The 121896-nt window shown below is 46.1% G+C and overlaps 2 protein-coding genes across 6 annotated transcripts; one reads left to right on the top strand and one right to left on the bottom strand.

Moving 5' to 3' along the window:
* Positions 1 to 34864: 34864 nt before the first annotated feature.
* On the bottom strand, positions 34865 to 66797 carry GPA33 (glycoprotein A33). The gene is made up of 7 exons (XM_012745319.3): positions 66456 to 66797; positions 51604 to 51758; positions 49548 to 49764; positions 44924 to 45079; positions 36934 to 37053; positions 36216 to 36348; positions 34865 to 35732 (listed from the first exon to the last, which is right to left on the bottom strand). Exons 1-7 carry the CDS (start codon positions 66493 to 66495, stop codon positions 35594 to 35596), a joined length of 960 nt encoding a protein of 319 aa, XP_012600773.1. The 5' UTR covers positions 66496 to 66797; the 3' UTR covers positions 34865 to 35593.
* A 2000-nt stretch (positions 66798 to 68797) lies between these two features.
* Positions 68798 to 106566, top strand: STYXL2 (serine/threonine/tyrosine interacting like 2). Of its 5 annotated transcripts, none has more exons than XM_012745312.3 (7): positions 68798 to 68897; positions 69306 to 69335; positions 70218 to 70346; positions 85843 to 85937; positions 89307 to 89538; positions 91685 to 91902; positions 96824 to 106566. In XM_012745312.3, the coding sequence occupies exons 3-7, from the start codon at positions 70234 to 70236 to the stop codon at positions 99637 to 99639; spliced, it is 3474 nt and encodes a 1157-aa protein (XP_012600766.2). In that variant the 5' UTR covers positions 68798 to 68897; positions 69306 to 69335; positions 70218 to 70233; the 3' UTR covers positions 99640 to 106566. The 5 variants fall into 5 exon arrangements, with proteins under 5 accessions (XP_012600766.2, XP_012600767.2, XP_012600765.2 ...); XM_012745314.3 differs by lacking the exons at positions 68798 to 68897; positions 69306 to 69335 and adding an exon at positions 69664 to 69752 and having other exon boundaries at positions 96824 to 97646; positions 97776 to 106566; XM_012745313.3 differs by lacking the exons at positions 68798 to 68897; positions 69306 to 69335 and adding an exon at positions 69640 to 69670.
* The last annotated feature ends 15330 nt before the right edge of the window (positions 106567 to 121896 follow it).

Consider the following 121896-nt stretch of genomic DNA (forward strand, 5'->3'; position numbering starts at 1 on the left):
CCAACTCCTGGGCTCAAGCGATCCTCCTGCCTCAGCCTCCCAAGTAGCTGGGACTACAAGCATGTGCCACCATGCTCGGATAATTTTTTTCTATATATTTTTAGTTGGCCAATTAGTTTCCTTCTATTTTTAATAGAGACAGGTCTCACTCTTGCTCAGGCTGATTTTGAACTCCTGACCTTGAGCTATCCGCCCACCTTGGCCTCCTAGAGTGCTAGGATTACAGGCTTGAGCCACTGTGCCCAGCCGTAGAAAACGTTTTATTAAAAAAAAAGTTTCAAAGCTACCTCATAAGGTGAAGTACTACATGGGAAAGAGGACCACCTTTCTTGTGGACTCCATTCGTATTCATCTCCTCAAAACTAAGTAGTTAATTACATTTGTTCAATGAACATGTTTTGAGGGTCTGATAAATGCTGGATTAAAAATACTAAAATGAATAAAGAATAATTGAGGTAAACAATTGCAGTGCATTATTAAAAGTGTTCTTAAGTATAAGGAGAGACACGTGTAAATCATTGAAATAGAATTGAGAATCCAGATATATAGGCGGATACATCTGTGCCAAGACCATTCAATGGAGGAAAGAATAGTCTTCAAATGGTGCTAGAACAACTGGATATCTGCATAGAAAAGAATGAATTTGGACCTGCTATAGTTTGGATAATGGTGTCTCCTTCAAAATTCATGTCAAAACTTAATCACCAATGCAACAGTATTAAGAGGTGCAGCCTTTGGGGGACCTTTGAGTGGAACCTTCATGAATGGGATTAGCACCCTTATAAAAGGACTTGAGATTGAAGGAAGCATTCTCTTGCCCTTTCATCCTTCTGCTATGTGAGGATGTAGCATTCCATCCAGAGGATGCAGCAACAAGGCACCATATTGGAAGCAGAGAGCAGCCCCTGCTGGACACCAATTCTGCTACCACCTTGATCTTGAACTTCCCAGCCTCTAGAACCATGAGAAATAAATATCTGTTCTTTATAAATTAGCCACTCAGATATTTTGTTATAGCAGGATAAACACAAATTTAGGACCCTGCCTCACACCTTACACAAAAATTAAAATGGATTGAAGACCTAAAGGTAAGAGCTAAAACTATATAACCCTTAGAAGAAAATGTAAGTATCAATCCTTGTGACCTGAGGTGAGGCAACAGTCTCATTAGGACACCAAAAGCACAAACAACGAAAGAAAAAATAAATAGGAATTTATCAAACTTAAGTTCAAAAAAGTATCTTTGTGCATTAAAAGACTATCAAGAAAGTAAAAAGACAACCCACAGAATGGGAGAAAATACTTACAAATCATTTATCTGATAAGGGTCTAGTATCCAGAATATATAAAGAATGCTTACAACTGAACAATAAAAAGACAACCCAATTTTAAAATAGAAAAAGGATTTGAATATACATTTTCCAAAGAAGAGACACAAATGGCCAATAAGTACATAAAAAGATGCTCAGTATCATTAGTCATTAGCAAATAAAAATGAAAACCACAGTGATACTATTTCACACTCACTGGGATGGCTATCATCAACAAAAAGAAAGTAAGTGTTGGTGAGGATGTGGAGAAATTGGAACCCTCATAACTGCTGGTGGGATGTAAAATGGTACAGCTGCTGTGGAAAACATTTAGCAGTTCCTCAAAAAGTTAAACACAGAGTTACCATATGATCCAACAATTCCATTGTTAGGTTTATACCCAAGAGAATTGAAAACATTTCTGTAGAAACTTGCACACAAATATTCATAGCAGCATTATTTGAAAAATAGGCCCAAAATGGAGACAACCCAAATGTCCATCAGCTGATATGTAAACAAAAAGTGGTGCATCCGCACAATAAAATATTATTTAGCCATAAAAAGGAACTAGTATTGGTACATATTACAATGTAGATGAACCTCAAAAGCATTATTCTAAATGCAGCTAGACATAAAAGATCACATGTTGTATGGTTTTATTTCTGTATAAAATGTCCAGAAAAGTTAAATTCATGGAGACAGATTAGTGGTTGCCAGTTGCTAAGGGGAGGGAGTAATGGGGAGTGAGTGGGTACAGGGTTTCTTTTGGGTATGATGAAAACTTTCTGGAATTAAATAGTGGTGATTGTTTTAAAACCTTGTGAATATACAAAAAAAAAAAAAAAAAAACCACTAAACTGTGTATTCTTAAAGGTGAATTTTATGACATGTGAATTATTTCTCAGTAAAAAGGTGCTATGAGGTTGCACAAGGTAGGTATTAGGACAAAGGGAGTGATTAGCTCTTTTTGTGGGGAGTCAGGAATTATTTTATAGGAGGATATGTTGGAACTATGAAGAATGAGAAAATTAAAACCAAGTGTAGAAGGAAATTTAAAGAACAGCAGACATATTTAAAATGAAGTGGAGCATTTGAGACAATTTAAGAAATTTTTCATGAGTGAAACCTTGTGAGGGAGAAATGGAAAAGAAGATAGTATACTGTGTGAAGAAGTTTGCTTTTGTGCTGATAGAAAAAAGCCAGGAAGCCAAGTGTCAAGATAGAGAACTAATCAGCCACGTACCTCACCTCCACAGCTGTAAATCAATATAAGTGACAATACAGGCCACACTAAAAAAGTAATTTCTCAGGAGAAAAGTTAAGAATTGCTAATAGAAAGGGCCCACTAAGGGCCAAGTGCCACAAATAAGAGAAAAATAACAAGACCTGTTATTTGTAACTTTATCCTTTTAAGGAGATGAAGATGATCTGAAAATTATTAGAGGGAGAAATTACCTACAAGATAGGATAATCAGATTGACCTCAGACTTCTTGTCAGCAGTAAATACTGATTGTAAGAAGACAATGGAGTATTATCTTTGAAATGTTTTTAAGAAATCCAGAAGTCTATATCCAGCCAAGCAATCATTCAAACATTAGAGTAAAATAGCATAATTTTTTTACCACACAGGGTTTCAAGTTTTATCACTTACAGGCTCTTTTCTCAAAGAACTACTAGAGGATGTTCTCCAATAAGAAGAAAAATGAAATTGAATGAAACAAACATCAAAATCACTATTTAGCAAATAAATTGGTAAAACTTGCTATCTAAACCAGGGATTAGCAAATTATAACCCTCTAGCCAAAGCTGGTCTGCCACCCGTTTTGTAAAAATGTTTTGTAAAAATGTTTTGTTGGGAACACAGCCATGCCATTTGTATTATCTGTGGATACTTTCACACTACAGCTGCAGAATTGAATAATTAAAATTGTATGTTCTGTGAAACCCGAAATAGTCACTGTCTGGCCCTTTACAGAGAAAGTTCAACTCTTGGTTTAAATTACAAGTGTTAAAAGGTTTTTAAAAATAACATTCTGAAACTAAAATCCCAGACTCCATCTGAATGAGAGGTGTAGCAGGGAGGGAATGGAGAAGTAAAAGCATGCCAAATCTTGCCTTGTTCAAAAAGAATATGCAGACACGTTAATCAGAACTGTATTTAGGAAAAACTAAGACTGTTGCTTATTTAAGGGTAAAACCACTGGAGAACTAGAGAGATACAACATGTCACTTGCAAATTTTATAGTACTGTACAATTGACAAACATTTTAATATTTGATCTTTATTACCTACATTTTGTAGAAGAACTCAAGGTCAAAACACTAATAAAATCAGAACTGGAATCCAGGTCTTCCTATTTCAAGTCAAATGCTGATTCTACTACATCAAAGAAGCAAAGTCAGATAAGCTAATAGACTTCCACTATGTGTATGGTAGCTGACTAGGTGCTCATAAGAACTCTCACTGCAGAATAACTATGTCTTGCACAGGTCATACACTCTGAGTTTTCATTGTTCTCATAAGAAGTAGGCAAGGGTTACAATGAGGGTTTTGGATAGGCTAAAAAAAAGAAGTAGGCAAAGGCTCCAAACTCTCCCTCCCAAGAAAAGTAAAATATTTAGGTCATTAAATATGAAATGTCCTATTTTGAATCAAAAGTTTATTATATCTCAGACAAGAAGGAGTACAATTAAAGTATGCACCGAAACTATTGACACAGTTTTGCCATCTTACCAGTAGCTTGATTATGCCACTAGTGAAGAAACCTGGAGAGTAAGTGGTGATGAAATGGTAAAAGGTAGTTTCCAAAGCTTGTTGAAAATTGAATATTTTCCTTGAAGTGGTCCAAAGCCTGGAAGAAGGGGGATAGTCAGATGGTGCAAGATCTGCTGAATAAGAGGAAAGACAATGAGTTTCCAAGTCCAGCTTCTGTAGTTAGAGCAGCATTGTTTGTGCGACATATGGTCGAGCATTGTCTTGCAAGACGCTTGGCCTGTCTCTATTGACCAATCTTGGTTGCTTGTTTAATAGCAAGCATCCTCATCATTTCGTCCAATTGGTTGCAGTAGACATGTGCTGTAATCAGTTGACCAGGTTTCATGAAGCTGTAGTGATTATTACCAGCGCTGGACCACCAAACACACAATTAGCTTTTTTAGATGAATTTTCGGTTTTGCACTGTGTCTTGGCACTTCATCTTTATCCAACCATTGTGCCAAATGCTTTGTGATTGTCAAAAAGGAATCCATTTCTCATAACAGGCAACAAAACAGTGTAGAAATGGTTCACCTTTATGTCATGACAGCAAAGAAAAGCAAACTTCAAGATGGTTTATCTTCTGACGCTCATTTAATTCATGCAGAACCCATCTATCCAGCTTCTTTACTTTGCTGATTTGTTTCAAATGGTCCAATATTATTGGAATAGTAACCTCAAACCTTGCTGCTGATTCATGTGTAGATTGAGATGGATTTGCTTCCATTATAGCTTTGAGCTCATTATTATCCATCTTGATCTCAGGCCACTGACGTGGCTTATTTTCAAGATTAAAATCACCAGAGCATAACATCTCAAACCATTGACGTACTGTGCGTTCATTAACTATATCCTTCCCAAACACTTTGTTGATATTCGAGCTGTCTGCGCTGCATTGGTTCCACGACAGAACTCATATTAGAAAATAACATGAATTTTTTACTTACCCATGGTTTCACAAAAGTTGCTCTTACAAAAATATGAAAGGTAATCACAAGCCAAAACGTGCATTTGAAAGACTAAGGATGTACCTTCACAATAAAAATAAAACAAGAAGTATCAAAGTGAAATGTCAGAAATATCAACTGTCAAACTTAGTACTTAAGGAAATCGGACATTTCATACTTAATAACCTAATATTAAATAGGTATGGCAAAATTTCAGGGGTAACCATTAAGAGAACAGAAATACAGTGAATAATTCCAAACCAATAGAAATAAAATCATTGGAATAAGGGAAAAATGTGATCAACAACAATAAAATTAACATTCCTCTGGGGGCAAAGGAGATGTAAAAGAAAGAAGAAAGAAAAATGTGGGGCCAGGGAGCAGGGAAATAGAAAATAAAAAGTAAAATGTAGAATCAAGTGCAAATACTAATACTTACAATAAATATAAATGGACTAAACTCACCAGTTAAAAGTTTGTCAGATTAGATTTTTTAAAATCCAGTTATATGCTGTGCATAGGATTTATTCCTGAGGCAAGTTGGCATGGAAAGATGAAAAAATAATAAAAAATAATAATAAATACCAGAGAAAAAAAAATACCAGAGAAATACCAATCCCCTCAATCTGTCATATTTTTATTAACATCAAATGAAAGAGTGTTTAGGATAAAAATCAATTAGTCAGGAATAAGAAATAAGAAATAGTCTTATTTCTTATTAGTAAGAAATAGTCTAACCTTCTAGACATTTTTATATTTTCTGGTTAATTCAATGACTTTTCCTTTTACACACCTAATATAATAGTTTCAAAAAATGAAACCTAATAGAATATAAAGAAAAATAGACAAATCCAACATCATGCTGAAAGATTTAAACAAAAGTTGAATATTTAGTTTTAGTGTTTACATATTATACTACATATTACCTTAGCAGTATTGAGAAAATACTTATTTTATAAGAAAAAAATGGCTGAAAATTCAGCAACTAAATATCTAACTTAAGAAATTAGAAAAAGAATAAGCCCATTAAAAATAGAAGGTGATAATAAAGAGTAAACATCAATAAAACTGGGGAAAGGCTCAACAAAGCCTAAGTTGGCTCTTTGAAAAGACTATTGAAACTCTAGTGAGATGAACCAAACAAAAAAGGGAAAAGGCACAAACAACATTAGCAATGTAAAAAGGGGCTTAATTCCAGACCAGCAGGGGTTAAAGATATAAAATAACACTATGAACATTTCATATCAATAAGTTTGGTACTTAATACTTAAGAAAATTGGACATTTCATACTTAATAACCTAATATTAAGTCAAATAGGTATGGCAAAATTTCAGTGGTAACCATTGAGAGAATAGAAATACAGTGAATAATGTACATGAATTGGAAACAAATTCCTAGAAAAATTTAATTCACTAGAAGTTCCTCCGGAAGAAATTGAAAGCCTTCATTTCCTGTAACAGAGAAATTGAAGTCATAGTTTAAAATATTCTAAAGAATAAAATGCCAGAACCACATAGTTTAATAGGTGAATTCTAAACTTTCAAAAAATACATCATTTCAATGTGTAAAAAATTATAATAGTCTGTGTCCAAGGTGGGTATCTTCAGGAGAGCAAGGGTGGTTTAGCATTAAAAAATGTATAAATGTAATTTATCACATTAACAGATTCAAGGGAGAAAAGCATGTTATCATTAGATTAAAAAAAAAAAGCATTTGACAAATTCAACACCTCTTCATGTTAAAAACGCTAAGCAAACTAGAAATAGATTGGAACTTCCTTAACTTGATGAAAAGCATCTTCAAAAATTCTATAGTAAATATTATACTTAATGGGGAAACTGTTACCGGCTCCATGAACAAATTTCAATGACCCCTATATGTTTTTTATTATCCTCTCCCTTAACTAACGACTTGACCATTTGAATGTTTCCCAGAAATGATGGATTTTCTGCAAGACAAAGGAGTAGAGATTCTGAAGGCCCCAAGACAGACTTCCTGCCACCAGGACTCTCCATCCCCCTTAACCAGCCCTAAGGCACAACACAGTCCCTCCTTTAAAAGCCCGTGATCTCCATTAGTGTTAGAGAGGTGTTTGAGGCAGCTTCTCCCATTCTACCGACAAGAGGTCTGTCATATTAAAAACTTCCTTTCTTCCTTGGCAATCCTCTTCTCAATAATTGGATCTTTGTGTGATGAACAACTGGACCTAGACCGAAACCACCTTGTAGTTTCAACACAAAACTTAAAAAGCATTTCCTTTAACATCAGAAACAAGACAAAAAAAAAAAAAATGCCTTCTGTTGCTACTTCTATTCAACATTGCACTGGAGAATCTAATAAGTGCAATAATAAAGAAAATAAAAAGTACAATGTTTGGAAATAAGATTATCATTCACTAACATAATGGTCTGCATAAAAGTTCAAAAAATTTTATCTGTAAAATAAGATACAGCTGACTATAATATCAATATAAAAAAGACAAATTCATTTCTATGCATCAGCAACAGTTTAGAAAACACATTTTTTGAGATAGCATTTACAAAACTATGATGTGCCTAAGAATAAATCTGACCAAAAAAATGTACAGGACCTATATGCAGAAAATTATAAAACTTTAGTGAAAAACATAAGGACTTAAATAAGTAGATTCCTATGTTTATGGATAGGCTTACTATTATAAAGATCTCATTTCTCCCTGTACTGATCTGTAGATTTAGTGCAATTCCAATGAAAATACCAACCTTGTTTTTATGGTACTTCACAAGCTAATTCTAGGAAGAATAAAGGCAAAAAAAAAAAAAAAAAAAAAAAAGCCAGGATGCTCCAATAGAAGAATAGTATAGTGATGGGTAGGGGAGTTGCCCCACCAGATCTTCAATTTATTAAAAAGCTTATAATGATAATTAAGATTGTGAGATACTGAAGTAAGGATTGGCAAATCAACAAATGGTACAGATAAAAAGACTCTTACATTTATGGAGCTGTGATATATAATAGAGGTAGCATTTTAGAACAATGACACTATTCAGAAAATTTTCCAGTAGCAATTAGTAAATTCATAAATGCAAGAAATTGAAATTGGACCCCTTCCCCACCCCATTCGCACATACACACGAAAACAATTTGACATGGGTTAAGGATTTAAATGTAGAAAGGAAACCTTCAAAACTTTTAGAGGAAAATGTTGAATAATATCTTTCTGACTTCCAGTGTTACTGAAAGCTTAGCCCTTGTCCCCAAAGCCACATCAGAAGAACAGACAAGTGGTTTGAGAAGAAGGAAATAAAAGTTTATTAATTTGCTGACAAATGAGGAGGTTTTCAGACTCCCATCTTAAAGTACCAATGTCCTGCCTCTGAGCTGGAAAGCAGAGCTTTTAAAGGAGAGGTTTTCAGCCTCAGGCTACTGCTGTTCAACTATATAGTTGATGGTTCTGATTCATCCCTTCTTTGGCTAAGACAGTCCTATGACCTCCATCCAGACAATTCCCTTGAGTTCCTCCTGTGGTACAAAGAACAAAGGACACTCCCCTGCCCCTCCTGACCACTGGCCTGAAGCAGGGATGCAGTTTTTAATTTTCCAAAGGAGTGGGGAGGTTTTAAAGAAACTAGAAATTATAAGCCCAGAATTCAAGGTAGAGATTGCTCCTGGGGAGTAGGAGCAAGAAAACAGAGGAAGGCATGTCAAATATTACATTTAGAGGGATAATAAAGAAAAATTTTAATAGAAGCTTTTTGATGACTCAGGCAATAAAATAGTAAAATATGTGTTTTTTTTATCTCAAATTATAGCATGTTAATCTTTAAGACAGTTTCTCTAGTTCATATGCATAGGGCTAAAGAGTTAATGAGTTAACTGAGACTTTTCTTCTATTTTAGAAAACAAAGGTGGACGGGTTCTGTGTGCTTTACCAGTTCATTAGATACCTTTATCAGCTGCTGAGCTGAAACTGTGTCCTTATAGAGCTTTAAAAAAAAAATCTCAAAAATTTAAATCCAGCCTTAGTTGGATACCACCTTGGGATTTTTTATTCACCCACCACATCACAGTTTGAGAAATCTAAAAAGTCCATTTCACCACTTGAGGTGACAGACAAGAATGGCAATTTAAATAAATTTAGCTTCCCAGGAGCTAAGAAGCAAATCTGCCAGCAGAGTCCAAAGAGCATCTACCAGTTGTACTAGAATTTGCTAAAAATAACATGCATTTTCTGTCTCCCGCTGGCACACAATGGTGTTAAGCACAGCTACTTTAGCATTGGAGCAGGTTACAAAGGAGGGTGGTGAGCGCTTAAAAACCTTTAACTAGTAACATTAGACCCTTGACTTTTACCAGATGCTATCAGCACCCTCACGGAACTTTTTAAATTTTTTTCTGGCACCTTCTTTTAACCAAAAAACTTGTTAGAGGCTAGAGAACTACAGAACATAACTGAACTTGGAGATTAGAGCACTCATTCCAGTTCCTTTGAAGTATATTTAAACAAAGTACAAGCTCACACTTCTGCCTGCCTAAGTTGCCACCAGCCCTGACTTTCTAGCCAAGCCCAGAACACACACTGTCATCTCCACCCCTATGAGGGCACTTAAAACCTTCCGTCCTATAGTAAAGCAGTATTTGTATATTTTGTCTCCCCAACTTGAGGACAAAATACAATTTTTAAAATTAATTCGCTAATATTATTTGGAATTGGCACTATGTTTATGTAGTTCAAATTCAAAAGATACAAAGGGTACACCGGCAGGTCACCTGTGTCCTCAGCTCCTTTCCCCAGAAAACCAAGGTGGCCAGGTTCTTGCGTCTCCTTGCAAAGGATTTTCTACCTAGAGGACCATAACAATCAGGCGTACATTCATATATTCTTTATCCCCTCTTTCAAAATATAGAAATGGTAATGTGGGGGAGGAAAAATATCTTTTCTTCTACCCATCTTAGGTTCACGGCTGAGGCCCTGTAACAAAAAACAGATTAACAAGAGAAAAGCATATAAATTTATAAGTTCTACATGACATGGAAGCCTTCATAAGGAAATGAAGACTCCAATAAACAGGTAAACCTGAGTGTTTTTTATAGTATATTTGATGAAGAATAGATAGTCATGGAGAAATAGAATATGACAAAAAGGGTTTGATCTAATGATAATGAACTGGAGGAAACTTAGCAAGTTCTGTTTGTTCAGATTCTTTTTTGGCACCTCTTGGTCTTTGGAAATAAGGATGTTCCTTTTCTCCAGGTATAAGGAGGGCATCTCTTACATGAGAATCTTATGACCTTGTAAACTAAAATAAAATCTTAAGCCCCCCCCCACACACACACACCTGCTGACTGAATGGACCTCCACTTATCCAAAGGAACCCCAGAAATACCCTAAAGTTGAGTTGCTGGCCATGAAAAGGGGGGTCAGACAGACATGCCTCTCCATCCCCCTTCCCTTCCTGGAGACACCCTTTGTAACTCATAAACAGGTCTAAGCCTATGCAAGACAAAGCTTAAACCACACCTGCAGGTCCTCAATTCACTTAACGGATCACTTGAGTCTAAGTATATGTCTGGTGGCTTATCTCTGGTTAACAGACCTCCTTATCTTAAAACATTCCAAGCCTTTAGACAAAGCTTCATTTCTTTAACCGATCACAAATTAAAGAATCTTCAAACCCACCCATAACCTGTAATGCCTCTCGAGATGTCCTGCCTCTTCAGGCCAAACCAGTGTGCGCCTTTCATGTATTGATTTCTGACTTTATGTGTACTGCCTGTCTCCCTGAAATGTATAAAGCCAAACTGTAACCCAGCCACAGTGGGACCACTTGCTCAGGGCTTCTTGGGCATGGCTCTCCCAGCCGTGCTCATACATACTCCGTTCAGAATAAACCTCTTTAAATTATTTTACAGAGTTTGGGTTCTTTTCTGTTAACAACCTGCTTCAAGGGAAGGTCCAAAAATCCTTCCTAGGTTCAAGGCCTCCTTCAGGGGAGCAGGGTCAGAGAGAGCAAATCAGAATTCTCAAGGAAAATTCTTGAGAGTTCTTCTCAAATTTTTCCAGCTTAAAATATTCAATATTATATTTTGGAGTAGTATGTCCAAACAGCGTAGCACACTAAACACTCCTCTGCATCTTGCTTTTTTTCACCTGATGTATCTGGGAGCTCATTCCATATCATTCATGTCCTCCTTCTTCTTAACAGGTGCATGTATTTATGTGTGCATGAAGCAACGTATCATTGTGTGGGTGTAGCATATTCCCGTTCATGTTCAGTTGGTTGCTTCTTATATTTTGCTGTTACAAAAACTGCAATGAATATCCTTATACATATGTAATTTTGCGCATGTGTAAGTACATAAGTGTGTCTGTTTCTCCACCTTCTCATAATGTAATGTTGTCAAACTTTTGGATTTTTGCTGGTGTGATAGGTAAAAATGGTATTACAAAGCCAGAATTACAAGTTGGTTGCAGTGGTGCGCACCTGTAGTCCCAGCTACTCCGGAGCCTGAGGCAGGAGAATTGTTTGAGATGAGGAGTTCGAGACCAGCCTAGGTAACATTTCAAGAGCTCATCTCTAAAATAAAAACAGTATTACAGTAAAATGTTCTTCTTTTTTTATTTTAGGGATGGAGCTTCTCCCCGTTGTCCAGGCTGGAGTGCAGTGGCATGAACATAGCTCACTGCTGCCTCAAACTCCTAGGCTCAAGAGATCCTCCTGCCTCAGCCTCCTGAGTAGCTGGGACTACAGGTGCACGCCGCCACTCCTGGCTTATATTTTTATTTTTTATTTTTAGTGATAGGGTCTTGCTATGTTGTCTGGGCTAATCTCAAACTCCTAGAATCAAGCGATCCTCCTGCCTTGGCTTCCCAAAGTGCTAGGATTACAGGTGTGAGCCTATGCCTGGCCCACAGAATAATTTTAATTGTAATTTCTGTTATTGTGAGTGAGGCCAAGGATATTTCTTATGCTTAAGAGTAATTTACATTTCCTCTTTTTTTATTTTTTGAGACAGAGTCTTGCTCTCTCGCCCAGGCTAGAGTGCCATAGTGTCTTTCAGCCTAGCTCACAGCAACTTCAAACTCCTGGGCTCAAGCCATCTTCCTGCCTGAGCATCCTGAGTAGCTGGGACTACAGGCTCACACCACCACACCCGGCTGACTTTTCTGTGTTTATTAGAGACCGGTATTGGTGTTGCTCTTGCTCAGTCTGGTCTTTAATGCCTGAGCTCAAGCAATCCTCCCGCATTCTGCCTCCCAGAGTCCTAGAATTATAGGCATGAGCCACTGGCCACATTTCCTTTTCTGTTAAGTGTTTCCTATCCTTTGTCCATTATGCTACTGAGTTATTTATTTTAATGTTGATCTGTAAAGCCCTTTATCTATGATATGAGTTGCGTATATTTTACCCCAGCTCGCTATATAACTTTTATCTTTGCTAATTGTGGTTTTGGCCATGTTGAAATTTCAAATTTTATTTGGTCAGATTTATAAATCTTTTATGCATTTGGGTTTTGTGTTACATTTAGAAAGGCCTTCCCCCATTTGAGATGAAAAATATACATATTTCATGTTTGCTTCTGGGACTGTCAGAATGTCATTGTTTTATATTTTAATTTTTGATCCATCTAAGTTGTATACTGGTTGACAATGTGAGATATGGATTCAGATTGTATTTTTTTCCCAGATGGTTAACGAGTTTCCCCACATCACTTATTAAGTAATCCATATTTTCACACTAAGTTCAAAATGCTGGTTTTTCATACACTAAATTCATAAATTCCTGACTTTCTGTCCTATTCAATTCATGTGCTCTTATGCCAGTTTACTTATAGCTTTACCACAAGTTATTAATATCTGGTATGGCAAAGGAATGATTTCACTCAATTTTTAACCCAACCTCTACCTTTCCCAAAGTCAAGTTGGTCTGTTTCACATATTGATTTATTCACTCATTCATCTGTGCATTCAGACATTAATTTAAACATCTTCTAAATACCAACTATTCTGTCAGGTGCGGAGAGAAAAAGGTGAACAGCAGTTCCTATTCTTAGCAAGTTCAGAGCAACATTCCATGAAAGTCAAACATTGGGAGAGTGCAGTGGTCAGGAGCGTGGGCCCTGGGGCAGACTGCTCCCATTTAAATCTGGGCTCCACCACTTACCGGCTCTGTGACCTTGGGCAAATTATTTGACCTCTCTATGCTTCTCCTCTAAAAGTGGTGATAATAACAACTACATTATAGGGTTGCTGTGAGTTTAAAAGATTTAACACACTTAAGTTCTGGGTAAGACGACCTCACCCTGACTTTGAGGCCTCTGGGGATTTCTGAATGCTCGGGGAAGACAGGACCTCCCCGGGCCCCTCATTCCGGTTGATTGGCAGGAGTGTCACTACGGCCCCAGACCTCACGGCTCCCTCACACCCAACACGTGGCGGCTTCACCACCATCTTCCTTGAGACTACTGGGACATTTATTTGTGTTCATATCATCCAGCCCTCACCCTGTGCCCACAAACACCAGACTCTAGGTCATCCCTCTTCCCACACACCGGAATCCCCTTACAGCTCTGTACATTTCCTTTCTGGCCCCATCTCCCAGCCCTCCCCAGCCATAAAACCCCTCCACTCGGCCCTCTGGAGCTCAAGGGCAGTCGTGGGCACACTCTCCGGCCTGCGCCACCTCTGGGCAGACTGGTCCCCTCACCTTCATGCTCCTTATCGTCTCCACTGCGGCTGGTTCACACCCCCAGGCCTAGAGCGAGGTGAGTGTGCCTGGCTCCTCTTGGTGCTTACACACCAGTTTCCCTTCCTTCTCCCTAAAAGCATCTAGGTTTTAGTGTCCTGTTGACAGGTTCTGTCACCACTATTCCTCACTGTTGCTGTCATCTACCCCACCAGATCACTCCCACTCATTCTTTGACAATTTTAGCTCTAGGCTGTCTGTCCTCTGTCACACTCTTCAATATTACTTTTGCCAAAGTTCTTGGGAATTTCATCTCCATGGAGATGGTCGTCTCAAGGCTTGATGTCTCGGTTCTTTGACTTCCTTTCCTCCGTGAACTTGTCCTTCATCTCACCTCTGCTGTCCACTTTCTTGGACGCATCATAGTCCTTGTTGTTGCCAGTAACACAACTCCTCCATACAGTCCATAGCAAGCATGACACTCCCTGCTTGCCACCTCCATTCTTGTCACGCAAACCTCCTGGTACCCCAAGTCCAGCCATTCTCCTGTTGTTGAACTTGTCGTAGGTTCAGCGAGGACCCACATCTGTTGACTTTATTACCATTTCCCCCTGTCTTTTAGCACACTTGTGCTCTCACTTTGACCTTTACCATGTTAGAAGCCCACAATTTAGTGATGTGGTCACCCCCTTGTATACATCCCCACCTCCCTTACCCATCAGTTGTGTGGCACCATCCAACGCCTTGTTAAACCCTACTCTCTGCCTACTCCATGTCAACTCCCGCACATCGGAATAAAGCTGGAGAAAAGTGCACACAGCGGTGCTGCCCAGTCTCACTGTGCATTCACAGCCACCACCCTCGAGGGGACCCTTAACGCTGCTGTGTTTCCCTTGTCCACTCCCGCCCTAGACATGCTGTGTTGTCCTAGTCTGCTCACTCTCTCATTCTTCTAGATGACCCTTTCATACCTTCTCTTCAGTCCTTAAAACTCCAGCACTTCCTTCCCATCCTCACTCCCAGCTTTGCACTTCCCTAAGAAAGAAGCATTCAGAAGGGAACTCAGAGCAAAGCTCTTCAGAATAATTGTCTTTTCTTCCTGTCCTCAATTCCTCTCTTCCCATTGTCTCTTGAGCCCAATCAGGCATTTGTCCCTGTCACTCAACTGTAATTACTCTTATTAAGGTCACCAGCGATTCCACATTGCTAAATCAAATGGTCAACGTCTCAGTCCTCCTCTTAATTAACCTATTAGCCACATTTCTTGGGCACAGTTGAAACAGGTTCTTCACTTGGCTTCTAGGAACCGCATTCTCTTGGTTCTGTCTTGTCTTACTGTCCTTCCTCAGTCTAAGCTGTGTCTTCATCAGCTCCCTTCCCCAAAATTTTATCATTCCTCAGAGCTCAGCTTCCAGACACCCCAATTTCAAACGTCTAGCTTCTAGAACTGTGAGAGAACAAATGTCTGTTGTTTTCAGTCACACAGTTTATGGTAATTTGCACAGAAGCCCCAGAAAACGAATACGTATTTCAATAAAGCTGCTTAAAAACAAACCCTCTCACGGTTTTTCATCTCAATTCATGTAGAAATCAAAGTCCTTTCTGTGGCCACCAAGGCCCTGAACTACCTCTCTGGCCTTGGTTCCCACCCCAGCTCTGCTCACTCTACTGCAGCCGTAGAATAATTCTCAGAATAATTTTCTTTTTTCCCCATCCTCAAATTCTCTCTTCCTGTTGGCTCTTGAACCCAATCACTCATTTATCCCTGATTGGGTTTGCTCTTCTTCAAGTGCTCCAGGCACTCTTCTTCCCCAGGGCCTTTGCACTGGCTGATCCATCTGCCTGAGATGCTCTTCCCATGGATATTCTGTGAAGCTCTCTTCTCACCTCCTTCATGTGTTTGCTCACTCGTTCCCTTCTCAGTGAGGTCTGGCCCCCTTCTTTAAAACAGTATTTCCCCACATTCTCCAGCAGTCTAGCATGATTGGTTTCACCATTGTAGTTATAAGCAAGCATCTGCCATGCTTTGTTTTACACAGTCATTGTATTCATGATTGCCTTTTCCCACCACTAGGACGTAAACTCCATGGGGGAAGAGAATTTTTCTTTCTCTTGGTTCACTGCTGTTTTTACCCTGCCTGGCACAGTATAGATGATGGATAAATATATGTTGAATGAATGAGGTTACCTATTATCCTTTTTTTCAATCTAAACACTGAAGCCACCTCGTTATTTGATACAGGGCTTCTGTTTTTATTGTTGTTGTTTTTATTATAGAAAAATTTCAAACACATAAAAGTAGAAAGAACAAATAAAGAACCTACTGTACATCTCACCCTGATTGAACAATTATCAATATAAGTATGGTCAATTTTGTTTCACCTATAACCCCACCCATTCCCTGTACTTCCCACCAGATATTTGGAAGCAAATCCTAAACATCCTATATTGTTTTTTTCAGACATGGTCTCTGTCAACCCAGCTAGAGTGCAGTGGCGTCCATCCTATCATTTTAATTTGTAAGGATTTCAATTTGTGTCTCTGAAAGATAAGGACTCAAAATAAAATAAAATAAAAAACCAGGCAATCTCAGCACACACTTAAAATCAATTTATAATAATTCCTTAATATCATTAAATAGTCAGTGTTCACATTTTCCCAGTTGTCTTAGCAATGGCTTTGCTTTTGCTTTATACTTTGATAGCTTAAATTAGGATGCAAATAAGTATCATAGATTCTAATTTGTTGATATGTCTCTTTTATTCTATAGGTTTCCCGTTTATTTTCTGCAAATTTAAATTTTAAATTTTTCGTTATAAAATAAGCTCTGTAGTTTGTAAGGATTTCAATTTGTGTCTCTGAAAGATAAGGACTCAAAATAAAATAAAATAAAAAACCAGGCAATCTCAGCACACACTTAAAATCAATTTATAATAATTCCTTAATATATTAAATAGTCAGTGTTCACATTTTCCCAGTTGTCTTAGCAATGGCTTTGTTTTTGCTTTATACTTTGATAGCTTGAATTAGGATGCAAATAAGTATCATAGATTCTAATTTGTTGATATGTCTCTTTTATTCTATAGGTTTCCCATTTATTTTCTGCAAATTTAAATTTTAAATTTTTCATTATAAAATAAGCTCTGTAGTTTTCTGTAGTTGTACTGTAGTTTCCCACAGTCTGGATTTTGCTCACTGCAAGGCTGCCTTCCTCGCTCATTTAACATGTTTCTCTATCCCTTGTATCATCTATAAGCTGGTATTTAGATCTAGATGCTTGGTCACATTTTGGTTCTTTTTTTCCCCTCGAGCCTGCTTTACAGGTGGTGTCTGCACTTCTGGTAGGAGAAACAGTCTCTGTTGTTTCTCTTTTTTAGGGGGTGATGACCATTGCCCAAATCTGCTGGTTTAGTAGTGTTGGAAAAATGGTAATATAGTCTCAAAACAACAAATGTTGGTATGGATGCAGAGACATGGGAACACTCATGCGCTATCAGTGGGACTGCAAACTAGTACAACGTCTGTGGAAAGTAATATGGAGATACCTCAAAGAGCTACAAGTAGAACTACCATTTGATCCAGCAATCCCATTACTGGGCATCTAACTAAAGGAAAAAAAGACATTCTATACAAAAGACATCCGCACTAGAATGTTTATAGCAGCACAATTTACAATTGCAAAGGTGTGGAAACAACCCAAGTGCCTATCAATATATGAGTGGATTAATAAAATGTGGTATATGTATACCATGGAGTTCTACTCAGCTACAAAAAAAAAAAAAAACAATCGATAGAGCTAGAACCCATTCTACTAAGTGAAGTATCACAAGAATGGAAAGACAAGCATCACATGTACTCACCATCAAATTGGTATTAATTGATCAACACTTATGTGCACATAGAGTAGTAACACTCATTGGGTGTCGGGCAGGTGGGAGGCGGGAGGAGGGGATAGGTATATTTACACCTAGTGGGTGCAGTGCACAACATCTGGGAATGGACACACTTGTGGCTCTGACTTAGGTGGGCCAAAAGCAATGTATGTAACTTAAACATTTGTAGCCCCATAACATGCTGAAATTAAAAAAGTAATAATATTCTAATTCTATCATTCCCTTTTCCTTTTTTTTTTTTCCCACTGAAATACTTTTATACAGACGAGCCCCTTTATCTCTACCCCACATCCACTACCTGGTTTCTCTAATCATTTTGGAAAGTGAGAACAAATACTTCATTTACCTGTTTTCAAATTAATGATGTAGGTTGTTCCTAGCATTTTCCAAAGAGGACCAGTGAGTTGCTGTGGTTATTTTAGCATCACTATAAAAAATGATGCGTGCGTTTTTAATGCAACTTTAATCTACTGTAACAATTATCTTTATTGTTGCACAAATTGTCTCATTTTTGCCCGTGGAAACTTATTTAGATTGAATTCTGGATCCTAGTGACACAATTCCAATAATCTTTGCTAACTTCCTTCGTTACTCTGTAGTACAACAATATGCTCTAGGCTCACCCTATACATTTCCTGCCCTAGATCTGGATTCAGCCATTTCTCCAAAAATCCCCATTTTCTTTTGTGAACAGTAGTATTTAAAGACTACAATCTGTGTGCTAGCGGTGCCTCACTGTTAGTTTGCAGTAAAGTATTAACTCAGCAGGTCTGGGTTATCCAAACCCTGCACATTTCAAAGAAAGTTTTGGCCGTTGCCCAACTCCTGGGATATAATTTGTAAGCCCTTGGGATATCCTTCCTGATAAAAATGTTTATGTGGGACCTTTGGCCACACCAAGTAGTCTGTGCTAACAATGTGATTTGTGGAAGGAGCCTTGGGCCACAAAGTCATGCCTACATGCCTGACCCCCACTACAACACCTGACATGTAGGTTTCTGTGGTTGATGATACTTTGTGTGTGTTGCCACACATCATTGCTGGGAAAATTAAGGCTATCCTTGTGTCTGGTCTCTCTCGGAAACTTCCGTATGTGCCTTTTTCCATTGCTGATTTTAATCTCTATTCTTTCACTGAAATAAACTGTAACCGTGAGCACAATAGCTCTGCTGAGTTCTGTCAGTCCTTCTAGAGAGTCATTAAACCTGAAGTTGGTCTTGGGGATTCCGACTACAGTCAGGGTTTCTTCAGTAGGCAGAACTAGAAAATGTGTATTTTTAAAATCAAATACATCATAATTGAAGTACAGCTCTACAATATAATGAAGTATAGGTCTACAGGCTCTTATTTAAACTCATTAATTTTACATCTGCATCTCCTTTCAACCACACCAAAAATATCTGGTTCTCGATGAAACCAAACAATTGCCTTTCTTTATCCTGCAACACAGCAATCTCAGAATGCCAATACCGACTCTACCACCAACAATATGATGACTGAAAACAGTTCAAGGTTTTGCTTGTGTGTTTGCCTTCATTTTGTCCTTAGGTTGATCCTAATGGGAATATGTGATCAAATTGCCATTTAATTTTATTTTAAAGTCATTTGAAATAGTTTCTCTTTGATAATGCTGTTAACTGGATACACAAATATAATTACTTGTTTTATTTTGTTTTTGCTGTTTAAGGATTAAGTTTTTATTTAATTTTGTTTTATACTTCTAAAAAAATATTTGTTTTTAAAGACAAATCTTTAGAATATTCAAAGATTCTCTATCCTCTACTATCTTTAAATTTTTTATTATTCTTTTATTGGTTTTTATAATGTAAGCAAATGCATACCTACAGAGATAGATAGAGAGACTGTTCTTTCCTTCTTATGTAAATGGTAGTGTACTACACGTTTTTCTTCACTTTGCTTTTTTCACTAACAGTATGCCCTAGAGATGACTTCATTGCAGTATCTAGAGACAATCTTCATTCCCTTTTACACTGTAGTGTATCATTGTTTGGCTGAGGCATTGATTATTTTACTGTTGTCCTATTTATTCATGTCATTGCCAGTCTTTTGTTATTGCAAATAATGCTATAACAGTACCTTGTGCACATATATACCTTGTCATATTTTTGCTAATGTGGCTTTCAGATTGTGTTCTAGAACCTAGATTCCTAAAAGATAAGTTTCCAGTGTGATTGCTGGGCCAAATGGTAGACATATATATAATTTTTCTAAATTTTCTCTAATTTCCTCCCATCAGGATTATGCCATTTTTTCATTCCTACTAGCAATGCATGAGTGCTTATATCACCATAGCCGCACCTATAGACTATGTTGTCCAAATTTTGGATTTTGGCCTGATGGGAAATTGTATCTTAGTGTAGTTTTCATTGACATTTATCTTATAAGATAAATGAATGATGTTGAGCATCTTTTCCAAAGGTTGAGTGTAATTTTCACTTCTTTTTCTGTGTATTGTCTGTTCACATCTCTGCTGAGGCTTTTCCTCATGTTTCAAATTATTATATTTCTGTTAATTAACACAGCCTCAAACTCTAGCAAGAACATGCCAAAGAAACCTTAGATCCTATTGAATCTGCAGTTGGAGGGTGATATAGAGACCATGGAGTATCACATACGTGTACTTAGCACATGGACAAAAGCACAAATATTTTCAAATATTGTTTAGGATTTTGAATTATGAGATAAGAAGTATTGGATTTCTTGGGTATTTCAGTTCAATTTATTAATTCAATAATTCCATTAATATCGATTGAGCACACAGTGTGTCCAAGCACTGTTACAGGCACTGGAGATACAACAGTGAACTTATTCTCCTACCTCAGAAAACACTGGAGAAGGAAATGACATTATTGTCCTGATTCAGGCTGAAAGATCGTCTCTAAAAGAGTTTGCTGTTCTTTCATATGATTTTCCTCATTTTCCACTTGCAGTATCCAGAAATTGGGGCTCAGCCCCACTGAGTCAAAAGCAAGGGTAAAAACCCTGGTTTCCCCCGTAGAGATGCCCGTTAGCGCTAATGAGGGCTTTGGACCTCTCGTGTTAGCTGCTGCTTTTATCAGTGAGGGGGAAAATTCCAGAGATCTTGTCACTGCTCAAAGTCACACAGAGCCAGGGCCTCTGATTTTCAGGTCTTTCCTGGGTTATTTCCACAGCATCAACCTCGCAGAGAAGTCAAGGGAGCAAAAATAACACAAATGCAGCCCTGCCCTTTGGTCCGTCTGGTCCAGAGCACAGTTCTTATTAATGGGGCCTGGGGCAGGATTTGGTGGTGGCATTGTTCCTGCTTGACTGTTCCCTAGCCAAGCCACAGAGCTCTCCTGAGTCATGGAACAGGTTCAAAGGGACTGCAGGATGTTTTTATAATAATTGCATGAGAGAGACAAAGAAATCCAGTTGGAGAAAAGTGGGAGCAAGAGGACGAAGGTAACATACTGGTTGAGGAGGAAAGCTGCCCTGAGCTGATAAACCATATAGATTGTTCCTGAAGGGAAGGACTAAAGCTCATGATATGAACAAGTGTATTTAAGCAACCACTATATTTACTTAAGGGTTCTGGATCACTCTCTGAAAGAAAAAAATCTATAATAAAGCCAAGGACTTAAGTAGTTAGACCTGAGTTTGGGCCCTAACTCTGTCTCTAGCCAGCTGCATCATAATTCTTGACAAGTCACTTCAATGTTCTGTGCCTCAATTTCTTCATCTGTAAATTGGGATTGCTAATGCTTGGCTGAGAACGTGGCTGTGAAAATTAAAATGGGTCATGTCTTTGAGTATGCTTTATAAAGCTCAATGCTTCTTTCATTTCCAGAGTTGGTTATCCACGTTCCTCTGATACACTGTTGCCGCCCTTAACAACCCCTAGCAGGTATGCACATACCACAAGACATTAAGATAGGGAGACTGACTGGTTGTGATTCACTGAGGATAATTTTCCTGAAAAGTTGCTCAGTAAGTGTTCCAGCAGGGTGTTTGAAGCCTCTTCCCGGATTTCTGGTGAGACGGGACACTTTGAATCCACCTCACAAAGCTCCTGCTCCAAGGCAGCTGCAGCCAGTGCTCTTTAGAACGATATGAAATAATTACGCGTTGCCACAATGAGCCCATCTCCTCCCCAGGCAGCACAAAAGGAAGCTCAAACGCATCTCCGGTTTTGATTGCCAAGTGGGGGAGGAAGTGAAAGTAGTCTAAATTATGAGTCCAGGTGTCTCCCTGCAGAAATCCACTTCCGCCTCGCCGCTGCTCCGAGACGCCCAGTGGGCGCTGACGTCACAGTCGGCCGCAGGTGCTTCCAGAGCTCCTGGCTCCCTGCGGGTCCGCGGGTGGACGGGGGCATGCTCTCAGCCTGAAAGCGCCGGAAGGCTGGCTCTCCCTGGCCTTCGCCCAGACTGCCAGGGGGCTGTCAAGGCTGCTGGGAGCGTGGGAAGTGAACTTTAGGTGGAAACAGAAAAGCTTGTCTCTCCGTGGGTAGCCTTTTTTTTTTTTTTTTTTGATTCAGGAAAAAAAAAATAATCATAGAGGACTGTCACGCTGAATAAGCTGTGCCTAATTAAGTCTTTCAACTGTGGAAATCCTCTGGTTGATTTTATGAGGAAACGCAGGGAATAGACACATGATGGGTTTGTTTAAAATACTTTGACAGGGAAGAATCTACATTCTACTGCTTCCTAGACCATCCTCTCTGGGCTTTTCTCCAACCTCCCGCAGGCCTTTCGTCCTCACCTCCTGTGCGAGTTCCCTTCCTGCATCCGCCATTAAAGATGTCCTCGGAGCTTGTCCCTCACCCAGGCATCTCCTCCACGTCTAGGCTTTGCCCCTCATCCGTGCCTGTGGCTCCCGAGGCACTGAGGCCTCCGAGCTCTCTTCGGCCTCCAGATGCCTGCACCCCACTCCCCGCAGCTGCTTTTGTTTTCCTTATTCCTTGCTGCCCAATCCCATCTCGTTTTCAAAAGCACTTAAGGTGGATTCCACACGTACATACAAAGATGAAACTGAATAAAGGTAAAATCGATGTGAAGATAAAAATGAGAGCAGGAAAAAAAAAAGATGAAATCACGGACAAAGTTAGTTTACCAACTCCATTTGGAAAAACTCTCAACAGTTGCTTGACATGCCTACGTTTGACTTTGAGCTTCCTAGCAATCATTGCAAAGAGGAAAACAAAAGTTGTATGTATAGATATGTATGTAGTTATATGTACACATATGTGGTTCATGGTGTCCTTAAATTGAAACAATATCTATGGCAAATTTGTTGTTCATAAGAAGAAAAAACTTTCCTAGTGAGCAGACCTGAGAGAAAATTCCCTAGTGGATTCTCATCAACAGATAACTTGTAATGTCCTGAGCAATGTCTTTAACAACATCCTAATGATAAACACAAAAATGAGACCCCAATACTGTTTCTAACAGTATTTCCTATAATAGTGTCCCATGAAATGATGCTAAAGTAGTTATGTAAAAGAATTTCAGGAGTCAAGATGATACAAACTGACTATGCAGATTTGATGGCTTGGCTTGAGACAAGGAAAAATAAAGAATATTATGTATTTTGTACAATTCTCTGTAAGTATTATTTGTTTCAATAGAAATTTTGAAATTTGTTGATTAGCAGTGAGTTCAAAGTTACGATCTCTAAGTTTCTAGGGTGCAAATCTCTTGAAGATTCTAGGGTGCAAATATTCTTAGTTGGGCTTAAGTGCAGATAAAAGCCATCCGAGGGGGAAGAGAGTGACATCCTTTTGCTTACACAGTAGTAATATTGTTTGGGGGTAGGGGGCATGGGGGTGGGTAAACTCACAACTAAGGGACGTGGTGAGTGTTGTAGTGTTGTAGCGGTGTATCGGGGGAAAGAGCACATCTCAAATCAATGGTTGGGATGTGGCAAAGTTGTAACATGTAACCAAAATGTTTGTACCCCCATAATGTCCTGAAAAAAAAAACAATTAGAAAAAAAGTTTGCAATGCCTGAGACTCTTGCCTATGCAGAAGCCCCTCCCCGTTTCTCTGCACGGAGTTGGCCTGAGAGGCCACCAATTAGCAGAACACAGTCCAAAGTTTGCTCCAAACCAGGAACACAGGAGAGAGGAGGCCCGGGTCTCCAGGCCATGGAACAACTGCGGGGAGGGTGGAGAGGAGGAGGACTCTTCAAAGAAGCTAAGGGGGTAGAATCTTCAAAAGTGACCACTGATTGACTTGAAAAGGGAACATGGAGTCTAAGAGGACTCTCAGGTTGGGAAAAACTTTTATGTTGTACACCTTTCTGTCCACTGGATTGCCCTGGGCAAATCATTCCCTGTCCCGTATCATTTCCTGATAAAGGGGAGAGAGGCTGCCGCAGCCTGACAGTACAGGAACTGGGTGCAGGCATCCACGGGGTGATTCCCCAAAGGAAATCACAAGAGAGGGACCCTGCCTGGAATCCCCACCACACACACACCCTTGAGGCCCAATGACTGCAATCGGAGACCTGGGCTCCTGAAGTGGGGCAGTGCCTGAGGCTGAGGTATAGAGAGGCTCCCGGGGGTCAGGGTCTCCTTGCGGTGGGACAGCCTTGTAGGCTCTCAGCCCTGGGGGCAAGATCCTGGGAAAACACTTGTGGTCCCCACACCTCATGTCCTCAGTCACCAGATTTCAGTGCAGCTATTTATGATGGACAGGTCCACACACGAGGCCTCTGCACCTACTCAAGTGCCTGCTGCAACCTCTCTGCTTTTTTGCCTCGGGAGATTGCCGCCCACCTGCGCAGGGGCAGCTGGGAGTGGGAAGGAAGCAGCAGCCCAAGGAAGGAGCCTTGCCCTGCAGAATCTGTGTGGGGTGGAAGTGGTAGGTAAGTGCCCCTGCTGTTCGTCCCTTCAGTGGGACAATCCTGAGATACCTTCTGCACAGTTTCTCAGCGGGTCATCAGTGGGATGGAGTCCTTGTTGCCCATAGCAATAACCAGCTCGGTAACACCAAAATCTCGGTAACAGATTTTACAGACTTTTTCTCCTTGCTCCTTCACTTCTGCTTCCTGACATCATCTCCTAAGACAGGCCCCTTGATCTCAGGCTCTGCTGTCATGGGAACCCAAGCTAAGCCATCCCCCATCCTAGAACTAGGCAGCTAGAAGACTGAATTTAAGGACTTCTTCACAAAGGCACTGGGAGGGAATAAAGTAACAGAAAATATAAAAGAAATGTTAAGAATCTGGCTGCTAGAAGTACATGTGTCATTATTCAAATAATAGGAGAAGTTCCAGGAGCAGATAAGGAGTTTGTTACAAATGTTCAAGTTAGGTTCTCTTTGTTTAACTTTATGAGTGGATTTGAATTCCCTTCTCACGGACCCCTTGTGTTCAGTTTCTCCTGCCGTACAACAAAGGAAGTGGAGGGGAGATTAGCTCCATGGGTCAAGCATGCTGCCCTAGGGTCATTTCCTTTGAATCTGGTGATCAAAGACACTCAGGCCTCAGTTTGAATTGGTCACCTCTCTGTCCTACAGCCAAGACTCCATGGCTGCTGACCTTCAGCTTCCCCAACTCATTGGCCTATTTCTCAAGATATTTATACAAATAGAAGCTTCTGGTCATCATGGGGAAGGCTTTCCCGGAGAGTAAGGGTGAAAATCTGGATGGGCACTTGCTTCAGGAAGGGAAGAGGAGCAACTGTGGAGGTATTTTTCCTGTTGTGTCCATGGGGAGACCAGAGGGGGCAGTGCTGGCTGTCCAGGATAAGTCAAATGAGCCTAGAAATGACAGCATTCACTTTGGTAGCTCCTGAGCCTAGCCTGACAGCACTTTCCCTTCCCTCTCTTTCTCTTTTTCCCCACTTCCTTCTTGTTTCCCTGCAACTCCAGTGAATTTTCCGTAACATAAAAATGGCAGATGACTTCAGGACTACTGCTGAGACCCAAGTGCGGTATTTTCTCATTATTTTCCTTTCCTTTCCTTTCCTTTCCTTTCCTTTCCTTTCCTTTCCTTTTCCTTTTCCTTTTCCTTTTCCTTTTCCTTTTCCTTTTCCTTTTCCTTTTCCTTTTCCTCCCTCCCTCCCTCCCTCCCTCCCTCCCTCCCTCCCTCCCTCCCTCCCTTCCTTCCTTCCTTCCTTCCTTCCTTCCTTCCTTCCTTCCTTCCTTTTTCTCTTTCTTTCTTTTCTCGTTTTTTGGAAGAGGGCAGGTTTTGTTGAGAGACATCAGGGACAGGCTACTTCCCTTGAATTTGCTATGGGACATGGTCTCCAAACTTCTCTTATATCTGGAAAGAGAAAGACCTCCGACTCCTGAGTCCCATGCCCACATCAGAGGCCTTTAGACAGGGGTATCCCAAGAGTCAAGAGATTTCACAGGCTTTTCATATGAGCCACAGCAGCTAACTTTTCAGCCAAAATCTACTCTATCCCCTCAATGAAGCTTGTGTGAGATTAATTTACCAAGTCCCATTTTCCTGACAGAAAAACTAAAGCATAACTAATAATCTATTGCACGCATACTACATATATGGTACTACATATATATGTATACATCATAGACACTTTTAAATGCATTATCTCTAATCCAATAAAGAAATATAAAGGGAATATTTAAAAATATTTCATTAACCCAAAAGAAAGAAGGAAAAGAGAATTGTAACCACAAAAACTCAAAACAAAACAGATAGAACGAATAAAAAACAAATAACAAAAGGATAGGCTTAAAACAAACCATATTAATAATAACATTACATGTAAATGAGTTAATCCCTCCAATTTAAAAGGCAGAGACTGTCAGAATGGATTTAAAAAAGAAGATCCATTTTAAATATAATGGCATAGGTAGTTGAATGTAAAATATTGAAAAAATATACCATAAAGACAGTAAGCATAATCAAGTTGTTTTATTAATATTAGCTAACACATACTCAAGACAAAGAATATTACCAGAGATAAATAGGGACATTTCTTCCTACTGCCAGAAAGATCAATTCAGTATGAATACATAGCTATTTTAAATATGTGTACCTAGTAACAGCATTTCAAAATAAATTAAGCAAAATTGATAGAAATTCAAGAGCCATTTTTATTTATAATAGCATCAAAAGTATAAAATACTTTTAAATTTAACAAAATACCTGCAAAACCTTTACATTGAAAACTACAAAACACCTATGAGAGAAAGTAAAGAGATGTAAGTAATAGAAGAGATATATAACATGTTCATAAACTGGAAGACTCAATATTATTAAGATATCAGTTCTCTCTAACTTGATCTATGGATTAAATGCAATCCCAAACAAAATTATAATAATTTATTTTATAAATGTGAAAGTTGATTCTCAAATTTTTATAGAAAAGCAACAGATCTAGAATAGCTAAAACAATTTTGAAGAGGAAGAACTAAGAGGACTCTGATTTCAAGACTTATCATAAACTTATGGTAATCAAGACAGTGTAATATTGACACAAAGATACACCAATAGATCAATGTAAAAGAAGATAGAACAGAAATAGACCCAAACATATATGGTCAATTGATTTTTGCAAAGGTACCAAGACAAGTCAATGGGGGAGAGAAAAATCTTTTTGATAAATGGTGCTGGAACAACTGGATAAATATATGGAAAAAAGCTACTTCAACCTCTACCTCATACCACACCCCAAAATCAACATGAGATGAACCAGATATCTAAATGTGAAAGCTGAAACTACAATGCTTCTAGAAGAGACATAGGAGATTGCTTTTGCGAGCAAGTGATTCTTCTAAACAGAGAAGTCAGAACATGGGTGGGTTTAGAAGGTTATATACATGAGCAAGAGAGTAATGGCAGTGAAAAGAAATTGGTTACACACAGGGAAACTGATCAAATAAATAATATTAATAAAAAACCAGGCAGTAAGCTCACACCTGTAATCCCAGCAGCTTGGGAGGCCAAGGCAGGAGGATCACTTGAGCCGATGTGTTTGAGGTTGCAGTGAGCTATGGTCACACCACTGCATTACAGTCTTGGTGACTGACTGACTGAGACCTTGTCTCTAAAAATAAAAAGTAAAAAAGTAAATAAATAAAAGAAAATGAGAGTCCAGTTTTCTGCCAGAGAAAACTCAAATGACCCCTTTTGTATGTTGTATTGGAATTGGAGTTATTGGTGTGAACTAATAGTCTTCAATATGCAGACATAAATATAGAAATAAATGTAGAGGTCAAGAATGTGTGTGTGTGTGTGTGTGTGTGTGTGTGTGCGTGTGTCATTCACTATATCTTTCCATTGCTTAGAGGGTCTGAGAACAGTGATTCCTTAATAGTAATGAGCACACCTAGGTCTCAGATCTTCATTTCTGAATACCATTCTCCACAAAATGGGACAAGTGCCCCTTGAAGAAACAGCTGGGAAAGTACAAAATGAACCTGGAATACCTTATGCCAGAAAGTAAGGCAGTTTACAAAGAATTATAGGCACATGTCAAAGATCAGTCAAAGAAACCAGCTAGCAATATCCTCTGATTGCCAAATCAGGGATAATTTGAGTGTCAAAATAAATAATGATAGCAATGGAGTATAACCCAGTGAATAAAATAGAAATGCAAGAGTCCATAAGGACTTAATAAATTAATGAATAAACTAAAAGTTCAATAAGAAATGAGATGTTTGCATAGTCTTTAAGAACCTTTGAACAAAATACTTATTAATTGCAATGGAAAAATAAGCAACTTTAGAGTGCCGAAATCTTACAGACACCACCTTAATCCAGGGATCAAAGTTAACATTGTTGGTTATGGGAAAATTGAAATCTGTGTCATCTTATAGGATGCAATGGAAAGAATACAGCTTCACTTCTGTGTCATTCTTGTCAACGATTCATGAGTTCAATCATGAGGAAACATCAGACAAACCCAAATTGAGAGATGTTCTACAAGGTAACTGGCTTGTAATCATCAGATGTGTCAAAGTAAAGAAAATCAAGAAAAGACTGAGGAAATGTCTTAGATCAAAGCAGACTGAATACGTATGATAACTAAGTGTGATGAGTAATTCTGAACTAGGTTCATTTGCTGTAATGGATGATACTGAAAAATAGGTGTAATTGAATGGGCTCCGAGGATTAGGATAGTCCTACTATATTGGTGCTGATCTCCTGATTTTGATAGCTGCATTGTAGTTGTGTGGGAGAGCACCCTTGTGTGGGGAGGAAATACACACTATTTCCAGTATTTGTGGGTAATTGGAGCCCCTTATTCTCAAATGGTTCAGGAAAAAATCTTTATATTGTGCTTAATTTTTGTAAGTGTGAGATTGTTTCAGGAAAAATATTGTGAGCAGGGGAAAGTCTAGGGGAGGGATAGTGCAGAATCACATCGCCCTCCTGTGTATTTTAGGCATGTACCTATGTGTCCCTCCTCCATTCTCTCCCAGCCAGCTATGATGGGCCCGTTGCAGGGCCAGCCCTCTGAGGATGCAATCCCCGTTTTCTGGAACTGAAAACATATTGACTGGCACTTGTTCTTTAGGCTCTCAAAATAGGATATGAATGTTTCTGAAATTCCTGTTTTGGAACTTAGGGCCTGGGTTACCTCTGAATGAGCTTTTACTCTTTTAGAAGGTAGATTGAGCCCCCACCTCTTAAGAAGGTGCAGAGGATGAGGGGGTGAAGAGTACCGGAGAGGAATGCTCACAATCCATTGTAGGTGAAGGCAGGTGTGTTGGTTATTCTTCATCTGCACCCCTCCTCCTTCCTCCACCTCTGTTCTTCCTTTGTTTCCACACTTTGTGCTCCAGGAAGCCGACCCCACAGAGGGCCATGGTTCCCTTGCTCGTGCTTGGCTTCTGCCAGTGCGAGATGGGGCAGGATGGGACAGTGGGAAGAGAAAGTGCCTCGGTGCTTCCTCCCTGCTCACTCATTGCTTTGGCGCTGCTGGCCTCTCAGTGGCGTGGCTCCATGACTCCATCTCCCACTGGAACCCCCTCCACGCTGCCAGCGCTCACTGGGTTCTGCAAGGGTCCACCCCCTTCTCTCCCCTTGCCCCTTCATGCCTGGGGTGATGGTGTTGGTTTTCCCAGCACATAAATGTTTTAGGAATATGCTTTTCCACAACAAAAGATAAATGCTAAGAGATATATAATGGCCTTAAGAAAAAAGCGGAATATTCTGCACAAGAACCTTCCTTTCATGCAACAAGAGTGGCTTTCAGTTAAGCAGTTTACAGAACTGATTCACTTTGCTTTATGTTAAGCTGTAGGGGGAAGCTGTGAGTCCAGACGAAGAAGCTATGAAGGCGTAGGAGATGGTATGATTATTCAATATATTCTTTGCCCCTCCCCGAAGGAGGCTGGAAAACCCAAACCTGTTGACACATGGCTTGATCTGGCAGTGATATGGGAGCAGAAGTGTCAGGAGCCCCTGTTAAGCAGAAGCTGTAACAGTCACCTTGTGATTTTCTTGTTTTCCTTTTCATGCCGGTCTGCCATGAGACGGGCATTGTCCCAGGAACTAAGGTGATCTTCAGCCTGGGTCCCAGAATGAGGAAGACGAGGAGCAGAGCTGCACCAACCTGAGATACCATGTCGTATGGGCAAGAAATAACCCTTTGTTGTGAGTCACTGGATTTTATGTTGTTACCGCAGCATAACTTGGCTTAAGCTGACTGATACAAAAGACACTTTCTTCAGGTCGTACGTTAAAAAATTATCAATAAAAAAGGCCACAGTCTAGATCAAGATTTTTTAAAAGATGAGCTAATGGTACGCCCCACTCTGCAACATACCCTGAGCATTTCCATGACCAACAAAGGCAGGACATGTCTATATACTAACAAGAAAACTCAGGTACAAAGATAAACACATAGCTAAAAAATCAATACATGATAAAAGCCAAATTTTTAAAGGAGAGACCCCTTGCCAACTTTACAGTCAGATGAACTGTATGGATAATTTATAAATTTTGATAAGTAGGTCATAGAAATGAACGCACACATTAAGTTTGACTAACTGTGGTGCTTGGTGCTAACAGTGTAGATTTTTTTTGTTTTTTTGAGACAGAGTCTCACTTTGTTGCCCAGGCTAGAGTGCTGTGGCATCAGCCTAGCTCACAGCAACCTCAAACTCCTGGGCTCAAGCTATCCTTCTGCCTCAGCCTCCCACGTAGCTGGGACTACAGGCATGCGCCACCATGCCCAGCTAATTTTTTATATACATATTTTTAGTTGTCCAGCTAATTTATTTCTATTCTTTTAGTAGAGAAGGGGTCTTGTGCTTGCTCAGGCTGGTCTTGAACTCTTGAGCTCAAACGATCCTCCCACCTCGGCCTCCCAGAGTGCTAGGATTACAGGCGTGAGCCACCACGCCCGGCCTAACAGTGTAGATTTAACATCACTTGTATTTTCACTAGGATTGTTAATGCTTTAAAAGTGATCCAGTTACAAAGACCCATTGGTTTTATGTGGTCTGCCTCTAATCCTCATTTTTCTGTAAGTCCTATTAATTTCAGTGTGTGACTTTGCAGAAGGCAAGGCTTTTCAGAAATGCATATATAGTTTATACTTGAAATGCCAGTATTACATAATAATAGGTAACAGCTGCCACATTCAAATTTAAAACAAAAAAAGTACCTAACCCTGTCTCCACTCACACATTTCCCCGTCCAGTTGTGGTGGCTACGCACACGTACACGGGGCCAGGGGGAAATGTGTCCACGCGAGGAGCAAGGTCTTCAGAATCAGCCAGAACTGAGTCTGAGCTGCACCACCTACCGCCAGTGCTAACTCTGACGCTGTTCTCTCCCCGAGCCTCAGGTTCCTCGTCTGGGAAATGGACAGGTGAGCGGAGCCAGTAGCCAGTTCTGTTTCTCCCTGAGCAGCTATAACAAGGTCACAGTCTGCATTTCCCCGTTTCCCCCACCATGTGCGGTGCTGTGAGCAGAGCTCGCCAAGGGGCCACGGCGAGTGGGCAGAGTCTGAGTGGCCACTCCCGGATCGGGGACTGAAGAAGCAGCGGTCCCTTGCTGTGCCCTCCTTCCTCTCTGCTGCCTGAGGCCACTGCCTGGCCCTTGACAATGGAAGAGCCACCAAGGTAAACAGCTGGAGATAAACAGAAGGAGGGGCCCCTGTGTCTCTCTATAAAACCGTCAGGTGTGCGAGAGAGAAACTTCTGTTGTATTGGAGCCGTTATACAATTTTAGTCCATTTTTCATAGCAGTTTAGCCTATCTTAATTAAGACCAAAAAATCCACTCAACAACATGGCAATCAGTGAAATAAGATCTCCGCTCAACTTTAGAATCAAGACATCCTAGATCACAGCAGGGATGCTCAGTATCCCCTTAAGGGGAAATTCAGGTTCCCAGAACTACCGACTCAGCTGGACTAGAGGAAAGCTTTGGCAAAGGCAAAGGCAGTGTCTGAATGAGAAAGAAGGGAGTCTCAGGGGCGATGTGGGTAGCTGAGGAGTGAAGAAGAAGGGCCATCCCAGACAGAAACCAGGCTGGGCCTTTCTGGAAACCAACCCAAGGGGAGGTGATCTCAGTGAACAAACTCAATAACCAAGTGTCCAAAAGAGCCCCTTCCCACAGGTCTGCACCTCCCAATGGGATCACTTCTGCAGATGTCGGGCTCCTGATCTAGAATACCCAACGATGGGGCCAACGCCAGAGAATCTTCTAGAATCTTCACCAGTGATATGGTGCCTGGTTATACATACAGCTGTAGAGGACGAGGCTTCCGTGAAGGTAGCCGGCTTCTCTTGTTCTGATTCCATCGCCCAGTAAGCAACTGAGGGCATGGCACCCGTGAGGTGAGATGGCCTGGCCCAGGTGGATATAAAGACTGGTCTTACTTGACAGCTGTAAGCAACAAATTGACATTCTGTGTTTATTCGGATTGCTTCAACTCACTGTGGCTCTCAGCTTCCTCATCTGTAAAATGAGGAATAATAAATAGCACTTATCACATGGCATTGCTGTGAGGGTTATGAGATGTTACATAGAAAGTGCTTAGAACAGTGGCTGGCCCAGAGCAAGCGCTGGCTTTTGCTGTTAGTATTATACATCAGGCTCTGTGGTCTTGGTTAATGTGGCTCTGCCTCTGAGAAATGATGCCTTGTCGCTGTGCCGCAAAACAACTCAAGAACAAGACCCTGAAGAGTGGCTAGTTTACCAACCTAAATAATTACTTCTCAGGGACCTCACTGGACAGCCAGAGTCCTTCCTTTGGTGGTAACATGCACACCTAATGTTGCCACATACCTTAATTTTTGAAACTGCAGGCGAAGATTATATGAAAAACTGTCTCAAGTGCCTTATAAGTGTCTAGTACACAATCTCCCCTGAATCGATGACAGCCTTTGTCTCTTTTCTAAAATACCATAAAGTCTTTGAACTGTCAGCTGGAAACCACAAATTGGGGAGGGAGGCCTAGCAGCCTATGAGACTATATTGCTGGCCTTATTTTGACCATGTAAGAACCTACAATAATCTAATTCCCACCGAGTGTGTGGAATGAAATAAATTCAGCAGGAAACTACAGTCTTACCAACTGGTAACATGATTTGACACCCAAGTAATAGAGACCTGAACTGGAGGACGGGGGAAATGTCGGCCCCAGCCCTTTCCCACTTGTATTTCTTCAAGACGCAGCCCAATGTCACGTCTTCTCTGGAGCTTCCCGCAGTCCCCTAGGCTGGGTCACTCGGGTCCTCTGCTGCGTTCCTGCAGCCCCTTCCCTCTCTCATATAAGCATGTTCCTATGTCTGTCACCTTCTCCTGAGTATTAGTGTCTTAGTGACCTTTCTGTGCCCTGCAACCAGGGCGGTGCTTGGCACGCAGTAGGTGCTCACAAAATATTTGCTGTTGAATTAATGCAATGGGTCCTAATTTCCCTCGTTTTCCTCCCCACGCCTGGAGCTAAGGCAGGTGAAGCTTCAGAGCCCTTTGAGGGGCAGAGAGAAAAGTTAGATCAAACCTGGGTGCAGGTGGCTGCCTCCCCTTCCAGAGCCACCTCAAGGCCAGGTCTGTGGAACCTTGCACCAGGAGGGCTGGAGGGCACCTCGAAGTAATGCAGAGCTCTAGGAGATGGGTGTCCTCGGGTAAGATACCGTGACACCAAACAGTCATTCCGCAAACCTTTATCATGAGTCACGTGTGCCAGCCATAAGGAAGATTCAGTTCTTTTCCTCACGAATCACACAGGCGCGGACAGAGACAGACCTGTACACAGCTCACGACAGCACCGTGTGACAGGCGCTGGGGACAGAAGGGGACACAGGGACCCTCGGGAAGGGCGTGGAGGAGAGGACCTCGAATGTGTCCCAGGAGAGTCAGTGTCAAAGCCAAGTTCTGGCTGTGGAGCTGAGTTGCTCTGGGGGAGAAGAGTCACAGTTCTCCCTGACACAACAAGAGGGTGGCCCCGAGGAGGGGCGCCACCGGAGCATAAACCGCAAGAGCATCTCCTAGCAAGCAGAGGAGGCCTGTGGCAGGCAGACACAGACACACCGACACAGACTCTACCTTCGTGTGAACAGAACCCACATTAAAGAAGAAATAAGAATTTCCACCAGCAATTTTATTATTACTGAGAACATTTTGAATGAAGCAAAGAATTTAACAAAATATATAAAAATACACTTCAAAAAAATCACAAGTGGACAATAGACTTTTGGAATAGTTCTTCTGATTGATTACTCAGGAAAGACAACAATATTTATTTAATAGTAAACTGCACTGGGGTGAGACCAGCCACCGGGCCTAGAGACCCAAGCAGCCCTCACACTGCCTGAGCTCTCAGGAGCAGAAGAAATGGCTTCTGGCTTGGGCAGCCAGACAGCCCAGCCACAAACCCGGCCCGAGAGGGCTGGGAGGGGCCGGGGTAGGAATCAGGAACCAGGAACTCAGCGAGGGCTGGGGAGGGAGAGATGCCAGTTGTTAATATTCTGGCCTTGAGACGAATCTCCGGGGCATGAGACCCTGGGCCATCTGCAAGCACACTCCTGCGTCATTTTAAATCAACTCGTTTTTATTAATAACTCACTACAGTAGCTTAGGTGGGAGTCATCTTTGTGTCTACAGTGATCTCAGGGAGACCAGAGAGGGGACGGCCCCTTGCTCACGTGCTCGGTGGGACAGGGTAAGGCCCAGCCCCAGCTGCCGGGGCTCCGGGGGAGGCAGGAGCGGTGAGGCCCATGCCCGCCCCAAAGAGCTCACACTCCAACACAGTGACACGTTCGCTCCGGTGGGCGATCCATGTCACACCATGTGACCCGTGATGGAGTGCGGGCAGATGGAGTGCGGGCAGATGGAGTGCGGGCAGAGCAGCGGGACTGTTTCCACGTGTGCAGGCGATCAGGGTAGGGTCACAGAAATCACTGTGATCTGAGATGGGTTTTGACAGGCAGGGATGGAAAGTGAGTGGGCAGAAGTCCCACGAGGGCATGTGCAGCGGGAGTGGCAGGTGGCCTCTGCCGGGAGGGCCTGGCATGTATGGGCACTTGCGGGAAAGGGGGGCGGGAAAGGGAGCTGGAGGCTGGAGGCCAGGCCGGTGCGGGGCCCTAACAAGGAGTCTGCACTAAGTTGGATAAATAATAGAGAATCTTTCACATACTCATTTATTCTTTCAGTCATTCAACACAAATGCATGGAGTGCGACCGCCCTGCCAGGTGCTCCCGTAGGTGCTGGGCACACAGGCGAGCAGGGCAGGCCTGCCGGGCTGGCACTGCCCCCCGGGGGCGCTCCGGGCAGCCCCCCGAGCGGTGCTGAGCTTCCAAGGGCTCCCACCAGCTACTCGGGAAGTGGAGGCTGCGGCCCGGTCCAGGGTGAGGGCCAGGCCCTGAACTAGGTGTGGCAGTGGGGAGGTGTCACACTTCACAGGACGGGGTTGGTGGCAGGGTCAGTCACAGGAGGGTCCCCCTTGCCAGGCCGGCCAAGTGCCCCAGCAGCAGACACAGGGAAGAAGCATCCCATCAGGGTGTAGGATGCAGGGTCAGGAGAATGGGGCCTGAAGAGGAGAGGGGGGCCAGGAAGCAGGAGAACGAACCCCTGACCTTCTTCCACGCCACCCCGAAGCAGGCCCCGTCACCGCCCAGAGGTCTCAGGGGATTCTCGCCCGGAGCTCCTCGGGTCTTCGTGCCTGTAGCTGTCCTCCTCCTCCTCTTCCCTCCCTCTGGAAAGCTCTCTCAGCTGCTCCGGCGGCTCCCGGTAGTCTGCCCGGTTCCTGCAGGGCAGTGAGGGCAGAGGGGAAGGATTGGTCCTCAGTTGGCCCCCAGGGGAGCTCCCAGACCTGCCAGCCCCACCCCTCCCGCTGCAAAGGGACGCTGGGCTGAAGGGCAGAGCTGAGAGTAGACGGGGGGCGCGGTGACGTGTTCCACTCCTGAGCCGAGGGTGTCACAGGGCCGGGCCGGCTCCACTGGCCAGGAAGGGACTGGCCCCGGGACACAGGCTCCAGCCCGCGCTGGGCTGTGGGCCCGCCCCAGGAAGCCCCGTCCTGAGCTCTGAGCCTGGAGACCGCGGGCCGGGCGGTGGAGGCGCGTGCCAGGACTGCAAGGCACACCGCACGACGGCAGGTCACTCTTGCTCTGCTGCAGAGCGTGGCCGATTCCCCCAGGGGGGCTGCAAGTGGGAGAGGCTCAGAGGAGTTGGGATGTGTGTTTCCAAGCAGCTCGGCCCCTTCCAACAGGCAGCCCGCCCAGACACTCACGGCCTCGCGTCCTCCTTGTCCTCAGCCTCGTCCTTCCCTCGGCAGCAGCAGCAGTAGATGATGACGCCGATGATGATGAAGGCCGCGGCCACGCCCCCCGCTATGCCCGCATACAGCGCCACGTTCATGGAGGCTGCCAGGGGACAGGGCAGCTGCACCTCCTGAGCCGGCCTGGCCCCCAGCCCTCCTCCCACGCCGCCAGCTTCTGGCCACGCTCCGCGAGAGCCGTGGTCTCCCGGGATGTGACCAGACACGGCCGGGGAACGCTCCTCAGGATGGAGGTGCAGACAAGGACAGACAGACCAACAGCTGCGCAGCGTATCACTCTCTGGGCTACCCAGGCTCGGATACAGCCCTGCCAGCTCCCTCAGCCAGCCGTGGCATCTCCCCCCAAAAGGATGGGGTCCAGACCCCGCGGCAGCTGGCTCTGGGCACTTCCCCGTGCTCACCGAGTGGCCCTCGGAGCTGGCAGGACCGAGGAAGCCTCCGGAAGTCAGTCCTAGGCTGCAGGTCCAAGCAACAGTCCAGCGGAACAGGACTGGCCTCAAAGCAGGGGGAGCTGGGACGGGACCGTCCTGCCCAGGCCCCCCAGCTGCCCTGCCGGCGGGCGGCCCTAACGGGGCTCCCCGATTCATCTCCTTGGTGTCTCAGGTGACCCTCTGGACCCCAGCCAGCCGCCTTCCGGCCTTTGTCACCCCTCCGTCCCCCGCGCTCTTACGAAGTCTGACGGCCACCGTGATGTTGCAGGACTGCGTGCCCACGTCGTTGGTGGAGGTGCAGACGTAGTAGCCGGACGTGTCCGTGGAGATGTTCTTCAGGTGGAGGGGCTGGCCCGAGGCTGGGGAGGGGAGGTCAGCGTGAGGAGAGGCGCCCCAGTGCGCGGCGACGCCGCGACTCGGCCCGACTCCCGGGGAGGTACGAGCTGGGCCGCTGAGCTGCACGGCGTGGCCTCGTGGGTGGCACGGAGAACATCTCCCCTGTAGGGCCGAGGGACGGCCACACCAGGCGTTCAGCGCTGAAGTGCTCAGGGCTCCGTCAGGGACCCTGGGGTCCACGTCTGCCTCGCACGCTTACAAATCCGGGGCCTTTGGCAAGTGACTTAGCTTCATCGAAACCTCATTTCTGCGTCCATAATGGAGATACTAGTACCTGCCCCACAGGGTACCTGTGAGCATGAAACGAGGTGCTTCCGATAAATGCACGCCCACGACACAATGCAGTGAGCGCTCAGGAAGCATGACAGACATCGTGGGCTACAGGAAAGCGCTTTATAATTAGAAGATGATGTCGCCACTTTTATAATCTTCAGAAACGGAATCTCTTAGCTTGGACTCACGTGAAAGGTGGCTTGGGAAATCAAAGAACCCTGATCTCTGGATTTCTGTCACAGAGGGGCATGTGCGTGGGGTGTGTGTGGTGTGTATTGTGTGTGGTGTGTGATGTGTGTGAAGTGTGTATGTGTGCGCTGTGTTGTGTGTATAGTATGTGTGTGATGTGTGGTATGTGTGAAGTGTGGTGCATATGTATGTGTGTACTGTGTTGTGTGTATAGTATGTGTGTGATGTGTGACGTGTGTGATGTGGTGTGTGTGGTATATGTATAGTGTGGTGTGTGTGGTATATGATATGTGATGTGTGGTGTGTGTGGTATATGTATAGTGTGGTGTGTGTGATATATGTGGGGTGTGTTGTGAGGTAGGGAGTGTGTGGTGTGTCTAGTGTGTGTGTGTGGTGCATGTGGTGCAGATGGTATGTGTGAGTGTGTGGTGTATGCGGGGTGTGAGGTGTGTGTAGCATGGTGCATGTGTCTGATGTGTAGCGTGTATGTGTGGTGTGGTGTGCATGACGTGTGTGTGGTGTGTGTGGTGTGTGTGCTGTGGTATTACTGTGTGTGGTGTGTGTGGGGAAGTGTGGGCAGGTGTGGCGTGTGTGGGGAAGCGTGGGCAGGTGTGGCGTGTGTGGCGTGTGTGGGGAAGTGTGGGCAGGTGTGGAGTGTGTGGGGAAGTGTGGGCAGGTGTGGAGTGTGTGGGGAAGTGTGGGCAGGTGTGGCGTGTGGGGTGCGTGTGGGGAAGTGTGGGCAGGTGTGGAGTGTGTGGGGAAGTGTGGGCAGGTGTGGAGTGTGTGGGGAAGCGTGGGCAGGTGTGGCGTGTGTGGGGAAGTGTGGGCAGGTGTGGAGTGTGTGGGGAAGCGTGGGCAGGTGTGGCGTGTGTGGGGAAGCGTGGGCAGGTGTGGAGTGTGTGGGGAAGCGTGGGCAGGTGTGGCGTGTGTGGGGAAGCGTGGGCAGGTGTGGCGTGTGTGGGGAAGTGTGGGCAGGTGTGGCGTGTGTGGGGAAGTGTGGGCAGGTGTGGCGTGTGTGGGGAAGTGTGGGCAGGTGTGGAGTGTGTGGGGAAGTGTGGGCAGGTGTGGCGTGTGTGGCGTGTGTGGGGAAGTGTGGGCAGGTGTGGCGTGTGTGGCGTGTGTGGGGAAGTGTGGGCAGGTGTGGAGTGTGTGGGGAAGTGTGGGCAGGTGTGGAGTGTGTGGGGAAGTGTGGGCAGGTGTGGCGTGTGGGGTGCGTGTGGGGAAGTGTGGGCAGGTGTGGAGTGTGTGGGGAAGTGTGGGCAGGTGTGGAGTGTGTGGGGAAGCGTGGGCAGGTGTGGAGTGTGTGGGGAAGCGTGGGCAGGTGTGGAGTGTGTGGGGAAGCGTGGGCAGGTGTGGCGTGTGTGGGGAAGTGTGGGCAGGTGTGGAGTGTGTGGGGAAGCGTGGGCAGGTGTGGCGTGTGTGGGGAAGCGTGGGCAGGTGTGGAGTGTGTGGGGAAGCGTGGGCAGGTGTGGAGTGTGTGGGGAAGCGTGGGCAGGTGTGGCGTGTGTGGGGAAGCGTGGGCAGGTGTGGCGTGTGTGGGGAAGTGTGGGCAGGTGTGGCGTGTGTGGGGAAGTGTGGGCAGGTGTGGAGTGTGTGGGGAAGTGTGGGCAGGTGTGGAGTGTGTGGGGAAGTGTGGGCAGGTGTGGCGTGTGGGGTGCGTGTGGGGAAGTGTGGGCAGGTGTGGAGTGTGTGGGGAAGTGTGGGCAGGTGTGGAGTGTGTGGGGAAGCGTGGGCAGGTGTGGCGTGTGTGGGGAAGTGTGGGCAGGTGTGGAGTGTGTGGGGAAGCGTGGGCAGGTGTGGCGTGTGTGGGGAAGCGTGGGCAGGTGTGGCGTGTGTGGCGCGTGTGGGGAAGCGTGGGCAGGTGTGGCGTGTGTGGGGAAGCGTGGGCAGGTGTGGCATGTGTGGCGCGTGTGGGGAAGCGTGGGCAGGTGTGGCGTGTGTGGCGCGTGTGGGGAAGCGTGGGCAGGTGTGGCGTGTGTGGCGCGTGTGGGGAAGCGTGGGCAGGTGTGGTGTGTGTGGCGCGTGTGGGGAAGCGTGGGCAGGTGTGGCGTGTGTGGCGCGTGTGGGGAAGCGTGGGCAGGTGTGGCGTGTGTGGCGCGTGTGGGGAAGCGTGGGCAGGTGTGGCGTGTGTGGCGCGTGTGGGGAAGCGTGGGCAGGTGTGGCGTGTGTGGCGCGTGTGGGGAAGCGTGGGCAGGTGTGGCGTGTGTGGCGCGTGTGGGGAAGCGTGGGCAGGTGTGGCGTGTGTGGCGCGTGTGGGGAAGCGTGGGCAGGTGTGGCGTGTGTGGCGCGTGTGGGGAAGCGTGGGCAGGTGTGGCGTGTGTGGCGCGTGTGGGGAAGCGTGGGCAGGTGTGGCGTGTGTGGCGCGTGTGGGGAAGCGTGGGCAGGTGTGGCGTGTGTGGTGCGTGTGGGGAAGCGTGGGCAGGTGTGGCGTGTGTGGCGTGTGGGGAAGCATGGGCAGGTGTGGCGTGTGTGGCGTGTGTGGGGAAGCGTGGGCAGGTGTGGCATGTGTGGCGCGTGTGGGGAAGCGTGGGCAGGTGTGGCGTGTGTGGCGCGTGTCGGTGCGGTGCCGGGTAGGACGGGGCAGGCTGTGGGTGGAGAGACTCTTCTGCATCTGCCCCCACTTCAGCCTCAACTTCTCTGGGCCGCGGCGCCTGGCCTCGAATGTGGGCGTGAAAACACCTGCGCCTCCTGAATCCCGGGCATGGACGAGAACGTCCTCACGAGGGACCTTCCTGCCAGATCTGCGATCCTGTGAATTTCTTCATCTTAAAGGGAGAGCTCTCCACTTAGACATACCTGTGTGCCCTGTCCTCAAAGATGCTTGGTCGTCACCACTATTTTGAGAGAAGAGTCAGAGACTGGAGTCCTTTCATTTAGCTGCAGGGCCAGCCTTGCCGGTTCCCTGCTGCCACCAGGTGGCGACACTCCACCCACAAGAGACATTCTAAATTGCAGCGAGGATCCCGTCATTGCTCTGTTCAGACATTTCACAGGCTGCACGCCATCTTCAGCAACAAGTCCAAGCTTCTTAATACGGTGACAATGTCATAGATCTGGCCCTGGCAGTCGCGCCGGCCTTATTTCCTGCTACTGCCTCTGGTGTCCCATGGGGCACAACCAGGGGAGCAGCCCTCTCCCTGCCCCACTGCCGGTCTCTTGCAAGATTGTGTCTTGAGATTTGCCTCGTCTGCATGTGCTGCTCTGTGCACGTCCTCAAATATGATGCCCTCTCATCCTTCCTACAATCTGGAATGGTGGGTGGAACAAATATTTCCATCTCCAATTTCATGCAGGTAACTGGAGGCTTAGAGAAGTTAAGTGACTTGGTCAAGGTTGCAAGGTTAAGAAGTGACAAAGCTGGAACCAAAATCCTGTTTTAGGTCTAGAACTCCCTGGAGCTGTTGGCCACTTTGCTTTAAAATTTTATATTATAAAAGCAATGTATGCCCATTATAAGGATTTATATATGACATAAAACTATTTCAATCCAATTCTTTACAGAAAATATGTGCTGATCACAGCTTTAAACAACATGAAGAGGCTCCCTACCCTCTTTGTCTTTTCAGTCAAGGAAGGAAGACAGACACCAGACAATGGTGATTTCATGGGTGGTCACAGTGCAACATGGAGGAGCTATTCGAGTTTAGGGCGGGGGGGGGGGGGTTTGATCTCATGCGAAAGGCCAAGGAAAGCCTCTATACAAAAGACAGAGTGAGATAAAAATCATTCGTAATCTCACTAGCCAGAAATAACGGCACTTTGACTTGGGGTTTTCTTCTTCCAATCTTTTCACTTGTATTTTCTTCAAATTCTTCCCTTGAACCCCAGGCACTACTCTCTGGGTGTAGCTCATTCTCTATAAAATGCTACCCGTTCCAGACTAGGACTCCGCGCCTCAGTGCATTTCCTGGAGTATTGCTTGCAATGGTACTGAAAAGGGGCCCATCACCAAAGCAAGTTTAGAAATCACTGAGTTAGGGTTAAAATAAGTTTTTGTAAGGGCAGAGCTTCCAGAGCTCCTAACATGCTAATGAGCACTGGGAATCTCTGATGGGGCTAATGGCATTAATAGTCTCATTTTCTACACTAATTGCATTTTGTTATTTTTAAGAGAAATCTTGAAGGAATACACTTTGGGAAATGTTCTATGACCCCGGGCATAGAACTGGGCCTAGAGCTCTTAACAGATGCCCACTGCTTTAGAGAGTAAAACTCAGTGTACGTGTTAGGGGCACGCAGCACGCAGCACGCAGCACACGGCACACAGCACACGGCACAAGGACTGAGGACCTTCTTGGTTATCTGAGCCCAGCTTTGAGCTCCAGGCCTTGTTTAGGATAGGACTTTTAGTCTACTGGGTCAGTGCTATCCTTCCCCAGTTCTCTGGTGCAAACAGTACACCTCAGAAGCTCTTCTGGGATGAGCCAGTGCACATCATGTGCCACCGGACCTGCTTTGATTCCTAGTTGGGGCTCCTAAACCCCTTTTCCTTTGGAAAGGGTCCTTTCTGAAATCCAGAGAAAACTAAGTTTCTGCTGCAGTGGTGACACCTCGTGGTCAAGAAGGGGACTGCTCAGGAAAGTCATCTGCCTCTTGCCTCTGCTCTGCTCCACCTGTGGGTGGATTCCCCTCCAGGAAAGCTCTGGTCTCACCAAGACACTGTCGCCAAGTTGACAAGACCTAACTTTTCTGCCCCCTACCCCCCAGATCTCATGGCTTGTCAACAAGCCTGGGCTATCACCCTCACCCAGGGCCCTCAAGATCCTCCCTGGACCCATCCCCACTCTTCACAACCTCCCCGGCAAAGCACTCCAGTCCCCAGAGTCCCCCCTGCCATGTCCTTGATACCCAAATTCCTGTTTATTTGGTGCATGAAACCCAGCTGACTGGGACACGGTTTACAAGGCACGTTCAGAGCCGTCACATTTGTGGTCTCCTCTTATCCTCTTCACAATCGTCAGGGAGCCGTATTATGACCATCCCTGTTTTTTTCGAATGTTGATACTAATGGTCATAGAAGCTGTGGCGAATTCAACACTCAAACCCTTGTTTCCTTGTTCCGGAGTCCCTGACCTTCTCCCTGCTAGCTGGTTTCCACTGATTGCTCAAAGGAACCAATCTCTCACGTTGGAAACTCTATCTTCAGATGCAGGACTGCGGGGGAACCCTCCTCTCCAAATCATCCACAGTGGACCGAAATGTTTTAAAAGTCAGAAATGGGTCTGGACGGACCCACCGAGGAAGAAGACACTGAGCGTCCCCAGGGCTCTGTGTGGCAGGTGGAGACGCAAGGCTTCGAGAACCTCACCCCACAACAGCACCCAGAAGCAAGGTCATGCTCTGATTACCCTTAACCACGTTCTTTTCTGTCACTCCCAGGTCCCCATTCTGCCTGAGCAAATCTTCACTAGAGGCACGATAAAGCTTTTGCAAACCAAAGAGAGAATTCTCCCTTTATCCTCCTCTCCCGTCCTCAGGATTCTCCCCTTTTGGATCACAGAAAAACCAAACTTTTGGCTTCTGGGGGCGTCTGGTGATAGAGGCAGGAGGGCTGGAGCCAGGTGCTGGTTTGGGAGGCTGCTCAGAACATGCCCTGGCTTACAGGGCAAAGGCCACCTCCCGCCGGAAGCACCGGCCCTCCACAATCTCTCCATCCCTGCCTACTCATCCCTGAGGACCCAGCTCAAATAACAGCTAATAAGACCCGGCACTGATGGAGCACTTACTATCCACCAGGCACGGCACAACAACCCTATGAAGTTAAACTAGTATTGTGCCATTTCACTGGTGTAGAAACTAAGGCAAAAACAGAGGCGAAGTCACCTGCCAAGGCCACACAGCTAACAAGTGGCAGAGCCAGGATTCAAGCCCGTGGCATGCTCTTAACCACCGTGCTGTACTGCCAGCCCCAACGCCCCTCCTTGGAGAAATCTTCTTTGACCCTCTTACGCATCCTCTGAGTCACGTCGGCACTGCTGTGGTGCTCATCACCTGTAACCGTCAGCTGTGGGTCCCCCGTAAATATGTCGCTGGAAGGAAGCTCAGACACAACCAGCATCTGCAGCAGACCTACCACGACCACCACCGAGGTCTCTGGGTCCTTCACAGGTGGACAGAAGAGGCCCCAGAGCCTGAGGACAGCTGCCAAGTGGTTTCAATGAAAATTCCAGACACATTCAATAAAAACTTGCCAGCCGGAAACATGCAAACAGAACTAGAAGCTTCTTGAAACCCACATTACACCTTCTATTTTACATTAGGTTGAGTGGGTTCTACTGATTCTTTTTTTGTTAAGTAACTGGTTTGCCACCAAACGAGGGAAAGTTGGAGTGATTAAGTTCATCCTGGTCTGAGTGAACCGGGTACGTGTGTTCATCCGCCCAGCCTCACCTGGACACCGGACGTTCCTCCCACAAAACAAATCTCACCTTCTCGGGACAGCTGTGTGCCCTGCCGGCTTCACTCTCCACCTTCCCCCCCCCCCCCTGCTTCCTCCTCCACCCACGCTGACCTGAAAGACCCCCCAGGAGCTAAACCCAGGGGACGCCTTCAGGCCTTGTCTTTCCTGTCGCCAGGGGACTGGGTGCAGCAGTGGGCACCTGGGCACCGGGGGCTCAGGGATCCCACGGGGCTATTTCCACACCCGCTGGCTCCAGAGTAAGGACAGTAGGACTTTACATAGCTCTTTTGTTCCCCCTGCAGTTTGTTTCCTGACTGAGAGGTCAAAAACCACACTGCCCAGTACAAAACGGGCCTCCTGGCGACTGCAGCCAAACATACCATCTCCTTCCCTTAGGACGTGGGACCGTCCTGGGACGTGGACGTGTCAGTGGGTGGGGCCGTGACAGGGAGTGTGTTGGGGCGGTGGCGTCAGTGGAGTCTGAGATGGACCAGCCTGGGTGGGGAATGGAAATGGGAAATTCCTCACCCTTGGGGGGGAGCTGCAGAGTTAGACATGGGGCCTCGCACGTATACCTAATCATAATCGTAACAATACACTAGTATATCACTATGGGCATAATCACAATCAAAATTAAAACCCCACCCAGGGCTTCTGCACAATACAAGCTTATTCAAGAGAACTGAGGTATAGGGAATGCAAGAAACAATTTAGCATTTATTTTGTGCTTCTGCTGAGTGCTTTATATCAATTGTTTTAATTTCTCACCAGAACTATGAGGTAAGTATTATTATGAGAAACCAGTGCTTGGAGAGATGGCCCAGATATCGGAGTGGCAACAGCAGGGTGGGGGAATCGGGATGGGGCAGCCCTCAGGGGGATCTGATTGGTCATCCCAGGTCTCCCCCGGCAGCCCTAGCCAATCAGCTATACCTTAATGTGGGGGCCACCTTCCCCTCGGACCCCATTACCTGGTTGAGTCAGTGACTGCTCCTGGTTCAGGATGTTGTACCTCTTCCAGCTGTACTGAGGGGCCGGGGAGCCTTCCTTTGATTGGCAGGTGAGCTGGATATCGTTCCCAATTATGGTTTCTCCCTGGATGCTACAATCTGGCACGGAGGGAGGCACTGTGCAGAGGATCAAAGAGAAGGCATAAATCAGGTGCCGCCCCAAACACACATGGACTGCCTTGTCTGTCACAGGCAGAGAAATTCATGGCTTAGTGGTGAGATGTAATGCTATAAAACCAATTCACCCCAAAATATCTCCTTGGTGGCCTGCCCCCATCACAGACAGGCAGTATATACAGTGGGAAGCGTCATGGGCTGGCCACAGTTGCTTTAAAAGGTGTGGTTTCACGTGTTTTCTAGAGTCATGGATTTTAAAGATAGTTCAACATGGCCATTATGCAGGTGGGGATACTGAGGCCCAGAGAGGACGCTTGTTCATGGGTTCTGGCAAAGCTGGGACTAGAACCCAGGTCTTGTGACTCCAGGCCCAGTATTCTCTCCACCAGCCCACACGAGCTCCCGGTGCCATGGACTCATCTGTGCCATTTTAGGGAAATCCTCAATCCCTCTGGACCTCAGAGTTCCTATCTGTAAAATTAGGTGACAGCACACCTTTTCTGTAAAGGGCCAGAAGGCAATATTTTAGGCTTTGCAGACCATATGTCGTCTCTGTTGCTGCTTCTTTTTCTTTTTAATAATGCTTAAGAAACATAAGAACAGGACGGATTTGGTCCCTAGTTTTCCTACCTCTGGGTTAAATGATCTCCGAAGCCCTTCAACTCTAACTTCTTAGGAATGTTCTCTTTGGGTTAAGCCATTACCCTCTTCTGCTGCTCTGCTGATAAAATGCAATTGCCACCAGTGGCTGGGTGACAGAAGGGACCGGCAGGCCACGTAGAGATAAGTGCTGGGTGGACAATGGGATGGGCGGGGGCAGGGGGCAGGGGGCAGAGATAAGGACAGGGAAGTCCACAGAGAGGAGCTTACAAAAGCAGCAGGCCATCTCCACTCACAATCCTAACCTGATCTCCCCTAATTCCTGGGGCTCTCTAGCCTGGGCCTTTCACTCCGCATCGTTAACACACCACTGTGTGGGGCAGTGCCTTCTGCAAACCTTACTGTGCACCTACTGTGTGCCTCACAGTGCTGGGCACTGGTATGACACAGTGAGTGAGTCAAGGAACGCAGTGGGGGCAAAAGACAAGTATTCGGACAGTCACCAGGCAGGAGGCTGCAGGGGCAGGGAAGGCCCGAGCGCTGACCCAGCACAGCATCAGCTGTGGCCTGAAGGGAGTGTGAGTGTCAACAGGGCCAATGGTGGAAGTGGTGATGGTCGTCAGAGAAAGAGAAGTGAGGGCACTCCAGGCAGAGAAAACAGCATGTGCAAGGGCACTGGGGCAAGAAGCATGGAGTATGCTTGAGACTTCAAGTAGTGTCCTTTGGGGTGAGAAGGGGAGGACACACCACGGAGAAGGCTGTTATTGGGATCCCTGGGTTGCAGGCCTGTCCCCTCCGCATCTTTCTTTTCATGCTCCCTTGGATAGCTGGCTAGCCCGATGAACAATGCTGCCTGTTCTACAGTCCAGGTGCAGAGTGGGCCACTGAGCATCGGGCAGGCATTCCGATCTCTGCCCCTCCCGGAAGTCACTGGGAGAAGCTCTCTGGACACACCTCTAGCCCAGCAGCCGCAGTGTCTCCTCTTGGAAACAGGCAGGCTGTTGTGGGTTGTGCCTGACACCTCCATGCCAGGCTACATGGGACGCTGGGACTGGAGCAGAGGGGGGAGGGGGAGGATGCCGCCCGAGGACCACTCCGACCTGCAGCCCTCCTGCCCACCCTGCCGGCCCAGCAAGCAGGTCCCTGGAGGACAAGAGAAGGTGAGCACTTCCCAGGGGACCCTGCTCTAGGACAGGCTAACTGAGCCAAACTTTATCTCTTGAGCTCTTTAAGGGTCCAGAAACACCCCTGTCTACCCATCCAGACCGTTCACCCTTGTTCCCAGGAATGCCTTCAACAGGAGGCTGAGCCTGTGTCCCACGATTAGAGAGTTGGCCCGATACCAAGACCACCTGAGAAGTCCCAGGGCTGCCCAAAGGCAAATCCTAAGTGTGCATGAGTGACAGCAGAGCCTCTCTACGACAAGGTTTCTTCGGGATACAGTGCAAAAAGGGAAAGAAAGTGACAGATGCCCCCCCCCCCCCTCAACTACAGAAGCGTAAAGAAGCACCGGAATGCATGCAAAGACTAGCTCTGCATTACCCTGCCATTTGCTAAGGGAGAACTGTAATACAAGGAGCAAATCCGTAATGCCCCCTGTGGCAGAAGTATGACAAACGACAAACAAGAGACCAGCTACCCCTAAAGAGCTCAGCTTTAGGGAGGAATGTGTTGGTCCTTTGTCCCCTGGCCCTTAACCTCAGCCCGCAACTCCCCCAGGTCCCTCGCTAGGGTCTCTCTTCTCAGCCCCCACCATTAAAAACAGTGAGGACCTGGAATCAGGCAGATCTAGTTCAAATCGTCCTTCCACGCGTGTCGGGGCCGGGAGACCTCCGGGCCTTGCTGTCTCACTCTCAGCTGCCCCGTCTTGCCCGCCAAGCCGAATGTAGACGAGTACCTGAGGCAGAAGGCACGGGGAGGGAGGGGACGGGCCGCGCTGGGCTCCAAGACCTCCCCGAAGCCTGCAAGTCCCGCTGCGGACGGCAGGGGGCGCCAGAGGCCGGGAGACGGCCGGTCCCGCCCGCGCGCAGGGAGGCCGGTGACCGGGACGCGCCGCTCCCCGCGCCGCGGTTGCCCGGAGGTCGCCGGGCCCCAGTGGGCCGCCCCTGCAATTAAAACCCTTCTGCCTAAAAATAGACCAGCTGCAAAGCCAATGGGAAAGAAAACTTTTTAAAAAAATTTTTTACTGGATTTCTTAACGTGTAGTACAAAATGGGCTCTCTCGCTCTTTTTTTTCTTTCTTCCTTTTCTTTCTTCCCTTTCTTTCTTTCTTTCTTTCTTTCTTTCTTTCTTTCTTTCTTTCTTTCTTTCTTTCTTTCTTTCTTTCTTTCTTTCTTTCTTTCTTTCTTTCTTTCTTCCTTCCTTTCCTTTCCTTTCCTTTCCTTTCCTTTCCTTTCCTTTCCTTTCCTTTCCTTTCCTTTCCTTTCCTTTCCTTCTTTCCTTTCCTTCTTTTAAAAAAGGAGAACATTGGTTTCACCAAGTTCCATAATCTCAGATTAAACTTGATTCCTCTGGCCCCGGAAGGGAGAAAGGGGGACCAATGGCATTTATGCTTAGGGGAGAGGGGAGTGGAGTCCACACTAGGACTTACATTCACTAAAGGAAATGGGAGCTATTTCACTAAAGGAAAAGGGACCCCCCCAACACACATTTGTGCATGTGTGTGTAGGAGGGTGTATATTGTTGTATATTGTTCACACACAAAAAATGGAGGCAGCCTGCATTTCCATCAGTACAGAACAATTGAATAAATCATGGTATATCCATATGACAGAATATATGCTGTTAATAGGTAGAATCTATGTGTTCATCTGGAGAAATATGCATGAAACATTGTTTTTAAAAAGTAAGTCACAGAGTGATTTTTATAATATGAGTCCATTTTTTGAGAGAAAAGAAAGAAAAGGAGAAAAGTATATAAGAGCATGCAAGCGTGCGGAAAGGAAGTGAAGAGAAGTATGGAAAGATACAGTCCCTACCAGCGTTGCCACTGGCTACTTCATTCGTGGTAGGGTGGAAGGAGTTCTTAGTTATTCTTCATACAGTGCTAGTTTGTGTAATTGTATAGTTTGATTCGCTATATAATGCTTTCAAAAAGTCAGGCAACCGCCTTATGCAGTTAAAAAATAAAATTCCATCAAGTAATGTAAGGGGAAAACTGTAAAAGGAAAAATGATCAACTATTTTGATTTAAAGTGCCGCTAACTCCCAGGGGTGGTGCTGTTTCTTATATTGGACATAGACTAAGCGTTCGCTAAATAGCAGAGTCAGTTGCTTCCTTTTTCTGGGCCTCATCTACAACGTGAGTTTATTAAAGTAGATGGATCTTTCTTTCATATCCTTCCCAAACTATAAATTCCAACACAAAGTCATTCCTGTGAAGAGAATGTTATCTTAGGGCAGGTGTCCAAGGCAGCGGAACCTGGTGGAAGTGCGTCTGTTGGGGCTGAGGGTGTGCAGGCGTGGGGAGAAGGGTTTGCATGGGGTCGGGAACAGAGAAAGGGAAAGGACAGGGGGAGGTGGACTCCCCAAAAAACAGCCATAATGCCACCCTCGAAGGACCAGATTAAGGCGCAATGAGTCTTTGCAATAGAATTTAAGATTCTCCTCTTTATAGGTATGGTGTGAAAACGGGAAGAGTTTCGGAGAAAGGACACCAGACAGAGCAGGGGCCCACTCCAAGTCAGCCCTCCCCTCTGCCGTGGGGGACACTCGTGGTTCGTGGAGAACTCAGTGTTCTCCAGTTCAGGGGAGGACCCGCGGCCCCGGCCCTGGGACAGACCGCACTTCGGGAGGATGCGGTGCTGCCTCTGGCTTCATCTCGCTTCTCCCTCTTCCTACCACTCGCGAAGGACCTGGAGACACTCACCGAGGACCAAGAGGCGGGCGCGCGACTTGGACGTGCCGTCCAGGTCTGACAGCAGCGAGACGGAGCACTCGTAGGTGCCGTTGTCGTCCATGGTCAGCTGATCGATGGTGATTGAGGCGTCCGACTGCTCGGCATTTTTCGAGATGTTGACTCGGTTCTCATAGAGGTCCCCATAGGTGTAGGCTTTGCTCACGAAATTCCAGATGACCACCCTTTCCTGGGAGGAAGAAGAAATGCCGCTCGGTCTTCACCCCAAGGCCCTGGCATGGTGCTTCCCGCCTACCCCGACTGCCCTCATCCACGCTCCCAGAGCCCACCGTGCCAACCCTGGGAGCAAACCGCCCCAGCACGTGCTACCCATTCGTGGATTTCTTTTGTTATTTTATATGCATTTAAAAAAATGTTTTTTAAATGAAAATATTGAAAGACTTGGGGTGGGGCAGGTAGGCAGGTCATACCGCAGGAGCGCCCGTGGGTAAATGGGGCCATCTCACATCCCAACACTTTCCTCTTCTGTAACCACTGGCATGGCTCCTGTCCATTCCATTTCAGCCCACATCTCCCCTCCCTCATCCAGTAGCTGGTGTGTACTGAGCACCTACTGTGTCCCAGGCATCATGCTAGGCAGCCACCCTTGGCTTCCGAGCCCCCTTTGTGTACTTGACTCTTGTCTTTGGAATTTATTTGTTCTCCCTCCCTGGGGTGGCCCAGGACACCTGAGTCCTAGCGCAGCAGGACGGACAGGGAGCAAGTCTTGGCCTGATGCACCAAGGGACCCTGACAGCCCATGGGCGCCTCTCCTGGGGGCTCCCAGAGTCCCGGGGCAAAAACGTAAAGAGGAAAGCTGCTGCCTTTCCCTTGCAGGAGCTGCAGGGCGCCTTCTTTCACCATCGCAGGTGTTTAGCAAACCAGAAGTAAAGTCCCTTCTGAGCGCTGCGGTTACTCACCCCTGCTCTCTCGTCAGAGAAGAAGCTGAGTCCTTTTCCACTCTGAGTGGTCAGGGACCTCGTGTTTACTTCTGCCAGAAGTGTTTGCATTTTTAAAGACCTTGGGTTTGTTGTTGTTGTTGTTGTTGTTGTTGTTGTTGCCCAAGCTGCAGTGCAGTGGCCTGATCATAGCTCATTATAACTTAACTTCTGGGCTCAAGTGATCCTCCTGCCTTAGTCTCCCAAGTAGCTGGGACTACAGACACAAGCCACCATGCCTGGCCAGGGACATTTATATTTATTGCAGCATTATTTGTAGCAACAAAATATAAGAAACAAACCAAATGTCCATCAATGGGACATATAGTACTTTCACAAAATGAAGTGTTTTTTTGCAAATGTTTAAAAAATGAGATAGATATAAGTGTACCGCATATATGGAAAGAGGCCACGATACATTGTTAAGAGAAAAAAAGCCAAGTGCAGAATAGTATGTGTGTAGTATATGTAAACATGGTATTCATATATGTATATGCATGTGTGCATAGACACATGATACCTACGTGTGTATGTGCCTGGCCTGGGTGGAGGAGGGTGGGGGATAGAGAGATGCGGGTGTGGGAACCGGGTGGCGGGACTGGCGGGTCAGGGGTTTGGAATTTATTTGTTCCACTTGGTGTATGCCTTTTACCATGTCTTGGTTTTCAAACCAAGGGATTACATTATCTATTTAAACATAGAATTAGAAAATAAAACTAAACTCCTCCACACTTTCCAAAAGAATCCAAATAGGAAAAAAAAAAAAAACACTCTGTAAAATAAAATTTGGCCTCAGAGTGAGGGCTGTGCTAATCCAAAGGAGTGGCTGACTTGAATGGCACAAATTTAGGTCATTTGAGACTGGCCAACAGAAAGATATTTCAGGGCGGGTGACTTTTTCAGAATGCAGGTGGCATGGTCTGACCCTCCATAGGTCCAGCATCGCCTCGGCCTCCCCACACACCCCAGCTTGGGAGCTAACCTTTGTTCCGTCTGACCTTTGTTGGAAGGCTTTGTAGCGCTTGCCTTCCAAGGGTCATGGCCAGGTGACGATGGCTCCCATGGTCCCCGAACTTGTTAAGGATGCTTACCGAGTGACTCCTGAGAAGCTTGTCCCATTGGATAAGTCCGTTTCGATCCGCGGCAGAGGTGTGGTAGGTGCATGGCAGGGTGACACTGCTCCCCCGGGCAGCCCGAATAACGTCCTCTGTGGTTTCCACGAAGATGGCATCCACAGTCACCCGGACTGGAAAGAAAGTAGGAGATGGGAGGGAAACATAAAGGACACGGTCGCACCCACCCAGCACTTGCAGGACCTCTGAGGGAGCGCCCAGGGCCGTCCTTACTCCTCCAGCCGCAGTTAAACGTGCTACCTCTGGCCTTGGCCCCCGACACCCCAGTGTTTGGGGGCGAAGGCAAACTCGTGTGACTAAGTCACCTCAGCTCCACCCTGCAGCCGCGGGAAGAAGTTGCCTGGCTCTGAACCTCGGCCTCCCCTCTTGCCCCTGGGTGAACTTTTCTATGCCTCCGTTTTTCATCAGTAGAGTCCTCGTACTAACTTCCCAGAGTTTCAGGGGAAAGGAAAGCAGGATATTATGTGTAAATATTTTTCTTAGTACTTGGCACATAGAAAACTCTCGATAAACATTACCTGCCATCTCTTTTTGTTGTGGTGATGATTTATTCATTTATTTAACAAATATTCATGGCCCATTTACATGTGGTAAAGAATTTTATGAATAAGATTAAGTCAAGGGAAAGTTGGGGGTATTCCCAGGCGAGTTTATAAGTTTATCAGAAGACGGTGAGAAAGCGTGCGGCCCCACCCGCATCTCCCACCCCACGTGCTTTTGCCGTGGGATGCTGACTCTCCTCCGGCGGGAGGTGGGGTCTGTGTCCCCTCCCTTTGCGTCTGGGTGGACCTGTGGCTGCAGTGGAGTGGATGCCACGAGGCTCCCAGACTGGCTGGTAACAGGACGCACGCTTCGCCTGGTTCTCTTGAGATGCCTGCCCTGGGAACCCAGTCGACATTTTGTGAGGAAGCTAAGCAGCCACGTGGAGAGAGTGAGGTGTAGGTAGGTGTTTGGGACACCAAGTGACGTCCTCTGGGACAGCCAGCTTCAACTCTCAGACCCAGAGAAGAGCAAACCCAGCTGCCCAGCCACTCCGGCTGACGCCAGCGGGTGCAGAGCTAAGAGGCGCCTGCAGAGCCCTGCCCACACTGAAGACTCCTGAGTAAAATAGATACTGTTATTGCTTTAAGCCGCTAAGTTTTGGGGTGGTTCGTTGTGCAGAACAGATGCTTGGCACACAGAGCCACCTGCGTACTGGTGGTGAGAACTTTCCGGGCAGAGGCACAGCAGGGCAGGTGTAAGCTTGGTCCCTGCACAAGTGGCAGGAAGGAAGACAGTGCAGTGGGGGTGGGGGATGGTGAGAGAGGAGGAGAGGGGCAGAGAAGTAGGGGTCTCAGATTGCAGGGAGCGCTGGAGCCCTTATTTCAGACTGTGTACTTAGCTCTGAATGAGGTGGGCAGCCCTGGGAGGGATTTAAGCAGAAGTTGTCTCTTTGACGTTTCTAAAGGTCATTCCGGTGGCTGTGAGGCGAGCAGGCAGAGGGGGTGGGGAGCAAGAGTGGAACCAGGGAGAACAGGCCAGTGTTGGTCCCCATGGTCTAGACGAGCTCCAACGGCGGCTTAGATGGTGGTGGAGGTGTGTGAAGTGATCCCGAGTGGGACCTATCTAGGATGTACCGCCAACAGGATTGGATCGTGGCGTGGGTTTGGTGAGTGAGAGGAAAAGAGGGGCCAGGGATAGATGCGAGGATTTGGGTTGAGAAGTTGGAAGAACGGAATTGTCATTTTTCGAGATGACAAAGGCCGAGGGAGGAGCAGGTTTTGGGGGAAGATCAGGGTTTGTCTGTGGACGTGTGAAGCTTGAGATGCTGTTAGATATCCTGGGGACGCCCCCCCCCCCCCCCCGTGCCTGGGGATGGAGAGGATGGGGAGGAGTCAGCAAGGCAGAGGGAGGAGACCTGGCCAGGGAGGTGGGAGGAGAGCCCAGAGCCGGTGTCTCCCAGAAGCCAGGCAGGAAGAGTGTTTCGTGCAAGCACAGGGCCGACTGCCTGAACGCTGCTGGCCTGTTGGACCAGGGAGCCGAGGACCGAGAGACGGCCACTGAGGGTGGCAGCGTGGAGGTGACACTGGTGTAAGCAGATGCAGTGGGGCAGTGGGGATGGAGCCCGAATGGAGTGGGCGCAATGGCACACGGGACGAGAGGAAGTGGACAGTAGTGGCTGGAAAGGGGAGAGAGAAAAGGGGCTGCGGTGGCTAAAAGAGGCTGTAGGGTCAGGAGAAATTCGTGCCTTTTTCTTTTTTCCCAAATATGTGCTCGATGGCGTAAGAAATATTTTTGACACAGTGTTTACTGATGCTGAGAATGAGCCAAGAGAGAATGGGGACAGAGATGATGTCCTTGTGGAGCAAATGGGGCTGGGAGTAGGGTGCAAGGGGGGCAGGCCTTAGAAAGGCCCTGGGGCCATCCATCCACGTAGTGGGATGTGGCGAAGGACGCAGGTGGGTCGGTAGATTTGGTGGCAGGAGGACGAGCAGTTTCCTCCCAAGTGTCCCTGTGACAGAGCGCAAGGAAGGAGCGTGTCCCGCGGAAGGCCTCCCAGCTGGCAAGACCCCACTGCCCGATCCGAGCTCAGCTGCATTAACACGCTTCGCTCCCAAAATGCAGGTGGCTCCTGGGGAGTGGTTAAGCATGCGGCGTGTTCCTATGTCAGCGCGCAGTGCTCTGTAACGTGACAGTCCGCCGCCCTTCCAGAGCAGGCGCTGAGCAGCAGGGCCGGGCGGGCTCCTGGGGCCGCCTTGTGAAGTCAGAGCGTGCCTGGTATGGGGGCCAGCGGAACAGGAAGCTTTCAAGAGCCAGCTTTCCCCTCTCTGGCGTTTGCATGCTTTCCTCACGGGGACACCAGAGCCTGGACCCCAGCTACCAGAAAGCACATTCTTCATCTTTACTCACAGGTCATCCCTCATCAGAAGGTTGCTTGCTTGAGCGGGGCTCTCTGATGCCACCTGCCCGGCTCCCAGCTGTAGCTCTCCACCCTGTTCAGAGAGCCCGTCTAGACGCCTCTCCCTGTATGCCTGCCGGTGGTCACGGCAACTGCCACTGATCTCTACCTCACCTCTTCCATGCTTGCCTGGACCAGAACATTCCCAGAGCCTTGTCCTCAGGGTGACCGCTCTCGGGCCTCTCCATGACCTGCGTAAGATTCCCGTCTTGTCTAACGTACTACCCATAGACTACCCACTGGGGGACTGCTGCCACTGGCAGAACTGGGTGGCCCGTGCACTGCTGGACCCCACACTGTGGCACATTCGCTATGATGGTCCCACCATCACATCAAAGAGAACCAACCCACTAGGTCATTCCTTAGCCAGAATCCATTTCCCACCTCGTTCCTTGACCACATCACACCCCTCACCCCCGTCACAGGAACTCTGACATGCTTTCTTCGGTCCTCCGACAGGAGTTTAATATGCGCCTGCCACGTAAAACTAGCTGCCTGCCCTGTTCTGGGAGACGAGATAGACGCCCACGAAGCCATCTTCTTACCCTGGCAGAGTTTATGGACACAGACTAGACTCATACACACACTAAGCCCTTGTGGCTGAACTCTAAGTACAATATTTGCTCACAGGAGAGAAATCGATGTGGACTTTATGCAGGAGGAGGACTAGGGCTGGTGACTGCATAGGAACAACACCCCACTGTTCGCCAGCACCTCACGGCTCTCACATCCTGGCGAGAGATGAGCCTCCACCGAATGGTGCAGGCCGGAGTGGCAGGATTCAGAAAGTCTCTGAATGTCCCTTCCCAGGAGGGATAGACTCCCATCAGCCACTCCTGCCACCTGTTCTTTTTCTCTCCCACCTCTCTTTTTCTTCTAGCTCAGAAATGTCCCTTGGAGAGTTTTATTCCCATATCTGTACCACTCTATACGTACTGTACAACTTCTCGTGGCCATTTCAGGAACTAGCATAGCATGGGGCTTAAATGCACAGGTCCTGGAGCCAGAATGCCTTAGCTGGAATCCCAGAGTCTTTATCTACTGCTTGTATAAACTTGAGCAGTTTATGGACACGCTCTGTGCCTGAGTCCGCACTTGAAAAATGGACTGAGTGAGGACCCAGTGACATGAAAGGTGTACTTTGAATGGTTCCTAACTCATCATCAGTGCTCAATAAATGATAGTTACTATTATACATATATTTCATATCGAACCACTTCTACTTCTTCATCTAATAGTCTGTTGTCGAGGTACACCCTTGGTAGAAGTTAATCACGGGAGACGCCACCCACCGTCACCACGAGTAAGCTCTCAGAAAGGAATGGTAGTTGATAATGATCGTAACTGCAGACTAGATCAGTTTTAGAGATCATTATAACAACGAGTTAAAATCCATTTATGGCAATAGATTTGTGAGGAAGGAAATAGAAATGAACGGATGACAAAGAGCTCATAAAGAAGCAGCGATCTTGCACAAATGCAGAGCGGTCTTCAGATGTTATTTGTAAACCTGAGAAGGATCTTAAAAGGCTGATCCCACGCCCCGAGGCACACTTATATTTTCCATAATCCTGGATGAGAAGTTATTGCGTGTTTAAGAACTTTATGCCAACAGCCATCTTGGGAATCCTCTATAGCGAATCCTCCACAGCGAAAATTCTTTCCACGGATTCAGTCAATTTCCTCTCATTCTGATACTGCTGGCAACAAAGACACCTGGCTGGCCTTCTTAATAATTTCCCATTACATCCTCAGAGGCTTCTTCTAACATTTGTAATCACCAGCTTTCTCGCCTCCATCTGGAATGAATCCAGTTCCTTTCCCTTCTTTCCGTGGGCTTTGTAAGTTTATCAGCCCTGCAGCCTCATTCTCTCTTCTGTGGGACCTTCTAGGAGTGCTGTGTCCCACCCCTACCCAGCGGACGGGACGGAGCACCAGGTGAGACATTTAATCCATGATCAGAAAGCTGGGAAGTGGAGAGGGTCATTTCTAGGGCCTTCCAACTGCCTCCCTTCCTACTTCCTTGTAGAGATTGGCCTTGGGTGCCACTTTTCCAGTTGCCCAGAGCCAGCCCTCCTCTAGTAGTTGCAGCTCTTCCATCCATCCTGTTGCTGCTTCCTTTGGCATGAGCCCCTCGTGCTGCAGAAGATTTCTTTCTTCCCTCCTCACTCCCCACCCCACTCTCCTTCCTTCTCAGGGCTCTCAAGAAGAGTATCCATCTGATCAGCTGATTCATTTAAGGTGCTAATAACTGTTAATGGACTGATGAGCTAGACTCCAGGGGCAGACAAGTTGTACAAGTGGGAAGAATAAGCGCTTTGATAAAAAGCAAAGAAGGAATCGTAGAACTGCATTATAGCAGTTTTCAAAAGAAGGTGTTGTGAGCACATGCATTGCCCTAGAATCTCCTAACTCTCCCAAGCAGAGTTGTCAACTCTGTCCTTTGTGTTACCTATTAATACCTGCCTCCTGGTGCTTCTTTCTCATGGAACTTTGTTATTGCACAGGGTGGCAGAGGGGCCAAGAGCACACTGTCCAGCCTGGCTCCTCGTCTAACCTTGCGTGGCTGCAGTTACCTTGGGCAACGGAAATAACTTCTCTGAGCCTCAGTCTCCTCGACTGCAGCACGAGCATCACCCTGGTATCTACCTCCTGGTTGTGAGAGGGTCGCGTGACTTAACGTGGAGTGCATAGCCTCCACCCTGGCACACAAGCGAGGACGCTACGTGCATCGCACGCTGCGTCATTCTCCTCCGCTACAGTTTTCTCCACCTTCAGATCCCCGACAGTCAGCAAGCGGCCAGCACATAAGAGGTCTCAGACAGGTGCTCTTCGACAGCCAATGGATGAATGAGTTATAGAGAATTTAAGCCTAAAGGATGGGCAGGACTTACAACCGGAGAAACTTGGTGGAAGAACTTATCCCAGGAATCACGAGAAATTGATCAAAAATAAAATAAAGGACCAACGGGGCCCCGGAGAGGGGACGCAGAGTGCGGAAGGTACCCCAGATGACGGAAAGAGGAGAGGTCATTTAGCCTCCCTAAATGGGTCGGGCATGAGACCCAGCCTGAGGCCTCAATGATTGCTTGTAAATAATTAAGATTTGTTAAGGAGAAAATAAACTGTCTCTTGAGAGCTAAACTGAAAGTAATCTATCCGGGGACGGTAATGAAATGCTTGATGAAACTGGCTGCTTGAGGCATGCACAGCACATTATGGGAGCCCCGGGGAAACTGGCAGTAATGCCTCCGCCTCGAAAACCCATTTGCTCGGGGAAACCGCATTCTCCGTTAGGGAGGCCAGAAGGGGCCCAGCCTGCCCCAGGCCTCGCTGCCACGCCCGGGGCTGGGAAAGTGCCGGTCTCTAGGGAGAAGGCGGCAGTTCCCACACACAAGGTAGGTCTGTCCTGCCTCCTCGGGTGGGACAGTCCCTGCAGGCTGTCAAACCGGCAACTGGGAGAGGAGAGATCAAGAGGCAGGGAGGGGGGTGCTTTAGGACTCGATAAATGTCTGTTGAACTGTTTGTTCAACGTGGAACTTTAGCAATCTAGATCGATTCAGTGAATTTCTCCCTAAGTCCTAGTTTGGCGCAAGGCACCCCGGCCCACCTCTCTGGAAGCCCACTGCGACCGCCGCAGCCCTCACTGCTGGCTGGCTTTGCTGGACCGCTTCAGGCGGCAGTATCCCCGGCACGTGGAATTCTCAGGTTGCCGCAGGCCTGGGGGTGGGGGGCTCCCCCCTCCAGATCGCTCGGCAGGCTCCTCAGAGCAGGGTCTGTGTCTCTGGCGGCTCTTCTACCCACGCATGCCGGCTCCACCCGCCAGGTATCTACAGGGAGCCGGGTGCTAATAAGACCTTGTTGACTGAGTGCTTGCTTTGCGGCACAGTCCTGCCCAGGAAGCAGTTAGAGGTCACGGTCACCAGCATCCTAATGGAGCCTAAGTGTTACGGTGGGGAGAGAAGGGGCTGAGTTACAACCAGGAAAAGAGATTTCAATGGAAAGGCTTATTAAAGCAGTAGGACTTGCGCTAGCCCCCGGGGGATTCGATTCCCTGTGTTGAACTGTATATGTAAGGGAATAAAGCAGGGTGCACAACTGCATATATTAATACAGCAGCATCCCAATGCCACATAACCGCAGAGAGAGAGAGAGAGACAGAGCAAATTCTGGAAGAAAATACAACAAAATACAGTTATCTGTGGGTTCTGGGATCATGGGCCAATTTGGGGTTTCTTCTTTGCGTACTTTTACTCCCCAAATGCTCTGCAGCAACACACAGTTCTCTTGTCACTATAACGCTAAGCAGGAGGCGAGGAAGTGGAGACGGAGGGGGCAGCCTACTTTGTCAGGAGCTCGCCTAACCCAAGAAGACGAGAAAGCTGGAGCCAGAGGGGCGCAAAGGATCCTGGGCAGGTTTCCTTAGTCCCCTCTGGGCTTGAACTTGCAGAGACCTGGGCCAGCTGCGGGTTATAGGAAGGTGCCCCCAGAAAGGAGGAGACCGAAAGTGGAGAAGAAGCCAGATGGCTGCCACTCAGGCTGGGAGGGGCAGGTGGGGAGGGGGGGCCAGGGCACAGGTGGAGGGCCAGGCTTGCTCACCTGTTCCCAGGTGCAGATGGAGATAAGTCGGGGGTGAGGGGGCAGGTGCAGGGCAGGGCGCTCTAGGGACGCACATTTCATGCCCCTGTCACAGTGAACTTTGTGACGGTCCTAACTGGGAGTGTCTGCCTGTCCCTGGTGTTTATGGCATCCCTGACTCACCAGGGCAGAAAATGAGGAAGCAGCTCAAAGGTCACTGGGTAGCAGAGGAGGAGGGAGCCCCTCAGGAAGGAGGCAGGTTCCAGGTGTGACGGTTGGTGCCCTGGGCAGAGAGGGCTGCTCTGGGGGCGGGAGATCTGGGAACAGAGCCCTGCAGAGAAGGCAGAGGGGATAAGATGGGGACAAAACCTGAGTGCTGCCAATGTGGAGTGATTTGAGTGGCCACTGAACTTCCCTTCCAACTGCAAAATATCCTTGAGGCACGAGCCATGTCGATGCTAAAACCCCTACCACTGAGAGAAGGCACTGGAGCTCGGGGGAAGAGCAGGGGAGGCCTGGGAGGGAGGGAGGGCAGACACGCCGAACGACCCTCTGCCTCGCACCTACAGCACAAATCCACTTTCCCAGCTAGCCCTCCTTACCCGTCGAACCCCAGAAAGGGACACAAGGCAGGCATAGGTGAGAGACACGAGTGAGATTAGGGAAGTGGAGCTTGGAGGGAAGCAGGGGCAGCCGGGGCAGAGGGCAAGCAGGAACGGCAGGTGGGGGACAGCGAGGCAGGCCGGCGTGCTGCCTCGGGGGGTTCAGCAAGGCTGGGCTCAGCCCCCAGCATGCACCCAGCAAACAGCTGCTGGGCACTGTGTCCCAGGCACTGTGCCAGGCTCTGGGGGTACACAGCTGGCAGAGACAGGCTCAGTTCCTGATCTCGAGGGAGGGGGTGTCAGACAGTAATAAATAAGCAATCATAGAAATCAATGTACAACCGCCGTGGTAACCAGTGTTGCGAGTCCGATGAGAGGATTTGGGGATAAGGAGAGGTTGCCCCGAGGAGGGGCTCTTTGGGCTGAGAGTGGAGATGAGCAGCAGTGAACCATGAGAAAACGGGAGAAGAGGTAGGGTGGGGGAGGGAAGAGCATTGTGTGGAGGCGGTGGAAGGTGGGGGCATGTTCCAGAAACTTAACAGGCCAATGTGCAAGGATGGGGCCAAGACGGTGGCTTGGGGGTGTGCGATTCCCCTACGTGCTATCTATTGGCCCCCACTGTCATTCCGACAAACTACAGGCCAGGTGCAAATAGCACCCTTGTTCCATCAGGGCAGTGTGGGACAAATCTTGCTATCTGCTGTCTTTCAGCCAGGTTGCCTGCCCCGCACCACAATCCTCCGGCAAGCCACTCTGGAGTCATCCCACAGCCAGGGGGTGGGGGGCAGAAATGTGGGCTGGGCCCTGGCCTCATAGGCCATGACGATGACATGAGTCATTATCCTAATAGAAATGGGAAGTTATTGAAGGGCTTTAAACAGAGGCAGTGACATAGTTGTGATTTTACTAATATTTTAAAAGATTGTTCTGGTTCCAGGACAAAGAAAAGATAGGAGAAGAGGCAGACAGGCTCATAAAGCAAGTTAGGAGGCTATGGCTGTAGGTTAGGAGAAGCAGCTTAGACCAGTGGGGTGGCAGAGGAAACAGAGAAAAATAAACAGATTTAAGAGATGTTAGAGAGTTAAAATCATCAGGCAGAGTGACAACTGGAATTTGTAGGTGAAGGAGAAAGAGATCAAGGGTGGTGTGGCAGTTTTAAAATATAGTCCCAAAATTCTTCGAAACTCTTCTCATCAAAAGGTGGGGTTCGAGTGCCCTCCCTTGAATTGGGTTCCACGACGGCCTGCCCACCAACAGAATACAGTGGAAGTAATGCTAGGTCAGTTTTTGGGCTGAGGCCTTAAGAAGCCCACAGTTTTAACTTCCTGTCTCTTTTGATGTTTTCCCTTAGAATCCAGCCGCCATGCTGTGAGGAAGCCCAAGCGTATCTGTGGAGAGGCCCGCAGAGAGAGGAGCCAGAGTCAGCACCAATTTGCTAGCCAGTGAGTGCACCATCTTGGAAGTGGGTCTTCTACCACAGTTAAGTCACTACAGCTGACATTTCGCATGGCGCAAAGACAAGCTGTCCCTACCAAGCCCCATCCAAACTGCAGATCTGCAAGCAAAATAAATGATTAGTGTCACTTTAAGCCACTGAATTTTGGGGTGGTTTATAACAACATAGCAATAGATAAAGTAACAGATGACTGCTAGGTTTCTGGCTTTCATTCCTGGATGGATGGGTGTCATTTATTGAGAGAGATCACTGGGAAGGACCCAGGTTTGGGGACAAAGATCACAAATTTGGCTTTCAGCTTGTTAAGTTTGCGGTGTTTTGAGATTTCTAAGTGGAGAAATCATGTGGGCGTTGGACTCCTAGAACTATGGCTCAGGAGAGAGGCTGGGCTTGAAGATAGAAATTTATGAGTCAGCTGGGAATGGGCGGCCACTAAAGCTCTGGGTGTGGACCTGCATGTAGAGTGACAATAGAAGAGACCCTAGGACCGAGCGTGGGGGCTCTGACATTTTATGGTAGGGCAGAGGAGGAGGAAGCTGCAAAGGAGACATGAAAAGGCCAGGGCCAGTGATGTAGGAGAACAGGGAAGACGTATCATGGGAGCCAACAGAACAGAGTGTCTCAGGAAGGAGGGGGCATCGAGTGGGGTCAAACGCTGCCAGGAGAACAAGCACATGCTGGGCCAGGCACACTTTCCCCCCGGCCTCCTGGTGACCAGCATCACAGTAAGCAGTGTGGCTGGGTTGCCAAGAAGCCCTGTGCTGGCACTCTGGAGGACAAAGGCAAGATGAGGATCACACCTGTGCCCACGAACCCATTCTTCCCTAGGGCCCTGCTTCTCAAATCGTAGTCCCTGGACCAGGAGTATCTTCACTTGGGAGCTCATTAGAAATGCAGACTCTCAGGCTCTACCCAGACACTCCCGAATCAGTCTGCACTTCAGTGGGGGCCCCAGGTGGCTTGTCTGCACACTAAAATGTGAGAATTCATGCAGTTGGGCCCCCTGAGTGGAGGCACCAAACCAGGAGATGGACAGGAATGCAGGGAAGCAGCCGGACAAAGCGAACTGAGCTGAAAGTCACATGCAGAGTATCCGAGACAACCGTTCATTAAATCTACTTTTCCTAAACCCCTAATTTGTAACTCTAAACCTCTACTGCACATCACAACCCCCTGGGTAACTCTTCAAAAATCAGAGAGAAGCTCAGATCCTGCTGCTCTGGATTCTGATTCAGAAGGTATGAGGAGCCCGGGCATCAGTATTTGTACCCCTTGGATGATTCTCATGGGAGTCAGAGTTGATAGCCACTGCCCTAAACTGTCACTCCTCCCCTTTTGAGCACGTGCCCGTCTTAGACTGACCATTCATTTCTTTGAGGTTGAAACTGAGCCTGGACTGGGATGTTTTGATCCAGACTGTATCTCTGGCAGGCGGCAGTGTGAGTTTCCCCAGGCGCCTGGGCTCTTCCTATGAGCACTGGCTTCTGACTGGTGCTACGGTGACAGCAGGTGCTGCCCAGGCCCCAGCTGGGAGCCAGGCCTTGGGATTGGAGCGGATGGAGGGTGGGCTGCTGTCTTGCAGTTGCACTGGCAGGCTGACACCACCCTGGCTCTGGCCTAAACGCCACGCTCTTGCGGTCCAGATTCTCAACAGACGTGCACATCTGAGGCTGAGCCCCTTAAACCACAGAGCCTGGGCCGGGCCACTACATAGAACTTAGACACGCAAGTGACACTGGGCTCAGACATGCCACTCTGATGGAGCAGACCCCAGGGAGCAACCCAAGCCTGTGTGACCAACAGGAACATGACACTTCAGAGCAGGAGAGTATAGGGCACCACGTTTAGGAAAAATTCTCCTGCTGGGTCTTGCGCCTCTATCAGAGATGCCAGGGAAGGATTCTAAAATGGCATGATCAGCCTCAAAAAGCCAGCGATGTGGAAACTTAGTTCCTATCAAAAATCCACCATGGATCAAACATCGATGGATTGGTTGAAACTTTTATATATGAAGGAAGAAAGAAAAAATATTTTTTTCTCACCTGGTATGTTATTTTGTGATCATGGATTCCTTTATTTCTTGTGTAAAGTGGTACTTTCCTATGTTTTTCTTAAATTAGAATTTAGAAAAACAAGGCAGTTTCCTCTAGTTCTAGGAAGGTAGGGTGTGTGTGTGTGCGTGTGTGTGTGTGCGTGTGCGTGTGCGTGTGCGTGTGCGTGTGTGTGTGTGTGTGTGTGTGTGTGTTATCGGGTCTTCAGAGATTTCAATGGCTCTGGGCAGAGCTGTTTTGTGACTTTTTTCCCCTGGAGATTTCCCGGTGGGTTCCTCCTTGTGCATCTTTTTTCACACAGCTGTACTTTCCAACACATCAACTCTTTCACCGAGTCTGGAGACTGCAAAAATTCCCAGAGTGGAAGAGCCCTGATATTGTGTGCACATTGGAGCGTTTTCTCTGGCAGTCTTTGGGAGGGGCCTGGTACATGGTGACTTTTTTGGTGACAATTTAGGGCCCAACCACAATGACTTCCAACCACTGACTCCCTTCTTGGCACATGTCTGCCAGATACAAACTTGCAGACAATTGGTCACCAAAGCCCAGTTAATTTCCTATAACTTCAACTTGCCCTCACTAATAGTAACAATGGTACTAGTAACTGGCCTTTGATGAGTGCTCTTTACATGTACAAAGTCATGTAACACCCACAACAACCCGGTAGGAGGTGCAATGTGCATTTTACACATTGCAAATCGCCCTCTCGTTTCAGACCAGCAGACTGAGGTTTAGCAAGGTGAGGTCATTTGACCACATTGCAGTCAGCTAAGGAAGAGGCACGGGGCCAGCCCCCCTCAAGCATGGGATGGTGGGGCAGGAGCATGTCCCCAGCTGCAAGGTGTGTTTTGTCACCAACTCTGTTTAGAATTGTCAGCACATGGTGATAATAAAAAGTGGGCCAATTTTAGTTACTTTTATAATTATTTTTAAATTCTTTGCCGTGTGCCTTGTGTTCGTTCCCCTTCCAAATGACCCAATGTTCCAAAGTCCCATTGAGTCCTCGGACCTAGTCTCATCAGCCAGTGTTTCCCTGCCCAGGTCTCAGCGCGATCGATTCCTGGGCAAGGCCAGATGGGGAAAGGAAGGAGAGTGAAGGCCAGGAGGTGCTCTGGATCCCAACCCAGGCTCCACCTCCTCCAGGAAGCCTCTGCTAACCTCCCTGCTCCTCGCTGGCCCTCCCCTATGCAAAGGAGGAGGTGGTGTCCTCCATTGTGGGGAGGGCTGCCTGGCTGCTTTTAGGTTTGCTCTTTGAAGGCCTTCCTCGTGCACCTGCAGATGACAATGGCTACCTCACCACTCGGCAAACTCTGTCCCTGCGCCACGAGCTGGCCACCAAGCCTGGCTTCTGCTGCCCCACTGCTCTGGCTGCTTCCCCTTCGTGTAAGATCTAGAGGAACAAAAGGTGGTGATCCTGGGCCAGGCAGGCTGGGAGGACGGAGGGAAGGGGGTGGAGACAGAAGACACACTTCATCAGTGTGTCTGAAAACATGCCCAAGAACTGGTTCTGCTGGGTGAGTTCACCCAGGGGTCACCTGCCTTCTCACAGGGTGAAGCAAAATGTCCTGCTCCAGGCAACCCGGAGTTAGGGCCACTTTTCATTCTAAGCTGAGTGATTGTTCTGTTTTGAGGATTTTTTCCCTAAGCCAAATTACTTATTTTTGTTCATGCATGGATGCAGCCAGACTACAAATGTGGGGCTATGCAATGGGCAGGAGGGGTGGGGTGCATGGCAGGAAGAGGGCTTCTGGCCCAGTAGGACAAGATCAGAAAGTCACTGGCCCGGCCAGGGAGGATGGTCTTTTCCTCTCAGCCTCCCTCCCTCAGGTCTGGAAGCATCTTCCCTGTCTGGATCTGATGGCCGAGACGGTCTCACTCATGACTGATCATTCCAGATTCCTCATTCCTGTGGTGCCTGCACAAACTATGTGCTCAGTAAAGAATTGTTCAGATGAAGAAACAAACCAACAAGGCAAAACCAACAAGCTAAAGAAGAGGGGCCTTCTGCCTTCATCAGATGAACTTCCTGGCAGAACCTGGGCCAGCCTCAGCTAATGGTCTTTTCTAGATCTACCTCCAGACTGTTTGACCCAGCCCCTCCCCAGCATCAGGTTGCACCCTGCTCGAGGGCCCCAAGGCCAGGCTCTGAGAGATGAGGGTGGTGGGGGAGCCTGGGGCCTAGGAGAACCTCTGTGAGCTGTGGCCAGGCGGTTCTGGGCTTGCGTGGGCATGCTGAGAAGTGAGTTCTAAACTGCAGCCTCCTGGGGCTGCTCCCCTAGACTTGGGGCTCCTGAGTTTCCTGGTACAGCTCTTCACTTCCTCCTCATTCTTGCTGGATCCTGGAAGCCTGTGACAAAGTCTTAATTGCAAGCTGATGGCCAAACACGCTGAACTAAAGACACCCCTAAAATTTCCCTAACCCCCAGTTCTCAACTTCCCTGACTCCATTTTGTCTCCTTCCCGTGCCCAGACACCCACCCGAACGCCAAGGCTCCCATTCCAACCCTTCCCTGCTCCGTAGGCCCCCACAAGACAACTTTGCCATCACGCACCTGATTCAACCATGTGTTCATGAGTGTCTGATTTCTATTTAGGAGCATTTCCCCCTCTTCCAAGTTTTCAATGACCAAAGAACCAGAAGGGCTGAGGAGCTTTGCCTTTGGAAAGGGCCTTTCTAAATTTTTTTTTTTGAAGGGTTTGAGCTTTCTCTTGCTCTGTGAATGGCTGAATGACATTGGACAAGGTGCATTGTCTCTCTGCTCAGTTTCCCCGCATGCGGTACAGATTTCAGCGCTCTGTCCGGGTTTAAGGCAACAGTTAAAATCCTGGATAGTGAAGGTTCCTAGAGCCACACATCCTGGACACTCTGGGACAACTCTGATTTCAAATACTTTGTCCCCATCATCGGATCTTGCGTCTGATCCTGTAAGCTAACTTGGGATAAGAAAATACGGTCTTGAGAGTACTTTGAATTCTTTATTCCAGCAACAGGTTGGAATTTTATTTACTAATATGCAAATAAAAACCAATCAGATTCTGGGCGCTGGCCTGGAAACTGCTGCCTGACACACACAACTGTGTCACTGGGGGCCCTTTCTGGGGAGGCTCTGGGAGAGCTTCTCCCTCCGCCCTCCATCCCCGTCTCGCCCACCCCTGGGTGCCGGGCAGAAAAGAGGTTTACTCACCTGCACAGAGTGTGCACAGCACAGCCCACATCTTCGCCATGATCTTGCTTTCTCTCTGCCCCAAACCCAGCCTGGCACCGGCAGGCACCAGGCAGGTCTGGGCTGACTGGTTACAGCTACAGTAGCCTCTGGCCTGGCCCAACCTGAGGTCCCTGCAGTTCTTCTTCTTCTCACCCTCCTCTGCCCAGCAGGGCCCACAGGCCCTGCCCCTCAGCTGGACTGGCAGGTGAGCTCACCTGTGGGATGGCCTCACACTCCACCTACTCCACCAAGGTCCCGAGGGGAGTCTGCCGTACTTTCCGCTTGAACCAGTCCCCTCCCCTGCCTTTCCCTGGTTAGCAGGTGTGCAAAGTCCTGGGCTGCTCACAAAGGTGTGGTGCTGTCTTCTAACTGGCAGGAAATTGTCTCCTCATGATAAAAAAGGAAATGCTCTCAGAGGTAGGGTCCAAGCCAATAAAAGAAGGGCGTTGCCCACATTTACCGAAACACTTCAAGCAAGACGCAGTATGTTCTGTTTCTCTACTTCTCTCCTCTTGCACAGTGCCCACCCCACAGCCCGCTAGAGATACAGTCACAAAGAAGATGCAAAGTCCTTGCTCTCAGAGTTGAGAATCTGGTGGGGAAAGTAGTGAGTTCACAAGTAAACGAAGATCATCTTGGAGATAGTGTGACCAATGCAGTTCTGTTCTCCTGGCACCGTCTCAGTTTTCAAACCACAAGGGACTCCCTCAGTCCCAAGCAAACTGAGATGCTGGTCACCCTACTTGAAGAATGATAAATGCTGTGGAGAACATGATTCTCCCTGAGCAGCCACTGTTGCTGATTTCTTCCATAGATATTCTGTTAAGATATATATGATAGAATACACACAAGTGATAGTATGCCATATACACTGTTCTGCAATGAGATTTGGTTTTGTTTTCTATTTTTCACTTAAAATATCTTGGGCGTTTTTAGTATCAGTACATATGGTGATACATACAGTAGTACCACCATCTATTTAATGGATGATAATATATGAGTGACATAATTTGTTTAACTGAACTATACTTTTAGAATGTTTTACCCCATCTTTCACAATTATGAAAAGAGTTGCAACTAATATCTATTATGCATATGTTATTTCACACATGTGATTACATATGTAGGATAAATCCTTAAAAGAATAATTTCTGAAATGGCTCAAAGGGTAGGCACATTTATAACTTTTATAGATACTGCCAAACTGTCCCTCATAAGGATTTTATCAGCCTACACTCCTATTAGCAGCATATGAGAATGCTTATCTCCCCATGAACACACTAATACATTTATCAAACATTTATAACAGAATTATCAAATGTTTTGCTCTTTGCCAATCTAAGTAGAAATGATATGTATATATAATTTACTTCAAAATATTAGCAGTGTAATTGAAAATCTTTTTATATAGTTGTACATCATTTATATTTCCTTTTGTGTTACTAGGTAGTTCATTTGCCCATATTTTTATTGTGCTCTTGGTCTTAGCTTATTGATTTATAACAGCTCTCTGTATATCAGGGAAACTAACTTTTAGATACGATAAATATTGCAGATAACTTCCCCACTATTTCCTTGTATTGTGAATTTAGAGTTTCCTACATAAATTATTTCATCAATCCTTTGTGGCTACTAGGTTTGGTTGACATACAAACGTTGTTGTTTTCTGTTTATTATTGAATTCTCTCAGGTACCTTGTTGAATATGTAACATTCTCTCAGGTACCTTGTTGAATTCACTCAGGTACCTTATTGGACATGTAATAATTTTTCAGGCCAACATCTTATAATGCCATCGCCACGTTAGTCTTCCTAACACACAGACCTGGTGATGTCGCTTGTCTGCTCAGGTCCCGTCAGTGACTCTGCAGAACCTAACAAATGAAACCCAGCTCCTGAAATTGACCTTTACGGTACTCCAGCATTTGCTCGCTAACACAGCCTACCTTCCAGAAATGACCTTCCAGCATATGAAACTTATGCGCTGACCGAGTCAGACATCTTTTTACACCTGGAACACATACTTTCTTACTCCAGAACTTCTTCCATGCCATCCCTGCAATAATCTGTGTTTACTTGTTGTAATCTAACTTGTCCTTCAAAAGCCAGCCAGCTCACACGTCACCATCTCTCCCACGAAGCCTTTCCCGACTTCCTCAGTCAGAAGGCTCTCTCCCTCCTCTGAACTCACACAGCACTCTGGGTCTCTTTTAGGGCACTAACTACATTCTGCCTTATGCTCGAGTTATTTTTGGTCTGTGTCTCATTCCTCCTAATAAACTGTGAGCTCATTCATTCAGCCAGTTTCTAGTGATACTACGTGCCAGGCATTGTTCCACCTAGCTAGGAAGAAAGACAACTTTGAGCTATGTGTCTTACTACCTTCAGCCAAATACAGTGCCTGACGTGTAGCAGGTAATCGGTAAGTATTTGTAAGTGGGTGGACAAATGGATGGATGGAGAAGTGGGTGGAAGGGGTGATTATAGAATGTGTGGGATGAGAGGTGCTGGGCTTTGCTTTGATCATAGTGATGGGGGTGGGTGTAATGGGGTAGGGTAGGTTATGAGCTCACTTGGAGTTTATGAAGCTCGCAGAATCTTTGTACCACCTGGGGTTGCCAACTGACCATCCCGTGGGCTGTGAGTGAGGGGGTGGGGAACGTGGAGGGCAAACACAACAGCCCAGTTTACTGTCCAGAGACAGGTCTGTTAAAAGGAATGTCACCCTGGTCACCAGCAATGACTACTCTACTCGCACTGTGGTTCTCTCCCAACACCTACCACTCAGAGGACCCTCTCCATTCTATAACTCTGTTATTTTTTTTTCTAGCCCTCTCTAAGCCGACAGGAGGAGGCTGAGGTGAGTTTGTTTATTCTTCTAGATCCTTGGATTTAGACTAGCTTCCAGATGGACTTTGAATAAGCAGCCCCAGGCAGGAGGGTATGGAGAGAAAGCCCAGAGAAAACCTTTTCTTTAGACCTCTCCACCTACAAAGAGGGAACCTCTTCTGATCCGATGATAAAGTCAGTGTCGGGAGAGTCAGCCGGGAGGGAAGGAGTTAAGCGAGGCCTGCATTCCTTCCTCTCAGGGGTCTGCCAGCCCGTGGGGCCAGAGGCTAAATTTAGAGGGTGGCTAAGGTTTCCTGTTAACAGCTGTCCTGCCCCTCAGGGAAGAAGCACTGGAGAGAGGAGGAGGTTGGTCTTTCTCTCAGGGGCTGGAGCTTTTGTCCATTTCGTCTGGGTCCCTCGGCCCTGGGCAGACATAGGCAGGTCTGTGGTGAGTGTGCTTCTCCCTCACCTGTCCTGGAGAGCCCGGGAATCACACCCCGAGGGGCAGTGGCTCTGTCCTGAGGGCCAGGCCCTGCCAAGCTGGGGGTTTCATATCCCTTGATAGGCTGCTGGTGGTGCCTGAGCCAGAGGCCCTGACCCCTGTGGCCTTGGTTAGAGTCACCAAGGAAGGCCAGCGGCACCTCTCCCAGCAGAGACAAAAGGGGTGCGGGCGTGCAGGGGTGCGTGGGTGCAGGGGTGCGTGTGCGTGGGGGGTGCTGCTTGGTGTCCTGTGAGCAGTAGCTGGGCCGGGTCTCCCTGGATTTTCCTTGGGGGTCCTTTGCCCACCAGGGTATTAGCATGTGGTGACCGTCCCATTCCTACTTCCACTGAGGTGACATCGCTGACACCCACCCCCAAATAGAAACCTCTAGAACCTGATTCTCTGACTGCCTTTTTCTTGCCAAACTTACAGCGGCTGGCAGGCTGTCATGGCGACCAGTGGGGACCCAGAGGAGGAGCAGGTGGTCCCAGGCGAGGAGGATGAAGGCGACGACGTGAGGGCGGTGCAGGCCCACTACCTCCGGAGCCCCTCCCCCAGCCAGTAAGTGCGCGCTGGTGTCCTGCCCTCTCTCACAGCCGGGCGGGGAGGGGCTGGGAGCAGGGTGAGCCGTGGCCCCGCAATCCACAGCCGCCATCCAGGGCCACTCACTTAACAAACATAACCGAGTGTGCTTATGTGCTGCACTTTCTGGAGGGGGCGAACGTGCAAACAGGTTGCAGAGTGGCGTGGTAAGCGCTAGATATTAGCATGTCCAGGGGCTAGAGTGCGGTGGCCAGGGAAGGGAGCAACTAGACTGGGAAGGGTCACAGGAGGCTCCTTGGGTGATGTCGGACCTGAACCTGGAGGGATGAGTAGGATTTTGGCAGATCCACCTGCTAGTGCTTCATGCGCCAGGATTGGGGCTGGATGTGGGGACGACAGGCCATAGATCATAGAAGAGGCCCATAGAACGGTTCCTAGTACTAAAATAATTTTTTTATCCATGATCAAGCTGTGTCTTTCAAACTGGGAGATGTGCGTGCCCAGGGCAAGTGGCAGGGTGCCGGGGAGATAGGGAAACATGATGCATCTTCCTGGAGAGTCCTCTTCATTTTATGACAAGCAATTTAAAACTTTCTTATTTACGTTAAAACAATTGAGAAAATATTATGATGTAGACTGGCAAATTTGCATGAACTTTCAAGACAAACCGTGAGACATTAAAGAAGTGTCATATTTAACTGCCTGCTAAAACCATCGTGTGTGCTATCATTTATAAATGATAGCAGGACACCTGACTTCTAATCATAGCTCTGTCACCAAATTGATGAGAAGAATAACTCAAACGATTGAGCCTGTGTCTGCTTGTCTGTGAAAAGAGAAAGAAAGGCCCAACAAAAATACCTCAAAGTAACTTTACCTCTAAGTGTTTATAATTCTGTTTGACTTCACTCTTTCTTGGTTCTGGAGTCTTGCTGGCTCCTGCTTCTCCGGGTTCGAAGTCCTCCACACTGGGTTAAGATGGAAGCATGGGCAGGTGCTCCTCAGCCACGGGCCAGGGCACTTGGCCTCGGTGGAGTCTGGGGACTCTTTAAAACTGAGCATTATGTTGCCACTTAGAAAAATGATCAGGATTGAGAGATGTAAAATACACCCCTCCCTTCCTGTACGCTCCAGGATAAGTAAGGCAGAGGTAGCTTTGTGTGTGGTTGGGGCAGGTGGTAGGTTTGTGTATTACTTAGGGCAGTGTTAGCCATTATATCAAAAGGACGTTTCTTTCTTGCTCAAATAAGTTCCTAAAGGGGACCCTGAGCAGTAATTTGGAACTGAGGCCCCTTCCATCTCATGGATGTACCATTTTAAATCATGGCTTCTAACGTCTCTGTGCTCATCAGTATCAAGACAGAATGGAGAAGGGCCCTGAGAATTTCCCAGGAGGTTTTTATGGGCCAGATCTGAGAATGGCCACTTCACTTCCACTCATATATGCCATTGGCTGGAACTCAGCAAGGCCATGCTTTCTTGCAGGGAAGGATGGGAAATAAGATCCATTATTTCCTCCTCCAAAAGAGGTTGTACCTCCTCCAAAAGAGTTGGTACGTAGCAATCTCAGCCGCAGTATACCCCTCGAGTCAGTCAATCCACGTTACCTTTTCCCCCCACTCATAGCACATGTTTCCTGCCTCCCAGGTGAGACAGCCCCACAGCCCACTCTCCAACTGCTGCAGGCATAGTTCTAAGGCTGGGTTCTCCCAGGGATGTGCATTCTCTCCCTCAGGTCTGAAGGTAACACCGTATGGTCTCACTAGGATAACTGCCAAAAAGGCTCCCATTTTATAAAGAAAGGAATGGGAGCTATATTGATAGAAACCCTATGATTAATGAGCATGGCTAGCACAGATGTGGGGAAACCTCCTAGATCTGACCTTGATTTGGATATCTGGGAGACACTCCCTTGTCGGTTGTTCTCTCTGGCCTGTAGCCCTACTGTCTGCGCCTTCCTCCTTGTCCGTTACCTCCCTGTAGCCACATCTGAAGTGGGGTGGGAGGGATGTCTTCCTTGAAGACTATATAGCTTTTGCAGACTGTGTCCTGCTCATGGAAATTTGGGGGCCCAAGGGCTGTTTTGAGACTCACACCACCCAAAGGCTTTTCAAAGCTCATGGTTTCTTTGGAAACATGATCCCTTCAAAAACCTCAATAGGTTTCTGATCTATGTAGACCAAACAACTCCCTGTGTTAGTAACCACACTCATAGTTCTTTCTTTTTTTTTTTTTTTTTTTTTTTTTTTGAGACAGAGTCTCACTTGTTGCCCAGGCTAGAGTGAGTGCCGTGGCGTCAGCCTAGCTCACAGCAACCTCAAACTCCTGGGCTCAAGCAATCCTCCTGCCTCAGCCTCCCGAGTAGCTGGGACTACAGGCATGCGCCACCATGCCCGGCTAATTTTTTCTATATATATTAGTTGGCCAATTAATTTCTTTCTATTTATAGTAGAGACGAGGTCTCGCTCTTGCTCAGGCTGGTTTCGAACTCCTGACCTTGAGCAATCCGCCTGTCTCGGCCTCCCAGAGAGCTAGGATTACAGGCGTGAGCCACCGCGCCCGGCCCTCATAGTTCTTTCTTACATAACATTGTCAGTCCTGATTCATTTCTTTGCCTCCTTGTCTCAATTCAATGACAGTTATCTGGAAGGGTTATCTGAAACTATAAATTTAGGTGGGAAGTCCAGGATGCATGTTGTGGTTTCTAGTGTAATTGTTAGAAAGTTTGTCACAGAACATAAAGCTAACAAGCTAATGAGGAAAGGGGACAATGAGATAATAAAATATAATCAATCCAAAAGAAGAAAAGAAAGAGGAGAAAAAGAATACAAAAGAAGCATAACAAATAATAACAAAATAGGATGATAGATTTAACCCAAATATATGAGTAACTACATTAAATGTAAGTAGACTACTCCAATTAAAAGACAAAGATTATCAGACTCAATTTTTTAAAAAGCCTACATACTGTTTACAAGAGACATACCTTAAAAATAAGGACATACAAAGGTTAACAAAAAATAGAAAACTTATACTACACTGTTCCAGTTACTATTGCTTATAACTTCAAAATTTAGTGGCACAAAAAAATATTTTATTATGTTCTCCACCTGGAAAAAGCACAGTAGAATTAGCTTGTGTTTGCCCCAAGATGTCTGTAGCTTCAACTGGAAAGATTTGAAGACTGGGAATGACTTTAAGGCTGAGGGTGACTCACAGAGGTATCTTCACATGTTCGGCAGTTCATGTTGGGATTTTTCTGGGCTGTTGGCCAAAATACCTAAGATGGTCTCTCCATACGGGCCACTTTGGGCCTTCTCAAAGCATGGCAGCTAAATTCCAAAAGTGACATCCAAGAGAACAAAAGTTTATTAATTTTCATTTTCTAGCCTCAGAAGTCTCAAAGTGTCACTTCTGCCACACTCTGCTGTCACAAAGATCCACAAAGTCTCAAAAGTAGGCAACACAGATTCCATCACTCCAGGAGAGGTAGCAAGGTGATATCCTAAAGAGAACGAGTGGGATGGGAAATATTGTGGTCATCTTTGGAAAATACAAGCTGCCACAAATGGAAACACTAACCAAAAGCAAGCCAGTGGGGCTATATTGATATCAGACAAAGCAGATTTTAATGTAAGCATTATTAGAGACAAAGAGAAAAAGAGGGACATTTTGTAACAATCAAAGTTTCAGTTCACCAGGAAGATATAATAATTTAAAATTTCTATGTCTAATAATACACCTTCAAAATATATAAAGCAAAAAATGGACAGAACTGAATGAAAAATTAAAATTCACAATCTTAGTCAACTGTATGTATTTTTTTAAAAAAACTATCTCATCAACTGATAGAATGAGGCCAAAAAATTATTAAGAATGTAGGAAATTTGAACAAAACAATAAACAAAATTAACCTAACTAGCATTTAGAGAACATGTCCCCAACAACTGTAGGATGCACATTTTTATTATGTACACATGGAACATTTACTTAACAGATCATATACTGGACCATACTTATATCAACAAATTTTTAATGATTGAAATCATACAGAATATGTTCTCTGACTATAGAAGAATGGAGGTAGAAATAGATTAAAAAAAGAAATAATAGAAATTCAAATTCAACCATAATTCAATACTAGTGCATGCTCACTAGAATATCTAAAATTAACGACTGACAATAGCAAATATTAATGAGGATGTGAAGCGATTAGAACTATTCATTGCTGGTGAGAGTGTAAATTAGTACAACCATTTGGAACTATTTCTCAGTATCTACTAAAGCTAAACACATTCCAGTCCTCTGACCCAGAAGGCTCACTCATGATAATATTTAGCAGAAATAAGTACATATGTGCACCAGAAGATAAGTACTAGACTGTTTTAGCAACCAATAGTCATTAAGGATATAGAATGTGTAAATAATACTATGAACTGTCTAATTGGCAGTAGGCTGGATAAATAAAGTCTGCTATACATATTTTAAACACTGTCTGTCTCAGTCCATTTTTGTTGCTCTTAACAGAATACCTGAGACTGGGTAATTCTGAAAGAAACGAGGTTTATTTGGCTCATATTTCTGGAGTCTAGAAAATCCAAGATCAAGTGGCCATCCTGGCAAGGGCCTCATTCTGCATCGTAACATGGCATATGGCAGCACATGGCGAGAGTACGCGTGAGAGAGAGCAGAAGGCACGTGCAGAAGAGACCAAACACAAGAGGCAGCCTCACTTTATAACACCTGCTCTCTGGCAAAGAGTCCAATCTCCCAGAGTAAGAACTCACTCCCTTGAGAAAGGTATTCATCTCTCTTACAGACCTACTCACCTCTTAAAATCACCACCAGACTCAACATGAGTCTGGGTGGGGACCAACCATATTCAAGCCATAGCACTGCCCTAGGAAATGTGCATTTTATTAACTGTCTATCACCTTGATGTGACTAAGATTCTCAGATTATTGGTTGGGGAAGGCCAATAGTGAGTATTATGCAAGGGTGGGGTAGTCACTGAAAGGGGAGGTAGGAAGCAGGGAAGACCAATTCTGCTAGTTTCACAGTTTTATGTTAAGTTAGCCTGCCACGGGACAAAAGCATTTTATTATTTTATTTTATTTATTATCTTATTTCAGCATATTATGGGGGTACACATGTTTAGGTTATATATATTGCTTTTGCCTCACCCGAGTCAGAGCTTCAAGGGTTTCTATCCCCCAGATGGTGTGCACTGCACCCATTAGGTGTGAATATACCCATCCCCTCCTCCCCGCTCCCACCTGCCTGACACCCGATGAATGTTGCTACTATATGTGCACATAAGTGTTGCTCAGTTAATACCAATTTGATGGTGAGTACATGTGGTGCTTGTTTTTCTATTCTTGTCATATTGCACTTAGTAGAATGGGGTCCAGCTCTGTCCAGGATAATACAAGAGGTGCTAGATCACCGTTGTTTTTGTAGCTGAGTAGAACTCCATGGTATGCATATACCACATTTTATTAATCCACTCGTGTATTGATGGGCACTTGGGTTGTTTCCACATCTTTGCAATTGTGAATTGTTATAAACATTAGAGTGCAAGTGTCTTTTTTATAGAATGTCTTTTTTTCTTCTGAGTAGATACCCAGTAATGGGATTGCTGGATCAAATGGTAATTCTACTTGTAGCTCTTTGAGGTATCTCCATATTACTTTCCACAGAGGTTGTACTAGTTTGCAGTCCCACCAGCAGTGTATGAGAGTTCCTATCTCTCCGCATCCACACCATCATTTATTGTTTTGGGGCTTTTTGATAAAGGCCATTCTCACTGGAGTTAAGTGATATCTCATTGTAGTTTTGATTTACATTTCCCTGATGATTAGAGATGTTGAGCATTTTTTCTTATGTTTGTTGGCCATTAATCTACCTTCTTTTGAGAAGTTTCTGTTCATGTCCTTTGCCCACTTTTTAATAGGGTTGTTTGATCTTTTCTTGCTGATTTTCCTTAGTTCTATATAGATTCTACTTATCAGCCCTTTATCGGATGTGTAGCATGCGAATATTTTGTCCCATTCTATATGTTGTCTGTTTGCTCTGGTGATAGTTTCGATAAATGGTGCTGGCAAAACTGGATAACCACATGTTGAACACTGAAACAGGACTCACACCTTTCACCTTTCACAAAAATTAACTCACAGTGGACAACAGACTTAAACCTAAGGCATGAAACTACAAGAATTCTAGAAGAAATGTTGGAAAAACTCTTACAGACATTGGCCTAGGCAAGGAGTTTATGAAGAAGACCCCAAAGGCAATCACAGCAACAACAAAAATAAATAAATGGGACCTGATCAAATTAAAAGGCTTCTGCACAGCCAAGAAAAAGCATTTATTAATAGGGAATTTTCAATGGCATTCAATCCTTAAGCCCTTCCAACAGCTTGTTGCCTTCCTAGGCAAAAACAGGCCCAGCCTGGAAGACCCACTTACATGTGGAATGGGCTGAACTGCCTTAAAGCATGGTCTCACATCCAGAGCAAATTTCCTCCAGGTTTTCAGTGACTGCTGCTGAATCCTACTGGTTTTGATGAGCTTCTCGGTTTGTGTATACCACTGAGAAAGTGTTTTCTAGAAGCTGATTCCAATTAGCTAGCCTTTTCAGAAAGTTTCAGGGAGACAAACACATGATGATGCTTCATGAGCTATCTGTTCCCACAATGTCATCATAAAACAGGAAACATAAACTATTACAGCTGCACAGGCTTTGAGCACCATCCAATCAATCCCACTGCATTACACAGAACCAGGCCTAAATAAATCCAGATGATTGACTTTACAATGTTTTAAAAAATGAACAGACAATTCGCAGACTGGGAGTTCTGATAAAGAACTTGTATCTGGAATACATTTTCTGTAACTGTCAAAACCCAATAAGAGGGGAACAACTCAATTAAAACTAGACAAAAGATTTGAACATATGCTTACCAAAACAGATACGTGGATGGCAAATAAGCACAGGAAGAAATGTTAAAAATCCTTACTCATTAGGGAAATGCAAATTAAAGCCATAATGAGTGACCATTACACATCTACTAGAATATCTAAAATTAAAAAGACTGATCATGCCAAATGTTGGTGAGAATATGGAGTACCTGTAAACAATCCTGCACTGCTGGTGGGAATATAAGATGGTACGACCCTTTTACAGTTTGTCAGTTTCTTACAAAGTTAAACACACACCTACCCAAGCATACACACCTACACCTATACGATCTAGTCATCCTACTCGTAGGTATTTACCCAAGAGAAATGAAAGCCTATGTCCATACAAAGACTTGTACATGAATGTTCACAGCAGCTTTACTTGTAAGAGCTAAGAAACTAGAAACAACCCAAATGTCCACAACTGAATAAACACACCACTGTGGTATGTTTATAAGCAGGAATACTATAGAGCAATAAAAAGAAATAAACTATTGATTCATACAACAACATAGATGAATTTCAAAATAAGTATGCTGATAAAGCAGTCACACAAAAAGGAGTACATCTATGATTCCATTTATATAAAATTCTAGAAAATGCAAACAAGTTGTGTAGTGACAGAAAGCAGATCAGTGGGGGCCTGGAGAGGGCTTTTGTAAAGGGGCATGAGGAGACATTGTGGGATGATGGGCAAGTTCACAGTCTTTATCGTGGTAATGGTTTCACAGATGCTTACATGTGTCAAATTGTCAAACCTAACCAACCTATACATTTTAAGTTTGTGAGTTTTATATACCAATTGTACCTAAATAAAGCTGTTTTTTAAAAAGCTATGAAAAAATAAACAAAACCCTCTTGTGGGAGGCAGCATGGTACTGTGGAAAGAACTTCAGTGGTTGAGAAAAAATTGTGGTCAGATCTGCTCTCCTACTTATTACCCATGAGAGCGTGCATAAATTATTTAATCGTAAAACTGGAATACCAGTTTATCCACTGGTAGAAAATAAATAACATTATATATATAAAGACACATTAGGTATTTGATAAATGGTGGTTCTCTTCCTTTTTTCTTCCAGGGGAAGATATCTGAAACCAATTATTATCAGTAACTCATGATTTCAAGAAATTTCTATTTAACCAGAGTCCCCCCCCCACACTAGTTAAGACTTGATGCTTCTCTAATTCTGCCATAAGCAAGCACTGTAGTCTAAGCAACACACCATCACTTATTGCTAGTGGTCCCCATCCTGAACAGTCCTCCTCGCACTTGACAAGTGCCTGAAATTTCATCTTTCTTGTTTTCTTTCTTTGGCTAAAGGTTTGCATCTTTTTAAAAACTAAATTATGCACCGAGTCAGCTGATACCTCACCACCAGACTCAGGTTTCCTAGGGCTGCTATAACAAATTACTGCAAACTAGGTGGCTTAAAAACAATATAACTTTATTCTCCCCAGTTTTGAATACCAAAAGTCTGAAATCAAGGTGGTGGCAGAGCCACAGTCCCTCCAAAGGCTCTAGGAAAAACTCCTCCCTTGTCTCTTCCTAGCTTCGGTTGCAAGCAGACATTTCTTGCCTCATGGCAGTGTAATTCCAACCTCTGCCCCTCCTTCAAATGGGCTTCTGTCCTGTTCTCCCCTTCTCTTATGAGGATGCTTGTCACTGGCTTTAGAGCCCACCCTAGTCCAGGATGATCTTATCTGAAGATCTTTAACTTAATTACTTCTGCAATGATCCTTTTTCCAACAAAGATTATATTCACAGGTTCTAGGAGACGTACCTTGGTGGAGGGCCACCATTCAACCCACCACAGCCCTAGATCTAGTCCCTGGCAGACATAACTATACTCTTTCCTGTGGAACCAAAACTTCACTCAGTGCTCCAAACAGCCACTACCAAGCAGCCAAAATTAGGTTCCCCTGGCAGGGAACCTTCACGTTTCAAGCCTCATCTGTAAATCTCATCCTTGAGTGAATTAAGAACCTGAGAAAGGGGTGTAGACAGTGGATAAGGGTGTCAAATCTTCATTTTTGTCTGAGTTGGGCACTGGCCTCTAACACCTTAAATTCAAACCTAGCCACTGTGAGTCACTGTCTCTGGAAGAAACCCTGTGGCTGGAGACTCATCCGTCTCCCAGGTAGGCAAATTTCCCTAGGTAATTTATGAGTTGACACTAAAATTTAAAACTCCCTTCAGTGGGGCAATTTGGTGGGGACTTCTTCCTTACTCATCCTGTTAGACTTCCCTAGTCACCCAAATAAACAGCCTCAGAAATAAGAGTTCTGTGATGCAAACCAACCTCTGCTTCTATTTCTTCCTCCTCAGCTAACACCCGTTTTCTCTTTCTAAATAAAGGAGCAAAGACTTCTTTATGCTTTTCTTGTTCCTGATTTGAAGAAGGTTTTTCTGTTTCCTTTGATATCTTTCCCAGTCAAAATCCATTTTTTGCTTTGGATTTTCAGATCTGAATTTTTCAAGACTTTGCAATTTTTTAGAACTCCTTGGCGAGGCTTGGTCAGGCTTCCTCTCATGGTGGCATTTTCCCTGGCGGTGGGTGGGGTAGGAGATGGAGGCGTGGAGGGTGATTTTTGTGAGTCCTCATTGTCGTGTTTCCCGGGGAAATGGCTCCTCTGTCTACCTTTTCTCTTTTACAGTTCTCTTTCCGGGAGGATTTTTCCACCTCTGCTCTTTCGCTAAGCCTGCTGGAAGGAAGCAGCTTGCTAAAAATCGATTTTCTTCGGATTACTGACTTCTCTCTCTCCTTAGAGCCTGTTATGTGGTCACTTTCTCTAAAGTGACTGGACACTTAGAGAGCGCTCAGAAACCTGGTCCTTTATGGCAAAAGCCAAATCAAGAAAGACACCCCCTTCCTGGGTCTCTGCCTCTGTGTCATTTCCAAGGGACTCCTTGACAGGACATGAGCAGCTGTAGGGCAGTCTGGGTGGAAGGACCCCAGTTCCCCTCCATTTGGTGTCTGGACAGCCTGGCAACTGGTTTAAAGCAGCAGTTTTTAAACTTCGCTGACTGTAATCTGCAGTAGGACACGCCATTTACATCTCAACTCAGAGATATACACGTGTACATATAAATTTTAAAAAGTTTCACAAAACTACTTATCCTTACAATAGTCAGGGGTCCTCAAACTTTGTAAACAGGGGGCCAGTTCACTGTCCCTCAGACCATTGGAGAGTGCGCACTGTGGGCCCAGGACGAGTCGGCTGCTAAGCAGGACAGGCAGCGGTGGCAAAAACACCCGGAGGGCCAGATAAATGTGCTAGGCGGCTCCCATGTGGCCCGTAGTTTGAGAACGCCTGAGATGGTGCTATTCCCTGCATCCCTCCCTCCCTCCCTCCCTCCCTCCCTTCCTCCCTCCCTCCCTCCCTCCCTCCCTCCCTTTCTCCTTCCTTCCTCCCTCCCTCCCTTCCTTCCTTCCTTCCTCCTTCCTTCCTCCCTCCCTCCCTCCCTCCCTTCTTCCCTTCCCTTCCTTTCTCCTTCCTTCCTTCCTTCCTTCCTTCCTTCCTTCCTTCCTTCCTCCCTCCCTCCCTCCCTTCTTCCCTTCCCTTCCTTTCTCCTTCCTTCCTTCCTTCCTTCCTTCCTTCCTTCCTTCCTTCCTTCCTTCCTTCCTTCCTTCCTTCCTTCCTTCCCTTTTTTTCCTTTCTTTCCCAGTCTCTGGGCACAACCCATTGGATTGATTTTATGATACACTAATTGGTTACAGTCTGCAATTTTGAAAATGGCAGGTTTAAAGAAAGCTGCAGCAGTCTCTGCTCTTGGTTAGGAAGTCCATCACACTCCTCTTTATTGTTTCTCTTTCAATTCGCCCTCAAGGCTTTTTAGCTGCTGCTTCCTGATCCTATGATGAGGTATGTATCGATCCTAGGTCCTCTTTTTCCCTGCCTATCTTTCTTGAACAGCCAGCCCTCGCTGCTTTCTAATCAGGGTGTGAGTGTCGTCCCACGCCATCTCAGGTACACTAGTTGGGGGACAGACATGATCATAAATCAAAACCTCTCGGGCTGCCATCTTACTGACCTTGCAAATATAAACAGGGCCAGTTGTGCAGGTCTCTCCCTCCTTCCTCCTTTCTTTCTCTGCAATCCAGCTTCTTTGTGGAAAACAAGGGTCCTACTAGGTCTTACCCCACACCCTTCCTTATTAGAGTTAATAAACCGTGTCTGTGGCAAAACAGTTTTATGACTATTAGGTTCACATCTGCCCTGGTGGCACCTGACTCAGAAAAGCGTTTGCAATCTGCATCCTCCGTTCCACACTGGGTAATACTCAGCTTAGTTTACTGTTGCTCACATTTTAGCATCAGTAGCCAAAGACAGAAACACTAGGGGGCTGGGAAGGAAATCTGCTCTCCTTTTTTCTCAATTACAAAGCTGCCAACATCTCAAGAGCGTACTTACCGGCCAGAGGCCGCATGTCTGATGGCTCAGATTTGCGGACTCATTAGCAGAAGTTCCGTCTTTACCGCCCACGCGAAGGAAGGATGTTTCTCAGTCACTTCTGTTTGCAAATTTTAATTTCAAATTTTCCTCTATCAGACTCACACCCTCAGAGTTGAGGAATATTTAGGACACATTCCCCATCCCTAGTATTTGTCACTTCAAACCAAATCCTCGCAGTGTGAAGTCAAGGTTGTCGGGGGAAATGGCATGATCGAGGGCTCTGGGTAGGGATGACCCAGCGACACCACCTGCTGAGTTCTTGGCAGGTGAGGGGCATTTCTGCACACCTGGCAGGTGAGGGCACCTCCTGTGTCTCTTTTTGGTCTGTGTCAGTTGCTTGGAATACAGACTACAGATGTGAGAAAGCCTCTTGGAATGCAGAGCCCGGGAGGCCCACGAAGGAACAAAGAAAACTGACCACGTGGGAGAAGGGAGGAAGCCTTTATAATCCCCACAGCAGCATGAGTGGGTTTGGTTTTGTTTTGCCCCAACCTCATTTTACATAATACCAGCCCTCAATAAATAAAATGATCAGTATCTTATGAATAGTGTAAATAATATTAATTATTGAAAAATAAGATTATGAAGCTCCCTTAATAAACACTGTTGAAATGAAAAATGGGACTCGCATTTATATGAAATTTGGGACTCTGACTCTCATTTTATGAAATGTTGATATTTGAAAACCAAGACTGTCCTGACTCCTGGGCTCAGAATGTCCTCAAGGTCTGGTACAGAGGCAAGGTTACTCTCCTACATTGGCGCTGTGCTGTTGTTACTGCCTATCGGCAACGTATTCGGGTCAGGCACTGATTTTATTAGGTTCTCCGTCACCGTTAGGGAGAAGAGTGCCTTAGCATTTGCTCAAAACTCACTTCTTATCCCTTGGCATAGCACTGTTCCTGTTAAATACTGGTGTTTAACAAATTACCCTAAAACTTAATGACTAAAGACAGTAATTCTATTTTGCTCTCTTTTTTGGGGGTCAGGAATTTGGACAGGACTTGACTGGGCAGCTTATCTGTTTCATGTGGCATCGTCCAGGACTGCTGACAAGCGGCCTTTCTAGGTTGGTGGTCCGGGGTAGTCGGACTTCTGTTATGGCAGCTCAGGGCTCCCAGGGAGGGGAAGCTTCCCTCAAGACCTGGACTCGGAAAACGGGCTACCATCAACTTTACCATATTCTATCAGTCAGAGCAGCCACAGAGCCCACTCAGATTCAAGGGAAGTGGATGTAGACCCCACCTCTCTATGCAAGGAGTGTCACAAATCTGGAGTCACCTTTAATCTACCCTAAGAAAAGACTTGCTAATTGCTAACATGGGCCTAGAGACTGCGTACTTCTTGGCCTCAGAAGGACAGAGAGAAGGCATGGATAGGACACAGCTAAGATCCCGGGTTTGCTTTTGGGCTTGCTACTGGTATCCAAGTGACATGATGAGCATGCAGCAAATTCTTGACAAATCCTGTTGCTGATTGTTGTAACTGCTGCATTCCCTTAGGCAGAGGGCTACTGAGAACAAATTCAGTCAATCGGTGAGTCGGGAAAGATCTATCAGGCATTTACTCTGTGCCAGACATTGTGCTGGGTGCTGGGGACACAGAGGCAACAAGATACCCAGCCATGGTCCTTGCCCTCATAGAGGGTATGAGGTTAGTATAGGAGAGTTAGTATAGGAGACAGGTATGAGTTAGTATAGGAGTCAGATATTATCAAAGGATTTACAAAATAAATGTAAAGTTGCATCTTATAGAAGTGCCATAAAAAAGAGGTGTGTGATGCAAGATCAGGGAAGACTTCCCTAAAGAAGTGATGATTGAACTAAAATCTGAAAAATGGGGGATGAAGAGCCAGAGTCTGCAGGGGCTTGGAGACCACAGGGTCTGATCCCTGAAGTGGTATGTGGACACGTTGCACATTCCATCCATTCATCCAACCATCCAGCTGTTCATTAATCTACCCATCCACCCACTTAGTCATCGAGCCCTGATGAGTCACCTTCCATGTGCTGGAGACACGGGTAAGTGAGACCGCCTAATCTGTACCTTTATAGAGATTCCTCCCACCCCTCCATTGTTCTAGTCTTTATTACCTTCACCAAGCATTGAGATTCTAAAGACCTCTCTAGTTTATTCAAGGATAATATCCTACAAGCCTCATCTTTAATCTATCCTCACTCCCTAGTCATAATTATTTGCAAATACATCTTTTGGTCACAAGGAGTACATGGTGCAAGGATGGGAATGACTCAGCACAATTGCTCTCAGAAAACTCTCCATGGATGATGACACTATGTTGTGCTGCCTCTTAGGCTGCACGGGCAGGTCTGGTCATGTCCTGGGTAGAGTCACAGACCATTCCTCCCTCCTAGTAAGGGCATTTCTCTCTCCATGGCATTGTTAATACTGAGCATGCCATTTTCCCCAGGGTGGACTCTTTGGTTACGGATGCTTACTACAAGAGATGTGTTCTGCTAATCAATCCAATTTAATTCAATCCTAACTTAGTTCAAGTTAGCTTTTAGTGTAGGTAGATTCAGCTCAACTCAACTTTACTCAGCTCAATCCATCCATCCATCCATGCTTTCTGCAAGTATTTCTTAAGTACTTTTCTTTGTCAGAGTCTATATTGGGCCTGTGAATCCCACTGGGGTTGCTTTCACCAGCAGACTCCCCTGCCTGGTCAAATCTGATGGCATCAGTGTATGGTGGAGAGACTGTTACAGCAGGTGGTCCCGGGGACAAACGGAGTGGCACATGAGAGTCGGAGAATCAAAGTTTATTTCGCCAGCTCAGAGGGGCCTTGCCACCAAATTCTGAGCACTGTCTACTGAATTTTTCCCACTTTTATTAAGTTGGGGTGGTCCGAGGGGTGGCGTACCAGGTGTACCTTATTTGATGTGTCACGCAATAGGTTACTATTATGTTGATGCACCAGGCAATAAATTTATTGTTACGCTAATGTCAGGCAATAGACTAGTTGATGGGCCAGAAAACAGATTGGTATTATGCGGATGCGGGTCTTCCATGAGTGGTGGGGGTCTCTGGATACACCAAGTAACAGATGGGGGTTTCCCTTAGCAAGAACCCTGGACTTAGAGCAGAACCTACCTATGTCTGGAGCGTAGCCCTGCCATTTACCTACCTCCTTGGGCAATTTTCTTTGCCTTTCGGAGCCACAGTTTTCTTAACTGTAAAGCAGGAATAATAATAATACACACTTTGTGGAGGGTTTTTTCACAATTAAATTCAAAGAAGCCACTCACAAATAGAATCCATTAAATCCACCCATTTTTTAAAACCTCTCTGGACCTAAAGGAAAGACTAGACTAAGCAAGAAAAAAGATCCAAAGCTCAACACAAGGCTTGGAAAACAGGAGAATTCACAAGGGAGGAGTTTACTAGTGAACCACGGTATAGTCCCCTTGTCTCTGCCCTGGAGTCTCCCTGTTCCCTAGAGGTTTCTTTTGATACCCTCACTGAATTCTTTTTGGGAAATTGCCTTGATATTTACCCAAGTTACTTTTTTGCGTCCCAGGGCTCAGCCCGACTCTTGATTTCTCGTGCTCAGAATCAGGAGCTGTGCACTTGAGTACAGCTCAGGCGTTCACTGGCATGCCAGTCCTTCATCACTAGCCATGCCCTTACAAGCAGGGAGAAGACATGGGGAACAGAGAACGTGGTGGCAGCCTGCACAGCCCCCCAACCCAGCAGAACCCCGATAAGGCACAGTTGAGGCATGCTATAGTATTGATAGCAGAGGAACAGGAGACAGGAGGGAAAAAAAGACAAGAGAAAGACATCCAAGAAAGTGAAATCAGGTCGGGGTGGGTTTCCCCCACAGAGACTGCCATGTCACTAGACATCCCCTACAACCCACAGGTGCCAACTCTGGCCTGAAAATAGATGCACAACTGAGCCACGGGATACCCAATGTTCGGCATTCTCGGGTTCCCTCAACTTGGGAAGAAGGCTTTCTCTCTATCTCTCATTGTTTCCACTTGCGGCTGAAATCAGATCCAGGTTTCTCGTTGCTTAAAAATGTCTTCCATTCCATTGCTGCCCAGGGTCATCTCACATGGATACCCTCTTTTCTTAGGTACTCGATGGTCTCAGATGCAGAGACAGAAAGCATTTTCATGGAGCCCATTCATCTGTCCTCAGCCATTGCAGCCAAACAGATCATCAAGGAAGGTAATGCAAGCTGAGGGTGGGTGGCAGTGGGCAGAGCCCAGGGGCCATCTGAAGACCCTTGGAGGGGCCACTGGAAGGCGTAAATGTGCTTCTCAGGTGCCGCCCATCACATGAAAAGATGCAGATCTGAAGAAGGCAGTTCTGCCAACCCTCATCATCAACTGTGATGGGACAGAGGTGGAAGTTATGCGTCTCTGTGAACAGTCCTCTAGTCAGCAGCCAGGGAGGCAGCTCCGACTGCTCTTAGGGCCTCCCGCTCAGTGTGTGGTCACCCCAGGGCTCTGAGGTGGCTTATGGTAGAGATGCAGACCTGAGGGCCCAAGAAGTAGCAAGGAGCACCTAAGACTTCTTTTCAGAGGGATGTCCAGATTTAGAACTGCATTTCCACCAGTGCTTGAAGATGGTCTTCAACCCAAAGGATGCATGGGGAGGAATGAGGGAAGGGTGGGGTGGGGAGCGATGCTTATATTTACACAGTAGAGTATGGAGATGACAACATACCATATTTTATTCAAGGATACTTATCCTCATTGGATGGATTTTTCTTTCCCTAGTCAGTTTTGGGGAAATAATCTTTTACAATTTCTTTCCTCCCCTTTCTCCTCCTTGCCCCTGGTGTCGTCTCACACTTCTGGTGGGAAGGGGTGGGGTGGGATGAGGCAGCAATGCTGAATGCAACAGGGCCCAGCTGGCCTTTGGCCTTAACCTGGTGTCCATCGCTGCCGGCCACCATCCCCTTCCTGGCCTTTAGTCATGAAAGCCACACATGCTCCTCCTACTCCACCCTAATCCCAGGCCTTTCTTGGTCCCTGACCCATTTGGGTCTCTACCAGGGTCTCCAGAGGACGGCTGGATCTCACACCACACCTCACAGAGAATCAGAAAGTCAGTTGGTTGTTGCTGGCTGCTCTGGGCACTCCGGGAGGCCCTATCTTCTCAAAGCCCCTCTGACTCTGGAGTTTCTTTTTCTCCCCCCCCCCCCACCCCAACTTGGTGTCTCTGTTATCTTGTTCCAAGCCAGGCCAAGGCCTCCAGGCCCAGGCAGTGTCTTCACCCTGGTCTAGTTCTCCCTGACTTGCTCCCAGCACCACCCTGGCTCCGGAAGGTCTTTTCTCCCCCCTTTGTGGTTGGGAATTCCCATGACCTTGCACCCTGTACTATCCCCACTCTCTGCTTCACTCAGTGGGCCACTCTCCAGGTTTTGGTTCTTGATAAATATAAGTCCAGCTTTAGGAGTTGTGAGCAGAACATGTTCTCTTTTGGAAAGCTTCACTTTCAAGTGTATAGAATGCCATGGACATTCAAAGTCTAGTTTGAAAGCAGCAGATGCATGATGCCTTTTTAAATTCTAGATCTTATGCACTCTCCCCTTCTCTGGGACATTAAGCCTAAGTTTCATTAGTCTTAGTGGTTGATAGGCTGTGGGGAAAGAAAAAACAGTACACTATAGAGAAAGGAACATGTGTCAGGTGATATTTCAAAACGTTACCATGCTGGCTAGTGATCAGAGGGGTGAAAATGTATGTTGAAGGCCCCCAATTTTCATGAAAGTGTGCACAAGCCACACATCTGAGCGAGTGCAGGGAGAATGTGCGAACTCTACTTTCTTTTGAAGAAAGCTCAGGTAATGGAAATAGACGGGAGGAATGGATGCAGGGAGGTAAAGTGTACAGAGGCGGAGGTGTGAACCAGAGACCTAGGTCAAGGAGGAGTTGCCTTCGCCCGGGTGAGGGGCTGGGACATTTGGTTTTAAACTGAAAAGGGAAGAAATCAAAACAACCACCTGCTAGATAAATAGCGGAGGCAGACAATACTGTATATTTTAATGAGGCTTCGGAAGTTCTATTTTCCACCTGCGGTAAAGGAAAGATGTGACATCTCCGTGGGGTGGAAGGAGAGGGGCTTTTACATTTGCTAGGTAAGCCCCCAGGAGAGCTAGGGGAGAAAACTGGGTGGTGGAGAAAATAGGAACATTTCATCTATTTTTAAACAAAACAGAGCTCTGGGATTGCCAAGGTTTTCTTCTTTCTGCTTTTGAAATGGAGATCAGAGAACGTTAGAGCTGAGACCTGATGCTGGGGCTCAGTGGCCCATCAGGGGGTTCGGATGAGGAAAGAGGGAAGGGAAATGAAACCCTGAGCCCCAGGCAGAAGCCAGGGCTCCCAGGATTCGCATCCTTGAACAGCAAGCCCTGCTGCTATCCGAGACACCCGTCAGGGGCTGCTTCCGTGAAGGGCTGGGCCGAGTCTGTCTTCCAAATGTGGCTAGGGCCGAGGGTGGGGGACCTGCAGCCTCAAGGTCACCTGTGGCCCTCCAGATCCCACAGGGCAACCCTTGACTGAATCCAAAGTTTGGCTTTGGTAAAAGACCACACTCAAGGATCCAGAAGGCCACATGTGGGTCCAAGGCTGCAGGCGGCCTCTCCCTGCAGCCGTCTGCCCAGAGACCATTCGTCAGGGACAGAGATGGTGCTGGCATGAGGCGACGGCTAACACAGAGGACACGCCTTTCCGGCTTCTTCTTTCCCTCTCTCTAGTCAGTATTTTTGGCTACCAAGTGAGAGGAAAGATTTTGCTCTCCCCTATTCTTGTCTACCTTCTTGGAGAAAGGAAACGTTTTACTTTCCCCCACATTGGATAAATCATGAGCAAATATATTATTAAGAGAAGGTAAAAGGGTGAGTTGGGATTTGAGTTTAAGGGGAATTTGAGCTTTTCTGTTGTCAGCAAGGCCCTGAGCCCTGTTTTGAGACTGGCACGGGGGCTCGTGACAAACTCTTGCCACCTGTCTAAGGGCTGGGAGGCTGAGAATCACAGGTGCTTACACTCCGGATGGAGGGAAGCAGACAATGAATGAAATAAATAAGTAAATTAAATGTATATTAGGAGGTAATATCACATAAATGACTGCTGAAAGTTTTACTTTTCCCAGGGATATTTGCAATCCATATGTAAAGGAATCATACTAGTAGAGTGAATTACGTTATAAAAGTACACCATTGACTCATTTGGCAAACACTTCCCAGTACCCACATTATACTGGGCACTGTGGGAGTTAGAAGCATGAATGGGATGTACACCTAGTACTTAAGGACCATCAGCCAGCTTCAGAGAAGCATGGGAAGGAGTAGGGAAAAGTGGTTTCCTTCACCCACACCTATACAATCCTGCTGCTGACCCCAACTACTGGTGTCCGGGCCAACACAGCAGGCCCCCAGGCCCCACCGCGTCCTTTCTGGCAGATCCTGCTGGCATTCAGTCCATGCCCAGAGTCCTTGCAGCCAACCAGCCAAGAGCAGGTTCTCCCAAGGAACAGGGAGGGCCCTGGTATTCCCAGCTCTCTGATGAGCATGCCACCTGTCCCCTCTAGAACTCAAGCCACGGGAGCTCAAAGCAGACACAGAGTGTCCAGGCATGCTGGAGTCCGCCGAGCAGCTGCTGGTGGAGGACCTGTACAACCGTGTCAGGGAGAAGATGGACGACACCAGCCTGTACAACACCCCCTGCATCCTGGACTTGCAGCGGGCCCTGGTTCAGGACCGCCAAGAGACGCCCTGGAACGAGGTGGATGAGGTCTGGCCCAACGTCTTCATAGCTGAGAAGTGAGTCTGGCTGCTGGGGGTCATGATCCTTTGTCCCACCCTCTAGTTAGGGCCTGAGAGAGATGAAACTCTCCCAGCTTTCATCAAAGGCCCCCCTGGGTCCACCTAGCATGCTGCAGCTGCCCAACCACTTACCCTGCCCTGGCCGTGGAGAAAGGCCCTGCACGCCTGCCCACAGAGAAACCCAGGGAAAATGCTGGCACGACTGCTTACTCTCTGCCCCCCTGCCAGGGCCATCTGCCACAGCCTTGCCCCTCTGGCCATCTCTGGGCCTCTAGGACTGTCACAGAGTCCTGCCAGCTCCACCACCTCATGGCATCTGTAACGGCCACAGAACGGGACACTAGGAGCATTGACAATGACATGCATGTGTATTTACCAACATGTGAAAATGTTCACAATATAGTATGAAAGAAATAGATTACAAGAGAGTACATATACTAATATGTATGATGCTAATTGTAATATTTACGGGGCGTGTGTGCGTGCATATGCTTTGCATAGGCAACAGTTAGAAATACAACAAATGTTAATATTTCTCTCCTAGAGGTGTTTTTTTAAAGGGGGCTTTTATTTTCTTTTTTAGATTTCTTTTGCATTGTAAAGGTTTTCTAGAGTAGACATTTATTGTTTTTGTAGACAGAATACAGTTATTTTTTTTTTTTTAAGAGTTTACCTGAGGCCAGGAGTTCGAGCTGTAGTGTGCTATAATTGTACCTGTGAACAGCTGCTGCACTCCAGCTTGGGCAACATAGCAAGACCCTGCCTCTGAAAAAAAAAAAAAAAGTTTATCAATGGTTTCCAGAACAAAAACAAAAACAAGGCCGGGTGTGGTGGCTCACGCCTGTAATCCTAGCACTCTGGAAGGCCGAGGCGGGTGGATTGCTCGAGGTCAGGAGTTCGAAACCAGCCTGAGCAAGAGCGAGACCCCATCTCTACTATAAATGGAAAGAAATTAATTGGCCAACTAATACATATATAGAAAAAATTAGCCGGGCATGGTGGCGCATGCCTGTAGTCCCAGCTACTCGGGAGGCTGAGGCAGCAGGATCGCTTGAGCCCAGGAGTTTGAGGTTGCTGTGAGCTAGCCTGACGCCATGGCACTCACTCTAGCCTGGGCAACAGAGTGAGACTCTGTCTCAAAAAAAAATAAACAAATAAATAAAAAAAGAACTCATTCACGTCCTATTCCTTCAGGATCTTTCCAGTGCATAATTGGCACCAATAGGTTAATTCGTGCAACTAATTTTCCAGTGTAATTACCATGTATCCAGAAGTGAAGGAGGGAATTTGGGGCCCCAGGGAAGGCAGTTGGGATGGCAGCTTTGGACATTGGGTCTTATCCAGGCAATTGGTTGCCTGGAACTCGATCCCCAGAGCTGGGTACCACATCCTAAGGAATTAAATAGATCTGCAGATCCAGAAGCATTCACCTTGTGGTCACCAGGGATCCCAGGCATCTCTAGGTATCCCCAACTGAAGCCCCCTGCTCCTTCTTGGGCCACCCTGTCCTCAGGGCCTCTTCAAACTAAGCTCCATTTATTCAGCTGCAGCAAAAAAAGCTGTGAACTAGAAATCTGAAACACCAATTCTTGTTCAGAGCTTTTTTTTTTTTCTCCTTTCACAGTCTGGGGAAGTTATAAGAGCTTGGATTCATTTTTATAATCTTCAAATGGGAATAAAAATAGTTGCCCTATCTACTTCTCAAGTTCATTATTGGGATAAAATAAAATAATGCATGTGAAAAGATTTCAAAAACTATAAGCGTGCCATATCAATGCAGAATACGCCTAATTTCATTATTTTTTTATCTGCCACTTTTGTCTTTGATGAATGTCCATTTCCAAGGCATGAGGTTTTAAACTAAAGGTCTCTGGACCATTCAAAGGTTTTCTTACACATCAGTTCTGTTCTCTTCTTCATCTTGCCCTTTCTTGCTTAGCTGTCTGTCTCTTTTCTCTCTTGCTGCCGCCAAGTCACTGACCCTTTTTATAATGGCATTTGCAGCGATCCCAGACACCCAGGATCAGAGAAAGAGGCACTCACCCAGCTGGGGCCCCCTGACCATTGCAGCGGGCTCCCTGCTGCAGTGGTAACACCTTTCTAGCTCCGACTCTGGCTAACACATCCCTGCCTCTCCCCCCAGGAGCGTGGCTGTGAACAAGGGGAGGCTGAAGAGGTTGGGAATCACCCACATCCTGAATGCTGCGCACGGCACTGGCGTTTACACTGGCCCTGAATTCTACACGGGCCTGGAGATCCAGTACCTGGGCGTGGAAGTGGATGACTTTCCCGAGGTGGACATCGCCCAGCATTTCCGGAAGGCTGCTGAGTTCCTCGATGAGGCGCTGCTGACCTATAGAGGTGAGGGGGTCTGCCGCTCCAGGCTGCTTCTCCCAGGGGAGAAGCAAGTGGGGATGTTATGGAAACCTCCTGGTTATCTGCCGCGTCAGGAGGGCATCTGTCTTAAGAAGGCCGCTTTCTCTAAGGAGAGGAGAAAGGACAAGATAGCAATTCATCCAGTAAGTAATTTTTGAGGGCCTACCATGTGCCACGTACTGCTCCGGTCCTGGCCTTTGAATTCTCTTACGCTGTAGAAAGGGGAGAGAAAATGCACATTAAAAAGCAGAAAATAAAATTAAAATAAAAATGTCAGATGGTGACAAGTGCGAGGCAGAGACTATATAACTAGGATGATGTGCTAGAGGGACTGGCCAGATCCTTGCAGATGGTGGTTGAGATGTCCTTCTGTTGATGGGACATTTAAGCCACCTGACAAGGAGCTAGTCATGGAAAATTGGAAGAAGAGCGTTCCTGGCCAAGGGAACTGCTAGTGCAGAGATCCTCCAGCAGAATACACTTGGCGTGTTCAGGAATCCAAAGGTTGGTGTGGGTTAGCACAGTGGATGCAGGGGCCCCTTCACAAAGGAAATTAAAGGCCAGGCTAAGGAGGCTGAGCAGCACCTTGATCTGATTTATCTTTGAGGAAACTCATTCTTTGGAGAATGGACTGAGTAGGGAAGGAGGGAAGCAGAGCTGAGGCTACTGCTGTATGCAAGTGAGAGTGGTAGGAGACTAGACTGGAGTTCACAGGCTCTGGGCTCAGGGAGGAGAGGCTGAGCCCATGCAGTGGGGGCGGCAGCCCTGCAGGTAAGAGTTCAGGATTTGCTCCCCAGCAACCTGTATTTGAATCCAGGATTTGCTACACTTTATCTACCATGTGACCTTGAGCCATTTCCTTTTCCCCTGGGAATTGCAGTTTCCTTATATGTAGAACAAAGACAAAAATATCTAATGCTGAAGTTGCTGGGAGGAATACATTTTTTTAAATGCAAATAAAAGAGCCTACTTGGCACAACACCCGGCACATGATAAATGCTTCAAACATTAAAGCCATTTCTCTGATGATACTGTTAATGACTCCTTGGAAGGGCATTGCTTGTCACCACCAACGGCCAGGCTGGGTAACTTCTAATGGAAAACACACACACACACACACACACACACACACACACACACACACACACACACACACACACGATGTGTACGTGTGTCAATTGTTATGTATATAATAAAAAGTAAAAAGTTTTCTCTCCTTTTCAATGCTTAAAGATCCTGTGGGATTATCTGTCCAGTGTCCGCAGCACAGGGAGTTTGCGCGCGGCTCTCTCGGGCCTGGCGCGCACCCGCCGAGCTCCGGTGCGCGGGAGCTAGCGCGCGTAGACGTGGCCTCCGTACAGCGGTCGCCCGGGTCGCCCCGCACCATCCCAGGCGGATGAGACAGATCGCAGAGGGTGGAACGCATTTCCCAAAGCGAGATGGAGAGCGAGGGCCAGCCGGGAGGGAGGAGGGAGGAGGGACGCGCGGGCCTAGTGAAGGCCGGGGCCTCCCTCCAGGATGCCCACGTCGGGCTGGGTCGCCCTGGCCAGAAGCGAGGGGGTCAGCTCCGCCCGGCCCCACACCCAGGGGAGTCCCGATTCCCCGTGGGGCCCGGTGCGTCTCCTCTCCATTCCGCCTCCTCTGCCTGCGAGGCCGCCGACGGACCGGACTGCCACTGTGGTCGTCGCTTTGGTGGGTAATTCCTACTCGTCGCCGCAGAGAAGTTGTAGCATCCCTGGAATTATCCCCCTGAGCCTCAGTCCCTGTGGTTTCCTCTAGTCTAGGATGCACAAAGAGAGGGAAAAGAACGCCTGGTGCTGGGCATTTTACATAGTAATCCTGGTGGCCCCACCAGGGCACGGTGTTGTTATTTACATTGCAGAGATTGGGGAATTGAGGCCCGGGGAAGGTTAAGTGACTTGGCCACAGCGTAATAATCAAGATTCTGTTGGTTGCCTGTAAGTAGAAACCATCTCAAACTCCTTTACAAGCAGCAAAGGCACTAATTATGAAGCTACAGGAAGGAATCCAAAGATATTAATAGAAACGTGGCACCCCAGGAGTCTGGAACAAGAACTGAACAATCTCAGGAGTCTCAGTTTCCAGCCTCCTTCTCTCTGTACTTTAAATAGCAAATGGCTCTAGCTGATCCTGCCTCGGTCCCATTTCCAAATTTTCTGGAGAATTTGGCAGATGCTGGGCCTTCGTCTACCCTGAGTTCTACCAACAGTGGCAGGTGGGGTGGCCTGTGGGCAAATACTTCTTGTTTTCCTGGAGTGTGGAGAGGGGGTAAGTTCTGAGGAAAGGGGGAATTAAGAATTGGGAGGGTACACACAGTTGCCTGCCATATAAAGGCATACTGCGTGTAGACAGAATTTGAACCCGGTCTTACTCAAGTCCAGTGCTCTCTCCACTAGGTGCACTTTTCAAGTTTTAAACACAGGGACACCCCCGTCCCCATCAGCCCTGTTGCTAGTCAAAATGGCGACTCTGCAAATTAGAAAAAGACCACTTTCCTCAAACCATTTTACTGATGGAAAAATTTCATCATAACCAAATATATTTCTCCTTCGGTGTGAAGGGTGCCCCCTGCAGAGCAAAATCTATACAACACCAGAGTGGACCTTGTACCCAACAGAGAAAACAGAAAATCCTATTGCTGCTCTGGGAGAAGTGGGTAAAGACCCCAGAGTCCAACCCACCCAGCCTCTCCCTTATCCCTCAGGCTGCCCTTGAGGCTACTCCAAGGAATTTCAGAGTGCTGGGAACACAGCAGGGAAAAGCATGGCTCCCTCAACCTGGTGTCTACCAGATTGAGTCTGATAGTATTTCATGCCCCATGAGGAAGACTGGCTGGTCATATCCTGAAGTGTCCTGGAGTGGGTAGGCCTGGTGATTCCACCTCCAAAGGAAGAGAGTGAGACTTTGGGAGTAGCCACAGTAGCTTGTGGCCTGGTCAGATGGTTAAGGGAGGTCCTTGGTGAGAGACAGCTGAGCCCTGAGCTGAAGATGGGAGGGGAAAAGACCAGCGCATCTGTAGATGCCCCTTTGGAGGCTTTGACTCTGCTCACTTACCTCCCTCTAGTGGCTGCTGGCTCTTGCCAATAACACCTCTCAGCATTCCTCCCCTGAATCTTCTCAGTCTCTGTGTGACAAAGACATGGTCTTAACTGATGCAAAGATATAATAATAAAAGAGTCACCACCCATCCCATATAGTTAGATAGAATTCTTGACCGATTTAGCAAACATCTCCAAAGGCTGTTGGCAAGTAGATTAATAACAGCCAGGAGGAAGGTCTCTGGCGGTCCCAGTCTGCATTTTAAACAGTCATTAAAATGAAGGCATACAAGGCATGTTTGTTACATTCACGAAGGATGCAAAGCAGAAAGGGAGGCCAGGAGATAGCTGCTCTACTGAATGGCAGAGTCAAGATTTGCAAAGGCTTCTGTAGGCGATACAAACAGACCACATCTACCAAAAATGGTTAGTAGGAATTTGTAAAGTTATCCTTACGTTTAAAAAATGCCATAGGAAAAGAGAGATATGACTTAATTGCAGTTTTTTAAAAGTTTTATAGGTTTCAGTGGCTATAAAAGATAATTTGAGGGCCGGGCGAGGTGGCTCACGCCTGTAATCCTAGCTCTCTGGGAGGCCGAGACAGGCGGATTGCTCAAGGTCAGGAGTTCGAAACCAGCCTGAGCAAGAGCGAGACCTCGTCTCTACTATAAATAGAAAGAAATTAATTGGCCAACTAATATATATAGAAAAAATTAGCCGGGCATGGTGGCGCATGCCTGTAGTCCCAGCTACTCGGGAGGCTGAGGCAGGAGGATCGCTTGAGCCCAGGAGTTTGAGGTTGCTGTGAGCTAGGCTGACGCCACGGCACTCACTCAAGCCTGGGCAACAAGTGAGACTCTGTTTCAAAAAAAAAAAAGATAATTTGAGTTCACTGTGTGACCTATCTCACCTACATTGCAAGCTTAGACGGCATCATGAAGTCCCAGCACCCAGGACAAGGGTAGTGAGGAGCCCACTCTGTGTGGGGTCTGTTCACAGCTGAATTATCTTGCCCCAGCCTCCTGAACCCCTCCTGAACCCCAGGTCCTCAAATTCAAACTGACAAATTCAAGTTTTGACCTGGAGAAGAATAGCTAGAATAAATAGTAAGGGAGCATGAAAAGACGCTCAAATAATGATTGAAAGATGCAGAATAGCTAGGAAAAGAAAAAAAAATTAGGGAAGAATATAATAGTGATCTTCTTAAGGGTTTTTTGTATAAAGGTCCCGGTTCATACAGATATATTCCTTATTGACTCCAAATATCAAAGGGCACCGGATGCCTGTTGCAGAAATGTATACTTTACCCTAATGCACGAAAGAATTTTAAAAATATTAGAGTGGTCCAGAGGTGGAATGAGGTGTGTGTCCGTGTGAGCTCTTGAGCTCCACGTGGCTGGAAGCAGCTGGGAGAGAGCAGGTGGTGGGTGACCCAGCATGGGGTGTTGGAAAGGGAACTCTCCAGTCTAGACTGTGACTGTGGTGCTTCCCAGCATGGAGATTCTACTTCTCCGGGACTCATTCGTTTTAGCCTCCCCTTCCATTTCTGCTTCCCCCTCCCCCCAATTCTTTTATCTCCCCTCTCTCCGATGCTTGGTTGGTGGGTGCCGCACAGGACTTGGTAGGGCAGGTGCTTGTTGGTGCGACACGCACTCCAGTGTTTCCCATGCAGGGCAGCGGGGACTGCTCTGTCTCTCCGTGGCATGGGACAGTGGTGCTCATCCCCGCCGTGCCCTGAGCCTGGCTGAGTAAACACCTTAAGTTCGGCACATCAGGACTGCACTTTAAGGAAACACTGCGGGGAAGCCGCTGCAATCCCATCGTCATCTCTTGTGCTTTCTTCGCAGGGAAAGTCCTGGTCAGCAGCGAAATGGGCGTCAGCCGGTCGGCAGTGCTGGTGGTGGCCTACCTGATGATCTTCCACAACATGGCTGTCCTGGAGGCCTTGATGACCGTGCGCAGGAAGCGCGCCATCTACCCCAACGACGGCTTCCTGAAGCAGCTGCGGGAGCTGAACGAGCAGCTGATGGAGGAGAGGGAGGAGGAGGAGGAAGAAGGGGGCACAGAGGAGGCGGAGGAGGGCGAGGAGGCGGGGAGCACGCTCAGGGCCACAGTGCGCACCCTGACGGTGGAGGAGGAGGACGACGTCACCAGCCACCTGAGTGGCTCCTCCTTGGGGACGGCCAGCCAGGCCTCCAAGCCCGGCACTCTCATTGACGAGGAGGAGGAGCAGAAACTGCATGAGGAGTGGAAGGAGGGGCAGGGCCTCCCCACGGGCAGGGTCCCCCGGGGTGCAGAGGACAGGCGCTCACCCACCTCCAGCCAGGCTGGGGAGGAGCTCGAGGACGAGGACGTGGAGAGGGTCATCCGGGAGTGGCAGAGCCGGAATGAGCGCTACCAAGCGGAAGGGCACCGGCGGTGGGGGAGGGAGGAGGAGGAGGAGGAGGGCGAGGCCAGCTCCTGGGTGGGGAGGAGGCGGAGGCACACCCTGAGCGAGAGCAGCGCGGCGGAGAGCGAGAGCAGCCGCGACATCCGGGCCCTGAAGCAGCAGCTGGAGAAGAGCGCGCAGAGCCGCGCTGGGCGGCGCCGCTCCGACTCTGTGTCCACGCAGAGCACCTGGGACGCGTGGAACGAGAGGCTGCTGGAGATTGAGAAGGAGGCCTCGAGCAGGTACCGCTCCAAGAGCAGGAGGGAGGAGGAGGAGGAGGAGGAGGCGAGCTCAGAGGCAGGGAGCAGGGCGGGAGAGGATGACAAGGAGAGCGTGTGCTCCGAGGCCAGCTCCTTCTATAACTTCTGCAGCAGGAACAAGGACAAGCTCACTGCCCTGGAAAGGTGGAAGATCAAGAGAATCCAGTTCGGATTTCACAAGAAAGACTTGGAAGCAGGAGACAGCAGCAGCGAGCTTGGAGCCGAGGAGGCGGCGGGGGAGAAGCAGCCCTCTGATGCCGGCCTCACGGCCTACCAGGCCTGGAAGCTCAAGCACCAGAAGAAGATAGGCAGCGAGAACAAGGAGGAGGTGGTGGGGCTCAGCAAGGGGGAGGACTCTGCCTTGGCCAAGAAGAGGCAGCGGAGGCTGGAGCTGCTGGAGAGGAGCAGGCAGACGCTGGAGGAGAGCCAGTCCCTGGCAGGCTGGGAGGCGGGCAGCGCGGCCGCCAGCTCGAGCATCTGCCTGTCTGCATTCTGGTCTGCAGCCCTCTCTGCCAGTGCTGATGGGGACACGGCGTCGGTACTCAGCACCCAGAGCAGCCGCTCCCGTCTGTCTCAGGCCACAAGCAACACAAGGGCATGCCCAGCCTCCCCCCTGCCTAACCTGCCAGTGGGGCCCTGCGACGCGGTTTCCATTGCCAGTATCCAGAACTGGATCGCCCATGTCGTCAGCGAGACTCTCGCTCAGAAGCAAAATGAAATGCTGCTGCTGTCCCGCTCCCCATCCGCTGCAGGCGTGAAGGCAGCGCCAGCGGCCGGCTGCCTGGGGGATGACCAGGTCTCCACGCTCAGTGGACAGAGCAGCTCGTCCCTGGGCGGCTGCCTGCTGCCTCAGAGCCAGGCCAGACCCAGCGGCGACTCGCAGTCTGTGCTGTCCGCCCACTCCACGCTGAGCTCGAGGGCAGAAGGCACCGGGAGCAGGGTGAGGGGGACCAGCAAGCCCATCTACAGCCTCTTTGCCGACCATGTGGACCTAAGGGAGCTCGGCCAGAAGGAGAGGGAGATGCAAACGGAGCTGAGGGAGAAGATGTTCGAGTGCAAAATGGAGAAGCTGGCCTCAGACAACAAGCGCAGCTCCCTTTTCAAGAAGAAGAAGAAGGCCAAGGAAGATGAGGAAAATGGCATGGATGACAGGGACGAGGACACTGACAGTGCCATAGGGAGCTTCAGGTATTCTTCCCGCAGTAATTCCCAAAAACCTGAAACAGACACCTCCTCCTCCCTGGCTGTCTGTGATCACTATGCAAGTGGCAGCAGAGCTGGCAAAGAGACGGATAGCAGTATTAATAAGTGGCTCAGTGGCCTCAGGACAGAGGAAAAATCTCCTCCCCCAAGTGATTGGTCTGGAAGCTCCAGGGGGAAATACACCAGATCTTCCCTGCTCCGGGAGACGGAGTCTAAATCATCCAGTTATAAGTTCTCCAAATCCCAGTCAGAAGAACAGGACACCTCCTCCTACCACGAGGCAAATGGCAACTCTGTAAGAAGCACTTCGAGGTTCTCTTCTTCTTCCACCAGGGAGGGCAGAGAGACGCACAAGTTCTCCAGGTCCAAGTTCAGTGAGACCTCAAGCTCCCGAGAGGAGAGCCCAGAGCCCTACTTCTTCCGCCGGACCCCCGAGCCCTCCGAACGGGAGGAGTCCCCGGAGCCACAGCGCCCACATTGGGACAGGGACAGGGACACGGAAGACGTGGAAGAGTCATCCAAGTCAGACTTCTCTGAATTTGGAGCCAAGAGGAAATTCACCCAGAGCTTTATGAGGTCTGAAGAGGAGGGAGAGAAAGAGAGGACGGCAAACAGAGAAGAAGGGAGGTTTGCCTCTGGGCGGAGGTCGCAGTACCGCAGAAGCACTGACAGGGAGGAAGAGGAAGAGATGGACGACGAAGCCATCATCGCTGCTTGGAGACGCCGGCAAGAAGAAACCAGGACTAAGCTGCAGAGAAGGAGGGAGGATTGAGCCAGGGAGTGGCTGAGAACACTGGAGGACTTAGCACAGGGCTCAGGGCATGTGTTGCCACCACCCGCCAAGGGATGAGGAGGCAGAGGGCATCTTCCAGAGGGGCAGAGCTGAAAGGAGAGGTACCAAGCAAAAGGGCGCTGGAGGTGGAGGTGGAGGTGGAGGAGGCGGGAGGAGAGCCATCCACACGAAGCCCCAGTGCCACCGACTGACTCCATTTTCTCTTGCCCAGTGCCCTCTACGCTTCCATCTTTCACCTAATGTATTTGATAGTGCTCATCCCACACCAGCGAGGGGAGCTTGAGAAAGCACTGCAGTTAGTTGGAGACTCCGTCTTATATCTGGAAAGCCCATGAATGCGGGGCATGGTTCTGTTTGTGGAGTAATGAGACCCAGGAAATCTATCCTGTGGCAAGTCTGACCTCTCCTGGCAAGGCTCAGTTCTGGCTGTTTCTTTCTACTGTTTTGGATCTCCATTAAATTGGTATGTTGTCAAATATTTCTTCTTCCTTCTGGTCACTTTTAGCTCTTTGAGTATTATGGGATACCCACTTAAAAAGACACAAATGGGTTATCACGAGCCAGCCTCACCTTGTTCCACAAAAGCTGTGCCTCCAGGCAATATCACCGTCATCTCATTATAAAAAATAATAATCAAGTATTTAGCCTCAGTGCAGCACGAGACTGCATTAGGAAAGCCCTTGAGAGTGACAGAGGGAACTAGAGAACGAGAGTGAGTTTTATTGTGGTGCGAGTGGCAAGATATAGAGAGAGGGTCCCTCTGGAATGACAGAAAAACAAAAACAGACCATGGGGAGCGGATTAAAAAAGCTCAATTCAAGGAGATGGAAACATACTTTTATATTAATAAAATCTAGCGGCCATCCTTGCTTTTTATTCCCTGGCAGATCGTTGGATAATTTAGCGAACAGTGCACTTGATTCTTCCCTGCACTCTGGAGGAGCTAGGCTAGTGAGAATTCTTTACCCTTTGTTCCCAAGGCATTTCTGCCCCTAAAACACAGGTTGAGTTGCTGACGCAAGCAGCACCATACAACAGTCATTGATGGACTGGTTTCTGCAGCTCCTTTCAAGCTACAGCACCTTGCAGGATTTGAAAACAGGCATGTGCCATGCAGGGGTCTGAGATGTCTCGATCAATCGAAAAATTCAAAAAAAAAAAAAAAAAGAAAAATTCAATTCGGGAGACGCAGCTGGAGAGGAAATGATTAATGGGAGGAAGAAGAGTAAGGAAGAATCCACAATGGGACAAAGAGTAAGTAATAATCGTCATTTTCCCTACAAACGGAGATCCATGGGACGTGGAGATGATGCAACCTTCCCATGGAGATTAGCTCAGCATCACACGTTCTAAAGAGCACAAAGGTAAATACACCAAGGCAAAGGGGAGCTGACATGAAAGCAAGCTCAGAATTGCATGTAGTTGCTGTCAAAGCAACTGCATGAGTTTGCTTGCTTTTCCTCCACTGCTTTCGCCACGGTTCAGTTGCTAATGGTAGTACTCTCCCCTCCACCGACTGACAGGGAACAAGAGGCCTTGAAAAAAGTAGTGCTCAGGCTTTGTCCCAGTTGCCCCTGTCCTCCTTCCTTTTTTCATCTTTAGTTGGTCTCGGCCCCTAGTCTCCAACGCTTGATGGGTCATTCTCACCATGCGAAGCAGTGCATCGGCTGGGGTGGTGGGACCCGCCTGTAGTCCCAGCCACTTGGGAGGCTGAGGCAGGAGGACCGCTTGAGCCCAGGAGTTGGAATCCAGCCTGGGCAACATAGTGAGACTCCAGCTCTTAAGAAAAAAAAAAAAAATTATCCTACTATATCCCACAGCAAGAAGGCTGGCTGTGGCCCATTTTACCTTCCTTCTGGGAGAACTCAAGGCTTCCTTTCTCATTTCACTTTTATGGGGAAGGTTCTGATATAGGCATAATCAACAGAGTACCTACTCTAGAAGGCTGATCTGGAAGGAAGAATGAGAATGCCGAACCATAAGCAGCCAATTAGCTTAGGTCCCCATACATGTTGGATTTTTTTTTTTTTTTTTTTACTATAACTAACAAAATATAAAAATTGATCTCACTCATGTCAAGGTAAAATTTTTAAACCATTCGTAGTCACAAGAAAAAAATTTTAAACCATTCGTAGTCAATCCCAACTCATACTCCCCGGAATGAATGTTGAACAAACACATAAAGCATATTGGTTTGAAGAGTTGCCCTGGTCTTTCTCCAGCCCTGGATGTGAGCCTGGGGAAACAGGCTGGGAGACCACCCGTTCTGCTCTCAGTTGAGCTGTCAGGCTTAGAGGGGCAATAATGGCCCCAGGGCCCACATGTAGCCCAGCTTGGCTCACCAGAAGAAACCAGATATCATCAGGGCCAAACCCTAGAGAAATACCTTTGCTTTCTGTGTGTCCAAGCATAGCTGCCCCAGGATCCTGTACTCGGGGTGGTGTCTGTCTGAGAATTCCGGATCCTGAATTCAGCTACTTTCCTGAAGTCTAGGGTATATTTTGGGAAAGCACATTGATAGAAAATGTACATGGTTTATGATGAGTTTAAAGAAATGTTTGGGATTTGAAGTGTGAGGCATCCCAAGTGTGACTTCTGAATTATACCTAACCTAGGATAAGAGGTTGTAATCCGGCCTGCCAGTCTCTGAATGACATTAAGAGGTATATGTCAGTAAAAGTCCCCACGGAAAACACATGGCACCCCCAAAACGGTGACCAACAAAAATTTAATGCAAAGACTACTTACAGAGGCACAGGCAGGGTTAAGGGAGCCCCGAGGGAATAATAAAACACCCAGAGGTTAGCACCAGTGAGAAACTGATGCCACCCTAGGACTGAAGGGACAAAGTGAGGGAGCTTTTCCAGAGTCCAGCAAGAGCCAGGACATGCAGAGGGGCCGCCTGGCAGAGGAGTGGGGGGAATAAATGCCCCAACCCCTCCTCCTCCTGGGTTTTGGTTTCATGCTAGTCATTTCCATTGGCCAAACCTAGCTGGAAGCCGGTGGGTAGGAGAGCCTAGTAGGCTGGAGAAGGACGGGAAGTGGATTAGAAGAGGCAAACAGAGAACTAGCAGCAGCACAAATGTTAACATGTGTAAGTGGAAAGGCCATCTCCATAGAGTCCTAAACGACCGAAAACACTGTACACCGAACACAAACTGACCCACGCTTAAGAATTAATTAACAATTGGAATAGAGTTTCCAATATATAAAACCAACTACTAGAGTCAGTGACATTGTTTTACAGGGGGAAAAAAAAAAGAAGAGGAGACAGATCTGCATCTATGGCCTTTGTCCACTCTTGAGTCATGCAGCATTCCCTAGGAGAGAGACCAGAGCACAGAAAGGGGCCCAGCAAGAGTGAAAATCCTGCACAGAATCCTGAGGTGGGGGTTGGGGAGAGACAGAGAGAGGAAGAAAACAAATGTTTTTGTCCTCATCCAAAGTAAGGCCCTGGAGAGAGAATGGAAGTGTGGGGGCTGTGAAGAAACCAGGTGTACCAGGTAGCATCCCAGTAAGACACAGAGGCCACTCCCAAATTAGGGTAATTCAAGCAGAGAGTTTCATAAAGGAGCTATTTACAAAGGTGTGGTCTTGGTGCAGGGAAACCACAAGGCACAGTGCACACCCCAGGGCTAATGGCACTCCCAGGCCTGAGGAGACAAGGGGAGGGAGCTATTACTGGACCCTGGAGACAGAGGGGGCTGTCGGGGGAGGCGGGTGCCAGTCTTATAAGAGCCGAGGCCTCTGGTCTAGGGAGCCAGCCTGACAGGACCCCACAGGGCAGGAGCCGGAGGATGCAGCCTCTCTTACTCCAGTCTCCTGCCCTCCCCACAGGTCAAATCCAGCCCGAACCCATAGGGAAGCGAGTTGATGCTCACAGTCTGTTTGGTCAGACCCATGGGGCATGGGATAGGGTGGGGAGAAGGATGGGTGCAGATCTGGAAGGGCAAATGGAAGGTATCCAACACCAAGGGCAAATTTTCAGTCCAGGGCATCAGTTACCCTGTGACATATTGTTGATGCTGGGTTATGAAGACCCTACTCTTTGCGTGCTTGGAATATTAGCAGAAAAGGGAATATGGATTTCTCTGGACTCTTGAAACTTATCCCTGGTGTTGCTTGGAAGAATTATTAACCCATGACAATTAAATAACCAGTTCTTGTCACAACCTGCCTGAAAGCATGCTCCACAGAGCTGCCCTGTGAGAAGAGTCTTGACTACAAATCTATACCTGTTCTTAGGAACATCCACGCTTCCGGGTTTTGATTCGAGGTTCGTGTTTTAAAGCATCATCCATTCCACGTCCACCGTGGCGAGTCTTTCCTCAGCTCCAGTTGCTCTGCAGGATGTCTGCCACCTGTCCTAGGTGCCAGCCTGGAACCCTCCACCCCACACATACATGTGCACAAACACGCACAAGTGACTTTCATTAAAACGTATTTTAAGTCGTATCATTTCCCAAAATACCTGCCAAATTTAGACTAAGCCTATCCAGCCATTTTTGCTTGTGGAGACAATTAACAACATCCTGTAATTGTATTCTTATAGGTTCCAGACGCACCAATAGTCACGTTTGGACGCTATGGTATTGTAGCATCTGTGAGAAGGTTCACATAGGGATCCGCTGAGACAGCGGCCGGGCATCCCGCTGCCGGCCTTTTAGCCTGGATCCGGAGTGGCCACAGCCCCTCAGAGCAGGGGCAGATCCACTTGGTTGAAGCTTCAACTGCCTTTAGGCTCCTGAAGGCAGGAGCTAGATTCACCTTCAGTGGCAACCAAGGCAGTGGCCTCAGCTATTCAATTCAATTTAGCTCAGCTTGATAAACGTTGCCTGAATGCCAGCCTCCTCCTAACACTGCACCAGGGCCTTGTGCTGTCAAGAGAACATGCCCTGTGAAGCAGTGGAAGGCAGAGACCATCTCAAGTAACAGAAAGGCCCATGTCTGTCATGAGACTTGAAGTGCTTAGGACAGTGGAAGTGCTTGGGACAATGCCTGGCACAGTAAGCTATCTTTGCCATCCTCCATTGCATTGTAAGCTATTTAATCTTGTTTTAAAAGCATGGAAGCATTGATTAGCTAATGAATCCTTCATGGATCATATTTAGAACCCAAAGAAGTCAATTTGTTTCTGTTTAGTTTCAGAGTAATCTTTTTCCTTTTTTTTTTTTTTTTTTCCCTGATGCGTGAGCAAGATGGTTAGGGTGTGATGGGAGACAGTATGTCACAGGATACTCAAGGTTGGAGGGAATTCCGTGCATCTTTGGGAGGTGCAACAGTTTAGCCAACTGCTTGGGAGAGCAGCCCCCGTTTCACCCCCACTGACTGCTGGGTCAGAGTTACTGAAAGCATTTCTCTCTAATCCACGAAGATGCTGCAAGTGCTTCTATATAGCCCAGTTTTGACAAATGTCCACGCCCTCCAAGGCAGAGCAGAGGCTGGGGTGGCGGGGAAGGGAGAGGAAAGGAAAGCAGCTTCAAAGGCTGTCACGGTAGTAATTGGTGCCCTGCTCTGTGCCATGCCAGCTACAACCAGCCTGCTGTGACCTCATTCACATGAAGCTGCTAAGAACTGTTCTGGGGAAACCAGGCATTCCTCAAAGGAACACAGAGTAACTGAAACCCCTGCGGCAAGCAAAAGGGCAGACAGCAGGCATGACTCACTACCCTTTGCAGGACATTGAGAACATGTAGCTTAAATGGATCATTGCCTTATTAACGTTTCTCAAACACAAATGCAAAGCAAACAAGCTCTCAAACAGAAAGACAATGCAAGTGGCTTCCTGCTCCCAGCCCTGGTGGCCCCAGAGAGGGACATAGTAAGCAAGGCCCCCAGAGTCTGATCACTCTTCCTTTTGGAATTCCATCGGGAAGGCTGATTGACTACCATTCAGCCAAGTTCCATTCAACTCTGCTGACCAATACAACTCTGCAAAGCAGGTATTATTACCCCATTTTAGAGAACGGAAAATTTAGATTTAGAGGGGTGCTATGGTCTGAACGTTTGTGTTCCCCTCCAAAATTCGTATTTTGAAACCTAATCCTGAATGCAATACTATTAAGAGGTGGAGACTTAAGAAGGAGGAGATTAGGTCATGAGGGCTCCCCGTTTATGGATGCAATTAGTGCCCCCATTAAAGAGACCCCAGAGAGCTTGTTTGTCCCTTCTGTGAGGACATAGTAGGAAGATGCCATTTGAAAAGCAGAGAGTGAGCTCTTGCCAGACACCAAATCTACTAGAGCCTTGATCTTGGACTTCCCAGCCTCCAGAACTGTGAACAATACGTTTCTATTATTTATAAATTACCCACTCTATGGTATTTTGTTATAACAGCCTGAATGTACTAAGACAGGGGATTAAGTAATGTGCCCAGAGTCATATAATAAGTAGGGAAGCAAGGATTTGGACCTAGCTATGTCTGATTTTAAAGCCACTTTTTCTATCACACCATGTTGCCTTTTAAAAGATCTATGCCCAGGGAGAGATTAAAACGGCAATTGCAGAGAAATCTGGAATCTGAGTACAGGGCTGCTGATGGATTGGCCATCCAGAAGATACAGTTCCTGAACAAAGCCCTGCTCGAGTTGGCCTTCCTGCATCCTCCATGTTAGCCGTCTCACTAATAAACAGTCCTGTGCAAAAGAGTGCCGGGAAGATGACAAGCAGGGAGCCCCAGGGACTGCTCTTAAATAGGAGCTTTACTTAAAGGACAGGATGTTCAAAGAGGTTAAGATTTCTGTGCACTCTCTCTTCCTGACTCCCGGGAGAGAAGCTTTCATTCCGGGGAGTCACAATATTTGTGTGTCTTTCAGACAGCTTTCTCTCTGTAAAGCTGCACGGCGGCGCAGGTAGTTATGTGGCTCTCGATTCATCACAAAGGCTGCTGGGGGGTGGGGGAGGCAGAAAAGGCAGAGAGCTGGAGGAGGGGAGTTTCAGCAGGGTTTTTCTGGGCCGAGGCAGGATCTGTCCCCAGATCTATTTTGGGGTATGTGTTTGCCTGTGTATGTGTGAGAGAGACAGAGATGTTAGAGAAGTCCCTTATCCTCACAGCAGCTCTCAAACAAAGAAAATCTAACAGATATGTACTAAAATATATTAATTAATAAACAATGATTTGAGACCCACCATGAAAGAGCTCCCTTGCTGGCTTCATTCATTCACTCCTTGCATTTGACAAGCATTCATGGCGTATTTACTGTGGGACAAGAATTGTTCTGGGTGCTGGAAATGCCAAGAGGACTGAAACCCTGTGTCTTCCTCTGATGGGTTTGAATGCAAGTCCAGTGAGTTCTCTGACAAAGGAAGGCACTCCAAGGCCAGAGGCTTCCTCGGTTTGAAATCACAGCGTGACACTCACTCCTTTGAGTTAAAGCCCCAGCTACTGTGTGTGGAAAGTCTGTGAATTAGGGATGGATAACTCAGTGGCATGGATTAGCCAGCATCCTTTGAAAAGGGAAGGACACAGAGAACTGTAAGTTTTGGTGGAGGAGTAGCTAAAGATCCAGGAGCCTGAAAGCTGTGTCAGGAAAAACAAGGGCAACGTGGGGCCATTTGAAAATCAAGGCAAGGACCTCCTTTCTCCCCTTTCCTCGCTCTCGTTTTGAGCCTTGCCAGCCGGGCATCCCGTGGGTGGTACAGTGCATCACAAGATGGACCAGAGCTCACTTTCAACATGCTGGCCCTCCGCCACAAAAACATTCTTTTTTTTAAAGTCTGTGTGTCTGCGGTTCAACTAAACCAATCAATGCTTTTTATTTGATCAAGAAAATCGTGGCGTTTTAGGTGATAATGTTTACTGAACACAAAAAAATATTGTTTCTGATATGATTGAAAACTGGATGATTTTTAAAAATTGCAACTACTATAATGAAATATTTTCACCACCTCATAATAAACACTATGATCTAAAGCACTTGAAACCCTGGCCTTGCAGGCCTGACCCTCCACCAAATCTCAGCGTTAAGTTCTGTCCAGATGAAGACAATATAATTCCATACGGAAGGGAATGGGTTGGCCGACAGCTCCTCACTGCACCTCCGTCGTCTCAGCAAAGCAAGCGGTGCTCCCCACGGAAGGCAAGTGAACAGGACCATTTAATTCCACGGAGATCATTCGAAAATTCATTCCTTTTAGCCAGAAAGCAACACTTCATTAACTTGTGCATTTGTCTCTATAAGACGACTGTCATGCTGCGTTTATTTCATCATGATAATAATGTTAAGAAATGGTCAAGAAAATTTTAGAATAAAATGGCATCACACCTTAGACTTTCATCTTTTTTGTTGTTAAATATAATTATGTTTCTCTAAGGGTAAAGTTTTATAGCAATTTCCAGAAGTCCCCTCCCTGACTTACCCAAGGACTTAGCTGCATTGGCTGTACCCTCAGCTTTCCTCCCTATGCGTCCACAAAAATCCCTCAGCTCATCTCTGAGAGCCTGTATCCCACCCCATATTTCCAGGCCCTTCCAAGACCTGTATGTAAGGCAGAGCCAGCGTATTCCAGCTTTTGTGCCCTACATAATCTCACACAACACACCAAAGGCGAGCATTTTTTAATCATCATTTTACAGGTGGAGAAACAGGTTTGGATGGAGTTAAATCAATTGATCAAGGTTAATCAACTAAGGAAAAACAGAGTAGAGAGTAGGGAATCCATCTTCTAACTTTGACTTTAGATCCCACAATTTCTCCACTGTGTCACCCTTATTTATTTTAGTTTTAGATCCTAAGTAATATGTAAAGGTATTCAAATTTTTAGTTAAAAATAATTAATCACTAAAATGTGTCTATTACAATATTGTAGGTTTTAAAAAATGTAATGTTATGGATCAGGAAAATGATTTTCCACATTTTTCACTTGTACTCCCACCCTTTAGCCGTTAGGAACTTTTCGGAATATTATCACTTTCCTTGGGGTGCATTTTTTTGAAAACTTCTTCTTTAAATAAAATTGTGGGTTTCTTCAAGATTAGCTTTAAAATTTCTAGACAACTCTCCCCTACACCCAAACTTCTTCTGGGATAGTGGTATCTCTTGGGCACAATTTGAGTGTGGACTTTAAGGTAGAAGAGTTAAACTCAAGATTCCTATAAACACATGAGTGTCAACTAGATTAGGTATAGTTACAATCCATAGTTACTCAGCAGTCTAACCCCATGATTAGTCTCTAACAAAAGTGTTCTGCTATTTTCTCCAGTAAGTAACTAGATGCCTCTTTAAAGCACCCAATGATGTGTGTTTGTTTATCAGTCTGTTTTGCTTCTCTATATGATATTGTGTACTGTGCCTGAAAAATGTGGAGTGCCTACAACAGGCATTATGCTAGATATTTTCTGTACATTCTTTTATTTGATATTCACACCAGCCCTAGAGATAGGTATTTCTACACCCATTTTACAGATGAGAAAATGAGTTCAGAGAAGTTCAAATACTTGCTCAAGGTCACACATCTAGATTGTCAGGGCTGACTTTCAGATACATTTCTGACTGACTCTGGGCCAATACCCTCTTCCCCACCCTGTGTTTCCTCCCAATTACACAATGGTCCAAGAGGTACAGCATGAGATTTTGGGAAGTTTACAGACTTTTCTGATACTCCTAATTTATTTTATCTACCATTCCCAGGCCCCCAAATCAAGGACAAATAAACCCTGGGCACATAATTTTTAATTGAATGGTCTATAAAATTGATGTTTCCTCAGTTGGATGTCCTGATCATATCTGGGGTTATTTTCTGTGTGTTTCTTTTTCCTCTGGGGAAATATATTTGGTCTGAGAGCATCTGTTATTTTCTGGAACAATTTTCTCATTTTGCTTTAAGCTTGCTGTAGGTATCAGATGTGCTTCCTCAGATTTGCTGGTACACACCACAGACATTGATAATACCTATTGCCTGAGAATATTCATGTAAAGCGAGAATGGCCTTTGTTAGTAATTCCACTATCAGCTTTCTTAATTAAGTTGCTGATACTTGATGTTCTAGGTACTTTGAAGGAGACAGAAGAAACATGGAGCTCTTGTGAATGCCGTTCTGCAGTACCCTCTTCACGTTGCCAAGAAAAGAGATCTGTACCTATTACAGACGATCAGTAATTCCATTATTGAATTACAGGGGCTGCAGCTAAAGGATGTTGGTGAGATTAGTAACTTCTGCAGACTTCTGCTGTCACCGAGAGTGGTGCTGCTGGTTAAAGGGGGTCAATTGCTCTGGTCTGAAAGACACGCTGAAAATAACAGAAAACTTCTCGTGTCAAAGGGCTCTGACAAGACATACAGTTTCCAGATTGGAAAAGACAAAACTGACACTCAAGGATCAATTAGAGAATCAATTAGAGAATATTAAAAGAGTAGAGAATGAAGTGTTAATGGGGGTAATATAGACCACTGTACTCTTTTCAATAACATTATTGACTTTTTTCCTCCTCCACTAACAAAAAAGAAAAAAAAAAGAAGATGTTACTGAAGCAAACACAGAACATACAGAAATACACAAAAAGGAAATTAAATAAAAACTGTCTGTAATCATACTAATGCGAGATAATCACTGTTGATATTTTTCTATGCATATAAAATTTTACTTTTCATATATTTAAAATCATATTTTTATGAAAAATTTTACAAAATCATATTTTACAGACTATTTTAAAAGTTAATTCGTACTTAACATTTTCCCATAGAGGACATTTCCCAACAACATGATTTTTAATAACTTTGTAATATTCTATCTTTTGGCTGGGGCTAATTTATTTTACCAGTTCTGTTATTGAACAATTACGTTTTCTAGTTTTTCCTATTATAAACAACACTGAGATGAATCACATGCTTGTTTATCTGTCTGGTTATTCTTCAGAATAAATTCCTATGAAGTTACTACCTCAATGCATAGATACCTAAAAAACAAAAACCTCTTTGTAACATATTGCCAAATTGCCTTTGAGAAAGTGTCTATAAATTCAGTATCAGAACAGTACCTAGTTCTCTACACTCCCACTTGCGCTTGGCATTATCAAACACATTCATCTTGGCCAACATAAAAATGCTAATGATGGCTAAGGTTATTGAAGACTTGCAGTGTGTCAGGCACTGCGCTTTACTAAGAGCAGGTGTGAGTCAGCCATTTTTAGATCTTCCAGCAGCCCAGCCACTTGTCCCCGGCCATTGTGCACTACTCTCAAACAGGCTGAAAACATTAATCCCCTTTCATCTGATAATGCTCATGCGACAGCCACCCTGGCCGCTCAAAGATGACGTGCATACAAAATAACCTACATGTATTACTTGGATAAAAATAAAAGTTAAGTTCTATTTCTAGTGGGTTGAGTATTTTTACAGTAAAGTTTTCTTGTGATATCTTTGTCCGGTTTTAGTATTAGGGGAATGCTGGCTTAGATAATAAATCGGGACGTGTTCGTCCCTCTTCTATTTTTAGGAAGAATTTGTGAAGGATTGGTATTAATTCTTCTTGAAACATTGGTTGAATTCAGCAGTGAAACCATCTGGGCCTGGGCTTTTCTTTGTGGGGAGCTTTTAAATCACTAACTCAATCTTTGCTTCTTACAGGTTTGTTCAGGATTTCTGTTTCTTTTTGAGTCAGTAGTTTTTATCTTTCTAGGAATTTGTCCATTTTAGTTATGTTATCTAATTTATTGGCATACGGCTGTTCATAGTATTCCCTTGGGATCCTTTTTATTTTTGTAAGGTTGGCAATGATGTCCTCTTTTTACATTCCCCATTTGAGTCATTTCTGTCTTCTCTCAGATTTTTCTTGGTCAGTCTAGGTAAAGATTTGTCACTTTTGTTGATCTTTTCAAACAACCAACTTTTTATTGATTTTTCTCTATTGTTTTTCTATTCCATGTCATTTATATCTGCTCTAGTCTTTATTTTCTTCCTTCTTGCTTTGTGTTTACTTTGTACCTTTCTTTGGTTTCTTAAGGTAGAAGGTTAAGTTATTGATTTAAAACCATTCTTCTTTTTAATATAGTATAGAACTTTTACAGTTCTAAACTTCTAAGTACTGCCTTAGCTACATCTCATAAGTTTTGCATGTTGTGTTTCCATTTTCATTCATCTCAAAGTATTTTTTTATTTCTTTTGTGATTTCCTCTCTAACCTATGGATTTGTTGTTTAATTTTCTCATATGTCCATCTGTTATTGCTTTCTAATTTAATCTCATCTTGGTCAGAGAGCATACTTTTTTCTTATTATTGATACATAACATTTGTATATATTTATGGGATACATGTGATATTTTGATACAAGCATAGAATGTTTAATAATCAAGTCAGAGTATTTAGGATATCCATCACTTTGCACATTTATAATTTCTTTGTGTTAGGAACATCCCAAATCTTCTAACTATTTTGAAGTATACAAGATATTGTTGTTGTTCACTATAGCCACCTTACTCTGCCATCAAAAACTGAATTTATTCCTTCTATCTCACTGAATATTTATACCCATTAACCTACCTCTCGTCATCCCCCCCTTCCCAGAGAAAGCATACTTTGTATTATTTCAATCCTTTTAAATGTACTGAAATTTGTTTAGTGGCCTAGCATATAGTCTATCCAGGAGATGTCCCATGTACTCTTGAGAAGGATGTACATTGTGCTTTCCTTGGGTGTAGTGTAATATAGATATGTATTAGGTCTAATGGGTTTATAATGTTCAAATATATTTACTTGGTGATCTTCTGTCTAGTTATTCTATGCAGTATTGAAAGTGTATCTCCCATGGGTTTTGGCTTATTATTTTTTATAGCTTTCTGAGGTATTTCAATTATTAATATTTGCCTTAAAAACTACTTATTTAACGCAAAATTTCAAATTTACTGTACAGAGTATACTCTTTAAAATGTAAACATTTCATTTGCACCTATGACTATATTCTCTTTCTCCTTCCTAAATTTTTATATTTATTTACTCATTGTTTTAGATTAAATGATAGATTATTTGCTTTTTTTGTATTTTGTCCAAAGAAATGACTATATTTTTACTGTTTATTTTCTAACTAAAAAATATTTGCTTTCATCTTAATTATTTCCTTCTTCCTACTTCCCTTGAGTTTTTCTATTGTTCTTTTGCTAAAATCTTGAACATTTAGTACACTTATTTTTTATTTATATTTGTTTTGTAATAAATTTATTTAATACTACAAATTTGACTCTGAGTACAGCTTTGGCTACCTTTCATAAATTTTTTTATTACTATTCTTATTATTATAATTTTCTAAATATATTGCAATTATAATTTTTATTTCCTGTTTGGCCCAGGAATTACTTAAAAAAGAATTTTGAAAGAGAATTTTAGATTTTCCAATTGAGTGTTTATTAATTAATTTTTAAGTTGTTTGTAGCTGAAAAGTATGCTAATTTTTATAAATATTCAATGTCTATAGGTTACAGAGCAGGGACTAGCAACTAAGGCCAAATCCTGCCCATTGACTATTTTTTTGTGTGTTTTTTTGCCTAGTATTAGCAGCTCTTTCAAGTAGCTATTTTTTATTTTGAACTACTTTTAAACTTATACACAATTTGCAAAAATATATGTAAATAGTAAATACTTCCCTTAAATCTCCCTTCCCCTTATTTGAACATCTTATACAGCCATAATGCAACTATCAAGAGTAGTCAAATAGCTTTCCTCCCTTCAATTTTTTTATTGTGGTAAAAGACACATAACATAAAAATTGTACACGTGGTGTATCGAAATCTCCAACTTTTATGGTAGAAATGTCTATTTCTCCCTTTAATTCTGTCAGTTTTTGCTTCATATATTTTAGTGGTCTGTTATTAGGTGTGTAAATGTTTATAATTGTTATATCGCCCTGCTGTAATAATGTCCCTCTTGGTCTCTTATAAATTTTTTTGATTTAAAGTCTACTTTGTCTGATATTAGCATAGCCACCTCTGCTCCCTTTTGGTTACTATTTGCATGGAATATGTTAGTAACAGCTATTCATTTGGAAGGTGGTGTTGCATGACTCAGGCTCTAGACTTGACTCTTCCTTTTGCATAAAGAGTTGGGGGTGGTCTTGAGATTTTTATTTTTCCTTTACAGCACTTAAGTGGCTAATCTCTGATTCCACACTTGCTATAAAATTGTCCAATCCTGTTGCCATAATAATGGCTGAGATTGCTAGTTGTCTACCCAATGTTCATTCTCTCTCCTTTTGTAACATGATTCTGATTTTGAGAGGAGCAGGGAGTGGTGATTTTCCCAGATGAAAACCTGAATTTCTCAGCCTCTCTTACAGAAATTGGATAACTCTGTGACTAAATTCTGGCTTCTGATACATAGGGCTTTTGGGGAAAACCCCTAAAAAATGAGTATTGAATCAGCTGGGCATCCCCTTTGGCCTTCTCCCTTCCTCTTTCTTCCTGCCAGGATGATGGATTCAATGGCTGGAAATGCAAGGTCTAACTTGTGACCTTGAAGTGACCTTGTGAATGGAAGCCATACAATGAAGACGGCTTATTGAAGGAGGCAGGAGCATTGTTGACTCCACAGAGCCAGCATATCTGCCTTCAACTGTCCATATCCAAATTTCATTTACATGCAAGAAAAATAAACTTCAACCTCTGTAAGCCATTATTGTTCCAAAGATCTGTTGCTAACCGTGGAATGAAATTCCTAACACCCATGTACCTGGTAGGATGCCCTAGAGGTCACTGGTTAGATGTATCTCCCATTGGAAAGGAAAAATCGTGATGCAGATTTATGCACCAGTATCCTATAAGTTTGGTTAGTAGGAAACAAGCCCCTAAAGATGTCTGTGTCCATTAAACTACAAAACTGAATTTCCGGGTCCTGTGGTATATGGGGTCTGAGATGAGAAGCTTCCACTTAGGAGAGTAGTAAAAGAAATAGGTCCTTGAATTGTGATAAGCTTTCTTCTTTTTGAGACAGAGTCTCAACTCTGTCCCCCTGGGGTTAGAGTGCCGTGGCATCAGCCCAGCTCACAGCAACCTCAAACTCCTGGGCTCAAGCGATCCTCTTGCCTCAGCCTCCTGAGTAGCTGGGACTACAGGCATGAGCCACTATGCCCGGCTAATTTTTTCTATATATTTTTAGCTGGCCAATTAATTTCTTTTTATTTTTAGTAGAGACGGGGTGTTGCTATTGCTCAGGCTGGTTTCGAACTCCTGACTTTGAGCAATCCACCCGCCTCGGCCTCCCAGAGTGCTAGAATTATAGGTAGGTGTGAGCCACCGTGCCTGGCCTGTGGTAAGCTTTTAGTTAAAGAAAAGTGGTAGCGCGAAAGTTCTGTGAAAAGTTTGACAATAAAACGGAATTAATTCATAAAGGTAGGAGAGTTCTGAAGGACTAAGACAGGAGGCATTCCAGCACTTTCCATGCAAATCCAAACTGCCATCCGCCCATCCCACCCAACGCCCATCACTGCCATGCTCACACACCTTCGTGAGCCTGGAATTCACACATGCTCCCTGCTCGCAGGACTGGGTAGCACGGCCACTACTGACTTTCCCAACGGGAAGCAACGTTCCCTTCCTGGCACCAGGCACTTGCTGTGCCTGAAGTAGACCTTAAGAGCCCGTACTGATTCAGTCCTTGAACTCAACTATCCTCCCGTGCATAACCCACACTCGGTAAATATTGGTCGGATTGAACGGAGGACAAAACAAGAACCACTAGAGCAAAAGCGGATTGAGTTTCTAAGTGTGGGCGAAAAGGTTGAGGAGAATGGCATTTAAAAATAAATGCAGATAGTTTATGGTTAGGATTTGCGTTAACACTGATGGAAGGTAGGGGGGAAAATCCCATATAGGAAGGAATATCCTGCAGCTCCGGCCTACAATGTCAGCACTTTAAAAGAAACAAGGAGGAAGGTGGGGCTAAAAGGGGCATTCAGAGGACACTGATAACCAACTTCTCTGAGCCACAGGTTTGCCCAAGGCCAGCTCTGGTCACCACAGTGGCCATCTCTCTCCCCGCCGACCCCTCTCCAGGCCAGCGGCCCACTCTGTCCTGCTTTGCATCTGCCACCCACTTCCTGGCTCCTCCTGGGGTCCTGTCCCCTGTATTTGTTTATTCAGGGCAGGAGAGGACCTGACCAGGGTGGCTGCGGTGCCGAATGCCTGTGGCTCCCTAGAGCAGGAGAGTCAGGCCCAAGGTGGCACAGAGAGTGACCACCTCAGACGCTCCGTTCCAGGCATGGCTGGGCCAGAACAGCCCCAGAGAAACCCACTCCTTCAAAGTCACGGTCACTGAGGTTATTTTAGCTACGGAGGACCACAGTGCTCTGTGTGTGCCGGCTCATTTAGGACTCCAACCTTCTGTATGAAGTCGGTTCTATTATTATCCCCATTCTGCAGTCGAGAAAACGAACTTAGACAGTTTAAGTATTTTGCCCAGATCACAGTTCTAAGTGGTAGCTCCGGGATTCACAGCCAAGCAGTCTGACCATGGAGCCGGACTCCAGCCAGTCTAGGTACTATTTACTCACAGTTTCCTATGAAATACAGAAAAGGAAAAGGAAGAGAATAAAAATCCCCTCTGATTCCAGCAACAGAGATAATTATTTGTTTTTCTTCCCACCTTCTATTCTTATTGCAAAGCCCACCTCGATGTGGCAATAACGTCAGCTTTCCAGGCATATTCCCGTGGGAAACGGTCTGTCTCCCTTCTTCCCTGGCAGTGGCTATGAGAGTAGCCTTTGGCAATCTCTTGGTAAAGTCTGTGTCTGTCTACCACACCCACCACTCTTCCCTCCCCAGGCCACCCCTGCAGGGGTTAGGTCCTCAGGCCTGACCCAGTCTCCCTTCTCACACCAGGGCCTGTTTCTGCAGAGGCCCGCCCTCTCTTACCTGGCTAGCCTAACAATCTCTGGTAATAAAGGCTGAAGCCTTTGTAGTTTACTCCTCCCAGGTGACATGTTTCTAAAGAGACAGGCATTTTGGAGAGATATTGTAGTTTTTAGTCTAAAGTCCAAAAGTAAAGACACACTGGGCTCAGCCAGGCTCTTGGTTCATGTTGCAACACAGGAAGTTTCAGCAAGTCAGTGACCTCGAGGCCCCCTGAGCACTCTGGCAGGTGCGTTCATCTTGGAGGTTGTTCTTTCCTGCCCCAGAGCCTGGGCTGGCTACAAAACTCCTTCCACCTCTCAGAGCAATTAGAGAAACTCAGAAAGAAGCAGAGTAGCAGGATCTGAAAATGCAGCAGTGCAGGGAGAGAGCAAGCCTAGGACTGTGATCCTCAACCCTCTCAGACACGATACTTCACTTTTATAGGAAACATTTCATAATATCCATTTCACTGTGTAGAAATGAAATGCTTATGTGTATAACCTACATATACATATAATTTTTAAGTCAATGTAATGCCCTTTCTATAATATTAATATAAAGAAAAATAAAAGGAAAGTAATGGATAATAAAATAAAATATGTTTGAATATGTGAATGCTAGTACACAACTACCCTAGAAGATATAGTGAGAGCCAGACGTTTGCACCCTTTACTTAAAATCACCGTGAACATAACAGCTTCAAACACAGACTGATATAGTTGTGGTTAAACTGGTGACTCAATATTATGAGAAGTGTTGCTCTCAGAAACATGCGTTTCCAAAATTGTGAACCACTCTTGGTAGAATTCTGAATAAGATAAAATACCGTCTTCCCTTGAGTCACACAGTATGATCCTAGAAAATTCAGTGTGTATTAAAACTATGTGAAAAATGTTTTGTTTATATGTAAAACAGTTACAGTCTAGGCTAAGATAATTATCTGTAGGATTTTCATAGATGCAAATGTCTAGTGTGATTTTCCAAAGGCGTATGGGACACAGAACAGTTGTTGTGGGGGTTACCTTGTGTGTTTTAGGAAGTGTGGCATCCCTGGCCCCCACTGCCTAAAATGCCAGTTGTACCCTCAGTCATTGTGACCACTAAAATGCCCACACAAATTTCCAAAATACACCCCCACGGTATGATCCCCACTGAGAATCATTGTCTAAGGTGCCCCCAAGAAGTGACTGGCAGAAGGCTACATGCCTTAACTCTATGTATGGCATGAATAGTTCAGTAGCATAAAAGCAACTAAGAGCAAAATAGTGATAAACAATACAGACTAGTGTTAGTGACATGTTTCTCAAGAACTTAAAAATGCTTTCCCTCAGAGGAAACTATAAAGTCAACATAGTAGGATTTTATCAGGGATTTGTGAAATCATCTTAAAAAGCCAGGCATGCCCAAGCCTAGAGAAGATTTAATGATAACTGATGGTGGTCATAAATCCAAAGAAGAACTTTGAGTAAATTGGATGAAAATCAATTTGTCAAAAATCAATTCACCAAAAGTCAAGTCACTTAATGACCAACTCACCAAAGCTGATGTGTCAAATATTAATTTGCTGAAGGATTAATTCACCTCAAACTGCCAAATCTGGTTCCCTAAACCATGTCTAGAATAAGTCAGTTTGCTACAATTGTGTCACTGTGGCTAGCTAAAGCTAGTGTATTTGGCACTTTGGGTCTATGTCATTAGTAACAAGAGGATCCTGGATATTTCAAATTTCATGCATTGTGCACATCTCCAATGTCAAAAATTTTATAAAAAATAAGGTACGCTTCTCTCTGCCAATACATTCAACTCAATGCCTTCCTGTTACCGTGTTTCCCCGAAAATAAGCCCTACCCATAAAATAAGCCCTACCCATAAAATAAGCCCTAGCAGGATTTCTAAGCATTTGCACAATATAAGCCCTACGCTGAAAATAAGACCTAGTGATGGGCGTGGCTACGCAGCTATCTGCACAACCCATGCATTTCGTTGCAGAGAGGTAAAGAAGATGAGCAGCCCTTCTCATCTGCCCCATGAGAGCTCTATTGCTCGACATGAGAGATTGGGGCCAATGGTTCCAAAGGAAATAGAATCGCAAGAAATTCAGGATGGAATTCAGGGTTTGTTGAGTTATGATGATGTTCCAGAAGGCGACTTAACTATATTTGAATAAATGTAGATTGTTGTACCATACTTAAAAAAAATAACATCCCCTGAAAATAAGCCCTAGAGTGTCTTCTTGAGGAAAAACAAATATAAGATCCTGTCTTATTTGGGGGGGAACACGGTACCTTAATCATGGCTTTATGAATAAGCTTAATCAAATTTTTTGTGCATGCTCTGTGGTGGCTCATACCGGTAATCCCAGCACTTTGGGAGTCTAAGGTGGGAGGTCTGCTTGAGGCCAAGAGCTAAAGATCAGCCTGGGTGAGACCCTGTCTCTACAAAAATAAAATAATTATCCAGGCATTGTGCTTCAAGCCTGTAGTCCCAGCTACTCCCAAGGCTGAGGTGGGAGGACTGCTTGAGTCCAAGAGTTCAAAGCTGTAGTGAGCTATGATCCCATCACCGCACTCCAACCTGGTGACAGAGAAAGACTCTGTCTCTAAAAAAAAAAAGAAAAAATATTTTCTTGTGTCATGTGTCAAATTTCAGACTCTTTTCATTTGACATAATATACATGAAAGAACAGTTTGCCCTTTAAAAGTTTTATACCAATATGCCCTTCCCTATTTTCACTGACTTTATCAGTCTTTTGAACAAAATTTTGGTCTGCATGTCAATTTCTACATATTTTCAACAAATGTGAAAACTAGCAAAAAAACCTTTCCATGAAATGGGGGTCTTTATACAAATTTAAGAATGTGGCTAAAATCTAAGTTCGACCTAAAACCTCGAAACTAGAGAAGGTAATAATCTCTGTTGAAGGACAAACTCACCCATTCACGTATAAAATGCTCTACATTAAAGAAGCACAAGGCTCTAAAAGGTGAAAAACATAAAGCAGACCTTCAAGTTGAGCTGCCCTGCTGAATTCTCAGTGAGAGCTGAGCAGGAGAAGTCCCATGAGTCACGCCAAGCAAATGCTGGAAATAAGTCCCCAAAGACTAAAGCAATCTCACACAGGCAATCTGTTATGTGCTCCAGAAGTAGTTAACAGAAGCAAAGTTTTAGTGAATTAATACTTTGGTAAGTTTGTTATTTGGCAAATTGATGAATCACTATCTTATTTTTTTAAATATTTTTTTCATTATTTTTTATTTTCTTTTTTACAGTTTCATTTCTTCAACCAATTACAACACTATCTTATTTTTAACAAACTGGTACGTTGTCTTTTGGAGAGTTGGTTTGCTTCCTCAAGAAGTCATGTGGTAGGCAAGGGGAGCTGGAAATAAAAGAACAGAAGCAGGTAGGGGAGTGCCCAGCCTAGCATAGCCCATTAGCGATGATGTCCGTTCTCCATTCTGACCCGCACGTATGTGGACACGGACGCCTCAGGCTAGCTCAGCTGGCTGCCGGTAACAGGGGAGTCCCATGACCGGTTCTTGCTCTGATTCCACACTCACCTGCAATGCTTCTGATTATCAATGAGCTTCCCCAGTCATTTTCCTTCAGAGAGAGAATCTGTAGACCAAGGGTCATGAGTACCTGGTCACTTCGGTGGATGCAAATCTCAATGTGCATTAATAAATGGGCATCTTTGTTTTACACCTGTATTTTATGAGCTTTGTAAGTGTGGGTCAGCACCACTGAGTCTGATCTCCCTTAGGACCCTGATAAGATTAATTTTTCACAACATCTGTGAATAATGGCCAGACCCAGGTCTGTTCTGAATTCATCCAGTTGGCTCTGCATCTTTACTTTATGTTTCTATAATCTATAAAAACATAGTAGAGGGCCGGGCGCTGTGGCTCACGCCTGTAATCCTAGCTCTTGGGAGGCCGAGGCGGGCGGATTGCTCAAGGTCAGGAGTTCAAAACCAGCCTGAGCAAGAGCGAGACCCCGTCTCTACTATAAATCGAAAGAAATTAATTGGCCAACTGATATATATATATAAAAAAAAATTAGCCGGGCATGGTGGCGCATGCCTGTAGTCCCAGCTACTCGGGAGGCTGAGGCAGAAGGATCACTTGAGCCCAGGAGTTTGAGGTTGCTGTGAGCTAGGCTGACGCCATGGCACTCACTCTGGCCTGGACAACAAAGCGAGACTCTGTCTCAAAAAAAAAAAAAAACAAAAAAACCAAAAAACATAGTAGAGGTAGACTCTATATTTAACGCATTAACTTCCATATGAGTTGTGTTTAACTCATGCTAGTTTTGACCCCAGGGCCTCGTGAAGCATGTGTAACTCACACGTCTCTACCTCGGGAGACACGTGAACTATTTTTCAGGTTGCATATAACTCACACATACAAAACCATAAAAATAACAAATTTTTCATTAAATTAGAAATGATTGTTTTGTTTTCAAAGTTTTTATTCTATTTTTGTAGTAAAACACCATGGCCCCAAGAAAAAATATTTTTCTTCTAGTGTGGCAGTCAGTGTGTTAAAGGGTGGACCTAAAATAATTGTGAATAGGGAGAATAAAATATTTTGATTATATATTTTATATAAAGCCCTGAAGCGATAGCCACAGCAGCCAGGAGTTCTAAGGTCACACTAACAAACACAAACAGGATTTCTCTGGATCTAGCTTTAACGGGCTGTTGGGGGCCTTCCATCTCCCCATGCTTCATCCCCCTCATGCCACCCCCACCGGTTATTTAGGGGAGTTCCCAAGGAGTTCTTGTGTGCTGATGGTGAAGTCCTCTCAGCCATCCCTGCCCTTGTCCTGCCCTGCTCCACTCCTGTTTTAGTCTGTTCAGGATGCTATTAAAAAAAAATACTTGAGCCTGTGTAATTTATAAAGAACAGAAACTTATTTCTCACAGTTCTGGAGGCTGGGAAGTCCAAGACTGAGGCACCAGCAGATTTGGTGTCCGGTGAGGGCTGCTCTCTGCTTCTAAGATGGCTCCTTGCTGCTGTGTCCTCACAGGGCAAAGAGATGGAAGGGCAAAAGGCACGAGGGTGCTCCCTTCAACCACTTTTATGAGAGCATGAATCCAGGTCCAATAGTGTAGGTTCTCCGTCCATATGGCCTTAATCACTTTCCAAAGGGCCTCACCTCTTAAGACTATCACATTGAGTATTAGGTTCCAGAATATGAATTTTAAAGGTACATGTACATTCAAACAATAGCAACCCCTTTTAATTCTGTCTGCCATGAAGCAGGGGAGGGCTGGCACTGAAGGTGTTGCTGTCCATGCCAAGCGCAATCTTCTGCTGCCAGATCTCTTCTCACTGCGTTGCCAGCTGGAGCCAGAGCTGCGAGCACCCCTGTAGGCCCGCCAGGTGCCCCGAATCTCCAAGTACCAATGCTGGGCCTCA

The sequence above is a fragment of the Microcebus murinus genome, chromosome 2, assembly GCF_040939455.1.
Source record: "Microcebus murinus isolate Inina chromosome 2, M.murinus_Inina_mat1.0, whole genome shotgun sequence".
Classification (NCBI taxonomy): Eukaryota; Metazoa; Chordata; class Mammalia; order Primates; family Cheirogaleidae; genus Microcebus; species Microcebus murinus.

Coding starts and splice junctions, on each gene's coding strand:
- STYXL2 (XM_012745312.3), top strand. CDS start 70,234: ATGGCGACCAGTGGGGACCCAGAGGAGGAGCAGGTGGTCCCAGGCGAG. Junction 70,347..85,842: donor CGGAGCCCCTCCCCCAGCCA/GTAAGTGCGCGC, acceptor CTCTTTTCTTAG/GTACTCGATGGTCTCAGATG. Junction 89,539..91,684: donor AACGTCTTCATAGCTGAGAA/GTGAGTCTGGCT, acceptor CTCTCCCCCCAG/GAGCGTGGCTGTGAACAAGG.
- GPA33 (XM_012745319.3), bottom strand. CDS start 66,495: ATGGCGAAGATGTGGGCTGTGCTGTGCACACTCTGTGCAG. Junction 49,765..51,603: donor AGCTTCTCAGGAGTCACTCG/GTAAGCATCCTT, acceptor TCTTCCTCCCAG/GAAAGGGTGGTCATCTGGAA. Junction 37,054..44,923: donor GCAGTCACTGACTCAACCAG/GTAATGGGGTCC, acceptor TCCCCTCCCCAG/CCTCGGGCCAGCCCCTCCAC.